The following is a 124510-nucleotide window of genomic DNA, read 5'->3' on the forward strand; positions in this document are numbered from 1 at the left end:
ATTTAATTGAGGGAGCTTACTTACAGTTTCAGAGGTTCAGTCCATTACCATCATGGCAGGGAGCATGGCGCCATGCAGGCAGAGGTGGTGCTGGGACTCCCTGGGTGGTATCCTGAGCATAGGAAACCTCAGAGCCCGCCCCCACAGTGACACACTTCCTCCAACAAGGCCATACTTACTCCAACAAAGTCACACCTCTTAATAGTGCCACTCCTTATGGGGTTAAGGGGTCAATTACATTCAAACTACCACAGTTAGGAAATTTTTCTTCTATGATTTTGTTGAAGATATTTTCTGAACCTTTGAACTGGGATTCTTCTCCTTCCTCTATTCCTATATTCTTAGGTTTGGTTTTTTTTTTTTTTTTCATAATGTCCCAGATTTCCTAAATGATTTATGTCAGGACTTCTTAGTTTTAACATTTTCTTTGACCGATGTACCCATTTCTTTTATCTTTTCTTCAGTGACTGAGATTCTTTCATCTCTTGTATTTTATTGGTGAAACTTGCTGTTTAGCTGGGAACCCACTTTGGCCACACCTCTCTCTCTCTCCAGACCCTGCCAAGTGGGGGTTTCTCCCATGAAGTGTGCTCATAGAACTAGCCTACAGGGTATTTAAGACCTGGTCCCTAGGCCTGCTATGTGATTTCTCTCCTGCTTCCCCCGAGATCACCTGGGGGTGCTTTGCACAGACTAAATCTGGTCTTATTAATTCAGCGTGGTTTGCTTTGTTGCATTGGCTGAGAGATCCACAACCAGGGGATTCAAAATACTTATTACTTGCCTCGGTAGTTTTTATTCAAATCCCTAAATTTTTCTTTTCCAGAATTCCCTCATTTTGTATTTTCTTTATTGCTTCTATTTCCATTTTCAGCTTTGTTTCCTTCATGTTTGCTTTTTCTTGACTTTCTTTAAAGGATTTATTCATTTCCTCCTATTGGTTGATTGTGTTTCCCTGGCTTTCTTTGACAGACTGATTCATTTCCTCCATCTCTTTGTGTTTTCCAGGATTTCTTTAAGGAATTTATTCATTTCATCTTTAAGGACCTCTGTCATCTTCATACAGTTGGTCTTAAGGTCTATTTCTTGTGCTTCAGCGATACCAGAATATTCAGTATCTGCTGTGGTAAGCTAGCTGAGCTCTAGTGAAGACATATTGTTCTGGCTGTTATTAATGTGTTTTTCACACTAGGGTATAGGTATCTGGGTTTGGAATGATTTTAATTCTAGTTACTGATATTTGATCTTGTCTTTATTGGGTGGGTATTTTGTTCTTTGGTTTCTGTTTCTTCTCTGGATATTCAGAGAGTATGTTGGCTGTTTTACTCTTGAAGGGTCCAAGGAAAGAATATAAAAATGTATATTCCAAAAATAGGAATGTAGAAATAAAGAAATATAAAGTTGTAAACCTAGGAGAATGAGAAGAGACTGTCAGCAGCTTTCTCAGCAGCTTGAGGATTAACTATTAACAGTGGGTTACAACTCATAGCTCTATTTACAAGGCCAAAGCATCTCTCTGCAAATTGAGAGCTAGCCTACGGATATGAGCTGAGTCAACTTTTACCATATAACATAATAGATATATGACCTCTGGGCTGTGCATTATCCCTGCTATGTGAAAATGGCAGCATCAAAGCGGAAAGCACAGGGCTTCAGCAAACACCGCCTGGAAGTACCAGGGAAGACAATAAATTAAGTACAAACATTAGTTTAACTGAAAAGCTCTGTTAATGGAGATTGTAAAGTAAGGCAATCTGTATCGGAGTTTTACCTTGAGACTGTAAAAATTCCTTTGTTCAGACCTAATGCTTGGTGCCCCTACTGTAAAAAGATGGGCTCAGAAACCGACCTTGGCCACAGCCTAATAACAAAACCCATCTCTGACTGTGGTCTCAGCTAGCTTGTAAACTTTTTGTGCTCCATGGAGATTTCCCCTCCCCCCCCCCCCGGATTCTGGTTTCTGGAATAAATTTTTCTTCTGGTTTATTAGACTTTGGTGGTCTGTCCCCATCATTGCACCACACCCAGGACCCAACACTGTCCTGTTTGTTTGGTGTGTTGGGCAGGGATATGCTAGCTGGTGTTGAGGCTGGGGGTAGGAGAAGCCAGGGAGAGGTCTGAGGGATCAACAGCTTTGGAGGGGGAGCTGCAGACAATATTCTGTTGCAGTACTGGGGGTGACCTTGAGAATAGGGTCTGGCAGGCATGCCCTCTTGTTTCTGTAATTAAAAAGAAATCTGATAAATGGAAATTGTTGATTGCCCTACAGAATGTTAGTGCCACCATGTGGCCAATGGGAGTTTTACAGCCTGGCTTACCTATGCCCTCAGTTATTCCTAAAGATTGGCTTTGGATAGTTTTGAATTTAAAAGATTGCTTTTTTTTACTATACATATTCATCTTGATCATTGTTTCGTAAAGACCCCCACTAGAAAAATCGTCAGAATCAACAAAGTCCCACATTCTCCAAAAGCAGCCTGTGGTGACGAGAGGCAGACAGGCAGGATTCTTTCCTTGCTTATGTTGGAAGTGATTGGGTACGATTCACTTCTGTTCCCTCACTCAGTCAGTAAGAACCTCAGCTCTGCTGTCAATGGAATATGGTATCTCAAGGCGTGACAAGCTCCCTACTGTGTACCAACACTATGTAGGAAAGGTTCTAGAGCCTGCGGGGCAGGCCTTCCCTCATGCTTGTATTATTTATTATATGGATAATATCCTGTTAGTTGTTTCCGAGGAAGAGCTACCATCTATATATTTCATGACTCAGGATATGCTACATAAAAATGTTCTTATTATTATACCTGATAAGGAACGAAGATTAGACTCGGTGCAGTATTTGAGACAACTAGTTATTAGAACAAATGTTAAACCACACACAAAAAAAATGTCCGTTAGACGATTTAAAAACAACCTTCAGAAATTATTAGGCATTACTAACTGGCTGCATTCTACTTTGGGAATACCTAAGCACTAGCCAATCTATTTAAAACTCTAGGAGAGACAGCATTGGATAATCTTCATATATTGGCTTGAGAGGCAAAGGAAGAACTACAGCTATTTGAATCCAGACTAAAAGAGGCATTTGTGTATTGTATGTGCTTTTCACTGCCTTTAAACTTATTTTCCCCACTAAGTTGTCTCCTACAGCTATCAAAGCAAAGTGGATCAACCTTAGGAGTGGATTTATTTTCATAAGAGCCATAAAATACTTAAATACATAAAATACTGCTTACCTTACTCTTCTTGCTCAATTAGGAAGTCAGGGAAGGACCCAGGGTCAACAATTACGTGGATTTGGTCCTTGCTGTATCATATTATCCTTAACAATCGGTTTTAAAGTGTGCTACAGAACTCTTTGGATTTTAAATTTTCATTTGCAGATTACTATGGAAGAATAGAAAATCACCATCCAGCTGCTAAGCTATGGGATTTACTCAAACAAACTGAATCTGTGATTGTAAAACCTGTTCGACCTTCTCCCATGCTACAGGCAAAGACTTATTTTATCAATAGCTCGTCTGGGGACATAGGAAGGGTTCGTGGTCCAGATATTCATCATCTACTAGTGCTTCTTTTTCCCCAGCCCTACAGATGGAGCTTGCTGTTTTGATTTGTCTCTTACGGTTGAGTCATAGCCCCTAAGTACCATTTCAGAGTCTGCTTATGTTGTAGGAGTATTTCCAGCAATAGAAGCTACTTTAATTTTTGCCTTCATTTCCTGATGTGCTCCCATTACTACAGGAACTACAATATCTGGTTAAAACCTGCACACATTCTTTGTTTATCACTCATACTCATGCATACTCTAACCTCCCTGGTTTTATTGCAGAAAGAAACAAGCTGATGCATCAACCTGCCCTATTTTTACTTCTCCAGAGCAGACACATCGACACCTACACACTAACACCAAGAGACTTCACGTACAGAGAGTGCCCCACCCCACTTAGACAAGCGAGACAGTTGTGCAGCAATGTCGTATTTGTGCTCCCTTATACTGTCGTAGGTCCTTACGTTGTGGTGACCCCAACCATAAAATTATTTTTGTTGCTAGTTCAGAAGTGTAATTTTGCTACTGTTATGAATCATAACGTAAATATCTGTATTATCCGATGGTCTTAAATAACTCCTATGAAAGGGGCGGTCAGTCGGTCAACCCAAAAAGGGGTCATGACCCACAGGTTGAGAACCACTGGTGTAGGCAGCATATCTATGTTTGTGCTTTTAAGACTTCCTAGACTGGTTGTTTTTTATTGGTTTGACACAAACTTGGGCTACCTAGAAGAGGGAAAAACACGTGAAGAGTTACTTCCATAGATTGACCTGTGGGCTGTCTATGGGGCATTTTCTTAATTAAATATTGATGTGAGTGTGCCCAGAGCACTGTGGATGGTGCCAATCCTGGGCAGTATAAGAAAGCAAGCCGAGTCATAGGAGCAAGCCAGTATTCTTGCACAGCCTCTGCTTCCGTTTCTGCTTCGGGTTCCTGCCTTGGGCTTCCATGAGTGGTGGATTGGGACCTTACGGCTGTAAAATGACATAAACGCTTTCCTTGCCAAGTTGCTTTTGGTTGTGGTGTTTATCACAGCCCCTGCTCGAGGATTGCTGCTGTTGGGTACCAAGCAGTCTGCTCAATCCTTGGAATGCGCTGCAGGAAAAACAGATAGATGGCGCTAGAGTTCGATCCACTAGCAGACCTCAGTTGATGAGACCTGTTCTTGGCTACATGGACAGGCTGTCTTTCTCTGCCGGAGATGAAACTTCTACTGAACGGACTCTGGCTTGCCAGAGGCCAGCCCTCCTCCCCACGCCACAACACTCCATCTCTAGACCTCCAATCACTCACAGGCTGTGGCACACCACACCGAGGCTTCCTGACATATAATATTGTTCCTTGTTCTTAGTCCCTTTCCCACGGTAGCTCATCTTTTAGAATTAGTTTATTCTTTTACAATTTCATACATGTATATAATGCATTCTGGTCACACTCTACCCTCTCCCCCGATCAACTTTTCCCCCTCAGACCAAGCTCCAATCCCACTTTCAAGTGTTTTTGGTTTTGCTTCATGACCTACTGGATTCAACCAGGACCACTCCCATGGGCATGGATGTGAAGTTATTCACTGGATGGCTCAGTTTTTAATCATAGATGTTCTCTCAAGATGACACTTGTGACAGGGCCCACAGGTATGGGTCCATTCTATCTTGACTAAAGGTCCGAGAGTTGGAACTTCAGTTCCTTCAAGGTTATTGTCAGCAGGTGTGGCTAATATCCAGACCTGGTATTTCAGGCCTTGAGAAGTAGATTTGTTTCTACCTCAAACAAAAGTCTAAGGGTCCAGCTAAATTCCTACTCTCTTAGGGAGATAACTATGGATTTCACCCAGAGAGTGGTTTGCCTACAGAATGTCTAGGGTGTGAGCAGTCTAGGGTGTGAGCGTTACTTGTCTTGTTCTAGCAACAGAATGTTTAACTAAGAATGTAGCCCGAAATCCTTCACCTGGTCTGTACAGTCCTTGTATCATGTTAATGCAGTTTTTTTTTATCCTATTCTTATTTGGGGTCAGGTTATTTAAGCAAATGGAAATTAAACGCCAGTGACTTTAGTATTCACTTGAACTCCCTCCCGATACTATCTTATGTTCCTGTCTCTTATTTCTCCTATATCTATGTTCCTTTTGCCTAATAATTCTAATCCTCACGCTCCTACCCTGGAATGTGCGAACCCAAGGCTAGGAGCCCAGCAGAAGTCACCCCGACAAGGTGGCTTACGGCACACTTGGCCACTGTCCACCGAGTTGCGTAGGATGAGATGATGGAATTCTTCTCCACTGCAGTCCCCTCATTATCTCACCAAAACCTGCAACCGGATTGAGGTCGGATTGTGCAGTGGCTTCTAGCTATGCAGCTAAAGCTGTGTTTGGCTTGCTGTGATGACTGTCTTTTCTCTCCTTCATTTCTTCTGGGCCTTTTAGGTATAGGATCAGGCCTTCTTTCTCTAAGTAGGAATTCTTTTACTTCTTTCTTCCCACTTGTATCCATTTTTAAATTTCTCATGTCTTTCTTGCTCTGGCTAAGAATTTGTGCACTCTGTGCAATGAAATGGAACGAGTATACTTGCCTCATTCTTTTTATTAGAAGAAATGCACGCTTTCTGGGTTTTCTGATCTAGGATAATGTTAGCTATGCATTTGTCAGGAATAATTTATATTATGTAGAGGCCAGAGCCTTCTGTTTCTAGCTTCTTCTGAAGGATGTTGAACCTTGTCAGGGACTTTCTCTGCATCTCTTGAGACAATCACATCATTTTTGCTCCTATTTCTGTTTTAAGCTGAATTGTGATTGTTGACTTCTCTGTGACCCAACGTCCCTACATCACTAGATTGAAAACAACACGGTCATGGTATACTATATATATATATATAGTTTTGTTTTTCGAGACATGGTTTCTCTGTAGCTTTGGTGCCTGTCCCGGAACTAGCTCTTGTAGACCAGGCTGGCCTCGAACTCCCAGAGATCAGCCTGCCTCTGCCTCCCGAGTGCTGGGATTAAAGGTGTGCACCACCACCGCCCGGCGGTATATTATATTTTGTATCCTGTACGATGTAATTTGTAGATCTGTTGGGCTAGATATCACTTATTTTTCTTATTTACTGGCTCTTTCTTGTGAGTTTAATCACCAGTGGAACTCAGAAAAAGAAAATAAACCACCATTGCAACAGCTTCAAAGCAATCCAGACACACAGAAACGCACTGAAGATAAAGCATCCCCTTCTGATGCTGGGAAAGCTCGATGGACGAGGAATGCTTGCTGTTTTGCTCCTGATCCGTATTCAATCCCCAGCACACGTACAGATAGAAGGAGATAATTGACTGTACAAAATTGTCCCTGTATCCCCACTCACACAGAGTAGCATACACATCCCCCTACCTCACTCACAGCATCCATACAAGTATAAAATAAAGTTAAAAATTTTTTAAGTAGGGAGAGATGTAGGGCCCATGGCTCTACCCCTCCTCTTGGGGTTCATCTGGAGCAGTTTGTTGCATTTTCCAGCTAAACATCCTGTTTGTTCCTGTGCTCCCTCTGCACCCCTGGTGGTTAGCAAAAGGGCATTGTTTACTCCACTTTGGGCGTGGTAATTTCCCACCTCTGTGGGGGGAATTTCATTGTTCAGCGGCTAGGTGTATAAGGTTTTTCCTAAACTTGAATAAACCACAGTTGGCTTATCTCCTTTCGAATGACCCAGGTCTCTTGTGTTCTTTTAATCTCCAGGCCCTTGCCCCCCGCTAGTGAGTGGTTACAGTGGTGCACAAACTGTACCATAGAGAGTAACCCAGGCGCTACAGAGAGATAGTGAACCACAAATAATCATGGAAATAAGATAGCAAAAAATACTGTAGAGATATGAAATTCAAAATAAAAAAGTGGATGGGTGTTTTCAGAGGTCTTTTTTTTTTTCCCTAAGGATTCTGGTGGGATTTGATAGGATTTGCTGTAGCAGTCTGGATCATTTGGGGGTGCAGGGATAGGAGATGTAACTTTGCAGTTTTGAGGTGCTGGAGATAGAATTCAAGTCTGTCCTAAGTGTTGGGCAAGCTTTTCCCCAGCCTTTGGAGGGTTTTGTGGTGGGAGTAACAGAAATGCCCAAGAGGCATCATTCGTGTGATGTGGTGATGCATTAGGGCCTGTTTGCCTGTTGTTGCTCTTGGATGGAATATTTCTTCAGCGAATTTTCCCCATAAATATTTATTATGACAGGGACGTGGTTGAAAATTACTAGATTCCAAGTTGATCTATGCTGCTTTTTCCTAATATATATTTTTCACTAAATAAATAAATAAATAAATTAGAAAAATATCAATAAAGGTACAAATATTACTAATAATGAGTAAAATAAAGGAGAGAGGCTAGGAGAAGGGGAAAAGGTAAGGCAAAGTTGAATTTTTTTAAAAAGAAATAATGAGAAAAAACAAAAGACAAAATTAATTAAAGAAAAAGGTAAATTAGAAGAGAATCTGTTATTGCCACTCTACTAGACCAGCATAATTGACAACTGCATTCTAAATATCTATCCTTATACCCATAGTTAAACCCATGTGCATAGCTCACGCTCCTAATCGGAGAGTTCTCTTTGCAACCAATGAAGACCATTAACAGCACAAAACACAACTGGTCAAAAATGTACAGACAAAGTGATCTTGTGTTGCTCAGTGCCAACTAACACCTGTACAACACAACTCCTGCACTCAAGGCCGAGGGAGCATCGTGGGAGAAGGATGGAAAGCTGTCAGAGACAGAAATCCAGGAAACCTGTGAAAGGACAGGGAAGCTAGCTCACGGCACACCAACAGTAGGACTACCTAAACAAGACCGGAAAAAGCACACCACGAATAGACAAGCTAACATGGAAGGGTGACATAGCATGGAATCCCACTGTAGGAAAAGAGCTGCACTCAGTTAAGGAATGCTGAGAGTAGGACCGTTTCTTCAGGGGCGAGCCCTTAACTCATTATCCAAGGGGCCAGGCCTGCACTCCTGCACACACAGGTGCCACGAAACGAACTAAGCAGGTTGTATTTCCATATTTAGCTTTATATATATATATAATATACACAAACATATAACATACAAACACACATATATACATACATATGTATATACACACACACATATATATGCATATATATGTTATATATATATATATAACAAGGAAAGCCATCTCAACAGGGATCAAGGAAGGGGGTATACAGGTGTGCACAGGAGGGATTAAGAGAAAAGATGGAGTTAAAAATAAAATTTACATTTAAAAGCAGTTACGAATTACTTGGAAAAAAGAAATGAGATGAAACCTGGTCTCATGGGACCTCAGTACCACTGGGCTACAATTCCCCTTCGTCACGCCTGACCTATTTCAAATACAAATGCTCTGGGTTCAGTCTAGCAACTCCGGCCCAAACCACAGGTCTCCTGTCCAGTCTGCAGTACTGGACGCACTGTCTCTTCTCCTTCACACTCCTGCTCAGAAACAAACACTTAAGTATCTCGCCCAGCTCTTCTTCTGAGCAGATGTCTCTTTTTTTGTATCTGAAACTGTGATTACAGAGTTCTCATGTACAGATTTTTGGCTCTCTGTGTATTTTATCTTTCTGCTTTTTGCCTATGCTGCTATATTTTTACTATTCAAGGTTGCTGGAAGATTTGTAACCATTTTCAACACTTGCAGGAATGTCACATTCTGTAATTCCAAAAGTCATGAGAAACCAAGAGAAAAAAAAAGTGTAAGAAACATTTTTGAAGAAATCCAAGCAGCAATAAAATCTGCCTGGGCCTGGCAATAGACACAACCTTGTAATTAATAATGTATGGTCAGGGAACCTTAGCTTGTTATACTAGGTTACAAATGGAATTTGGACTCAGTTTATTTTAAATGATTTCATAGACTTTTTATGGTGCTTCGTCATGATATTGATGAAGGAAATAAAACAAAGGGAACGTAGCAAATAGGAGAAAAATGTGCAGAAAATTTAAGTGTGGGGGGCTGGAGAGATGGCTCAGCGGTTAAGAGCACTGCCTGCTTTTCCAAAGGTCCTGAGTTCAATTCCCAGCAACCACATGGTGGCTCACAACTATCTGTAATGGGGTCTGGTGCCCTCTTCAGGCCTTCAGGCATACACGCAGAAAGAATATTGTATACATAATAAATAAATATTTTAAAAAAGAAAATTTAAGTATGAGGATATACATATGGTAAAAAATGTTATAGTGAGACTTTTTTTTATTAAAGATTTCTGCCTCCTCCCAACCACCGCCTCCCATTTCCCTCCCACTTCCCCAATCAACTCCCCCTCCCTCATCAGCCCCAAGAGCAGTCAGGGTTCCCTGCCCTGTGGGAAGTCCAAGGACCTCCCACCTCCTTCCAGGTCTAGTAAGGTGAGCATCCAAACAGCCTAGGCTCCCACAAAACCAATAAGTGCAGTAGGATCAAAAACCCATTGCCATTGTTCTTGACTTCTCAGCAGTCCTCATTGTCCACTATGTTCAGCGAGTCCGGTTTTATCCCAAGCTTTTTCAGACCCGGTCCAGCTGGCCTTGGTGAGTTCCCCATAGAACATCCCCATTGTCTCAGTGTGTGGGTACCCCCCTCGCGGTCCTGAGTTCCTTGCTCGTGCTCTCTCTCCTTCTGCTCCTGATTTGGTCCTTGAGATTTCAGTCCTGTGCTCCAATGTGGGACGCTGTCTCTGTCTCTCTGTCTCCTTTCATCGCCTGATGAAGGTTAATATCCAGGAGAATGACTATATGTTTTTCTTTGGGTTCACTATAGTGAGACTTTTTAAGATAAGAATTATGTATGGCAAAATAAAGTTTTGTCCTAGGGTAAAATGACTAGAATTTTCCAAAACAGATAAAAAAAAGATGAAGGCAAAGCAGAAAGTCCATGTAAGTCAAAAGGTTTGTAGAGAATGAAGTTAAAAAGTACATACATATACATCTATAATGCATGTATATGTATATACATAAATGTGTGTATTATTAAAATTTCTAAAATCAGCCGGGTGGTGGCGGCGCCTCCTTTAATCCCAGCACTAGGGAGGCAGAGGCAGGCCGGTCTCTGTGAGTTTGAGGCCAACCTGGTCTACAAGAACAAGTGCCAGGACAGGCTCCAATGCTACACACAAAAACCCTGTTTTAAAAAAAAACAAAACAAAAATTTCTAAAGTCAAAATTCAGTACACTGATATAAAACTAGAATACGGTCCTCTGTAACGCCTGTGTTACTCTCTACGGTACAGTTCATGCGCCACTGTACAGTTCACGAGCTGGGTAAGGGCCTGGAGATTAAAAGAACACAAAAGAGGCGTGGGTCATTCGTGAGGAGATAAAGCTGAGTGTCATTTATTCAAGCTTAGGAAAAACCTTATATACCTAGCTGCTGCACAATGGAATTTCCCCCAAGCACAAGGGAAATTACCACGCCCAAGACGGGGTAAACAAAGCCCTATAGCTAAGGGGGGCGGGGGGAGGGAACGGACAACACGACAGGAACAAATAGGATGTTTAGCCAGAAACTGGTCTCAAGATGAGGCCCTACAGTCCTCTGTTAGAAAGAACAAGGTTTTCCATCCACAGCACTGCTTCCTAGACACTTTGCGTTATCCTGTGAGTCCAATCTCCAGAAGGGACCCCCAAAGAGCCCATACGTTTGCCTCGCCATTAGTCTCCCCACCAGCCACTTAACCAAGAGACCAAATGGCATCCTGTGAGCCTGACCTCAGATAGACCTTGATGGAGGAGGTGTGTCAGCGCGGGTGGGCTTTAAGATTTCAAACATCCACCATTCCAGTCTGTGCTCTTGGTTGTTGTCTCAACAAGTAAGCTCTAAGCTGTTGCTTCAGGGCCATGCCTGCCTGCTGCCATGGTTGCTCCCTGTAACGATGGTCAGGGACTCACTCACCCTCTGAAGCTGTAAGCCAGCCCCCGATTAAATGTTTTCTTTCATCAGCTGCCTTGGTCATGGTGTAGTGGTTTAAATGAAACCACAGTGGTTTTTATACCTAACACAGTCAAGTGGGCCAACAGGTGAAGACCTCATCGCCTGATCCTCAATCAAGGCAAGGGCAATGCGTGCTCAGGAAGCAGGGTTGGTCAACAACCCTGACACAGCTCCCAGAAAGCTCAAATCAGAAGGGCAAGAAAAAGTCACTAGTGGGGAAGAGCAGCTGGAGGCCAGGACTCCAAACGGTCCCAACATGAGGGAAGGGAAAAACAGTTGGTAGGAATGTAAACCGGTACAGCCACTATGAAATCAGTCTGGAGGTTCCCCTTAAAATTAGGAATAGGTCTATCACATGATCCAACTATACCACTCTCAAGCAGATGCCCGAGTTGGACTGTAAATCCTACCTCAGGGATATTTGCTCATTCATGCTTTATTCACAATAGCCAGGAAATGAAAACACCTAGATGACTATCAAGCAATGATAATAATAATGGATAATGAAAATGTTATTCATGTACACGATGAATATTACTCAGCTATTAATAAAAAAATTTAAAACAGAAGGTAAATGGGTGGAACTTGAAACACGATGCGTGATATAACTCAAATCTGGAAAGACCAATATCACATGTTTTGTCTTGTGTGGATGCTGGCTTTGAATACAGATATGTGTGTTTTATTTGATAATCCTTAGCAGTCAAGAAACTAATAAGGGATTGGGGAATCTTTCAAGAGAAAGAATATAGTGATATAAAGGAGGAAAAGAACTAATGGCACAGGAAAGTTTATAGTGGGGGATGAGAGGGCAGGACAAAAAAAGGAGGATGGGGAGGTAAAAATAACTCTAAAGGTCTTTTGAAAAAGTCAGAAAGAAACCTATTATAGAAGCTTTCTAAATTACATATATATGTATGTATGTATGTATGTATGTATATATATATATATATATAGAGAGAGAGAGAGAGAGAGAGTTTAAATGGACTCATTCTATAATGAGGGGGGGGTATTGTGCCTACTAGATACAATAGGTTAGCAAATAAAAAGCCCAGTGCCATGTTGTGGGATATTTGTACACTGTGTGAATATGTATTGCTGTGATTGGTGTAAAAAAAAATCTGAACCGCCAATAGCTAGGCAGGAGAGCTAGATGGGACTTCCGCACAGGGAGAGGGGAAGTAAGAGAGGAATCCAGGCAGTGAAACAGTTGCCAGCCAGATGCAGAGGAAACAGGACGTGCAGGAAGAGAGGTGAAAGTCATGAGCCACATGGCAACATATAGATGAACAGAAATGGGTTAATTTAAGTTATAAGAGCTATTTAGAAACAAACCTAAGCTAAGGCAGAGCTTTCATAATTAATAAGAAGTCTCTCCGTGCCATTATTTGGGAGCTGGCTGGTGGGACAGAGAAAGATTCCTTTCAGTACCAGGAAGAGGTCTCTTTTTTAGTTATTGACCAATGAGGTCTCAGATATCCTCAAACATTACAGAATATCACCATTGTGCTTGGTCACCCCACTGAACCCCTGTTGCTGAAGACATCGCATACCTGAGTCATAGAATGTGAAGATATCAAGCTGGGACTGACCTGGAAGCCTCATCTCTACTGACTGGCTTTCTGAGTTCTGGAAGGTGCTATGGCTGCCAACCAGCGGAGAAAAATAACCATCGTTCTTCCCCAGTTGTGAGCCCTGTGAGCTCCAATGACTATCTGCCTGGCAAGATAAGCCCACCATTGCAAAAGTGACATGAATCTTGTCTGAGTAAGAAACACTCTCTGATTGAATTTGAGGAAACCGAGTGACAAGAATGACCCAATAACTATTATTGGGACCAATAACCTGGGCTAGTAGATAGGTCCTAGACTAGCGGAGAACCTACCTCTATTCTGAGGAAGGGGCATAGATTTTAATCAACTCCTAATGACTTATCACTGGATCCATAGATTGGTGCATCTTTCTCCTATTTATTCTCTCTGCCTGGAAGCCCCCCCCCCCAGTCTCTCTGCCTAGCTATTGGTCATTCAGTTCTTTATTAGACCAATCAGGTGTTTTAAACAGGCAAAGCAATACAACTTTACAGAGTTGAACAAATGTAACATAAAAGAATGCAGCATATCTTTGCGTCATTAAACAAATATTCCACTGCAGAAACAAATGCAAGACATCTAATATTCTACAACAGAGACCCATCAGGAATGAAGGTATGAGTCACTCCTCCAGGAAAAGAGCCAAGAGCTGCTGAAGGGTTTGCTGAAGGTGGAGGACATACAGAATGGGTAGTAGAGGAAGGTAGCTATAAATACTAGCTAAGGTCATGTGACCAGTTACAGACCGGAGGATAATTGGCTTGAGTGCTTCTGTCTTGCTTTGTTAAGAATATGTTTGTAAAGATTTGTGTTTTCTTTTCTAGATTTCTTTATCATGTAATATAGCATCAGCTAAGAGAGTGTTGTGGTTATCATATTTAAGTTTTGAGATACCAAAAGAATGTATCTCAAGGAACATTGCCATCTATTCTAAAATTTATAATGCATTTGCAGTAGTATGCGGGAAAGTTTGTTCGGCTGGCTGGACCACAGTGAGGTTCAGCAGTCAACAAAAACATCTGGTATTTCGATCAACAGACTGTCATCCTTAACTTAACCAGCCTTGGTTACTCCACCAACATACAGAGCAAGGACACTAGACCCACAAGAAGGATCTGCATTCTTTTTCAACCTGAAAAAGATACCAAACAAAAAGATTTCTGAGTACTTCTTCCCTTAAAAAGATTATATTCTTTCTATTATGAAAGCTATATTTCTTGTGAAAAGAATGATACTAGCTAGGTAAGGAGTTAGATACAGGGTAACCTGTTTCGGGGAATCTGTAACTGTGTTTCAGGAGCTCTGTCTCCTGCTATTCACAATGAGCCTGTAAAGTTAAACTTTTCTGAAGCCAGAGTTAGGCTGTTCCCACCATATCAGAGGCTAGAAGGCCAACGCACTCTCCCAACTGCCCACACAGATGACTAATGAAGGAAGCCCTGTATCCTCAAAAGACCCTGACTTTATTTCATCACCAAATACACTGGAATTTTTATTCTCAGACTGTTGTGGACTTTTCTAGAGGATTGTGGGAAGAAATAATGTAGCAGCCAGACTCAGTACACCATGACTTGGAAGGGAAAATGCTTTCTTTATCCTATGACTATGACCCATCTCATAAATATTCATGAAAATTTCTTTAAATTCTGCAATGCAGAACCTAATAGGCTGCTATCCTAATCCATCTTTGGGACGCCTAAATATTTTCTTTGGAGTATGTGTTTTGTTTTGGTAAATAAACTTCTGCTTAACTATAGACGGAATTCTCCTTTTTTCCTTCCTTCCTTCCTTCCTTCCTTCCTTCCTTCCTTCCTTCCTTCCTTCCTTCCTTCCTTCTTCCCTCCTTCCCTCCCTCCCCTCTCTCCCTTCCTTTCTAGAAAACCAGTAATTGAACTAATTTTCCACTCTCAAACAAGACTGACTATAGAACCACCTGACCCAACTCCTTTTTAATTTCCTAAAATAGATTCCCAAGTTTTATCCATAATTTTATGTTTTTCTTTTCTCCTTTGCTATACCATGCTAAATTAACTTTCTGTTACGTAGCTTCTAAACATGTTCTTATTAAACGGGGCAGCCAGGAAAAAAAATCACATTAATATTTATGTAGGTTTTCTATTATTCTCTCTCTGGTCCATCCGCGAGATTCAATACTTGCTGGCACTGGCAGATATTAGATGTGAGAAAAGTGACTAGGTTAAGAGTGCATCATATCTTGAACTTGACCTAAAATTATTCATTCCATACCTCCATCCAAAATGTCAAAGAGAAAAAAGGCAACAAAGTGTTTCCGGTCACCAACCGTCAGGCCCGAAACAAAGACCACTGGGCTTTGCTTTCTTAAAGGTCTGAAAAAGGTTAACTGACTTTACTAGGTCTGTTTCCCACTGGTCCCCTTATGCCCACACGTTTGAGTCCCATTTTCCAAGAAATTAACCAACTAGCTCAGCCTAGCCTGGAGAGAGAAACCTGAACATGAATCACCACCGGCAGCCCTATAAGACCTAAATAGGAATGCTTTTAGTTTACAGGAACCCCTGTCTGGAAACCTGTGCACAACAAGGAAGCCACTTTGGGAGACTACTGCAAGAATTAACGACCTCTCAGAAATGTCACATAAGCTCTTGCATCTGCCACCCTTGCCAAGACGCTAAAGAAAAAAAAAAATTCCTCCATTTTTCCATCCACCCCGCTTGTTGCCAAGGGGAGCTCTTTCCCTGCCAGTGTCCCCCAAGTTAAAGGGGGCAGCAGAATGAGATTTCGCGTGGACTCAAAACTCTATCAGGCCCTCGCCACCTCCTCCTCCATCTTCCGGAGCTGCAGGTGAGCGCCACGCTCCAGGTCCTCGCCCGCTTTCCCGGCCACGCGGTCGGCGGCCTCGAAGCCAGTGGGAACTACAACTCCCAGGATCCTTCGCGGGGCGGGAGGAAGGCGGGGAGCGTACAAAGCGGCGTTGGAAGCTAGCGGCAGCGAGGCCGCGCTTGGGGTCTAGCGGCTCGGCGTCCCCGCGGCCTGAGGCGTCATCTGCGTGGGCGCTCACGCAGGGCGGGTCGCGCGGCGCAGGGCGAGAGGGAAGTCGTGGCGGCGGCGTCGGGAACACCAGCAGCGGCGGGAGCGTGGTGCTGACAAGCCGTGGGAGAAATGGGCGACCCAGGGCCGGAGGTGAGTGGCGGCGGCCCGGGCCTTGGCTCGGCCGAGCCCGATCCCGAAGGGTTTGTCTTCTAGGCCAAGGGCCTCAGCTGGGCCGCGGCCTGGGGCGATTGCTGGGCCTCCAGGCCTGGTGCACATCTGCGTGGAGCCCTCAACAATGGCGGTCCGGCCGCCCCCAGCCCCTGGCCGCCCTAGCTGTAGCAGCCGCAGCCCTGAGGATGAGAGACGATTAGAGGCGGGCTGCCCTGGTTTTCCAGCCTGCGTCCCCGAGCCTGGAGGTTTTGAGCCTGCAGCCCCGCTCTTGGAGAAGGCGGGGAGGGGGATTGTGGCAGCTCGCCTGGGAAGCTAGGTCTCTGCAGTTCCCAGACGCCTTAGCAAAACCCGCCTCCATGCAGTACTGTGAGCCGGATTTGTGCGTGCTCGTGCTGTTCCCGCAGGGGCTTTTGTCTTAAACTCGTTCCTTTGGAAAAAAATTTCTGCCTACCGGTGTGTGACTGAATAGATAAGCGTGTTTTGGCTTTTGTTTATAGATAATAGAATCTGCCCCACCAGCTGGGCCTGAGGCATCTGAGTCAACAACGGATGAAAATGAAGATGACATTCAGTTTGTTAGTGTAAGTAGAGCCCGACAGTCGCGGTTTTCTGGAGTGAAAGCGTGTGGTAAGCCATTGTGTGCTTAAACCTCTACATTCATCACTCAGCAGATAGGCATGGATGTCACCTGCTGCCACACAATGGTGCACAGGACATCAACCTGAAGAGCTGCCTGGAGGCTTACCTGAAGGGATACCTGAACAATTTCAGTAGACTTCACAAAGTGGGTGGCCTAAAGAACTGTCATGCACGTAACGGGCCCCTTCCAGATCTTAAGTCTATCCATTCTGTACTGTGGACATTTTCTGTTTTGATGTAGACACACAGGATGGGTTAATGTTGAGGAGGTAGGAAAGGGCTGTAAAGAGGGCAGCCTCTCAGTGCGGTGTATCTTCTAAGATCGCTGGAGGAGGTCCCTAACTTCTTAGGTCATCTTGTTACAGCACTGTACAATTGTTGGTCACAATGAGGAGTCCTGCATCAGTCACCTGGAGCGTGCCTGTGGTTTTCTCACTATACCTTTGGGGACAGTAGTCTGCCAGCCTTGTGAACCGGCAGGTTCCTGGGTCCACTCCAGATCTGGTGAATCAGAAATTCAGGGTGGAGCCTAGGTATTGTCATTTTGGCCATTTGGATCTCTCTACACTTTATCGAGTGATGATTAAGGGAAAGATAAACAGCTTTGGGTGATTGCCACCTAGAGAGGTTAAATTTGTGTATTGACTATTCTTTTTTGGGTTTTTTGTTTTTGTTTTTTGAGACAGGGTTTCTCTGTAGCTGGAGCCTGTTCTGGAACTAGCTCTTGCTGACCAGGTTGGCCTTGAACTCAAGAGATTCACCTGTCTCTGCCTCCCAAATCCTGGAATTAAAGGTGTGCGCCACCACCGCCTGACTGTATTGACTATTCTTAAAGAACTAGTTAGCCAGAGAACATCCCTGCTCTTTACACTCCTGAAATGCTTAGATAGCTACAGCTTGTTATAAAATCTGTATAGTTCTTTATTGTTCTTGTGATACATATATGGAAGTTTTGGCTAACTGTAAAATAGTGACTATTAAAGAATATCCTACCCGACATTGAACCATTGTGGCAATCCATTGTGTATGGTGTTTTCATGGGGTTGTTGTGAGGGGAGTCCTCAAAGTTAATTTCTTTGCAGTTTTTTCATTGCACGCTGCACTCTGTCCTTTTCATTTGAACTTCAAGGATCTGGAGTGAGGTTTGGGGATACATTGACTTGTTTCTTTCTTCCTAACGGACTGAAGTATTTTGGAGAAAGGAGAATGTTGGTAATTAATCCTACCCCTCCAACATGTGTTTGATAAAGGCATTTATGACTCGTTAAGACATATTTTATATTCTCGAAGGGTAACTCTTCATTATAAAATACAGCCTTCTGAGAAATTGATAGACCCGGCAAAGAGTAAGGTTCTAAAAGTACCTTAAATCCCGGCCCTCACGGAGGCAGAGACAGGTGTATCTACAAAATGAGTTCCAGGATAGCCAAAAATAGAGAGACTCTGTCTTGTAAACCTGCCCCCCCCCCAAAAAAAAGGTAAATTGTTCATATCTTGTGAAATAAAATAGTTTATAACTAGTTAATTAGGGTATTTATTGATCTGAATTTTAAAAGTAATATTTAAATTGTATTTTAAATGCACAGTTATTTCTATGTTTACATCAAGGATAAAGAATGTATAACATATAAAACTTTGTGTATGCTTGTAAGTGCTATCACTTAAATGATGATTAGCAATAGCTTAATTTTACTTGAAGATCCATTTAGAACCCCAGAACTGGGGAGTCCACGCAGAAGGATCAGAAGGATCTTGAATTGGAAGGCAGTCTGAGCTGCTTCCTTAGGAAGTTCTAGACCTGCTGTGTGCTGTATAGTGAAACCCTATCCAAAAAAAAAAAAAAAAAACCAGTGCTACTAACAGGACAAAAAATATCCAGAAACAGAATCTTGTCTTTTTTTAAAGATTTATTAATTTATGTATACAGTATCCTGCCAGAAGAGGGCACCAGATCTCATTACAGAGAGGTTGTGAGCCACTATGTGGTAGCTGGGAATTGAACTCAGGACCTCTGGAAGAGCAGTGCTCTTAACTGTTAAATCATCTCTCCAGCCCCCAGAATCTTGTATTCTTTGTAACACAGTTCTGTTTCTCTGGAAGTTCTTATCTAGTAAAGAAACCAAGTTTCTGTCTGAGTTTTTCAGCATAAACAATATAATGTAATGTCTTGATTTACTTGGTTTTGATTATTCGCTTGTAATTTATAGCGAAATTATGATATGTATTTCTGTGCGACTGTTAAAACTGCACAGGAGTAAACTGCCATCGGACAGGAGACTCTGTGATATGAAGGCTAAGACACACCGCATACTTAAAGAATCTAGATATGGAGATGCAAAAAGGAATCCTTTGTTTAACTTTTGTTGAAATATTCAGGGAAGTACGTGGTTCATAGGTGTCCTTGTTTGATATTTGCAATGGTGATAAATTTAAGATTTTAAAAAAGATGTATTTACTTAATGTGTGACTGTTTTGCCTGTATATATGTACAGTACTACTTGCATACCTGGTGCCCACAGATCAGAAGAGGGCCTCTGATCTTCCGAGAACTAGAGTTGTGGATGGTTGTTGTTATTCTTAAAAAACGATTAGAGCGGCTACAAACGGTCCCCGGACGGGCTGGCGGAGCCCGCCATGAGAAAGAGGCCACAGGAGGGCACGCTTCCTTGGCCCACGGTGGCGGCAGGTAACAGACGCGTAAACACAGGTAATAGCCATAAGTATTTATTAAGGAAGGGGGAGAAAGAAAGACAGAGAAAAGAGATAAAAGGAGAGAGGAGAGATAAAAGAAGAGAGAGACAGAGAAAACGCGTGCGCACGCCAAGGAAGCAGAAAGAGAGAGGGTCCCAAGATGGCGATGGGCGGGTCAGAGGTTATGGGAGTGGGCGTGGCTAGGGCAGGGACCCAAGAATAACAGTTGTGAGCCACAATGTGGTTGCTGGAGCCCAGATGTGACCCACATTACATGATTGTTGAGAATACAGTCTGGGTCTTCTGCAAGAGCAGCAAGTGCTCTTAAGTGCTGAACCTTCTCTCCAGTTCTCTCAGTGCAGTATATTTTTATAAGTGGTGCTTGTACTGGTAAGTTTTTATTGTCAGTTTGACATAAATTAGTCAAGTAGGAAGAAGGAGCCTCAGTTGGGGATTGCATAGATTAGCTGGCCTGTGGGCATGTCTGTGGGGCATTTTCTGGATGGTTGATTAATGCAGGAAGACCCATCCTACTGAGTATTATGTCTCTAGGCAGGTGGTTATTTGCTGGGTTAAAAAAGCATGAGCCAGAGAGAGAGCTCTTGAGTAAGGGTCAGTAAGAGCATTCCTTCTCCGTTCCTGCTTTGAGGTCTGGCTCCCTCACAGCTGGGCTGTGACCTGGAAGTATAAGATGAATGAACACCTTTCCTCCACAAGTTGATTTAGGTTCTGATGTTTATCACAGCAACAGGAAAGTCATTTAGGACAGTGCCTCAGTCAAGAAAGGATAGCACAGATGAGAACTTTTTGTTTCTGCCTGTTAGTTACGTCTTCTGTTTAGCAGTATGGCCCTTTGTTCAACTTGTATCTTTATGGTTTCTTTGGAAAAGGATATCTTTCCTTACAATTTTTTTTTTACTTCCAAAAAAAATTAAGCTAAATAACTGCTAACAGAATTGTTCACAGTGCCACTTTATATATAAAGGCATACACACTGCTGGGAACCTATCATAATCTTCATAACAAGACAAGAGATTCAGAATTTCAAAGCATAATTTCATTGAGCACTCAGATTGAATATTAATACTGCAGTAGAAAGGATGCATGCAGAAAATATCAATAATAATATATTACTTAACTCTGTGTGTGTATGTGTGTGTGTGAATGAGAGAGAGAGAGAAAGTAACTGCCATGTGTGCAGGTGGAGACAGAAAAAGTGTGTCTGCACTCCTGGAGTTACGGGTGCTGTTGTGTTGCAGCATGGTTGCTGGGAACTGAACTCGGGTTCCCTGGCAGACCAGTATCAGCCTAACTCCTGAGCCATCTTTCTAGTTGACCAAAAGCATCTTTTGACTAGGTTTCTTATACTACTCATTAAGCAAAATAATATTGAGGCTTAGAAAAAAAGAAAAAGAAAGAAGAAAAACATAAGGAGTCCAGGGAACAGGGAAATAGCTTAGTGAGTAAAAGCACTTGACCTGAATTTTATCCTTGGAGCCTCCATCAAAAAATAATAAACGAACAAATAGATGTGATGGCAAGTGAGCATCTGTAATCCCGTGGTGACAGCCAACTAGAGTTGGAAAAATCTGTACAGCAGCAGAAATAAGAGGAACCCTGCCTCAGCCAAGTGGAAGGTGAGAACTGGAAGGTGTCCTCTGACTTGTGCATGCCTGTAGTAGCACATGTGTATGTATTCACACATGTACACACATACACAGATAACATACACGTACAGAAAAGGCATAAGACTTTATAGTTTATTAGTTTGCTATAAATAGTGGTTGGTTTTGTGTGTGTGTGTGTGTGTGTGTGTGTGTGTGCGCTCGCGCGTGCGTGCTAGGTGGGGATTGACTTTAGGGCCTCCTACTTGCTAGTTGAGTGCTATATCCCTAGATACTTGAATGTTTAAAATGGCATTTTGAATAAAAAGAAGAAAGGCATGAAAATGAAAGAACAGCCATATGTGTAGTTTTGTGTTTTAATGTTTTCTTTAGTTTTTAAGATAGGAGAAAGATGGCCCATATGATACAGATCTTGAATGAGTTACTATATTTGAACCAAAAAGTAGGTAGTTGGAAACCATTTGAAAGTTTTGAACTAAAAAGAAGTAAGGTATAACCCTAACTTTTCTTTCTTTGAAGTAGAACAGTTGTGGATGATATTTTAATGTATTAGCATCTCTTTCCAAATAGAAAAATTGGTGGTTTTCATTTTGAGAATTGGTATTTAATTACAGTAATGCGAATAGTTTATTGCAATATATTTTAAAACTTAGAATAGTCTTGTATTTCTGATATGTTCTGCATGAGCCTCTCCTGCTAAATTGTAATGGCATTTTGAGTTGAATCCTTTATTTTGTTACTGGTACAAGAGGAGATAAGACTGATTTACTAATTAGTAGTATAAGTTCATATAAAATACCATTTAATTTAAGGACATAGGTAGTCGTTATAAATATTACAGGAATAAATATAGGAGGTAATCTTTTTCTTCATATTTGCATTGTGAACATTACTTCTTGAGGAATTAGTAACTTATTTGATTGGGCAACATTATGAAATATAATTCAGGCAGTGGTGATTTTTATTTTGCTTTTTACTGAAAGGGAACATGTTAACTTGGAAACTTAGGTAATAAGCAGCAATTTTTTAAAAATTTGATTTATACTTAAAAGTGTCTCTCAGTTAATAGTGACTGCACAATCACTCAGTTTTATTATCTGTAAAATAGGATGATTTCAGTAATCAGAATCTCTGTAAAGCAGTTATGAAAATTGGATGGTATAATTTGGAAAACCTAGCACAGAGCCTGGTATGGGGCTAGATACATTTTCTCCATTAGGAGTAGAATAAGTGGAGTACTACATGTTTTGGTTTCTCAGATTCAGAATGGCAAACAGTTTTAAGTAAAGATAAAAGGAAAGTTGATTTTGGTGAGTGCCTGAAATCCAAGCGGTGGAGAGATTGAGGGTAGCTATTGATACAAGCAACATACAGGGACTTCATGGTTAGCCTGGGGACTGTAAGGAGTGAGATCCCATCTCAAGAGAAAACAAGCCAGTGTGGTGGTATATACTTGTAATCACAGCACTCAGGAGACTGAGGCAGGAGGATTACCTCTAATTTATTTTATATCTGCCGTGCAAATTAGTTAAACGTGTGCTCTACTTACACAGAAGTATTTTTCTTTGGCGTGCTTATAATTTTCCTTCCAGTCGTTAATGTCTCCTGTATTACTTTTCTCATTGCTGTCATCAGATACTTGACTGCAACCTATGCAATGAAGGGCTTATTTTGGCTCACCCTCCACAGTAGGGAGGAAAACATGGTGGCAGGAATATAGAAACAGCTGCTCATGTGTCCACAGGCAGGAAGCAGAAATTGTGCCCCCTCTTACCGGCCATGGGGTAGTGCTGCTCAAGAGTAGGGAGGGTCTTCTCAGTCGTGTCAAGTACAGTCTTCAAGTTCTTCTCCTTGTCTCATTCTATCCCTTGTAAGTTAGTAATCATTTGTTGCATAAGTGAAAATTCCCCCTTCTGTTTTCTCTTGTCCTGGGTATTTTTTATTATTTTGTCTTAATGACTATAAATTGTATGAAATTATCTTTTATAGTTCAGCAACAGTTGCATATCAGAGAAATGATTTAGTAGTAAAGTTCTGGTAGTCTTGCTTTATCTATCTGATCTTATTTTTGGCCATATGTATCTTTAACTACATTTTAAGAATTGTTAAATTTTGTATATTTGAGCCAGCATTTTGCCTGGGCTGGTCTTGGGAACTTAATAACCTTCTTGCCTTTGCCTATTGAATGCTGGGATTTTAGATATATGCTATCACACCTGACTTAAGTCTTTTTATTTTCCCTGGTACTGGGGATTGAACCTCAGGGCCTTGTGCATGTTAAGATCCCCACCACCAGGTTGCACCACCAATCCCTTGCATATTCTTTAGTCCTGGCCTTGAACTTATAGCATGTCCTGTATTACAGGCCTGTGCTACACATGCCCAGCTTATTTTCGTTTTCTTTCTTTTTTTTTTTTTAAATATTTATTTATTTATTTATTATGTATACAATATTCTGTCTGTGTGTATGTCTGCAGGCCAGAAGAGGGCACCAGACCTCATTCCAGATGGTTGTGAGCCACCATGTGGTTGACTGGGAATTGAACTCAGGACCTTTGTAAGAGCAGGCAATGCTCTTAACCACTGAGCCATCTCTCCAGCCCCCTTATTTTCGTTTTCTTGATAGATTTCTGTAATGTCCAGCTGGCTCTGGCCTGCAATTCCCTAAGTATTACAGCCTGGCTAGCCTAGAACTTACCAGACTCTCGGTGCTGGGACTATAGGTGTGTACTAAGACCAATTTCTCTTTTTTATTTATGGAAATTCTACCCCTACCTCTGTGTTTGTGTTATTACCTGGAGACTTTCTCGATGCATTCTATCTGTGTACAGTAGTAAGTTCCTACAAGTCAGGTCTGATGACACAGCTATGATGCCTGGGATCCCTGTACTCAGGAGGCTGAGGAAGATTGTGGATTTGAGGCCAGAATGGGCTGCATAAAAAAGTTCCAGGCCACCCAGGCTTCATAGACCCTATTTGTCAGAAATAAACCAGAAAGTGGAGTATAGTGTAACAAGTTCTTAAATAACATTGCTTGAATAATCCAGACTATGGTGATAATATCAATGGTCAAAGCAGATCCATTTTCATCTTTTTTACTGCCTTCTTGAATTTGAACATATGGTCAAATGATTGGACAATATCAGTACCAAGAGTAGACTTTAGTCTTAAAGTAGATGATACATCTCTGTTGACCATGTGATTATTTCCCTCCCCCCTCCCCCATGAATGTTCATCTTAACAGCTTGAGCAAAAATTCCAGTTCCTTTATCACATTTCATGGTTTTAAAGTTTTGCTCACCAGTTTTATCTTGATGTCCAGATCACTATCCAGAAGGATGGTAATTTATGGCTTATTAAAACCTGAGAGAAACACGATCTGGAGGGAGAGAATCTTGAGCTAGATGTTCTTACCTTCTGTCTACAGCAAGCATCCTTCTTCCCTCTATGATCTCTTAAGATCGGTTGTGTTTTTTTTTTTTCCTATGTCCCCCTTCCCTTTTATTTCAATGTATTAGATTTTAAAATTATGAGTCAAGTTCTCACTTCATAGCCCAGCCTGGCCCTTGAACTTCTACATTATCCCCCAGTGCTAATAAAATAGGCATATACCAGTCATATGTAGATTTTAGAGGTTTTTGTTTGTTTGTTTGTTTTTATATTGCTCTCTTTGTCTTTTACGGTATGGTTTATGTGCTTACAAAGCTTTATTTAACATTTCTCTTTCAAAAGTCATAGTAGTTTTGGTGCTCAGTGTTTTTGCCCACATTCTACACTGATGACATTATATTGGCTGTAATCATTTCGGTTTAGTTGAGAATTTAGTAGTTTTCTTGGGGCAGGGGGCGGGGAGCATCTTCCAAATCTTGCTCCCAAAATGTTCATATTCCTAAATTACAGACCTGCATGTTCAGTTGTTGGCCAGGCACCTTTGTGTACATTTGCAATGCTGGCGTTGGTATATTTCTAGTCACTTGAACTACTTTGATTTCTTGATTTTGTTTTTTTGTTTGTTTGTTTGTTTGGTTGGTTGGTTGGTTGGTTTTGGTTCTTTGGATAAGATTTCATTTTCTCATCTATTTTTTTTTTTCCATTGTGCCCAGGTTCTCTTAGGTGCACTTCACTCTTTTTATCATTACCTTTAAAAGTTGTACATTATTGTGTGTCTGTACTAATAAGTTATCTTGTTTTCCCAGTTTTTGTATTCTTCTGTGATGTTCCTATAATGTTATTCCCATTGTGATGTTACTTACTAATTCCTTTTTGCCTGTAGAATCGAGAGCTGGACTTTTAGCCTGATATAAGAATAGGAAGAAGATTGGAGAAGAATCTGGGTTTAATGTTTTACTCTCTTAAGTTTAGGGAAATGAAGCTAAGTTATTGGTCAAAGATCTCTGTGATCACAAATTTGGATATCTTACTGTTGGTACTCATCCTAGGTGAAATGCACTGGGTCGTAGTATCCCTGTGGGTTTAGGTTTAACTTTTAGATGCCCCCCCCCCTTTTCTTTTTAAAGATACTGTCTCACTTTGTAGGCCATGGTCTAGAACTTGCTGTGATATAGTCCAGCTGGTCTTGAACATGTAGTCATCCTGCCTCAGTTTTAAACTGCTTAGTACTATAGGCATGTACCATCATGCCTGGCTCATTCACCTTAAAAAAAAAAAAAAAAAAAACTCTGAATAGTTACTTTTGCTTATAATTTGTTTGTTTGGGTTTTTTTTTTTTCTACTACTTGTATGTGTTCCTTCTCAGAACCAATCCCAACAAAAAACATTGTTTAAAATTCTGGTTTGGTTTAAATGATGTTCATGATATGCATTTCTTCAATTCTGTTTATAGGAAGGACCATTAAGACCTGTTCTTGAATATATTGATCTGGTCAGCAGTGATGATGAAGAGCCTACCACCTCTCATAGTGATGTAAGTACATTACATTTGATTTAAACTTTTTCACTTGTGTCAGTTAAGAGTTTTTTTTTTTTTTTCTGAAGAGTGAGGAAAGCAATAATAACTGTGTTTAAGAGCATCAGTGCTCTAGAAAATGTTCATTTCTGTCAGGATGGACCAGCATAGTTAGTTCAAGGAGTCTTTCACTTCTTCAGTTCTTAAATTTGTAGGGAACTTAACACTGGAGAGAAATAACTGATAGAAAGGGAATTGTAATTAAAAACCACAAGCTTTTTGCTCACCTCCACCCCCTTCTTTCTTACAACTCTCTTCTGGTATTTATACAGCTGAATTCTTCACTTTTTTTGAACTATGTGGCCAGAGAAAATTTGTATTGGGAGAAAGGAAGTGTGAAGATCTTTCAGGAAATGGAATGTGGAGACTTAGAGCCGATAAATGATTCCAGTCTTCTCTCCTTTTATCCTTTCCTCTCCCCATCCTTAGAACTGGTACATGTGATCTGCTACTTGTAGGGTTGACCTTTAAACTGATGCCATACTCTAAGAGTTGAATTCCTTGAACCCTTCATGGCAATGTTGGCTTCCATTTGTTACTGCTTAGCCCAAATTTCTGTTAATGAACTTTTCTTGATTAGAGAATTCCTAGTTCTTGCTTGCTTGTGGTGACCAGAGCCTTCTTGTTTTATGACATAGGGACTTGAGACTTGGATCTGTGATCAGAATGGCTCAGTTTGAGATTTCTCTCACTTCATCTTAGCCCTTGCATTGTGTTGCTTTATTTTTTTGTTTTTGTTTTGCAATTCAAATGAGAATTAATTCTGCCTCACAGTATTGTCTTGGGGATGAAATGAAAAAGTAAATATATAAGTTCCTTAAAACTACAAATATTAAGCAGAAATATGCAACCGGAAGGATATTCATGGGGAGTTAAGAAAAAAATCTTAAGGCAATTTAAAATGACCCCACTTGAGGGAATTAAAATTTTTTTTTCCATTTCAGTAGTACTCTATTCAAGTTTTCTCCGCCATCATCTTCCACTTGCTGTCTTTTATATACTGAACAGATGTTTTTTTCTTTTATTAGTTGTTATTACAAGTGTCCTTACCGCAGCATCTTTTCTTAGCCTGGGATTAAGCAAGAGAGTGTAATAAGTACTACTTTGAACTGAATTTTTGTTTGGGGTGTGTGTGTGTGTGTGTACAAGTTTGTATGGATGTGTGCAAATGTATGTGCAGGTGCAAGAACACACATGTGAAGGCCAGAGGCTAACATCAGGGTTCTTCTTCAGTTGCTTTCTACCTTACTTATTTTACTTTATTTTTGAGGAACTCTTAATGAACCTGGAGCTGGCTGGCTAACTACACTGTCTGGCCAGTGCATTTGGGATTTGCTTGTGTACATTTCCCCAGTGCTAGAATTACAGATGTCCAGTTGCATGCCTTGCTTTTATGTGGATACTAGGCATCTAAACTCAGGTCCTCATATTTGTGTGACAAGCACTTTACATTCTAAACCATCTCCCAACTCCAAAATGATTTTATTTTTATCATGTTTTTTTTTACGTTCAACATTAATGCTTATTGTTTTAGTGGGGTCAAGGGTAATGAATCCTGTGCATTTGTCTTCTGTTTTCTTTTGCTGACCTACTGTTTCTGTCATTCTTATTTATAATAATATAAAATTTGAATTCTACTTACTGGACATGCATCTCTGCACTTGAAAGTTAACATATTAAAAGCATTTTTTTTTCTTCCTTGGTTTTCTTGTTCATGTGGATAACCCAGAGAATGCCTGAATCTAAGGTGCCACCCTCTGAGAATCATCGCCCAGAAATGTGCTCTAGCTGCAGTGTTCCTCTTCCCATTGGAGACAGCAGCTCCTCCTCTGGGAGTTGTGCCAACAGTCCACAAAGAATAGTTTCTCAACCTTCTTCTGTTGAGAATCAATTGGAGAACCAGAAAAATGATCAAAATAATTCAGATATTAATATCTCTGAAACAGAGACACTTAAATCACAAAACAGTCAGACTCTACCTTCATCATCACTACTGGTCCCCCAAGAGTCTTTGGCTTTTTCTGAGGTCAAAGAAGATTTACCTATCATGATGTCTTCAGCTTCACAGAATGGACAGGATGCCATCCTGTATCTCCAGACACAAGTGGCTGAGATGTCCAGAGTCATACGTGATCTGCAGTCCAGGAGTTGTTTTAGATTTCATCATTCTAGGTCAAGTGAGAACTCGTCAGTTCCTTGGGATATGTCCACCTCTAAGGAGGACGGCTTATCTACAGTTGAAGAAGAGGCTGATTGCAAATCTCCATCAGCTGATGACAAAGGGCAGCCAACTGACCCCATGCAATCTAGTTTCACGGGTCTTTTGAAGAGAATGGAACAAAGAGGTGTTATAAAGAGGGTGACAATACAGTCTGAAACCGAAACATGTGAGGGGAAGCCGGATTGGATGACCTCTAAAAAACGTTTGGTTCCTCCATTGCATCCACTTTTGAGAATTGCCACCACTGAAGTTTTTAAAGACCCTGCTGATTGCCATCCTTCTTCCTTCATGGGACATAGGGTATATCCTGTGGCCAAGGACACATCTCCTTTCCAACCAAATCCACCAGCTGAGGGACCCATTATAGATGTACTAGAACATAGCAAAAGAGGAAACACGACATCTCCTTTAGACTCTACCTCAAAAGAAATGGAGGTCATGGGTTGTAGGTTCTACCACGCTGCTTCCATTGCAGCCCGAGCTGCCAGCTATATGGCCTATATGACTCAGTATCAGCGTAAACTCTGGGAAGACATGGAAGATCTGGTTCATGATCCAGAGTTTGATCGTGGAAAAGCAAGGTGTATAATATCGGATGGCATGGATGCAGGACTTTGGCAGCTTTGTACCACCAGGGACATAATGGACTCTGTAGTCAGAGTTATGGCCATGGCAGTAGACTATAGAAGACAGGCCTGGCTTCGACTTACATCTCTCACTAAGAAAACCCAGGAGAAGATCTTACACTTGCCCTTTGATGGTACATCTCTTTTTGGACAAGATGTGAATGCTATTGTTGCAGAAGACAATAGTATTAAAGAAAATGAATATAAAGATCACAATAAATACTATACTCAGCATCGATACTTTTATAGTCATGATCAGAAAGCACATTATCACAACAGAGGGTACTCCAAAGGGGATTGGTACAAACCCCGGAATCACCCTTATAGATATAGAAAAAAGGGAGACTCTCCAGAGCGACATGGGTATAAAAATTAATACTCTGGATGTTTAGCAGATTAGCCTTCCAAGATCCTACTTTACCTGTTTTTCCTCAAGTTGGGGTCATCTCAAAAAAATGAGTGCATGTCTGGAATAATCACAGCTGATGTTTGAGTTCTAGACTTTTGGAATGAAGTTTATAATAAAAAGACTTAAGCTTTGTTGGCCAAATGGAGACTTTGCTCTAAGGAGTATTGGACAGGGGTTTACCCATTATTTTTGTTCCAAAATAAGTCAGTCCAGAGAAGGTTACTCAGGAATCTGAATCTTCTGGAATTAAAAGAAAATATGTAGATTCATGCCTCAGGAAAATCTTGTTGGTAAACTGAGGACTAACAGATTTTGGATCTGGAAACAATTTGCTACTAGATCAGTGTTTACTAAGACTGAAGTGCAAAACCTTCATTTTTAGATCACCAGTGCTTCTGGAACTTCAGGCTTCAGCTTGATGGGTCATCAAAAAGTGGTAGATGTGTTACAGCCCCTCTGTTAAGATTATCAGCTCACCATAGTTATCAGTCATGAAGCTATATGTCTGCTGGAATTCCTTAAAATTTTTGCCAAATCCAGTTTACTTCTAACTGGGATGATTAAATGTCACAGGTCTACTTTTGGACTCAAAGTGGAAAAAGTATTTTCCTACCTGTAACATGACTGTAGAAAAGTTAAACTCTTCATCCTGACTGAAGGCTACCACACCATCACTGCTCATAACGCTGCATGTGGGATAGCTTTCATTGCCATCAATCCTTGTAGTCTTTGACTTACCACCTGTGAGACTCAGGCATGAAAGTGGGCCTTCCAGTGAGACGGCCTTCTTAGACCTGTTTTCTAAGCAGTTGGTTCTTTTGAGCTTGATAGTGCATTCCATTCTCAGTACTATAGACAAATGCATCGCCATGGCCCTGGAAATACAGAATATTATTCCCATCATCCAGGCATGCAAATCTGAACTCTTTAAGAGCAAGAATTCCAAACATGCCTGACAATCTGGTCTCTTGAAGTAAAGAGGGATGACATTAGCCTAGACTTCCTTGAGAAATCCCTGATAACGTAAAGTGTGATTGGGTGTTTTCAAGATACACAGCTGTTTCTGAATATAGATGATAATACTTCTTATTGAATTCTTGAAAGGTTGGAATCAACACTTGAGTGATGTGTTCTTGGTTGACTTAATTTGTCGTGTAATCCAACTGGACTAACTCTAAGAGATGATTTACATTTTGCTCCCAATAATAATGCTCCATCTTTCTGGAGCTGGCAGCAGATACCTCAGTTATGTTAGTGTCCCACGGTATCATCTCTCTAATCTCAAGGCAATGGCTGTATAATATACTAGGCCCTATGTCCTTGTCTTCACAGCATGACTTTTAAAGTAGAAAGTGTCAAGTTTGAGGAGGTTTGAACACTTCACCTAATGTAACTTGGCAGCCAAAAAATAATTTTTTCACAAATGTAATTATGTAACGTCTTGGATGTTCAAACACCTGCTTTTTCTTTATTTTTAATCTGCTTGATCAAAATGTTTTAAGTATACTATTAGTGGAATATAGCACTGTCTTATGGGTTTGTGTGATTTCTGTTTCTTACCATGATTCTTACATCATAGTAGTTGACATTTTCTGTGATGCTAACCTCTTTGTAAGTCATTAGACAATGCCTTCTTCCTTTCATACCCATAACCAGCACTCTGCTTAATCTACATTTCTTTGTCTTACTACATAGAACTTGATAGGTATACCAGGCTGGCCTTGGACCCATAGCGATCAGCTTAGCTCTGCCTCCAAATAAAGGCCCGGCTGGCACTTCTCATTTGTGCATCTAGATTGAAGGCATGGATTTCACAGCTTGGATGAAGTTACTTTGTCAGATCATTTTAGGGTACTGTATTGGACCTATTTGTTTTCTTTGTAGATTAAACCTGAGCTAGTTATCAAGCATTTAGCAAATTTAACCAAATTGTATCTAGGGTTAATATTTAACTTACTTTTCTGTATCGTCAACAAAATTTTACTTTGACTTCCTTAGAACATTCCAGGGCTCTAAGTGTCTCTCAGATGAGCTCCAGAAAAAAAAACAGACTTTTGTAGCTCACAGCGAATTCTATACAAAGGCGTAGACTCAAGCCCCTACTGGTAGCAGTGCAGTTTCTTCTGAGAAAGGAGTAGCCACTCAGAAGGCACTGGGGAAAGGGTGCACGCAACTTTGTGCAGTGTTTCTGACTAGTTCGGGTTACTGCAGATGTTCCTCCTTTTCCATCTTGCCCTGAATTAGATGCTACATAGCACATATGATTTGAGAAACTGCTGTTGTTCAAAAACAAAACAAAAATAAATAATGCTTGAAGACGTGTTCTTGGAAACTGTTTTGGCATTCCCACCTAATTTATTTGTACCGATTATTGCTTTAAATAATAGTAGACAACATAAGAAGCACATGAAATTTAGCACTTTAATAATTTTCACAATATTATACACTGTTAAATATGTTCAGGACAGCACTACTATCATCTTAGATGTCTAAGCTATTTCTTAATGAAGTACATTGCTTGACTACTAATTGTTAAGTCCAAGCAACTCCAAAGGACTCAATTTTCCTGAAAGTGAAGAGTGTCAGGAAATCACCAGATTAGTGATTAAACAGAAAAACTAAAGTATTTGGCCCTTGAGTCGTTTGTGAACAGAGTATGGTAAGGTGGGAGCTCTCTTAGCTATAGCCACTTGACTCAGAAATATTCCAACATCTTTTACCTGTTTATCTTTTTTTTTTTAACTCTGGCAAACTTGAATGATTATGATGGTGTTATAAAAGTTGGTACTTGGTGTAGTGAGACAACCCCAGTAGACAGTACAGTAGAATATAGCATTTAGATTTAACCAAGCTAAATATTTAGATTGTGTCTGCAGAGCCTACAGCAGAATTTCCTATTAGGTTGAGTGAGAATATCACTAGCTTTTTTAGATACGTTGGAGTACTTAAAAGTTTAATGATTTGATTTTCTCGAAAGGGATGTGTTTAGTGATCCTTTCCTTCAAAATGTCCTTTCTTGACTAGACGTAAGATGTATTTGAAGACAATATGGTTTTTTGTAGTTACTGTGTATAGAGAAATACTATTTCCATTTATTTTTATATAAAGTGCCTTTTTAAATTTCATTATGTTTAAGACCTAACCTTTGATGTGGTGTTCATGTGACTTCACAGTGATTTACCTAGTTTATTATCTTTATTATCTGTACAATTGCACTATTTCCATGTACTTCTGAATGCTAATTTGTTTTTTATAGCTCTGTTACTAATTTCAGGAGGTTATAGAATAAATCTCCCTCTTTATTAATGTCACAGAAGTTCTTTTTAGGTTTTAATGATTGGTTTCTAGACATAAAAGTAGCTCTTTTTTTCTTTGTATATTCTAGATTTTCTGATGTAGTCATTTATCTCACATCTAACCTTGCTCATCATAGCCATAGTAAAACAACTTATATTTGCTTAATGGATGTGTTTACTGGGATAGAAACAGCAAGGTCATTTTAAACAGTAAAGTTGATGGCACTATATATTTATATATAGTAGTCTGTGGCAGCTTCCTTGTCAGTATAATTGTTTTTTTTTTTCCTTTTTAAACTGGCAGCTTCTTTATTAGTATAACTGCATTTATTAGCCTTCAAAATGCTATTTTTGAGGGCAGCATATATTCTTTCAGGCTACTTTACTGCATTATACCTAAGTGACCTGATTGATAGCGTCCTTAAGGGCCTGACACATCCAGGATATATACCTCTCAGGTGTTGTAAGCAAGGAGGTTGAAAAGACAAAGTCCAGAATTCCCTCTCTGTAGAATTGGATACTGATAAGGGTAACAGAAAGGTTAGCCACACTCATCATTCTTGAAGTTCTAGTTCATTGGGATTCTGCTGAAGGCTTAGGATTATGGGTTAGATCCTTTTAGGAGTAGAAGACTGCAATAACAATTTTTGTTCTTCAATGTGAGGCATATTTTGCCCCAGTTTTGCACTGTCCAGTTTCCCTGTTTTTGAAATTTACCCATATGTACTTAATGTTGATGGCTAGACCAATAACTAATTGTTACTGTGGATACATCTTATGCATGTCATTCAGTTAGTCAGGTTGATTCTGTGTGGTTTTTAGTGGACATACAAACTAGACAGTTTTTTTTCACTTAAAACTTAAAGAAGTTATCAGTAAGTGAGTGTTGATTACTGTATTGAATGCAGATTTTCTTGATAATTAGCAAGTTTCATAAACCATTAAGATCTATGGAGTATCCTTTCCTGGATGATTGAGAATGGTGTTTTATTAAATTCTTTTTCTCTTATTAGTGTAGACCCATTTTTGTACTCCTGTGTCATTATTTATTTGACTTTATTATAATGCACTTTTGTATTACTTAAGATCTTACTACTGGAGTTTGTGTTCACTTCCTGTAGGATGTAGAGGTGGTCCCAGTTCAGATTTGTCTTGAGAGGGGCTTTAGGTAGCGCCTCAGGCTGCCCCATACATAATTTTCCTGCTTTCACCTCCTGGAGGCAGGCACTTCAGGGGAATGGCACCATGCTGGGCTTTTAGTCATGCCAGTCTTGCTAAGGGTTTTGATACTGATCTGTCTTTACCCAGAATCTCTTCCCAAGGAAGTCTGATTTTTTCCCTTAATCTCTTTGATGTTGAGATTTTGTTTACTTAGCATAAATGTGTGTGCATGATATATGTGTGTGTATGGTGAGTGTGTGTGTGTGTGTGTGTGTGTGTGTGTGTGTGTGTGTAGCACATGGAGGCCAGAGGTTGATGTCAGGTGTCTTCTTTATTTACTTTTCGTTTGTTTGTTTGTTTGAGATAGGGTCTTTTATTGAACTATGAGTTCACAGGGTTAGCCAACCCAAGACTAGCTAGGCAGTGAGGTCCAGGAATTCTCCACCCCACCCCCACCTCATACTATATATATTACACATGCATGCTATTGTGCTCAGCATTTTACATGGGTACTTGAGTCCTTGTACTTATGTGGCAAGCACTTTATCTATTGAATCCTTTCCCCACCCACCAAAGGAAAACTTTGCACAAGTTTTCCTTCCGTCTCTCCCCCATCGCTTCCCTTCCCTCTCTCTTCCTCCCCAACCACCTCTCAATCCTATTTCATGTTCCTAAGTGCTGGAATTAGAAAGTGTGAGCCATTTTGTTCTACTAGCCAAGATTTTGATGTTAATTTGTATATTTAAATGTCATTTAATTTGTATGTTTAATGGTCAAGCATTTGTGATAAGAATGTATTTAGTTTTTCTTAAAATCTTTAAAAAAAAATACAGGGGCTGAGAATATAGTTCAGTGAGAAAGTACTTGCCTAATGGGCAACTGCATCAACCAGTAACGGTATGTCTAAACTCAGCACTTAGGGTGTAGGGCAGGAGGATCAGAAGTTCAACATCTTTAGCACTCTTTGAGTTTGTGGCCCTCACGGTCTACATGAGACCCTGTCTCAAAAAGAAAGAAAAAGAATTTCATAGCCAGTCCAGTCTCAGTTCTTCTTGACTCTTGAACTTTCATTGTTTTTTTGTTTGTTTGTTTGTTTGTTTTTTGGGTTTTTTTGTTTTTTTGTAATGTCTCATTTCATGGCATTTTCTTAGTTCAGATGTATATATTTAATTGGTGGTGTTGTTGCTGTTAGTTTTGTCTTAGATACAGTGTCTCTATAGTTCAGGTTGGCTCTGACTTCAAGACAATTTCACCTCACTTTCCCAAGTACTGGGATTCCAGAAATGAGCCATTGTATGTTCTTCACAGATGCATTCTGTATATTTTGTTAATGGTTAAATTTATTATCATAAAATTCATTTATAGTATAGTTCTGATATGTTTAAAGTCATCCAATCTTTGGGTTTTAAGGGCTTTACTAGTTTTTTTTTTTTTTTTTTTTTGAGGGAGTTATTGCAGGTGGTTTATTGGATTTTTCGAGGTTAGAGTTCTCAGGTTTCTTTTAGAACTTGGAAGACCTTAGATTTTGTTTTTGAGTATTATAGTGTGTATAGTATTCTTGCCTCTTCTCTTTGGTATAAGTGAAAGTAAATGTATATTTGGTGATATTTTTTAAAAATTCAACTTTGACTGTAAATGCCTCAAGTTTTGCTTTGTTAGAGGTTCTGTTCGTCCTTGTACAAGGCTAGCTTTCATGTGCTCCTTTTCCCATGAACTTTATGCCATACGTTTTGTTTTCTTTTCTGTAAGAGTGGAATGAAATTACCTCCAATCTTTAAGACACAGGGTGTGTTGTTGTTGCTTGGTGTGTGTGGGAGGGAGGTGCTTTCATAGAGGGTCTTGTTGTATAGCCCAGGCTGGCTCAGGACTTGTTGCAACCCTCCTGCCTCAAGTGCTAGGATTCCAAGTCTTGTTTGAAAAACATTTCATTGCCAGCTAAGTGTGATGTCCCATACCTTTGATTCCCAGCGTTATGGAGGCAGAGGCAGGCAGAAGATCCCTATCACTTCTAGGCCAGCCTGATCTATATGGCCAATGGTAGGCCAGCCAAGGCTACATAGTGAAACCCTGTTTCAAGAAAAAATTAAAAAAACAACAATAACAAGTCCTATTTCTTTGTGGAAATTTTCCTGTTTGGAATGCAGCCCATTCCATAATATCTTAAATAAAATATATTTAATATGTAAATAACCTCATTTAGATTCTTAGCACAGAATTGTGTATGTATTTATATTTCTTTAATGACCTGTAATAGCTCTGTGTATTGTGAATGGTTAGACTACCTTGATCTTGGTTGCAGTGGATTTGTCAGTTTCCTGTCTGGAAGAAAGGCAAGGACAGAATGTGTGTGCTGTATGTACTAAGTATTCCTAGCTACCTTCATCTCTGTGCAGATGTGTACCAGCGGTGTGCCTCCACTTTGATGTAGACTCCCTCGGGTCACATCTTCTAGGGACAAATCTTTTTCTGTTTATGGCTATCCATGCCCTCTTGTTAGTACTTGGTACTGAGTTTTAGTTATCCCACCTTTGAGATGAGGAATAGCCTTCACTCTTCCGTCGAGGTTCTGTACTATGGCTGTTGTCACAGTGCTCACAGCTTCTGCTCCACACTACTCAGACTCAGTTCACTCGTGGCATTGGTTAGTCATAATTTTTATCTCTTACTTTTTTGTTCCATTTTTGTGTAGTGAAACAAAGGTGGAATGGTGTTTGAATTTTAAAACACTAAAGGCTTTGACCTCAGTAGTAGCAAGTCACTTATTGTCTCAGCCTGTTTCCCTACTTTAAGGTACTAACTGGGTGCGGTGGAACACGCCATTACATGCCAGCACTGGGAGGCAGAGACAGGCTAATCTACATAGTGAGTTCCAGGACAGCCAGGCCTACATGGACCCTGCCTCCAGACAAATAAATACTTTGAAAAACACTAAAGCCTAATGCAGATTTAATTTTATAACTAATTTTGTTATTCTGCGTTCTTAGATATCCTGTGAATGGGATGAATTGCATGCTTTTTACTTTTTTGAAAATTTCATACTTGTGTACCATGTATCTTGATAATGTTCATCCCCACTACCTCCTTTCCTGGGCCTCCCTAAACAAATCTCCCCTCCAGCTTAGAAATCTCCCTCCCAACTTACTGTACTGGCTCTTTTAAAGTTTCCCACAGCTTTATTTAGTGCTGCCCATGTGTACTGGGCATGGGCAGTTGTCAGTCACACCTCAGTATCCACTGTGTGTAGGCAAGGACCGAGAAAGGTATGGGTACACTGAGGTCTGGTTATGGAGTATGTTCTCACATGGGACTCCATCCAGAACAGAAGCCGAGGAAGAGCCAGGCATTCTGATGCCTGTACACTGCAGTAACTTCTTTATTCACAGGAATACGTGTGGTAACATTGTCATGAGAAAGGCCAGCTAGAGAGGTCAGAAAAGCCTTCCTACCATCTGACTCAGCTGACTTTGGAGGGTGTTAGTGTAGTTGGTCTGCTGGAGAAGCAGCCTTTCATTTAGGAGGGAGAACTGAGACTGCCCTGAGGTGTGTCTGGCTTCAGAATGGTAAGAACAGCCTTAGAGATGTACAGAAATGAAGGAAATGAAACTGTGGAGAGGGTAAGTTATGCATGAAGATGTGTCGGTTCCCGTGACTCGGTGTATTGCTTGTGTGGCAGTTGCCTAAAGGTTATGGAAGTGTTCAGAAATTGTTTTATGCTGTGTCTGCTATGCACGTCTAAAATAATTGATGCTGAAGAAAGACCTCAGCATTGCATTCCTTTCCTGGGGCAGCTTAAGCAGTGAGCGAGAACTGAGGACTGGTGGAGAGCACTGAAGACACAGAGTGGAATCCTTCCTGGCTAATGCTGCATAGGGTCCTTTAGTCAGTACCTTCTTCAGAGCAGCAGCTGTGGCCGATAGCTCTCAATTTTGACTTAGGAACAGTTTCCGGGCAGACGTGGAGAAAATGAACATGTGTAAGAATGTTGTAGTTGGCACCTGCAGGTGGTTTGTGCTCATGAATTTTGTGCTTGTGGTAATTCCAGTAGCCCCTGAACACTTTATCAACCTCTGCTTTTTTTCTTTGTTCTTTCTCCTTTTTATTTTTCTGATACAGGATCTCATGTAGCTCAGGCTGACTTTGAACTCACTGTATAGCTGAGGATGACTTAGAATTTTTGATCCCCCTGCCTTCACCTCTTGAGTGCTACGGTAACAGACATGAGTGACCATGCTTGGTTTATGTGGTGCTGAGGCTCAAACCCAGGGCCTTGTTGAATGTTAGGCAAGCACCTTATAGTTACATTCCAAGTTCTCTTTCTGTTTTGAGACAGGGTCCACTCTGTAGCCCAGGCTAACCTCAGATAGGCAGTGGTCCTTCTGCTTCAGCCTCCTGAGTGTGGGAATCACTGGCATGAGCCACTGTGTCTTGTCCTGCTCACTTTTCCTTCCCTCCTCTCTTTTTCTCTGCCCCCCCTCCCCCGACCTCCTTTCTCCCCTTCTCTTTCCTCTGTCAGAGGCATCACAGTGGCACTCAGGGTTAAAAGTAACTCTCACAATTTCACATAGTCTAAGATAGTTAGAAATCCTTCTTCAATTCCAAAGTTGTATAAACTCCTGCGCGCATGCACATACGTGTTTCCTGTGCTGAGGGTCTGTCATTAGAAAAATAAATATAGAAAGATACTAACAACTTACTCAAAAGATATGACAGGTAGAATCTTATTTAGCAGATTTGGTGGTACCAGCTTTCTTACTGGTATAAAGTATAGAATGGGGTATATCTGCATGTTTGGATTTTGACCTTGTTTATATAAAGCAGATATTCTGTGAACTCTGTATTTGTGAACAATAAATTGGAGTGGGAAGGAGATGGCTTTGTAAAAAGGGTTTTTTGGTTTTAAAATTATCACTGGGGGTGATGAATATATATTGTACTGCATTGTGTTTATCTCCTGCTTTATCTGTATTTGGATATAAAATTCTTGAGAAAACTTGCTGCCTTTCAAACTGTTTTTTGGGATGAGACTTGAGTCATAAATTGGGCAAAAGGGACTTCTGGTACCTAGAACTTTGGGATTACAGATTACAAACCAACCTTGGAAAAATGATGACAAAAGGCTTTAAATTTGGTAATGCATTTGTTTCAGGAAGTCTTCCCGACCAAGTACACTAGGCAGATGGTTAGTGTATACTGTTTTGCAGTTGGCCTCTGTTTTTAGCTTTTTGAACTTGGGGTCCTTTACATAGCAGTTAAGGGTAATGAAGCTAAGTGAACCTTTGCCTTGAGTCATTTTCTGTGCACCCCTTTTACTATTCAACCTCCTATAGCCAACAGATTTTTATTGCATTTTTAGTATCTTTGCCAAAAGCCAGAAAGTGCCTTTTGGTGAGTCAGGTAGGAAAATGGTTGCTGAGAGTTCTTCATTGAGCCAGCTTTTGCAGAATGTTTTTCTCTTAACTTCTGTTATCCTGTGAAATAGGTTGAGTAATTATCTCATGTTACAGAATTAAATTAATTACAGAATTACTTTAACTGAAACATGGATATAGTTTATGTTTAGTTAAAATAATTTTATAGGAAATACAAAATTTAATATTGCTACTAAAATTACCTTTTTAGAGATGAGCAGTGATTCAAGAATGTCTTGTATTATTTAAGCCACTTATATACTACCTCAAGCTGTTATTCAGTGATTTTATTCATAAAACCCCATGATTTTCAACATTGTGTTTCTAGAACTTGTCAAAGCAGACTCACTTCTTTAACCTTACAGTTTTGAGTAAAATATTTCTGAACAACTGATTTAGCTAGTGACAGCAATAAAGAAAAGGTTGGGAGTCAACTTTTGGTGAAAGTTGTATGAGAAGTGAACTGAAAAAATTTCTGGGCAGAGTGTAGTGGTGTATACCTTAATTCCCCCCCCCCCCCCAGAAAGAGCCAATCATGGTAGTTCACACTTATAATCCTAGTATTTGTAAAACTGAGGCAGGAGGATTGTTTGGTTTAAGCTTGAGGTCAACTTGGACCACACAAAATAAGACTGTCTCCAAAAATAGAGGGGGTGAGATGCCAGAAAAAAAATTCTGGATAACATTTTAGCCCTACACTGGCCTCAGACCTGCTTTTGCCTCCCCACTGCTGAGATTATAGGCACGTTGCTGCCACGCCTGACAAGAGTTTTTTTTTTTTTTTTTTTTTTAAATAAAACACTCAGTTTGTAATCCCAGCCTTCAAGAGGCCAGGCAGGGTGATTGCCATGACTTTGAGGGTTGTCTGGGCTTTGTTGCAAGACAATGTATTGAAAAGGAAAAACCAAAAGGCTTACATTGTTCTCAGCACTCAGTGTTAAGGACAGTTCTTAATTACTAGGGGAGAGTTGGCAACCCTATGGCACTCAGCTGACTAAACTATATAAGAATACCTTTCAGAATTGAGAATACAATGATCTGAGAAGCAGGTATTTGTAAATGGATTTCAAAAGAAAGTTCACCTGTTAGTCATTTATGTAGGCATTCATTGAAGATTAGTTTGGGAGAAATTTAACTGCTAATAATTTCTTTTGTGATGTAATCAGCTCCTTTTAAACACATTTGCGAAATGACCTACCTTTATAATTGAACAAGCTTTTATAATTGGGCAAATTTTCTGTTGCAGATAGAAGAAAGTGGATTCTAATTTAGATAAGGAAATACTTAACATTTTTAGCTTTTACTTTGGTTAAGTATTATTTAAAATGCAGTTAGTGCGTGGGCTTTGGATGTTTTCAGAAAGCACATGTGAGCTGGGTGTGGTGTTTCAGGGTTGCTGTCCCTCCACTTGGGAAGCTTGAAGAGGTGTATCATGGGGGCCCAAGAGTTGGAGATTTAACATGGGAACCAGTCTCTTTAAAAACCAAAATATACTAGAAAGGCACATATATATGTAAACAAAACAATATTAAATGGTTTTAACCAAGTAGTCTTTTGCTTTAAAATGGCAATGGTACTTAATCTTAACAGGAGCCACTAAACCTTCTGTATATAAGTCACTTATCTTAGTTCTTAGTTTATTGAGATGCCTACTGTATTGTCAGGTTGGTATGCATGCATAATCTTAAGCACGCTTCTCCCCACTTCTCAAGTAGCAAGGACTGCAGGCTTATGCACCACTATACCTAGAATTAATCAATATGCTTCTGTTGGGCTTGGGGAAATTGTAATCCACTCATTTTATCTCTTGGGTATTTATTTCCAGGCAACAAAAGATTCAAAGTTTTACCTCATTCTGTCTTCATCTACTCTTGATCATCGATAGGTTTGTTAACAATTTCATTGCCAGTACTGATTGTGGGAAAATTAGAAACTAGGTGTGAAAGGAGGAGACCCTCTAGACCCTCTAGACAGGCATAACTGCATTTTGATTTATACTTTTCTGGATTTGCTGTATGGTATTATTTTCACATTTATGTCTGTAATAGAAAAGAAAGATACTGAAATATAAGTTTAGCATCACTTTATTGATTAGCAGGATTTTGTGTCAGTTCATTGGTTTATTTAATGATTGTACTTTATTGTACAGTTTACGTAGCAGACCACAGTTTCTAGTGATCTAGTGAAAGTGTCAGGTTCTGATACTTTCCAGGGAATCCTTGTGCATTACATTTGATAAATCTTTTGGTGAAAACTTTGTCAAAATGATAGAATTCTCATTGGAGGTAATTATTCATGAATCTCTTGCTATCAGAGTTAGAATTTAAGTTTATAGTCAGAACTGGTTTCTGGTGAAATGGTTACTGATCTGCAGCATACGGGAAAAGGATAGCGTAGTCAGTTTGTCGCAGAGCTGAGACTGTTCATCTGGATGTCATCAAAGAGTCCTCTTTCTTTCCTTCCCAAGTTATACCGTTTGTATAATGCCTCTGCTTGAACCTCATGGACATGAGGTTAACTAATATCCTGAATTTGATTGCCATTTCTGGGATACCCAGGATACTTTACTTATTTAATCTTAGATTAAAAAAAAAAAGCATTAAGAAGTTAGCCAGATGTGGTGGCTCACACCAAAATCACAGCATTTGGCAATTGGAGTCAGAAGAACCAGAAATTTAGACTCATCTTTGACTACATAGCAAGTTTGAGGACAGCCTAGCGTATAACAGACCCTCTTAAGAGCAACAAAATGTAAAAGTCTATGAATTTTATACTGGCTAAGTGATGTGTCTGCTCTTTAACCTCTTAACTTTGTACTATCTTTGTTAATTCTGTGCAGTTCTGGCTCTGAAAGAAACTGAGAGGTCAAAAATAGAGATAAGCTAGGGGTGGTGGTTCATGCTGCAGTCAGTTTCTCAGGAGGCCAGGGCAGGAAGATGGAAAGTCTGACTTAGACAACATAGTGAGACTGTCTCAAAATGGAGAAAGGAAAGAGGGCCTAGATGTTGCATAGGTGGTTACAGCACTTGCAGAACATGCAAGGTCCTAGGTTTAATCCCCAGTACTAGGGGAGGTGTATTGTTGCTTACCACCTACTTATGTGCAAATAGAGACTCCTCACCAGAACATTCCCTACAGGTTTCCTATATTACCCCCACCACAAAGCCTTAATTGCTGTCCATATGGAATCGTTAGTTGTACTTTGTCATATACAGAAGTTAGTCTAAGGTGACCTTGGTGAGTACTTCAAGATGTGTGGTCCTGGAGATGCTATAGCTGCTAATATTCCAATAAAACTTAAAACCAATCCTTCTTATGTGGATTCAGAGTTAGTTTAGTGTGACCTTGGTAAGTTACACATCTGAAACCTGATCTTAGAAAAGATCTAAGACTATAAATGATAATTCAATCTAAAGCCAATGGCAAATCTAGCCTGAGTATATGGGAAGTTCTAGAATTTTATTCCGTGACTTCATATTAAATCACAACAACGTTTTGGCATTAGCGAATGGTAAACTCTAGTCCTAAGAATTGTGAACCCTTAATCTTAGTTTTATAAGAAATATTTAAGAACTTTCATCTGTCTTGAATTTTTTTTTTTTTTTGAAGTTGGCCTCATGTGTTACCTACTTTTCTCATTGCTATAATGAAGTAGTTGACAAAAGCAACTCAAGATAGGAAAGGGTTGTTTGGCTCACAGTTTGAGCACTCAGTCCATTGGGACAGCAAGGTTACGGTGACAGGAAATTGAACAACTGTCTGCATCCTCTGATAGGACTAGGGGAGTGAGTAGACAGTACTGGGGCCGCCCTTGTAGACATTCTCAGGGCATGTTTCCATGGTGGCTCTAGATTCATTCAGGTAGACAGCGACGGTTGCTAACAAGGTGATGGAAATTTCTCTCTCTGGAGTTCTAATTGAAAGTCTCTAGGCTGTTTGAGTCCTTGGATTGCCTGCTGCATTGCTGTCAGAGCAGGGGTTGTTTTCCAGTGCCAGTGAGTTCTCCTGTAGCCATTGAAGACTGTAATCCAGTATGTCTAGTGTCTGTGTCTCACTTTGTACCTTTAGCAGTGGGTTTGTCGTTCACTCACGCTGGCTTGTTCTGTGATTCTGCTGGGCAAGCGCTGTACCACTGTGCCAGGCCTTAAGCCTCAGCTATCTCTTCTGGTCTTCAGACAGAGACTGGATAAGTAATAATAATAGTAATAGACCATGTAACTATTGAACCTGCTTCCTATTATTATTAAGGAGAAAATACTTAACATATGTTTTCATTTTTAAATTGCTAACTTCAGAATTGGCAAAGTTTAAAAAGTTAGTGTGTGTTAGCTTCCTTTACTATACTTCCCACCGAGGTTCCAGCACTGTCTCTCAGTTTACTCTTGAGATTAGTGGTCAGGGTTCTTTTTGTTTATTTTTATGAAGAAAACAAAACCCAGTGAGTCACAAACAAACAAGATAAAAAAGTAAGAGGGAGAGTAATTGGGAAGAAAAAAGGGGTCAAAAGGATTGCAGAGGGGAGGAAGGACAGGATAGGAGTGTAAGAAGGCAGGGCGGAGGTGACTGATCAAGAACGTTCTATACCTGTATGAAACTGTTAAAGAACAAACAAGAAAAGGTGAGATGCAATTGAGACATCTGAAGTCAACCTCTGACCTCTTTGTTAGCAAATCTCTCTTTTTTCTCTCTCTCCCTCCCCTTTTCTTTCTTACCTTCCTCTTTCTCTCCTCTTCTTCTTCTGCCTCTGGGAATTGAACTGAGGGCCTTGTACATGCTAGGTAAGCACTATGCCACTGAGCTAAATCCCTAGCCCTAAGCAAATAATCTGTTTTTTCATTCTTTGTTTTTATTTCTGTGTGGCTCTATATTTAAAGGAAGATTTCTTATAATTTACATATATTTATTTGTGTGCATGTCTGTGTATATGTGTGAGTGTGTTCATGTTCTGGTGCAGGTGGAGGTCAGAGGACATGTGTGAGTCGGTTCTCTGTTTCCACCCTGTGGGTTCTGGGTGAATTTGGATGCTCAAGCTTGGCACCAAGGGCATTTACCCACTGAGCAATCCCACTGGCCCTCGAATTTTTTTTAAGTATTGGACAATGTATCTTTTAATTGGTGTATTTAGACTTGCCATGTAGAGTAGATGGGTTAATACCTTATTTATTTTATTGTTTTACTATTTGTTGCCCTTCTTTTGTCTTCCTTTTTGTTTATTGCCTGTTTGTATATTTTCCCTTTTCCCCACTTGTAGTTTCGAGTTGCTTGTTTATGTGTATGTATGTGTTTTGTTTTTGCTTTGTGTATCTAGATGTTTTGCCTGCATGTATGTTTATATACCTTTGGGCATTCTTGAGGCCCTTGGAGGTCAGAAGAAGGCATCATCAGATCCCCTGGAACTGGAGTTACAGTTGTGAGCCACCATGTGGTGCAGGGAATCAAGTTAGGTCCTCTAGAAAGCAGCCAATGCTCTTAACCACTGGTCAATATCTCCAGCCCCTTAATTCATTCAGTGTTTTATTTGAGTCCATTTTTCTCTGGTGTTAGCATATCAATTACAAAATATCACAATAAAATATGTGCTCAGGAGATAAAGTCAGATCCCCCTCCATTCCCCTCTCTTCCCTCCTACACACATATACACATCTATCTGAAAACACACATCAGGAAGATTTTTAGAACTATAGCAGAAGTAAATGGTTCTTGAATGCAATAACTGTTTGGAAGTGAATGTTTATTGTCTAAGTGTTGATTATGTATTAAGTGGAATAAAAATTGTTTTGTTTTACTATAGGAGAATTTTAAACACAAAGACCATATAGACCATCAGAAGGATAAAGTTGCTTTAACATTGGCTCGCCTCGCCCGTCATGTTGAAGTGGAAAAACAACAAAAAGAAGAGAAGAATAGAGCATTCAGGGTATGTTTCTATTTTAATAATGACTTATTAATTTATAGACTTATGTATAATAAAGATGTAAACATAGTTCCAAAAAGAAAAATAATAAACAGAATTTTTGAATAGTTCTAGTGAGTGATTATTCTACATAAAAACTACAGAAAATGTCTTGTAATTATTTTTGGTGTTTGTGGTGTTTTGTAATGTGTGTGTGTGCGTGTGTGTGTGCCTGTGGAGAACAGAGCTTAACCGTGGGTGTTTCTCCTTAGGAACCATCTGCCTTGTGTTTTGAGACAAGGCTTGTCATTGGCCTGGAACTCAGGGATTAAGATAGACTGACTTGGCAGTGTTCCCCAGGGATTTGCCTGCCTACTTCCAAGTTCTGCAGCTATAAGCACATGCCATTATACCTGGCTTTTATGTGGGCAGAGGCAGGCGGATCATTCAGAGTTGGAGGTCAGCATGGTCTATAAGAGCAAGTTCCAGGACTGGCTCCAAATCTGAACAGTGAAACCCTGTCTCGAAAAACCAAAAAAAAAAAAAAAAGAAAAGAAAAAAAGAAAGGAAGGATCACATTGCTACATTAGAACTTTAGTTCTCTGTGAAAGATACTTTCAATTTTTTTTTTTTTTTACCTGAAAGAAGTCAGGATAAGAACTCAAACAGGGAAAGAATCTGGAAACAGGAGCTGATGCAGGGGCCATGGATAGTAATAGCTAAATACATACACTTATTTTCAGGAGTTGTAATGTGCTTGTTTGCTTGGGGGTTTTTGTAAATAAAACTTTATTGCATACTGCCATACTCGTTAACATACTGTCTATGGCTGCTCTGATTCTATGGCAACAGGAGTTAGAGGTGGTGGTGGAGACTCTGGGCTAAGCCTAAACCGTTTGCTCTTCAGCCCTTTTTGAAAATGTGTGCCCTGGCACTCTTTGTAAATGGTAGCAGATACTTTGTGCTGCCATGGAGTAAATGTTGCTGAGTGTCTGATATTGATATTATTCATTGAAAAAGTATTTGCTAAGCTTTTTTATATAGAAAAATATAAAAATTTGAAAATGTCTAAAAATTTAAAGCTGAAAACAACCCTTTATATTTCCATTACAATATTGCCTTAAAATATAGCTGGTTTTTAGCCTTTTTGAAAATCTCTTACAGATATAGTTTATATAATTTGAAATGAATGACTCATTCATTTTGTCCTTGTTTATTCAACACCATTTGCTGACTCACAAAAATATGATCTCACAAAATGAAAAATGTTTGGTCATTATTTATTGACTTCCGTCAAATGTTTGCTGTAATTTGCCTACTTCCATATTTTTGGAGATGTAAAAATGTAGCAAATTTTATACAAATAGCTGTGGACTCAGCAGCTTAGTGTAGTACATAAGACTATTTTGACATATGTATAGTCTTTGTTATAAATTTCTAGGTGAGGAGTTTTGGGATAAAGTATACTCTTTATATCACTGATGTATCAAAGTCTTTTCACCCAAGAAACAGTAGTTCTCATAAGTCAACTGAGTTTTTCTTATTATCTTTAGGAAAAACTTGATTTTCAGCACGCTCATGGTTTACAAGAATTGGAATTTATTCAAGGACATTCAGAAACAGAAGCAGCAAGACAGTGTGTGGACCAGTGGCTAAAAATGTCAGGTATTCATTAGCAATCACATTTCATTCAGTTCCTGAACTTCCTGGGAGCCTAAAGGTAGAAGGTGTGTGGGTTTGCCTCCATTGCTAGTAGATATAGGTGGTACTGAAATCAAGTTTTAGGGAGAAAATGATGAAAGGTCATGTGGGAACACGAGGACCTCAGTGTGAGCCCTGGAACCCCCATCAGAAATGCCAGGCCTGGCGGTGTGTGTTTGTGATCCCAGTGCTGCGGAGATGGGGCAGGAGATTCCTGGGGCTCGCGGGCCAGCCAGCCTAGCCTACTTAGTAAGTTCGGGCAACCGAGAGACCTTGCTTCCACAAAAGTGTATAGCACACTTAAGGGACACCCAAGCTTTTCTTCTGGCCTCCATGTGTGGTGTGCACACATGTGAACGAGTGTATACACACACACAAAACACATTTAGTTTTTGTGATACTAATGTCACTTTACAACTATGGCCTGTTTTATAATGGCCTACTTTGACGTTGTAGGACTCAAAACAATTAATTCTGTGAAAAAAAATTCATTCCAAAGTGGAGGCAGAATGGGGAGATGTGAGAAGTCAATTTTGTGTCCCATAATGCACTGTAACAAGGAATTTGACAACGGGCACCTTTTGCTTGGACATTTGAAAAGGTAAGGAGGATACTCTGAATTCAGATGGTGAAGGTTACTTATCTGGGGGACAAGTTGTTTTTGTTTTCTGTAGTGTTAGAGATCCTATCTAGGGTCTCATTCATGTGTAAACAGTTCTCAAAATGATTTTGTTAAATGAAGTTTGATATACCAGTATAGTTTTAGCTTAATATTTGAAACTCAAGTTCTTTTATGCTATGTTGATATGTTATTTGTAATTTATATTTAGGTTTTTTAGGAAGCTGGGTAAGATTTTAGATTGTTCTCCAGCATTATAGCGCAGTTGAAATAGTTGTAGAGAAATCCAACCTGTAACAATAAATCAGGAGACAGCATTTACAGGTATTTGTCTCTCTTACATAATCTGACAGAGCATTCCAAAGTAATTACCCAAGGCAGAATTTATAATGTGCCACCACCACACTGCCCGGCTGATAAGTAAATGCTCTGTTGTTGCCCATTTGCAGATTAGCTGAGCTTCTTTCCAGTAGATCATGAGAAAGCAGAGATTTTTTTTTTTTTTTTTGTAGTTTCTTTTTTAGGTAGTTAAAAGACGGGGAGTTGAGAGTTTGGGGGTTTCCAGCCATTTTTTTCCTTCATAGACGTCTCAAGAAGTACAGACAACTTTGTGTGTCTTTTGTGTTCATGCACATCAGCTTCACATGCAAAGCAAACTGGTTTATCTGCTGGAAAATGGATCTTTCTAATGTTGCTTCTCTTGGTTGTGTAGGTTTGACCACTCCCCATGTGATCCAACAATTACATTACGTGGACCTCTCGCCAGTTCCTTTGCTTGTGTTGTATGTTATGAGCATTTTGTTTCTCAACAGCAGTATAGGGATCATCTTCTCTCTAAGGTAAGAACATGCTCTGTGACCAGACACTCTTTTTCTAGATAGCCATGGAATTGGTATAGGTTTTGTTTCATGTTGCTCTTAATCTTGCAGTCACTAATGATGCTGATAAAAATTTTAAATATTGTAAATAAAATGACTTAGGGCACTAAGTTTATTCGCTAAACTCCAGCAGTCCTAGAGATTATCATTAAACTGTTACAGGGAGTGGGGGCCCCTTATTTGTCCCAGGTGCCCCAGCTAGCTTACACCTGAAATAATCACACAGAAACCGTATTCATTTAAACACTGCCTAACTTCTTATTGGCTAAATCTTATGTCTTGATTTAACCCATTTCTATTAAATCTTTATGTCACCACGACGTGTTAATTTTTTTAAAAAAAAAATGTATTGAGTATTGATTTTAGCTGTAGCATTGGTATGATAAAATTGGAAATTTAAAGTTCCTTTTTTTATTGTGTTAGTTTACACACTGGGCTTAGTGGTGACATGGCTTTCCCTTTTATTTTAGGTAGCTGCAGCCGATGGGCATAGCAATGGCCTTCCTCCTCAGATCATCCAGTGTTTTGCATGCCCATCTTGCTTTCTTCTGTTTAGCACCAAGGATGCATGTTTGAAGCATATGTCTGCAAAGAATCATTTCCATCAGCGTTTTAAACTGGGCGGTATGTTAGTGTTTCTCTGCTAAATTTCTTTAAATGAATTATATCTTTGCAAATTTAGCATACTTTTCAGAGTAGCCCTTGATTATTATTATTATCAGTTTAAAACCATAAAAAAGAAATGTTTAAGTTATTTTTTTAAAAAAATGTTTATTTGTCTCTATCTGTGATAGCCCCCCTTTTTATTTTTATTTTATTTTATTTTTTTAAGACAAGGTCTTCCTTTGTATCCCTGGCTGACATGGAACTTATTATGTAAGTGAGACTGTCTCAAACTCACAATTAGTTGCCTGACTCTACCTCCTGAGTGCTGGGATTAAAGGAATGTGCCACTGCTACCCAGTTATATTTTACCTATTTTGAGGGATGAGAAGAAATTGTTAAGAAAGCACATATTCAGGATAGTGTTCTTGCTATCTAGGAGGTCTGGGAATGGGATCTTCTGCATTTAAGATTTCCTTTTAGCCAATACTAAACAGGCAGAGGTAGGTGGATCTCTGTGAGTTCAAGGACAGCCTGGTCTACAAGAGCTAGTTCTAGAATAGGCACCAAAGCTACACAGAGAAACCCTGTCTTGAAATACAAAACAAACAAACAAAAAAGATTCCTTTTAATCTGAGGAGTAGGCATCCTTTGTATTTCAGTTTAAATAAATGGTCTACATTATTACTAACTACAAAACTGTTTCTTACTTAACTGATGTTCAGAATGGGAAAAAAGAGAAGATTGGGTGATTCTCTTTAAATTACCTTGCAATTTATAGTTTATTTTGTTTTTCAGATGATAAGGTAACAGCACACCCAGTATCATTTCCATCTTTTGCAAAGAAACTTCTGGTCTCTCTGTGCAAAGATGTTCCATTTCAAGTTAAGTGTGTGGCCTGCCACCAGACTCTGCGTTCCCACATGGAACTCACTGCCCATTTCAGGTTTGTACAGGTCTAATCTTAGGCTCTAAGGAAATGCTAGTGAGTTTTTCAGGAGTGGAACGGTTCAGCAACTATTTTCTATTCCATGTGTCTCTCCTTTAAAAAAAAAGGATGTCTTGTTTTCCTTGAAAGTAACCAAATCTAGCAGAATGAGAGTTGGAGGTGTGGAGAAGTGTGGTTGGGAACCATGGAGATACAGGATGGTAGCCAAAAGGCAGAGAGTTCTTCATGGGAAGTTAAGCATTCTCAGGCTGTCCACTACCACCACATGGTTCTCAATGAGTCTTGTTCTTTAGCAGAAAAGCAAACATGGATAGAGCATATTTGTGACATAAGTTAATCAATTCTTAACAAACAGAGCTGGGAGTTGTGGTGCCTATCTATAATCCTAGCTCTTGAGAGGCTGAGGAAGAAGGATTACAAATTCAAGGGCAGTCTTGGTTACAGGTGAAACTATCTAAAAGGGGAACAAGTTGGGCGGTGGTGGCACACACTTTTAATCTCACTACTTGGGAGCCAAATGCAGGTGGATTTCTGTGAGTTCGAGGCCAGCCTGGTCTAAAATGAGTACCAGGAGAGCCAAAGCTGTTGCACAGAGAAACCTTGCCTCCAAGAACAAAAACAAAAAACTTCCAAAAAACAAAAACAGAAAAAGGGCAATTGGGCAGTGGCGGCTACGATGAAGCTGAAGAGATGGGATAGGGCGGGACGACAAAACAAAATAGAGGTTGGAGAGATGTCTCAGTGAATAAGAACATATTTTGACTACTCTTCTAGAAGGTACAGGTTCAATTCCCAGCACCCACATGACAGCTCATAACTGTCTATTATTCCAGTTCCAGGGGGTCAGATGCCTCCATAAACATCAGGCACACAAAAAGTAAACAGACATGTAGACAAAACACCCATACATGTTAAGTAAATAAATACAGTTAAATATATTAATTAAAACCCATAATAAAGCCAGAAAACAGCAGTGAAAAAGAGTGGAATATTGTCTAGAGTTTTCAGTGTTCTTTCATATATTTTAATGACCTTGGAGAATCTAATTTGCTTCAGGGTCCTTTAGGAATACATTCGATAGTGATTGACGTTTTCTAAAGTTTGCTTTAATTTTTTTTTGTTTTGTTTTGTTTTTTTGTTTTTTGAGACAGGGTTTCTCTGTAGCTCGGGAGCCTGTCCTGGAACTAGCTCTTGTAGACCAGGCTGGTCTTGAAACTCACTGAGATCCACCTGCCTCTGCCTCCCTCCCAAGTGCTGGGATTAAAGGCATGTGCCACCACCACCCGGCAATATTTTTAACCCTTGTATATGGATTAGAAAGATAAAAATAGCGGTAATTTAAAAGTATTTTAAGGTGATAGATTCTCACTTAACTGCTTTATTAAAAAATATCTTTTAGCACTTATTTATATTATTATGTTAAATTTCTTATATAAAGCAAAGAAAACTTATACTTTTTTTTTTTAATCCAAATTAGGGTTCGTTGTCGAAATGCTGGACCTGTAGCCATAGCTGAGAAAAGCATTGCTCAGGTTGCAGAAGAATTCATAGTAAGAGGTTATTGTTCAAATTGCAACCAGGTCTTTGTGGATGAAACCAATATCCAAAGTCACAAGAATTCAGAACACAAAGTCACAGTTGTTAACTCGGTACAAGAGTCAGTCTTACTTTATTGCCACATCAGGGCAGGGAGTAAATCGCCATGTGATTTGCATTTATTCAGTCAACCAAAATTTTCATCACTTAAACGAGTTATGTCTATTAAAGAGTCCAGCGCAGTGGACTGTGTCATTCCAAAAAAGAAGCCGAATTTAGGTGGCGAAAGCCATGGAGGAATAGTTCGTGTGCAGAGCCAGAGTTCAGTTACAGCTTGGTGCTGTGAGTGCAGTCAGCGGTTTCCAAGTGAAGAGGCAGTAGAACGGCATGTCTTCTCAGCAAATACGATGTGTTACAAATGTGTGGTCTGTGGAAAGGTGTGTGAAGATTCAGGGGTCATGCGTTTACACATGAGCCGGTTTCATGGAGGGGCACATTTAAATAACTTCCTATTTTGGTGTCGGACATGCAAAAAGGAGCTAATAAAGAAAGATGCTATCATGGGACACATCACTGAGTTTCATAATGGGCATAGATATTTTTATGAGATGGATGAGGTAGAAGAGGAAGCCTTGCCATCCTCTTCTGCGGTGAGTCATTTGGATGCTGATAAGCCACCTTCACCCATTACTGTTGTTGATCGTTGCCTGACAACAAGTCCTCCAAGGGGCAGGTGGCAATGCCGAATTTGTGAAGAGATGTTTGATTCCCAGGAGTGTGTGAAACAGCACTGTATGTCCTTGTCAAGTCACCAGTTTCATAGGTACAGCTGTGCCCACTGCAGAAAGACTTTTCATAAAATAGAAACTTTGTACCGACATTGCCAAGATGAGCATGACAATGAGATCAAAATGAAGTACTTCTGTGGGCTTTGTGATCTTAATTTTAACAAGGAAGAAGCGTTTTTGAGTCACTATAAGGATCACCACAGCATAGATTATGTGTTTGTGTCAGAAAAAACTGAACCCTCAATTAAAACTGAGGATGATTTTAAAATAATAGAGACCAGTAATTTGTTAAGCTGTGGTTGTCATGAGAGTTACATCTGTAAAGTCAACAGAAAGGAAGATTACGATAGATGTCTTCAAATCATGCTAGATAAAGGTAAACTGTGGTTTCGCTGCAGTTCGTGTTCAGCGACAGCCCAGAATTTGGCTGACATTAATACTCACGTCCATCAAGCGCACAGAAGAGACACGGGTGATGAGGAGCAGCAGTATGTGATCAAGTGTGGCACCTGCACCAAAGCCTTCCAGAACACCGAGAGTGCTCAGCAGCATTTCCACAGAAAGCACGCCACCTTCCAGAAACCTTGTGTGGCTCCTGTAGGGTCAGACAGAGGAAGCACCGGCACATTTGCTGCCAGTGCATCACATGCTGAGAAAAAACTGAAGCCTACGAACTATACAGACGTGGAGAAAGGGGCCGAGCATGACACGAGCTGCCAGAGTATAGGTATGGCTTTCCAGCGTGGGGCAGGTGTCGCGCACTCACTCCAGATCATGCGCATGTGTGCTCATCAGCAAAAGCTGAGGGAATGCTGAAAGCACCAGTGTCCGCTGATAAGCAGCCAGTGTGACTTTCAGGGCTTTGTGTGTGTGCGGTCTTTAATAACAGAGATCGCTTTCTAAGAGTTACTCAGTTACTTAGTTTCTTGAAGATTTGGGCGTAATTCTGAATCTGAAAATCGTATTTTTCTTAAAATATGAAGGTTCATTAAAAAGTAAATATTTTTTTCTGTGTGTGTGTTCGGGGTGGGTATCTTTCTGTATGTGTTGTGTTTAGCTTTGTATAAGCTAAATGAGTCTTGTATCACTGAGCTGCATCACCAGCCCTAGATGTGGCCTTGTTCTTTTTCTTCTTTTTTTGTTTTGTTTTTGGTTTCTTTTCTGTAGCTTTGGAGCCTGTCCTGGAACTTGCTCTGTAGACCAGGCTGGCCTCAAACCATAGAGATTCACCTGCCTCTGCTTCCTGAGTGCTGGGATTAAAGGTGTGCACTGCTACCACCCTGCTGGCCTTATTTGTTTGTTTTTTAAATTTATTTAGGGTTTGTTTGTTTGTTCTAAGACAAGGTCTCACACTAGCCCAGGTTGGCCTGAAGCTTACTTTGTAGCCTAAGATGGTCTACATGTTGTATCCATTCTTCAGCCTCTTAAGTGCTAGAATTACAGTCACTGCTATCATGCCCGGCTTGGTCTTATTCTTTATATATGAGAAATTATAACTTTGCAACAAAGCTTTGTAATAAATAATTAAAATAGTGATTAGAAGTAGAATGAGAAATGCTGGTGGGGAGTTGAGAGGTTAATTTCTTCCTTTATACTTCCTTTGACCTTTCCCTCCATATGATCAGATTAAATGAATAGAATAGTTCATTATGTTATTTAGAAGTTTAATTATTTTTGGCTAGATACAATAAACCTGTAGACTTTGACTATTAACCTGGTGAATTGTAAAAGGTAGAGTACAAACAGTAAATAAATTTTAGCTGTTTCTTTGGTTCATGTTTTATTTTTAAAATTGTTTATTTATAAACATTTATATATAGCATTTTAATACTATTTCAAGTAATAAATAGTTTTTAACATCTGTCACATTCTGCCCACGTGGTGTAAGACCTCTGTAGTAAGGAAAGGAGGGACCTTGCAAATCCCTCTGCCATGGGCCTGTATACCTAGAATCTCCTGGTTTTAGCTGAGGAACAAAGCAACCCCTTGGTTCTTGTCCCTGCTAAAGGACCTGCTGGATGTCAATATATTTATCTAGGGTAGAGCATTTTGCTTCATCTTCCCCGGGGATACATAGCCACTCCTGGGCCAAGAGAGTCTTGGCTCTGAATTGGATGGGGGCATGTGTGAGGCCTAGCAGCTGAGGGTGGCAAGCTGGAATTCTGGTTGGGCTTCATTTTCCACCATTGATCTATTTTTTGACATGGTCTCACACTGTTGCTTGGACTGTTGGGCTCGAGTGACTCTCCTTATCTTGGCCTCCACACAAGCTCGGACCATAGGTGTGAGCCACCACACCTGGCTATAAACAAACCATGGACCTTTTATATTATAGGTTTGCTTGGTAGTGCATATAGCTCTCGATGCTACCTTTAGTTGTGGGTTTTCACTGAGAAAACAGCTGGGCAGTGGTGGTGCACGCCTTTAATCCTAGCATTTAGGAGGCAGAGGCAGGTGGATCTCTGTGAATTTGAGGCCAGCCTGGTCCACAGAGTGAGTTCCAGCACAGGCTCCAAAAGCTACACAGAGAAACCATTTCTTAAAAAGCCAAAAGGAAAAAAAGAAAGAGTAATTGCACTAGAGAAAGCATTAAATCTTTAATCGTCTAATCAGTTTTAGTTCTAAGAAAGTGAGAGAGCAGCCACAGCATTTTATGTCTGCTTGTGCTTTCTTTTGGTTTTCTCACTGCACTGGGGAATGTGTACTAGTCTGTGTTGGACTGTAGTATCTAAACCTGAGGTAGGTTTCTGAGGGCCAGAAGATAGAGCATAGCTCAGAAGTGATACATTGAAGAGGCCTCTGTGAGGCCTACTAGAAACAAACTCACTTCAAAATATTCCAGGGTTTGCGTGAATAGTGAATACTATGGGACACTTCAAGGCCTTGTCAAGGTAGAAAAGCTTGGAAGGGGAGGTAGGCTAAGAAGTGGAGAACGGGAGATGGAAGAAGAGCCCGAGAGAACCAAGAAGTAGGTAGTAACTTCCTACTAGCACCTTCTCATGCCTGTGGGGTCAGGTTTTGAAGCTGTGCTCCTGTGAGTGGTTAATCCTCAAACCAGGGGGCTACTAATAAATTAAGAAAAGCAAATTCTTGTGCCAAGAGTGTTCTTGGTAAATAACCTTAAAAACCATGTTTGTAGGGTTTAATGTGTAACCCAGGCTGCCTTCAAACTTAAGTTTCTTTGAGCCTTTCTAAATAGAACATTGGGACATAATTTAATTTAATGTTACTATATATTGTATTATTGTACTAGACTATTTTTGTGTGTTTCTGTTTTGACATAAGTTTATGAGTCTTTTCATGCACACTGAATATTTATGGATAGGGAAATTTTATTTATTTAGTCTTAAAATTTGGACTTCTATTTGACCTAGTACAGTGATTTGTTAAAAATAACTATTTTCAACAAAAAAGAACTTAATTTTTTTTACAAATGACTTTTAAAAAGAGCTCTAGCCAGGTGTGGTAGTGCATGCCTATAGGCCTAGCACTTGGGAAGTGAAGGCCGAAGAATCAGCACTGTGCCTGGCTTTCCTTACACTCTTTTTGTTTGTTTGTTTGTTTTCTTGTTTTGTTTTGCTTTGCTTTTGGAGACAGGGTTTTTCTGACTGTCCTGGAACTCACTTGCAGAGATCCACCTGCCTCTGCCTCCTAAGTGCTGAGATTAAAAGCACGGCACCACCGCTGTCACCTAGCTGAAGAATTAGAAGTTCAAGGCCAGCCTTGATAAAGTAGTGTGTTTGAGTCCATTCTGGCCTAAATGAGATCGGGTCTCAAAGCAGAACAAAAACACAAAGGCCTTACAGGCAGAGGGAGATAGTTTAAGAAGGATATATAGTCAGGCATAAAATACCATAAGTCACCTAGTTTAAGTATAGACAGATTTGGATTTCTTGGAAAGATTACAGTAGAGATGAATAATAGAAACAACATTTATGCATATTGGACCTCATGTCTTTAGACTTGAGGAATTAGGATAGTTATGGACCATTCTTACTGAAGTATTCATGTTATGTTTTTGTTTTTGTATGTGTGTGTGTTCTTAGAGGAGGATGTTGAGCTTCCAGATGTGGACTACCTGCGAACCATGACGCACATAGTCTTTGTAGATTTTGATAACTGGTCGAACTTTTTTGGTCATCTACCTGGACATCTTAATCAAGGAACATTTATTTGGGGCTTTCAAGGTATGGTTGAAAAGGGATGCGTTGTGAGGCTCCTCTTCTGCGAGCATGATTCATTTGAGAAGGTCCTTTAAGCCTTTCTGAGTAGAACATGAAAACGGTGTGTTATTACTGTGCGTTACTCTCCTGGATTGCTCGTTCACATTTATTTTACTTTATGTATATATGTGTCTGGAGGTCAGAGGATAGTTTGTGGGAATCTTCTCTTCCTACATTATGTGGGGCCCAGGGATCCATCTTAGGTCATCAGTCTTGGTGGCAAGCATCTTTACCCACTGTGCTATCAGGACATTGGCCCTAGATGTTTTATTGTTGTTAGCATATTTCTATGTTAAGTATTAGCTCTGTTAACCCAGAATTCATGTACTTTGATACACATTGAAGGATTCATTCATCACCTATGTGTCAGGCTTTTAAAATATAAGAAAGCAGGCTGAGTGAATCGTATATGATAGTTACACAAGTTGTTTAAAATCATAATACTAACTTCAAAACAAAATTTAAAAGCTGCAGAGATGGCTCAGTGGTTAAGAGCACTGCTGCTCTTCCAATGTACCTGGGTTTGATTCCCAGCAACCACACAGCAGCTCACAACTGTCTGTAACCCTGATTTCAGAGGATCTGACACTCTCATACAGATATACATGCAGGTAAAACTTCAGTGTACATAAAAATGAATAAATCCTTTAAAAACAAGCTAAAAACCCCTAAATTCAAGGAAACAGACTGAGACACTGGTGTTTTATTACAGTGTTACCTTGAACTGTGGTCGCCCAGCTGTGGGACTGATGTTATTTTCAGTGTGCTGCTGTTGCCTCTTCAGTTCATTGTTGCTCTTTATGAAGGACCTCTTCACTAGATACTTCTATAAACCTCTGACCAGGCCTGTGGGAAGGAATTCTCTGACTTACTGATGTTTAGTGTAGTGAGTATCTGGTAGAGTTCATTTTTCAGAGGGAACAGCATACAAAGATAAGGACTGGCATTAAAGATAGAAACACTGATCTGGATAAATTAGTAAGTCTAGCTCTGCTGATTGCTTCACTTTTTTTACTTTTTAAAATACTTGGTAATTTTGTGCACACACTCTCTTACACACACACACACACACACACACACACACACCATTTCACCCCTATCACCGTCTCACATCTTACTTTTACTACTGCCACAGAACCCCTTCATGGTAAAGCATGCTCTTCCTGTGTTTGTATCTGTGTATCTTGCTCTCATGAGTATGGGTTGGAGATTTTTTTTTCCCATTCAAAATTTTCCCCTTCCTCCCATCCCCCTCCTCCCCCTCTCTCCCTCCTCCCTGCCCCTCCAGTCTTAAGAGAGGGCAGGGTACCCTGCCCTGTGGGAAGTCCAAGGCCCTCCCCCTCTCCATCCAGGCCTAGGAAGCTATGCATCCAAATAGACTAGGGTCCCAAAAAGCCAGTACATGCAGTAGAAACAAGTCCCAGTGCCATTATCAATGGCTTCTCAGTCCGCCCCCATTGTCAGCCACATTCAGAGAGTCCGGTTTGATCACATGCTCGTTCAGTCCCAGTCCAGCTGGCCTTGGTGAGCTCCCATTAGATCAGGCACACTGTCTCAGTGGCTGGGCGCACCCCTCGCAGTCCTGACTTCCTTGCTCATATTCTCCCTCCTTCTGCTCTTGATCTGGACCTTGGGAGCTCAGTCCAGTGCTCTGATGTGGGTCTCTGTCTCTGGGTTGGAGATTCTTTAGCAGAGCTTGAGCACTTTAATAGTGACTGCCAGTCTGATGGAATGTTGGTGGCCCACCCAGTGTAGGTCCTCGCAGTTCAGTTGTGTGCCGTGATGTGTCCAGAAGACAGTGTCTCAGAGCACTCCTCCATCCCTGGGCGTCGGAGGAAGTTTCAAAGCTGCACTCTTGAGGGCTGATGGCTGAGCTGTCAGTTATTGCAGGACTTTAACTAGTCAGGAGTCTCTGAAGTTGAGCCCACACAAAAGAAGCCACTCCGAGGAAGACCAAAGAGCAAGGGTAGCACTAACCTGTGAGCATAAACAGACATCTTGAGATCGCTGTGCATTGTTTCTTATCCACTGATTTTGGCATACTTGTAAAACCCACCAAATTTTGACTTCATGTAGAATGATACCATTCAAAAATGTTAACTTTTTTTAATTTTCTCACTATCCATATAAACTTAAGAAAAGTTATATTTTATGCTTATGGGTGTTTTGCTTGTCTGCTAGTGCTCATGGTGATGAAAAGAGGGTGTCAGGCTTCCTGAAACTGGAATTCTAGACAGTTGTGGTGTGATGGAATCAGACTGTAGTGATGAGGAGAGCAGGCCTGCTTTTCATCCTGCCCGGCTCCCGCACAGCTAGCTTTACACCCGAAATAACAACACACAAATTGTATTCATTTAAACACTGCCTGGCCCATTATCTCCAGTCCCTTATTGGCTAACTATCACATATTGATCTAACCCATATCTATTATCTGTATTGCCACTTGACTGTGGCTTACCTGCATGAGTCTAACCTCCATCTGTCTTGTGTAGGAGATGCATGGCATCTGCCTGACTCTGCTTTCTTTCTCCCAGCATTCTGTTCTGTCTTCCCCGCCTACCTATGTTCTGACCTATCAGGCTAAGCAGTTTTCTTTATTGATTAACCAATGAAAGCAACAGATAGATAGAAGACACTCCTACATCAAGACTGGCTGAAAGAAGAACCAGTGCTTTTTTGTTGGTTGGTTGGTTAATTGGTTGGTTGGTTGGTTGGTTGGTTGGTTGGTTGGTTGGTTGAGTCAGGGTTTCTCAGCTATCGAGTCAGTCCTGGAACTCTCTCTGTAGACCACTCTGGCCTTGAACTCACAGAGATCCTCCTGCCTCTGCCTCCTGAGTACTGAGATTAAAGGCATGTGCCACCACCGCTTAGCTGAGCCAGTGCTCTTAACCACTGAGCCATCTTTAACACATAAATTTGTATGTGCATAGGCAGATTAAAGGAGCCAGTCCCCATCCCCAAAACTGTAAAGCAACAAGATGGTGATGCCTCTGGTGGGATTGAGACAGCATCTCATAGCTTCAGGCTGGCCTCCAGTGTGCTTTTTAGCTGAGGCTTTCCTTGAACTCTGGGTCATACCTCTGAGAATGCACCACCAGGCCTGCTTTCTGTGGTGCTGGAGGTCAAACCCACGGCTGTGTGCATTATAGGCACACACTTTAGTAACTGAGTTACATCTTGGGCTAGTTCTTTCACATTGCAGTTAGTACTTTAAAGAAACAGGGTATGTACAGCTTATATTTTACCTTGAAAAGGGTCTTGGTCTTTTCTCTGCTTGACTATCACATTTTTTTCTAAACTCAATAGGTGGAAACACCAATTGGAAGCCTCCACTCAGCTGTAAGGTCTACAATTACTTGAACAGAATCGGATGCTTCTTTCTTCATCCTCGCTGTAGTAAAAGAAAAGATGCTGCTGATTTTGCCATATGTATGCATGTAAGTAGATGTTCTGTTCAAAACCTGATGTCAGTCCAAGGTCCATTTGGATTTCTTCCCACTTGAACTGTAGTGGCAGCATAGTTCATTGTTCAGTGCTGGTTTTATAAAACTGTCTGCATCAGGGTCTACTTACTGCCATATAGCCTGTCAAGGACCCACTTCACGCTTAATTCCTGCTTATGTCAGTCCTCCAGATCTCTATCTATATATAGCAGATTCAGTTTTTTATGGAATAAATAGTAAAGATGATACTCTACTTGCTGTTACTAATGTGCTTTCACAGTTTAATATCTGAAATTGATATGCACTGTATCAATCAGTGTAGTCCTAGGTAGAATTTGCATTTGCATCTGCCTCTGCCAGTCACCCAGTGAAAGTACTGAGCCAGGACCTATTTTATATTAAGTCCTCTACTTGAATGTTTTGTGTCACTCATATAATATAAATGAATGCTTTAACAAGCATGTTACTTGCTCTTTCAGCCTCAAGAGATTTTTTTTTCTTTCTTTGATTGAATCACACAGTTAACCTTTTGTACGTCTTCCCTGTGAGGGTTTATTTGCCTTTTCATGAATAGGTGGCCTTTTAGGTCCCTCCTTCATATAGGTGTGTAGGTACATGTAGTTTGGCTGGGTTTTTTTTTTTTCCTTATGGTACACACGTAGCTTATCTTGTGTTATTGAATCTTATATTTGATGAAGTTTATATTATTTCATTTATGAAGGTTGGCTAGGGAATATTCTATATGTGCTCATGGTGAAATAGATTTGAAACTTTTGCAGATTTCTAAAAACCAGTGCTGTTTGTTACAACGTAGGCTGGCCGACTAGATGAGCAACTGCCCAAGCAGATCCCCTTCACCATCCTCTCAGGAGACCAAGGTTTTCTGGAGCTAGAGAATCAATTTAAGAAGACTCAGAGGCCGGCTCATATACTCAACCCTCACCACTTAGAAGGAGACATGATGTGTGCCTTGTTAAATAGCATATCTGATACTACCAAAGGTATGCAGCTGCCATCACAGTGCAGACCACCCAAGAGGAAGAGATTTCACTGCTGAGAGAAACCAATAAACTGCTGTCTGCTAGTGAACTGTTGTCTGCTTCCTAAACCTTTGTGCTTTCATACGGCTGTCTTATTTATCCTTTCTTATGTACTTTCATGCTTGTTCATTTGTTTTTATCAGGGTCACTTATAGTTCAGACCAGCCTTGAACTTCTCTTTGGTACAGGTTAATGTAGCAGAGGCTAGCCTTGAAGTGCTAATCCTCCTGTCTTTTCCTCCCAAGTTCCAGGATTATAGGCCGTCATGCCTGGCATTGTGCCTCCCTTCTTTTGTATTTTAGACTGAAGATTAATTCACATTAATTTTCCACAGCCTTCTTTATTCTACTAGATAAAATCAGTATCCTTTTGTATAATGTCTTCAAGCATATTAAAGCTTAGAATTCATATCTTTACTCTGTTTCTGAAATCACAAATTTATCTTCAGATTTTTTTAGAAAGTATAGTCTGCCACCTGAATGCATCCAATTTATCAGAAAGTGAGGTGTTAATAGATAAAGAAAGCAAAAAATAAAGCGATACCTTGAAGGAAAGTTGAGAGGCTCTTTGAGAGGTTGACCATGATGTGGGGAAGTGCTGATTAACCTGTAAGTCCTTGGGTAGAGTAGGCTCCTCCTCCTATTGCTGTGATTGGTACTTTTTGTGAGTTTGTCCATGGTTAGGAATACTAATGTTCAGTTTCACCACCCCATATTTTTAAAAGAAAGTAGTTACAGGAATTTTTTGTTTTTCCTAATTTCTGACAAAAATATGAATGAAGAGAGAATAAGAATGATACTTTAATGTCCCAGTAGACAGCTATGGTGATTCACACTTGGTACTTCTAGCAGTTGAGAGCCTGAAGCAGGAGGATGTCTGTGAGTTCCAGGATAGCATGGACTACAAAGTGAGACCCTGTTTCTGAAAATAACAATAAAAAAATCCCTGTCTCAAGTAAAACAAAAATGATGAAAAAGATCTGAAGATTTTGGTGAATGGCCTCAGTGGAAACTTGATACTTCTCGAGAGTGTTATTGTATAGTTTAACATTTTCCAGCTCTGTCTCTAGATATTTCCTTTTAACATATTTGAAGCTATATTTTAATTGAAAACTCATAATGAAGAATGTTACTCTAGTCAGCAATCACAGTGGATTCTATAAATTATGATTCTATTTATCCTTTTTTGGGGGGAGAGAGGACAGTGGTCTTCATGACCCAGTTTGATTTGAAACCTAGATCCTCTTGCTTTTACCCACTTCTGATGTGCAGGTACTAAAGGTGTGTGCCACCATGGTTAGTACTCAACTATACTTTTGAAACAGTAATGAAGGTGGGTGTGGTGGCACATGACTATAATCCAGCCCTTAGGGGCTGAGCCAAAGGGAAGTGGGAGTTGACAGCCAGCTTTGGCTAATGTGTGCACAAAAGTCACAGTATTGATACAAGATTAAAAAGGAAAATGTGCTTTTCCATATTATACCCTACCTTAGTTCTTATCTTCCTACTCTCTAATTTTTATTTTCATCCACTTAATTTTTCTATCTGGACATTTATTTATTTATTTATTTATTTATTTATTTATTTATTTATTGGTTTTTCGAACTAGAGTCTCTCTGTAGCTTTGGAGCCTGTCCTGGAACTAGCTCTTGTAGACCAAGCTGGCCTTAAACACACAGAGATCCACCCGCCTCTGCCTCCCAAGTGCTGGGATTAAAGGCGTGCGCCACCACCAGCCGGCTAGACCTTCTTTTAAAATCAAAAATTAAAAAAAAAAAAAAAACATAGCAAACAAACCCTGTTCTCTCTGTCATCACTCCTGTCCTCAGCAACCTCTATTTTTCCTTGGCCACAAGAGCAATCTCATTTTCTTCTCTCATGCTATAGTTCTGGGACTGTTTCTTAGAGAGTTAGAATGTGAGATCTGTCTGTGTTGCTGCTGTTTGGAGTGAGCACTGTGTGTGAGTAGGTCTGTGTGGGTGCCCTGGGCTGGAGGTCAAGCGACCACAGAGTGGCCTCATGAATGTTCTCCTTCTTCATAGTCCTTTTCCGCATTGCTTGTGCTCAGAATGTATTTGAACTCACTGCTTTGGGGGGAACTTAGAATGCAAAGACTGCAACTCAAGTAAGGAAAGGCATGGAGTTTGATTGAAGGCAAGCTTTGTAACTCTCTAGCTGAGTGTTCTGAGACAGGTTACTCTACCTTTTTTTTTTTTTTTTTTGAACCTTATTTTTATGTCTGTTAGGTTATAAGAATTGGTGATTTGTATAAATATGTGTAGCACTGTATATAAAGCACTTTAGATGGTCAGAGAATCATACTGTCTTTTTTAGACCTGTCATAGAAAGGGAATATTCCTAGCCACTGTGTTTTTAAAGTATTAAAAATAACAAGAATCATTGCAGAAGAGGGGCCAGGAGGAGGGTCAGAGCCATAGGTGATGTAGGACTGTAGGGAAGCTGTCTTCCAGCACAACAGGGTAGCTGCACTTATGAACCCACAGCTGCTGTGGCAGATGCACAGGGCTTGGAAATGGGAGGTAAGGATGAAGTCCTACCTCTGGCTGCAGAGCTACTGGCATTGATAGCTGCTGTGGGAGGGGTGTTCCTATCTGTAGACTTTATGGCAACTGTTTGAAGACTGTAGTTTTGGGAGAGGGGATTCAGTGGAGCTTTTTGAGCATCTGTTGAAAGCTTTCTCAAACATGAGTGGATAGTTTTACATAAAAGCTTCAGATTTGTCTCCATACCAAGCTCTAACCATGGTAGCAGAACTACAGTGCAAATGCTTTTGCTTTCTGTTACTGTGTTGCTGGGACTTGAAGCTAACCTTGCACATGCTGTCAGACACTCTTAGTTGGCTCTGCCTCTAGCCCTGAACAGCTTATTCTGTAGGTAAAACAGCAAGAAGTTCTCTAACAATAGAAGATTGAGTGTCATATCAGAAACATAACATTGCCAAGGTCAAACATGGTATATATTGAGCAGAGAGTCCTGTAGAACCAGAAACAACTGTTTGAATATTGGCAAGAGGATCCCTGACACATGGATGGTATCTGTTTTGTTTTGTTTTTTGTTTTCTTTGCCGAGACAGGGTTTCTCTGTGGCTTTGGAGCCTGTCCTGGAGCTAGCTCTTGTAGACCAGGCTGACCTCAAACTCACAGAGATCCTCACTACCCAGCTTCAATTCTGTTTTCAATTGCACTCTGCTTAAAAGGTGCTACAAAGCCTGGAGTAGTGGTACTACACACCTGTGACTTCCATAACTCAAGAGACCGAGAAAGAGCTGACTGGCTTAATGAGACCCTTGCTCAAACAGTAAGAAACAAAAACTTAGCAGAATATTTCAGTCATTTTTCCTGGTAATCCTAATTAGAGGTGTCACATAGGCTGATCTTAGTCCTTCTACATTTTATTCAGAAATCTCTTAGCATAGCTTTCCTGTTTCAGGGATGAAGGTGCACTTGTCACCTACCTTCTCAGTGAACTAGCTTTACTGAGGATAGACTGTGTTATAACCAATATGCTAGCTACTTTTTTAGTCAACCTGCTTAAACATTTAACGAGTTTAGATACATTTAATAACATCTAATGGTTTTCAGTCCTCTTTTTTTTTAAAAAAAAGATTTATTTATTAATTATGTATACATACACCAGAAGAGGGCACCAGATCCCATTACAGATGGTTGTGAGCTACCACATGGCTGCTGGGAATTGATCTCAAGGACCTCTGGAAGAACAGTCAGTGAACAGTCAGTGTTCTTAACCTCTGAGCAGCCCCCTTTTATTTATTTATATGTGTGTGTGTGTGTGTGTGTGTGTGTGTGTGTGTGTGTGCGCGCACGCGCACGCTGTGACACAAATCTCCACTTTAGAGGCAAGGAAGCAGGGTTTAGAAAGCTGAAATTACCTGCCTGTGGCCACTGGTTTTCTTTTCATCGGTGCCATCTGCTAGTGGGTGAGACTTGTTTAGTACAAGCCAGTTCTCCTGATGGAGAGATTCCCCATCCTCTCTCCCACACACACTGTAAGTTGCTGGCTCTAGCCATGTGCTTTAAGAGTGAAGAGGGACATATTTGCTATAGAGTAATGATGGTACAGTTTACATAATGCAGTATATCCAATTTTGTCTTTTTGAAGCTGTATTCAAGAATTCTCTTTATTTCTCTCAGAGGATAGAAGTAGGTTGTGAGAGCTCTGCTGAGCAGTCAACAACAGCTATCAAGTGCCCTAGCATCTGTGTCGAGCAGTTAAACTCACCTTCCTGTCTTTCCAGGCCCCTGAGACTGTATAGAACTTCAGACACTGCAATGGGCTGTGTACGTAGCCTGAAACTCTTAAGATGTGCAATAGCAGCCCTGGCTGCTTGTCCACCCCCTTTCCTCTACTCCGTGTTAAGTATAATTGGTGTCTATAGAGTCAAAGTTGTACTTTCAAGATGGACTTTGAAATCCATCTTGAAAGTAGATATAAAAGCTCACCTGTGCTATGACTGTGTAAACTGTTGTGGCAATAACATGACCTATATTATGTTAAATAATACGAATTGAGTCAAAAGGCCAATCTGCCTGTTGCTTCCCCACAGTTAATCTGTATAGAGGCCTGGAAGTAGAGTGTCTGTGATGTTCTCAGCTGTGTGGATAGCTTGGTTGAGGCAAAAGAGCCTGGTCTAAGTCTGGTAGCCTTGTGCGTGTTGTGCATGTGGTTCAAACTGAAAGTCTCCCTGCAGTGTTGGGACATGTGATTTGGGAGGCCTAGACTTTACATTGTGGTACCAGAAACCTGTTGATATTTCCTTTTTGCTCTTTTGTTGTGTTTTGTTCATTGGTTTTGTTTTGGGTTTTTTTCTCTCTCCTTTTGCTCTCTTTTAAAATAGACTTCATTATAGTTATTTATTATTTGTGGTTTTGCACACACACATACACACTCTCACTTGTGGAGGTCAGAGAACAATGTGCAGGAGATAGTTTTCTTCTATGTGGCCCCAGGAATCAAATTCAGGTTGTCAGTCTTGGTGGCAAGAACCTTTATCAGTTGAGCATCTCATCAGCTCTTTCTCTCTTTGTTTTTAATGTCTAGACTCTAGACTTTAGAGGCTGAATTTGTTTTTTAAAACTAAATGAGCTGGGCGGTGGTGACGCACGCCTTTAATCCCAGCACTCAAGAGGCAGAGGCACATAGATCTCTGTGAGTCCAGGCCAGCCTGGTCTACAATAGCTAGTTCCAGGACAGGCTTGGACAAGCTCTAAAGCTACAGAGAAACCCAGTCTCAAAAAAACAAACAAACAAATAAATAAAAATAAATGAAATTATTTAATCCCAACACTCGGGAGGCAGAGGTAAGTGGCTCTCTGATTTCAGTGTCAGCCTGGTCTACACAGCAAGTTCCAAGACGGCCAAGACTACACAAAGAACCCTGTCTTGGGGAGAAAAAAAAACTAAATAAAATGAAAATACTGCTTGAAATATTTGAAGCATTTAATGAAATAAAAAAATTCAATTTTTACCTATTGATGATTGTGAACTTTTAGTCTTTTTCTAGATTTTTGCAGAAGCAAGTACTACTTATTAGTTATTTTGACTTTGATTCAATTCAAATGATATATCATGTTATTCATGTGTGTGTCTTCCTACAGATGCTTGTATGTTGATGCATTGATACAGGTCCATTTAAATTTGATTAGAAGTAATTAGCCAAATAAATAACAAGGTCACTTGATCACACCAGAAGTGATTTTTCCAATAGCTGGTTAATCATGGCAGTTATAGAAACTCAAGGCTCATAAAAGTCTGTATGACGTTAGACGAGTTTCTGCCTGTGGTATCATTGTCAATTAAGGCTTTTTATTATCTTTATAAAGATGATTACCTGTGATTTGAAAATACTGGAGACCTTGTCAACTTTTAATATTACTAGGTAAGCATCACCAACAAGCCCTGTGGGGCTAGCAGTGGGGTCCTAAATGCATAACCTTGGTATGAGAAAAGTCTATGAAAATAGGATACGTGGCAAGCATCACCTGGGGCAGGAAAATTTCTGTAAGTTTGAAGCCAGCCTTGGCTACAGAGTGAAATTCTGTTTAAAAATAAAAAAAATCCAGTAACAACATAGAGGAGAAGAGAGAACACTGTTTGAGATAGGAGATGTAGGACTGAGTTTTTAGAAACGTGTTCTAAACGCCTTTGTGTCTTCCAGAGTGTGACAGCGACGACAACACTGGTGTAAAGGACACAGCAGTAGAGGAGCTCAGATCCACCGAGGGTAAGGGCTCATCCCTGCCACACTTGAGTGTGTTATACTCTGTAATTCCTTATGCCTCACTTTCTCCATGGTCCTTCTAAACGGTTTTCTCCACCCAGAAGTTGATTGAAAAGTAACCCTATTTGTAGAAGGCTGGAGCACACTGACACACTGTAGCCATTTGACCACATCTGGTCCAGTGCCTAGCTTGCAAATAAAGTGTTGCAGACAGTGGTGGCACACGCCTTTAATCCAGCTCTCAGGAGGCAGAGGCAGGCGGATCTCAGTGAGTTCTAGGCCAGCCTGGTCTACAAGAGCTAGTTCCAGGACGGGCTCCAAAGCTACACAGGGAAACCCTGCCTTGAAAAACCAAAAAGGGAAAAGGAAAAAAAAGGCAGATAAAATGTTCAGGTAGTTGAAAGTTGTACATCCAGATTGGCATGGCAGGAAGAGACTAAAGCACTGAACCTGTGTTGAGCATCTGAGACCTCAGAGAGCACTTCCAGTGACACACTTCCACCAACAAAGCCACACCTCCTCCTAGTGCTACTCCCTGTGGATCTGCAGGGCCATGTTTATTCAGACCACCATAAGAGCCCACTTTCCTCCTTCACTGAAAAGCTTTTTCCTTCCATAGGCCAGGGGGCTGTTTGGTGACTTAACATGTTATTTCCTTGTCTAATAATTCTATTTTAATTTTAACTTTTCTATAATAGACTATATTTTTTAATAATCAGGGAAGAATAGTAAGTAACTTAGAAAATAGTTGAGGTAGCACTGATGAAGTTCAGGGTATATTATCTGCTGACGAAAGGGAAGCAGTGTTCACTTACATCACATTGTACAGCAGTGGGCTCTGAGGCCGGACGTGGGAAAGGAAATGTGGCTTAACACACAGATGAAACAGCCCAGTTGATTTAATCAGTCTCCCAGAGCATGTGGTGGTGGAATTGGTTTTTTAAATAAATCCATACTGTCGTCTTTTTCTCTTATAGCCAAGTCACAGGCTAATGAAGTTGGCAGAAAATCCATAACCTACTTAGAAGCAAATGGCTTGCCCAACAAGTTTTCCCAACATGATCTTTAAGGTCTAAGTCTGTAGTTAGCATTCACATAATGATGAGTTAGGCAGAGAAAGAACATTAGTAGAGTTAAAACAGGAAGTACTGCCAAGTGGTTTGCCAAGACCACTGAAAGATTAACATAGCTGAGCAGGAATTCAGATTTTTGCAAACATTATTCAAAAACCTGTGACTAATTCCAGGAAAAATGCCAGTCAAAATTGTAAATTTTAACTACCCACATACTGAGATTTGGTGGACTTTCGGCTAACTTGGTAAATCTGAATCATGTGCATCTGAGTGTGTTTCAGAACCTCCCCATTTTGTTATTTTTGCAATGTATGTTTTAGTTAGGCGATTGGATATTTTTATGGTTCTTAGTTTGGGGAAAGAATTTCTGCTAAAAGGTCCAGATAACATGCTGGGACACAGGTCAGTTGGTAAAGTGCTAGCCCAGTGTACCAGCTTACAGTTTGTTGTAAGGTAAACAGAGTCAGACACTTAAGAACATCCTTGTCTATGTAGTGATTTGGAAGCTCGAGCGGGTTACATGAGACCTCTCAGAAACCTAAGAAATGAGAGAATCCAAAAGAAGATACCTTAAACTGTTTACTAGTTCCTTGAAGTGGCAGCATGAAGTCCATTCCTAGAAGAACATCCAAGGGCTGTGAAAGTGGTTGATTCAGTTCCTGGTGATGCCTTCTCTGATGACAGCATCCAGTCCACAGTGTATCCCTGCACAGGAGGGATATGATCTTTCCTCCATTTTCCTCTCATCACCTTTCCCTACTTTCCTCTACACAATAAGTAGCTCAAATACCATTTCTTGTTGATTTTCTGGTTTTGTTTTTTTGAAATGGGGTCTTCCATACTGGTTAGGCAACCTTGAACTCATAATCCTCCTGCCTCGGCCCCCCTATAGCTGAGAATACAGGTTTACACTATGCATGGCTGAATTTCTCTGAAGCTATGGCTATAGCTGCTGTCTGTAGAAAGCTGCGACTGTACTGTTCCAGGTGCCCCCGAAATAGTTCTGTCTGCATTCTCATCTCTACTGAGAGCCCCGATGAGTTAAGATGAAGTTCTTTTCTTCCCTTCATCAGAACTTAATATGGTGTTCAACATTAAATGATTGCTTGTCGAATGATATTTAATTTCTTTATATATTTTGATGGATGTGATTGAGCTATGTTCTTTCTCATGCCATACATAATTCTTGGCATATACCTCTTCTTATTTCTGGGAATATATTCCTAGGACAGGATGGCTGAGGTTGAACTTACCATATTTCCAATGTGTGTGTGTCAGTTGTTACTAATTGTAATAAGACAACCTCACTGATCATGGAAGTGATTTTTTGTTTGTTTGTTTTGTTTTGAGACAGTCTCACACTGTAGTCTAGGCAAGCTTGGAATTCATTTTGTAATCCAGGTCAATTTTGAACCATGGCAGTCCTGCCTCAGTCTCCTGAGTGGGCTAACAGATGTGAACTCCTCACCTGAGTCATTCAGTCCCTTTAATCTTAGTCAAATAGTTGTGCCTTTTTTTTTCTTGTTGTTTTTTTTTTTTTTTTTTTTTTTGAGACAGGGTTTCTCTGTATCTTTGGAGCGGACCTGGAACTTGCTCTTTTAGACCAGGCTGGCCTCGAACTCAGAGATCTGCCTGTCTCTTCCTCCCAAATGCTGGGATTAAACCACCACCCGGCCAATATGTTTTTTTTAATGAGGATTTTTTTCACCTTTGTGGGTTAATTTACTTTTTTTTGATCAGTTACAGTGTATGTGTGGTTATATTTTTGTTGTTGTGTAGTGTGCTTCAGGACATCAGGCGATGGCTTCCTGAGCATGCAATCCCTACCCCTCATGAGTAATGTTTACTAACTAGATAAATATTACCTTTCTCATGCCTTTTCAGATATTTTTTCCTGTTGGATCAATTATCAAATTGATAAATTCATCATACTGATATTTCATTAAATATAATTTATGGGTTGAAGATCTTTTTTTCTCGCTGTGGGCACTAGTTTGTGTCTGGCAGATATGTTCTCCCACTCTGTGACTTTGGTTGGCTTCTTTTTGTCATTGAATAGTGCCATGTGAGCCGGGCGGTGGTGGCGCACACCTTTAATCCCAGCACTCGGGAGGCAGAGGCAGGCGGATAGGCGGATCTCTGTGAGTTCAAGACCAGCCTGGTCTACAGAGCTAGTTCCAGGACAGGCTCCAAAGCCACAGAGAAACCCTGTCTCGAAAAACAAAAAAAAAAAAAAAAAAGAATAGTGCCATGTGGTCTTTTTGGTTTTGTTTAAAGATCTGTTTTATTTCATGTATGAATGTATTATGTATATGCACCATGTACATGCCTCACGCCCATGTAAGTCAGAAGAAAGTGTCTCAGATCCCCAATGGACTGTGGATGGTTGTGAGCCATCATGTGGGTGCTGGTAACTAAGTCCAGGTCCTCTGAGAGCAACAAGCACTGCTAACTACTCAGTCAGTTTCTCTAGCCGATTTGTTTTATGTTAGGGCTGGACTGGACTGTTAAGGCTGATCTCAAACTCCCATGCTCTGGTCTTCCTACTGTCTTATCCTTTGGAATACCATTGTGCTTTCTGATTGATAACAGTAGTTTTTTTGTTTTTCGTTTTGATTTTGAGACAGAGTTTCCTTATTAATCCTGGCTGTCCTGGAACTGGCTCTGAAGACCAGGATGACCTTGAACTCACAGACTTCCACCTGTTTCTGCCACCTGAGTGATGGGAATAAAGGATTTACCTCCATTTACTGAAAAGAGCATATTTTCCTAGGTTGCCTTTGTTGTAGCCAGGTGCCCATACATGCAAGGTTCTGCTTCTGAGGCGGCTCTGCTGCTGTTTTGCTCTATATCAGCAGTATCATTCTGCTTTAGATGCTGTAAATCTAAGCTAATTTTCCCTGAGCCTTATTGAGGTATAGTTGACCAAAAAAAGTAAATGTAATAGCACTTCATAATATTACCTTGCTGTTTCTGTCCCCTCCCGCCTTCCCTCTTCCTGCCTCTTTTCTTTTTCTTTTCTCTTTTTTTTAAATTTTAATTCATTTTTGAGACAAGTTCTCACTGTAGCCTTGACTTGCCAGGGACTTGCTTTGTAGACCAGGCTGGCCCTAAAACTCAGACATCTGCCTGTTTTTACCAACCCTTTCTCCACCCTACCCCCACCAGATGAGCTGGTATTTCATTGTAGCCCATGTTATGGGTCTCACAGAGCTGGTGTTGGAGGCGTGTCCTGCCACATCTGGATTCCTGTTCTTTCAAGTTGTGTCAGGCTTGGTGGCAGGTGCCCCCTAAGCCATCCCGTCCCACTCACTGTGTCCATTTCTTATATGTCTCATCCTGACTCTTAGGATGCTGTTCAGTGTTGAAGTAAGTAGCATGCCAGTGCTGCTGCGGTCTGCTGAGTTTCTGCATCCCTGCCCTGCAGAGAAATGCCTTCCTGTCCCTTGGCACACTAAGTGCTTGTGTAAAGTTGACTTGGGGTCATATCCAGATTCTCACATTTCAGAAGACTCAGAACTCTATTGCATTGTACCTTCCTCCATTCTGACTCTGCTTCTCGGAAAGAAATGTGTTGATAAAATCACAAACAACACATGCTTAGTTGCCTGCCCTTTTTAAAGTTCTGTTTTTAAATGCAGATGTGGAATTAGAAGAAGCTATTAGAAGAAGTCTTGAGGAAATGTAATTAAAGCTATTACAACACAACATCAAGTGGCCTTGAAGAGACTCAGGAAAATGAATCCTTTGTTTTCTAAAGGAGACCAGAGATCTAGGATAAATGTGTCTGATGTGCTGTATTCTTTCTTGTGTTCAGAATCTTGTATTTGCTTTGTATTTCATGCTGTTGTGTAAAATTGAATGAAAGGAACAGAAAACTTACCAGTGCAAACATAAATCATTCTATTTATGCAATTATGGAATGGATTAATGGAAATCATGTTTTTCCAGCTAACTTAGAATTCATGCCTTTAGGTTAAAATCAGTTTTTAAAAGGAAAAACGTGTAAAGCTCTTGACTGTTGTATGTTTTCCCTCTTTATTTGTACTGTACAAATGGATCTAGTATATTTTTTTAGGAATGAAAATGAATATGAATAAAAGGTGCCATAACTCAGCTTTTTCCAGAAATTCTGTGTGTTATGTGACCCTAATGTATAATATATCTTTGAGATCATTGATTATGGGTATCAGAGGGTTAATGGAAATTGATTATAGAAACATATTCAAGCCAGTAAGGTTCTGTGTTGTCATTGCAGCTCTACGCTTGCTCTAACTAGAGATGCACATTGCTACAATAAAAACCTCTTTCAAACAATTAAAGTGAAACTTTCCATCCCTTTCATCCTTTTGTACGACTTGAAATAGGAAAATATATGCATAGAATTAACTTATTTTAATACTTGAATATTGTATATTCATGCAAACCTATTTTTAAAGGTTTTCTGGGCTTTTTTGTATGTATACTTTTCAAGAGACATTGTTGAAGGTCTAGTCTACTCAGGAATAATCCTTCACTCTTAAAAAAAAATCAGTTTCACGTTGCCTGTCTTCATTTTAGTTTTTCATTGGGTTATATCTGGTGTGATATATTTAGTTCTTAAGTGTTGGAGTTCCATTGCGAGTAAGTAAAAATCTTTTTTTTTAATTTATTTATTTATTTATTATGTATACAATATTCTGTCTGTGTGTATGTCTGCAGGCCAGAAGAGGGCACTAGACCTCATTACAGATGGTTGTGAGCCACCATGTGGTTGCCGGGAACTGAACTCAGGACCTTTGGAAGAGCAGGCAATGCTCTTAACCACTGAGCCATCTCTCCAGCCCCAGTAAAAATCTTTTATCAGTGGAAGAATAAGATCTTGATATGTATTTTTCATGTTATTTGTGCAGAAATGTCATATATAATTTTTGAGTCATAATTTGTCAATATTAAACGTATTTCTCTCGGTGGGCATAGTGGTGCATGCATTTAATCCCAGGACTTTCGAGGGAAACCTGGTCTGCACAGTGAGTTCCAGGACCGCCAGAGCTACATAGTGAAACCCTGTCTTAAAAAAACAAAACAAAACAGAAGAATTTTTCTAGCTGGGCATGCCAGTGGTTCCAGCACTCAGAGTCTGAGGCAGGAAGATTACCCTGTGGTAAAACCCTGTCAAAAGACTAAACCTCAAATTTCAAAATCTGCAGTTTTTTCCTTTTTGGTGAAGACACAAGGATGTAGCTTGGATTCTGCCCATTCTCTGTGAGAGTGGATCATTTAGTATGAAATAGAATTTCCGTGTTTCTCAATCCATACTAGAAATCAGTTTTTTACTGTAGCTTTTTGAACTGTGTATATATGTCCTTGGCCCTTCCCTAGAGCACATGAGGGCCGAGCTTCCATCCCAGGTGCTGGTCCTGGAGGAGCTCTTGCGCACCCAGAATGACCTCCAGGTGTCCCTCTATTCTACTTTGTGAGCTGGGCTTCCAGGGGATGCCACCATGCCTAGCCTCACTGAGACTTTTTTTTTTAAGTAGATATGGTGTTATTTATATTGCAAAATCAACCAAGACTGTGCTTTAATTTTCTTCTGTGTATGTTTGTTTTTAAGCTGGAGTCTATGGAGCCCAGGCTGCTTTAACATTTTATGTTAAAGTGTCAAGGCTATAGTCCTCACGATTGACCTTAAACACACTTGCAGGAGCTTGCTAAACAGCAAGAAAGGCAGCCTTGAAAGTAGCTAAGCAGCTGTGGAGCAAGAAGAAACGTTTGCATTTCTTTGCCAGGGACTCCACATCCAAGCGTGGTGCACACTGATAGTCTATCAGCTGATAGTCTATCAGGGAGCTGTTGTGCTAAGTGTGTGGCTCAGGTTTGTCTAGTGTGCCTGAGGTCAGGGACTAACTCCCAGCAGCTCACACAGCATGCACAGCAGATCTCATGGGCTGCAGTAGGCAGCCGCTGAACCTTGGTTGGACAAGAAAGGGAAATTTCACTGAGGCTCTCTTGAAGAGGTAACAGTGTTCTTTAACGTGCTGACATCATCACTAAATGATATTTAAAACACTATAAAACTGCTTCATAATTTGAATTTAGACAGGAGTCAATAATAAAGTAGATTATTATCAAAGTATATTTCTAATATTTACAATTTTTTTGCATCTCATTCATTTATTCACAGCTGCCTGAAGTACATGAGATGTGACAGTAATCCTAAGTGCTCCTGTCCCTCTACTGCTCAGACATGGAGAATGGGCTGTATGGATAGTATTGGGGAACAAATAAGCAGATGAAACTACCCATTAGGACAGTGTGGTAAATGAAGGGAGGAGGAGGACGGTGCAGGACTCAGACCCAGGGCAGCACACATGCTAGGCAGGCACTCTACCACTTAGGTCTTTCCAGCCCTAGAATTACTTCTTGTTTCGAGCCAGCATCTTGCTGTGTAGCCTAGGTTAGCCTCCAATTCAGGGTCCTCCTGCCTCAGCCTTCTGCTGCTGGGATTACAGGTAGGCACCAAGTACACTCATTTTTAAAACTGTTCAGGAAACATCTCACTGGTAAGTGAACTTAAGCAGATTCAAAGGAGAAGGAATGAGCCATGGAAAAAACACACAAGGTGGCCCCTGACTTGTGGTTTGATTTAGGGTTTTGAAAAAATTACACACACTTGGTACTTTCCTTGTTTCCTCTGTGGTGAGCCACTGGAGGTTTCCGAGACGTTGTGCGATCTACTGTGGTACTTTAAATCCTGTATTGAGGATTCACAGGAGAGGCAGGATAGATGCTGAGGGTGCAGATGGCGCTCTGCAGTCACCCAGGGAAGACTGGCAGGTGACGGTGGGACTGGAAGAGTCCAGGTAGTCTGAAGGTAGAATGGGTTGGGTCTAGAAGGTGAAAGAGTATACAGAGTGGTTCTAGGCTAGGAACCTGAAAATTACCAAGCCTGCAACAAAACCCCCTGCTGGTTTTGAAACCAAAATAAGCACAACCAGGAGGTAAACAGCAAAGATTTAAGATCTGTTCCGGGCAGGAAGAGCATAAGATCCATTCCCAAAGAAGTCTCCACAAACTCGGGAAGAGCTGGGCCATGCGTAGTCCTATTTATTATACAGCATATATGTATCTATAGTAGCCCACCCATTCGAGGCATGCTAGTTTAAGGTCACAGTTTACAAAGAGACTTCACATACCTTTAGACAGGAGCATACATGTGGCAGATTATAGTCTGAAGATGCCTCTGTGTGCTCAACTTGTGAAACCATGTAAATAAAATACTTTGAGATGTCTGCTACATTAGTGCCTTTTGCTGTGACAAAACACCATGACCAAAGGCAACTAAGAAATCATTTAATTGGGCTTAGTTACCGAGGGTCAGAGTCCTTGATGGCAGCAAAGACAGGTGCTGAGCACTCATCTCAAACCCAAGCAGGAGGCAAAGAGATGTGGAGTAGCTAATCTTCTGCAACCTGCAGTCACTCTTCCTCCACCAAGGCCAGGCATGACCCTACCCAAACAGCCACAGACTGAGGATCAAGGAAGAGAGCATGAGAGACATCTCATTCAAACCGTTGCCTCTGCCTTGCTTAGTTACTAACCTAGAACAGAGGCAGATGCTGTACCATTGACCTATGTCTGCACCCCCCTTTTCTTTATAAGACTTTGGGCTCTGGTCAAAACTACCCAGCCTAGCCCTGAACTCACTCTGGCCGGAGACATGATCCTTTGTCAGCGTCCAGAGGAGCTCACTTACAAGGCATTCATGTCTGTGTCGTGAAATGACAGTGTTTAATGAAGCCAGATAATCCAGTTCCTTAATATTTAAAATGGGGGGGGGGGCGGCTGGAAGTCAGCCGTTCTTAAAGGGCCCTGACTGTTCAGTAATCGAATGGCCTTGAGTCTGACTAAAGGTTGTAAATCAGTTTCAAGTTTCTCATTTTCTGTGCCTTGTGCATTGAGAAGACAAAATAACAACTTTAACTAGACACGGCTTTGTATTTCAACCCTGCTCCATCTCTGACTGACATTCACAGCTTCTCACACGGGAGCCTGGTGTATTCATAGAGGATTTCAGTAAGTTGGGTGTAAAATAATCTCTCATTAGGAAGGTGAGACAGTAGGAATGCACCGGGCTTCTCCTTATTTGGAGCACCGTGTTGTCCAGGCTGTCCTGTCCTCTTAGGAGCCTGCCTGGTAACCGGACAGGTCGGGCAAGTAGAGACTGAATTAATTGTCTAAGGTTCCACAAGGGGACTTTTTTTCCCACGTCACAGGCTGTCCTTGCTGGGAATTGTGGGTGCAGGGAGAAACAGCAGAAGCCACCGGCGAGCAAGCAGCCCGGTGGGAGACTGGAACGGGCTCCGGGACAGGGTCCCCCCCACCCGCGTGCCGGCGGCTGCGCCCGCGCCTGCCCTTGTTTGGCCGCGCGGCCTCGGGGGCGGTGCCGTCCGCGTCAGCGGCGCCCGCGGTGACGGCGACGTGCGGCCCGCGCCACTGCTGCCCGCGGACGCCGCGGACCCCCGGAGCTCATGGCCCAGGCGAAGATCAGCGCCAAGGCCCACGAGGGTCGCTTCTGTCGCTCCTCGTCCATGGCCGATCGCTCCAGCCGCCTGCTGGAGAGCCTGGACCAGCTGGAGCTCAGGTGAGGACGAGCGAGCGCGCGGGGGGCGCTCCGGGTGGGCTCCCCATCCCCGGCGAGCGCGGCCTTCCCAACTTCCGGAACCTTCTGTGTGTGTGTGTGTGTGTGTGTGTGTGTGTGTGTGTGTGTGTGTGTGTGTGTGTGGTCCCGCTACCTTTAACTTTCAAGTTGTCAGTAATGCTCCTGGAGAGAGGCAGAGTTTAGTGTTGGTCCTGCACCCCCCCCCCATTGTAGTAAGTTTCTTTACCCCAAACCATATCATAGTAACACAAGAGTAAGGAAAATTCCAGACTGCCCCTCCCACGGCCAGTGAGAATTAGATCCACCAGGGGCCGCAGGGGTTGCCGGAGTTGGCTACCGTCTTTCTTTCGTTCTAACCACGTGCAGTGCCCTCCGCAGTCTGTCCGTATGTGTTGTGCATTTAGAAGATACTGGTAGTGACACCTTAGAAGTGGCAGCCAGAGGCCTGAGAACACAAAAGGCAGGAGTCATACTCGGTCTGCCTAAGGTTCTATCACGGGATCAGCCTCATAGTAAAATATTGAATACGAGCAAATGCTGCAAACACTTTGTTGCCTGTAACAATCTGAAACCCTACACATCTGGTGGAAACGGTAACGCCTCCAAAGTTGTGCAAGTTTTGGTTGTGTGCGGGTATTGTTCAATGAAACTCTTATCAGGGCACCTCGACTCTCCTGGGACTGCGAACATGTTCCCAGTTTTCTCCAGGTTCTGCATAAGCAAAAGAGTATGAGCCAAAGTCTTGAGTCTTGCGTGCCTTTCTTTATCTCCCTCCATTTGTCCACCAAACACACGGAAGTGTTTGCGCAGAAAACTACAAGCGAGACATTCATTAACTACTTTTGGAAGCAAAACCAGAAGGTGAGACATTTTCCACAATTTCCTGCGTAGCCACAAGAGAAGGCTGAACCATATGTCCCCAACCCGGAGTGAGGCCAAGCGTTAAAGCCCTTCTCTTCTGAAGAGAGGGGAATGCTTCCCTCTGGGAAGTAGGCGCTGAACTTTGACAGTATATTCTCAGCCGCTCAGATTTCTTTTTTCCTTCCTTGAAAGGGTTCTGGAACTTGTTGCTCTTCTTGAAGCTGAGTCATTGTCCTGAACCAGAATTCATGCCTCCCAAGTGCCGGAGGCGGGGGAGACTCCTGGAAGCCTTGGTTTTGAGAGGTGTTGCATTCAAATGTAACATTCGATTAATGTAGAAGGAATTCTGAGTATTGCACATAAGCGATTCGGTTCTGTTACTTAACGGTTGCGCTGAGCGGGGAGTTGGATTAGTGTGTGTTTAATGGCTCAAGGGGTAGGGTCCTTTTTTAGAAGGCACCTGGACTATCCACAGAGCACGACACAATTAAAAGTTAGTTTTAAGTGTGGGGGATGGAGAAAAGATGAAGCTTGTGTGAGTTCCCCCTGCGAGCTTCCTTAGAGTCCGCGCGTGCGTAAGGCAGGGGTTTGGTGCTGTTCAGCGCTCTTGTAGCTTCCTTTGCCTTTTCCCTTCCGTTGTGTGGACTCTGTTGACCTTGAAAGGCACTTTTCCCTAGTGAACCGAAACCACCCCAAAGGCTTTGTGTCCCGGAGGATGGACTGACCTCAGGGATGCCGGAAATGCTTTGAAGTGTTTAGCCCTGCTTTACAGAGCAGATTGCCGTTTGTATCTAATGGTTTGTAACACTAACTACGCTTTGGGACAGTAAAAAAAAAGTCTGTCTTCTACAGCCCCTCTAAAGAAGTAGCCCTGTCCTTTCTTGATCTTGGCAACCAGCTCTATGGGATTCTGCACTTGTCGTGGCTAAGTACCCGACTAGGTACTTTGCAGTGCTTACCCTAGCTTATAAACAATACATCTATCTGCTTGCAAGGCCTCACATCTCTGAGGGAGTTACCATTTATCTGTATTCTACAGATGAGAAATTGAGGCTCAGATACAAACACCGAGTTGCAGTCAAGAGCTGTGGGCTTCACGTTTGAACACTGGAAGATGGGCTGCTCAGATCAAACACCAGGTGCCCTATTGTTGAATATATCATCTTTCAAACTGTCCAGTAGGCATAAGAATGAGCTTTTACTAAAGAGAAGAAAATCACTTTAGCATTTAATTCAGTAAATATTGAACACCCAGCACATGCTGAGTATTGAGTAGCTTCTAGAAGCTGTGGATGATAAAGAAGCTGTCCAAGGGCTGGGTTTTGGAGATTGGCAGAGGGAGAATGGATAGGAGGTAGGACTGGGAAATTGGCTGTTCATACATTTCCCAAAACCGATCCCCTAGTGAGTAGTTCCTTCCCTGGCCACCCAGGCAGGAAATGGCGGATGCCTCAGGGGCCAGGGAAATGCTCCATTCCCTTGCTTTGGTTTCTTACTGTTTAAGGTTCCTGTTAGGCTGTCCCAGTGTTCCCAGACTTACATAGCTAGTCAACACCATATTTAATGTGGAGTAATAGTGTGTAATTTGAAAGAACACTTTTCATATGCCTTGTAATTTGAAATTTCTAAAACCCTCGAGGAGGAGAAGGAGGAGGAGGAGGAGGTTATTATCTCTAGGCTGTGAGAACTCCAGGCTGGAAGGGAGCTTAGTCACTAGGATGCTTGTCTAGCATGTTCAGAACCCTGCGTTTGATACCTGGCTTCAGAAAGCCAGCACGGTAGTGCACACCCATAGTCCCAATCCTAGAGACAAGAGGACCAGAAGTTCAAGGTCATCCTGGGCTGTGTAGTGAGTTCTGGGCCAGCCTGGGATACGTGAAACCTGTGTGGGCTGAAAAGAAGAAGAAACTGAGGGACTAGGTGCCTTGCTGTAAGGCTAACGTACATGTGAGTGGTGCCGCCAGTGATCAAAATGTGACATTTTGGTGACAGAACCTTACTGGCAGTATCAGGAATTACGGCAGAAGCCAGGGCCTCACATGGAGCTTCGTCTGGGAGTTTAAGAACTTGTTGTGGAAAAAGCCCCATAAACCCACGGATGTGAACGCTTGCCGTTTCCCTGTTTATGGAAACACACGTTTTAAGCGAATGAGCTTGTGTCCGTGACAGTAAGTCTAGAATAGGCACCGCGAATCTCGTGCGCTGACGTCATACATAGCGTTTGGCTCCTGCTGAAGTTTTCAGCCAGCTCTGCCAGTTGGCGCGTCAAACTCTGCTCCTGCTTTGCTTCGGTCGGCCACACCCAAGGGCTCCTTATCCCTGGTGCCCTGGGTGAGGAAATTTCGGCCAGGTCAGCAGCGGTTCCTCACACAGTTTGGGTGGTAGCTCCCAGCGGTCAGTTTTGTGAGCCAGTGACGCCTGCCTGCACACGCCCTCCTCCAGTTTGCGCTGACACCTCCACTGCAGGCTCATGAGATGCCCGGGGCAGGGGACCAGGTGAGGATGCTCCAGTTTTATGCTCACGAAAATCCTTACCACGATGTCTTTGCCGAAGCCTGCTTTGAGTGCAGCTTTCCAGAGGTGCCGCCCAGTCCGCTGTGATGGGACGCTGCTTCCTTCCCCAATTTGGACATGTAGCTGGATCCCAGTCCACACAGAAATGCCCCTTGCCGACAAGAGGAGAATCCCCACATGAGTTTATTAAGACTGAATGTTTATCTCTGTCTATCTTAGCTACTTAAGACACGAAAGGAAGGGAGGCAGGCAGTATTTAAGGTTTAGTCACTAATCTCAGACTAACGGAAAAGCTACATAGACAAAATTCTATGAGTCGAGTTGAAGTGCAGCAATAGCTGATAAGCAGTGCAAACCTAATAAACAAGCCGAGCAGTGAGGACTGCTGGCCTAGTGCCCACGAAGGCCCTGGTTCCATCCCCAGTACCGATAAACCAGGCATCAGCGTGTGTGATGCCAGCACTCGGGATGTAGAAGGCAGCTTGGGATACAGGGGGTTCTGTCTCAAAAGGAAGAGGCTGAGGGGGAAGTAGATGGGCAGTGCTGCCCTGGCTAGTTGTAAAGTCAGCCTGATGGACACAAGCTAGAGTCATTTGGGAAGAGGGGCCCTCAGTAGAGACAATCCCTCCATAAGATCAAAGCCTTGCGGGACAGTAATTCTCAGCTTACTAACGATGTAGCCTTGTGTTGTGGTGACCCCCCCCCACCATAAAATTATTTTCATTGCTGCTTTGTAACTGTAACTTTGCTACTGTTATGAGCAGTACTGTAAATATCTCTGTTTTCTGTTGGTCTTAGGGAACCCCTAAGAAAGGGTCATTTGACCTCCCACACACAAAGGGGTCGCCACCCACAGGTTGAGAACCACTGCTGTGGGTTTTGTTTTTTTAAATTAGTGATAGGCGTAGAAGAAGCCAGCCTATTGTGAGTGGTGCCCATGCCTGGACTGGGGCTTCTGGGTTTTATAAGAAAGACTGAGAAATCCCTGCGGGAGCAAACCAGTAAACAGCATTTTTTTGTGGGCTCTGCATCACCCCCTGCCTCCAGGATCCTGCCAGGTTTGAGCACCCAGACATCCTCCAGTGATGAAGAGTCAGCAGACTAAACCCTTTCCTCCCCATGTTGCTCTTGTTGATGCTGACCTGTCACGTCAGTAGAAACCCCTACTAAGAGTGGTGCCAAGGGAAGTGTTGATTTCCTTCAGGGGCAGCTGTGAACAGTTCCGGCACAAGGGAAACAGAATTTTTAAAAAGACCCTGAGTATCAGGAAGAATGTCGTAGGAAGGAGGCATGGCAGAAGTACGGCCATGATAAATGGATATGTAGGTATGTATGCCATCCTGGCAGTTTCTACTGTGTATAAAGAACGTTCAGGGGGGAAAGCCCCCTTCAATCACTGTGTCAATCAATCAGTCTCTTTCTCTCTGCGGTAGAGCAAACTCAAGGTTTCACAGCTCTAAGTGCATTCTGGACTAAGGTCCTCATCCCTAGCTCTCAGTAGCGTCTCATCCACAGGTGAAGGGTGTGTCCCCCAGGATGTTTCCTTTTTAATCTGTTTCATTATCTCCATGTGCTAAGGGCTGTACCTGATTACTGTAAACGAACCCCTTTTTAGCACAGCGTCCATCTCTCAGTCACATTTAACACAGGCACAAGTGTTCAAATGGAATCCGGGCTTTCAGAGTCTGCATCATTTCTCCAAACGCTGGAGTCATAATTAGAGTTTCTAATTATAAACAGTTCCCATTTGTGCCAGCTGGGCCTCTCTCGTACCTACCGGGCTCTCATTTATCTGCTGGAGGACGTGCCGTGCCGTCGTGCAGCGGGGCTGGAGGAAGCCTGTTGCCTACCAGCGCCTTACGTTGTTCGGTTTCAGCCGGACTTGTCCGTACAGTGCTTGCCTGCTTTGACCGGCTCTTTAGAGCCATGCTGGACGTGGGACGCCTCATAGAGCTATTCTGGGGTTTGACAGGTGGGTGACATGTGGACGGGATGAGAATGGGAGGTCATGGGTTGGTGTGTGCTAATAAAAGGCTGGTGACATTGTTCCCTCGTTGGCCGCTTCCACGAGTGATCTGGCTTGGAACGCCTGTCCGTGGCCTCGCATTCTGGGGTCAGCTGTTACTGTTTCTCTACAAAAGCTGGAAATGTCGTCACGGTAATCCATAAGAAAGTGAGCTGGAAATAGGAAACTCAAATGTGTGCGATGTTTCTCTCCTGGTTTTCATGAGTCGGCGCCCTAGTTCTGAATCATGGAGTTTGCTCACCTGTACGTGAAGTGTGTATGTGTGTGTGTGTGTGTGTGTGTGTGTGTGTGTGTGTGTGTAGCTGGCGGAGGTAGCGGTTGAAGTGTTCTGTAATATGGTTGTGTGATCATGGTTTTACATCGAAACCTTAAAGAGGCTTTCCCTTTAAATTTGGGGAAAAGCACAAACCTCATCACTGCACTGTCTACTATATTACCAAAAGACCTTAGTGCGTAGTCTAAAGAAAGAAACAACTGGATGAGAGACATAAATTCTTTTATCCCTCCCCCCCCCACACACAGCATGATCATTAACTCAGAAGAAATGATGGAAGTGACAGGGCAGGGAGCAAAATTTAATACAATCAGTGTTGCCGGTTGTAAGCTGACCCTAAAACAGCATGTCTCAAGCCAGTAATAATCGGCTAAAACTACAATTAAAACAATCTGCAGCAATGTCCGCAAGGTTTCTGGAACACTCCGAAATCTCTAAGCCAGCTGAGAAGAATATTTCAAAGCTAGTCACATACAAAACTGATGTAGACAAAGGGATGCAAATTAAACTACACTGTCAAAGGAATGTCCAACTGCCCTGTATTTTCAAGAAATCAGACATACAGTTTATGTGGAGGAGGAAAGGTATCTAAATAGCGACATCATCGTTAGAGAAGATTTGGGAGGAGGCCGTTCTACCAGTTACTGCACCGTACTAAGACCAGGATGTTGAAAAGCAGCGGGCCGGGGGCAGTGAGCATATTGAGGGAGCATTTCCTATAGGTCACACGGGATGTGGAGTAAAGAACTCTCAGGAAAATGCCGGTTTGGTTATTGCCTAACGCCCGAGTGTATTCTAGTGGCCTAAAGAAATAAATACCAGGGAGGTAAAACTATAAATAGAACATGGGATGTGAGAAAAGCACTTAGAACTTGAAGAGGATAAACCACAAGGCAAGGCCACAAAAGATGACTCCGTCCCATCAAAAGGATCTCCCCCTGGCGCTCAGGAGTCAGAAGCAGGAAAGCAGTCTGAGTTACATAGTGAAACCATGTCTCAAAAAACTAAAAAGAGGGGCTGGAGAGATGACTCAGTGGTTAAGAGCACTGGGTGCTAGGGTAGAGGGTAGGAGTTGGTTCCCAGCACCCATCATAACCACCCATCACTCCAGTTCCAGGGGACTCGAAGCCCTCCAGTACTGCAGACACTGCACATACACAGTGCACTTCCATGCCTGCAGCTAAGACACTCAGGCACACGGACCGACAACAAACCTTTCAGGACGCACAGAGGCGCTCTTAACTAGTAGGCTAAACTGCAGTGGTCCCGGGTGCTTGAGGCTGAAACAGCACAGGGCACCCTGGGTAATAGAGTTTTATCTCTGGGGATGGGGGGAGTTTCGGTTCAATGAGGGCCATCCCGAACCAAGCTCGCAGGGCAAACGACTTCCATGTCTATGGCCAATAAGGAGTTCATGTCTTGAGCATGCAGACTCCATGTGCACACGAGTGGCCATCTCCGAGTGGCCAGAGCGGAGAGAATCAGGCAGATCCACACGTGACATAGAGTGCAGTGCCGAGACCCAGGAGCCAAGTGGTTCTGAAGAGTCAGGTGAAAAAAGAAGTGGGTACAGATTTAAAATGCAAATAGACAGCTTTTAAAAGAACAAGTCCACATAAGTGACCTTGGTCTCTAAGGTCACCCTGGGGAAGGAAATAGGAGCCCAGCCCGCAGAGGAGCCCGAGGGAGTCGAGAGAGTGACTCACGCTTGCTGCACCACTACTGAGTCAAGAGTATTGCTGCAAGCTCTAGGCCCGCCTTTGGAACCCTGTTACAATTTATTTTTTAAGTAGTGCTCGCCACTCCCACCCCCAACACCCCCCCTCCCCGCGCCTCCAGCTCCCTCCCTCCCCCAGTTTCTCGGCATAGTCTGACTGTCCTGGAACTAGCTCTTATAGACCAGGCTGGCCTCAAACTCATGCCAACCACCTGTTTCTGCCTCCTGAGTGCTGGGATTGACGGCGTGCACCACCATGCCCAGTGATGCATTTTTGCAGTCCGGCCTTTTTGCAAAGCTTTCTTACTTGAGCTGATTTAGGTGGCAGCTGAGGGAAAATGATAGGAAGGACACTGTCGCCCTGACACCTGTTTTGCTTTGCCAATCCACACAGGGTTGAAGCTTTGAGAGACGCGGCTACTGCTGTTGAGCAAGAGAAAGAAATTCTTCTGGAAATGATCCACAGCATCCAGAACAGCCAGGACATGAGGCAGATTAGTGATGGTGAGAGCGTTTCCACGGAGGGGCGCCGCCTACCTCTAGGGCGTCTGATGAACGCGAGCCGGCTGACTTGGGGTGCGCCTGCTCCCCAGTTCAGTGTTAACCGCAGCTAGAAAGCAGCTGCAGCCCTCATTGTCTCCGTGTGCTCCCCACCCCCACCCCAGCCTGCCAGCTCCAGAAGGGCAGGCGAGTCAAGCAGCCTTCCTCAGACCCACAGTGCTTTTCACTGCGGGGACAGCAAAGGTGGAGGAGCGAGGTGGAGGTGGAGACTTGGCGAGGTGGTCTGACGTGTGACGGGCAAAGGAATTAAAGTAAAATGCCCTGCCGTGGTCCTCTGAGCAGTATAGCAGCCAGGGAGGAGTGGGTCACTGAATACAGTGGGCTAGAGAGCTGGGGACGTGAGCAGTTGAACTCCGGACCCATAGTGCTGTCTGTCCGCAGTGGGTCCTTCCTAGTCCTTCGCCGTCATGGCGAAGGATCCATGCATTAGGGAGTTCTGGACCTGGGAAAGAAGGGAGTTGTTGCCGGTTTTGTGTAAATCTTGAAATGTTACCAGAGTCCATGGTCACCACAGCTTCCTGTCGCTGGCAAAGACTCGCACCCAGGGCCAGCTCGAGTCTGTCTGCAGCGAGAAGGACAGGGCTTGCTCGGGAGCGCAAGGGCAATAGTGTGCGCTGTGTTTCAACAGACGTGAGCTTCGGATGTGCACACCGGGCCTCGGCTGTGCCCCATCTCGAGCCCTAGCCGTTCTCCCAGCTAAACTCTGCTTGCTCTGAAGTCACTCGATTTCCATCCCAGCTATAAATGCCTCTGCCAAATGTGTGGACAGACTTGGGATGATAGCTGCTCCTGCTGTGGAAAGACTTCCAGGGAAAGACATTCTGTGACTTAGCACTGTCATTGGGCACTACCTCAGTTAATCTTGCATGCTGTATTATTGTTGATGGTGGTGGTTTTTTTCTTTTTTTGGTTTTGTTTTGTTTTTTGTTTGATTCATTCATTTATTTATTTATGGTTTTTCAAGACAGGGTTTCTCTGTGTAGCTTTGGAGCCTGTCCTGGAACTCACTCTATAGACCAGGCTGGTCTCAAACTCACAGAGATCTGCCTGCCTCTGCCTCCCGAGTGCTGGGATTAAAGGCGTGCGCCACCACCACAGCCAGGTGTATTTTTGGTTTTTAAGCTTTAAAATTTTCACAGACGTGTCTAATACAAAATCGAGGTAGCCACGTGCCTACTTTGGCTTTGCAGATGTGTGAAGTTTCTGTCTCCTACTGACCGATGTTTCGTGTTTAGGAGAAAGAGAGGAGCTGAACCTGACTGCAAACCGCCTGATGGGACGGACCCTCACTGTCGAGGTCTCAGTGGAGACAATTCGGAACCCCCAGCAGGAGGAATCCTTGAAGCATGCCACGAAGATTATAGATGAGGTGGTCAGTAAGTTCCTGGATGACCTGGGAAACGCCAAGAGTCACTTAATGTCACTCTATAGTGCCTGCTCATCTGAGGTGCCACCTGGTCCCGTTGACCAAAAATTTCAATCGATTGTAATCGGTTGCGCCCTTGAAGATCAGAAGAAAATTAAGCGGCGTCTGGAGACTCTGCTGAGGAACATTGACAACTCAGACAAGGCCATTAAACTGTTAGAGCACTCGAAAGGAGCCGGTCCCAAGACTCTGCAAAACGCCGATGGCAAAGTTAATTAGTCTACAAGCCCACAGGCCCTTTACCAAGGCTGTAAAAAAGGAAAAAAAACCACTATTTTAAATAACTAGTTCTTTACGTTAGGCATAACCACTTATACCTCATACTGATGATTGTTTCAGATGAGGGAGTAGCCCAGTGTCAATAGACACACAAATAACCCTTAAAACTAGACATATTTCAGTCTCTGACTCAGAAGTTTTGGACAGAATTCCTGTCTTGAACTGGACTTTAGGGCTGTATATTTTATTTCTGAAGATGCACACATAGTACTTGGGAAAATAAATAAAAGGGAAACGCATCACTGCTCTTTCCTTGACTTCAGTACAGATGCACCCAGCCCCTGGAGCAGTGTAGTCACACCAGTGTGAACAGAGCACCCAGCCCCTGGAGCAGTGTGGTCACACCAGTGTGAACAGAGCACCCAGCCCCTGGAGCAGTGTGGTCACATCACACAGTGTGCCTAGAAAGATAAAGGGAAACACATCAGAACCTCACCCTGCATGTTCTCAATATTTGAGCCATCTGTTTTCTGCATCTCATCACATATCTTATGTGTGTGGAGGCATGACATAAAATGTAAGGAAACCACTTTACCACGATGATGGTCCATATCCACCAGGCAGTGGCCTGTCTCCACTGTGGGTGAGAATGGGCCACCCTGAAGTCACTGCATGTGCAGTGGGAGCAAGCGTGCTACTGACCCAGCCCCTTTTCTGTGGTCATGTGGGTGGTTTCAGCTTGTTGCTATGACGACAGCACATTTATGTCCTTAGAGCTTTATTCTGTTCTTGGTCTTCTTTGTATAAAATTCCACTAATGGGTCCATTGAGCCAAAAGATAGATACATTTTCATGGCCTAAAAACGTATTTCTAAATTTTTATAAGTTTTATCAGTTTGTACTGCCTTCAGTAATTAAAAGAATCCATGTCACAGAAGTCTGTAGCACTGGGCATTGCTTTTCTCCCATCGGGCACCAAGCCCCTTGTTAACCACACCTTGTTTGCTGACCAGCAGGTCACCTTCCTATGACTGAAGAGCAGCGCTGGCCATGGGCCACTCCAACGCTGCACCAGCTCCTCAGCACCAACTCTGAAGTACGTAGCCTCCAACACAAGCTTTATTAGGATGTAGAGATTTTCCTACCAAAAGACAAAGATGGACTATATGGACCATTACCATTCAGCACAGCTATTCCTGAGCTGAATTTCTGTGCTGAAATGCTAAGCCAGTCTCAGGAAAGGGTCCCCAGCTGAGGTAAAGCATCTGCCCGCAGACTGGATGCCTGCCACCAAGCTCGCTGGCTCCATATTTTCTATCACCTGGTTCTTTGCCAACTTTTTTCTGTTTGTTTGTTGGAGACAGGGTTTCTCTGTGTTGCTCTGGCTGTTCTGGGACTCACTCTGCAGACCAGGCTGGCCTCAGACTCAGAGATCCTCCTGCCTCTGCCTCCAAAGTGCTAGGATAAAAGGCGTGCATCACCACTGCCTGGTCTTTGCCAACTTCTTCTTTTCAGTTGTTTTTATTGAGCTATATATTTTTCTCTATTCACCTCCCTTTCTCTCCCCTCCCCTCCTACCCTCTCCCATGGTCCCCATGCTCCCAATTTACTCAGGAGAACTTGTCTTTTTCTACTCCCTATGTAGGTTTTGCCAGCTTCTTAAGTACACAAATTTTCCCTAGGCTCTCAAATGCCAGCCTCTTCGATTCCTTCCTAACCTGGGAAGATAAACCCGCCTCCCCAGTGATGTGGGAGTGTCATATCAATCTGTTGCTTTCATTGGTTAATTAATAAACTGCTTGGCCTGATAGGTTAGAACATAGGTGGGTGGAGTAAACAGAACAGAATGCTGGGAGGAAGAGGAAGTGAGCTAAGACTCCATAGCTCTCCTCTCTGAGGCAGACACGATGAAGCTCCGACCCAGGATGGACATAGGCTCGAATCTTCCTGGTAAGCGCACCTTGTGGTGCTACACACATGAATAGAAATGGGCCAAGCAGTGTTTATATGAATACAGATTGTGTGTTGTTATTTTGGGGCATAAGCTAACCAGGCGGCCAGGAGCTGGGTGGCAGGAACGCAGCCCCGCAGCTCCTACTACACCCCAGTCCACTCGTTCTCCGTCCATCCAGAAAGTCCTTCAGGAATGCTGGCTATCCCCTTGACCTTTGTATTCTTTGCCTCATTTCCTTCTCATTCTTTATAGATTTTATTTGTGTGTGTCTGGCGTGACCTCACCGAGACAGAGGAGGGAAGTGAGACATGTATCCTGGAGCTGGAGTTACAGGAAGTTGAGTTGTCTGAAAATGACTGCTGAGATTTGAACTCTGGTCCTCTCCAAGGGTCACCAGTGCTCTTAACCCCTGAGCCATCTCTTTTGCTCTCGTTCTTTTTCACAATGGATTTTTTTTTGGTATGGTCCCTAATTGCTTCTCACAGACTTGACTGCTCCGCCACCACCATGACTCGCCGCGCTGTACAATATCGCTCCTCCACCACCGCCGTGACTCTGGCTGCGCTGTACTGTCTCCAGCCCTCTGACCCGCCAGGTGTGGGCCTTCTAACTACAGTCTTTCCTCTGTCTCAACTGAACGTGACATTTTAGGACAGCCCCTCTGCCACCCCTATCCCTGTTTGTTCTGCTCCCCACGACTCATCTCCGTATCAGCTAAGCTGTTTTCTGCCTTTCCCTTTAAAGACGGACTCTAGCGTGGCAGCTAGCAGGAGCAGCCTGCTCCCATTCACCAACCAAGGGCGGAGTTTTCACTCTTAACTTTCACAGTTAAAAATGAAGAGGTATAGCGCTGACATTTGAGTGGTTTATGGACCCTTCCTTGAAAGGTGGTCCTGAGGCTCTGAGAGTCTGGAGAGTCGATACTTGAGCTAATGAACGCGCAGCTCGGCTCCCCTGCTGCCGGCTCCAGGGGATACTAGTTTTCAAAGATGTTAAATGAGAGGGTTTGGGTCGGAGGATCTGGGTCTTCCTAGGGAGTGGCTAATCTTGAGGAGAGGCTGTGGTGCCTTAAATGGCTGCCAATAGAAGCGCTGCCCTTCCTGAAGGGCCGAAAGAGGGCGCTCGGGTGCCTTAGAGCCTGAAACCCAGCGACCCACCCCCAGGAGGCTTTCACCTCAGCTGCTGGGGGAAGTGGAGAAACACCTCGGGCTGTGGAAGGGACGTGAGCAAACCCGAGTCAGGAAGGCTGAAGCCTGAGGCACAGCTAACAGGAGATGGTGTCGTGAAGAGGGAACTGGCCTTGCTGGGTGGATCCAACGTGGTCTTTAAGCTTCTGTGTCCCATGCTTGTCAAACCGGCGCTGGGGGAGGCTCAGGCCACAGTGGGAGAAAAGGCTAGACTGTATCACAGCAGAAAGGAAGCGCTACGAATCCCAGCTTCAGGACCTTGAGCAGCAGAGCAGCAGCAGTTCAGCAGGCTCAGACAGCAAAGGCAGCGGCCCCGGGAAGACCTGTCCCATCGTAGGTGGAGGCGGGAGGATGAGGCAGATCCAGGGTCTACCATAGAGTAGCTCATAAAATACAGACATCCTCCCCCGCCAAAGTGAGTACTGTGCGCAGAGACACAAGTATAGGATGGAGTCAGTTCAGTTCCTCACCAGAGTGCTTGGACTTCACCCTGAAAAGAGATCAGCTCCCGGATGTGATGGTACAAGCCTCTCATCTCAGCCCTTGGGAGGCAGAGACAGGCAGACCTCTTCTAATTCAAGGTCAGCCTGGTCTACACGGGGAGTTCAGGCCAGCCAAGGCTACGTAATAAGTCTCGTCTTTAGCTTTAGCAGAGACCAAAGTGATCCCACCCTTATAGAGTTAATTTTACCTTTATAAAAATTATTATCACTATTTTATGTATCTGGGTGTTTTGCCTGAATGTAGGCCTGTGTCTTTGGAACGTACTGGATCCCCCAGAACTGGCTATACAGGTGGCTGTGGGCTGCTATCAAACCTGGATCCTCTGCAAGAGCAACCAGTGTGCTTGACCAATGAACCATCTCTCTAGCCTGATTCCCATTTAAAATCGGAAAGTAAGAAAGAATTTACCAGTCTCTGGAAGCAACCGAGTACCTGAACTAAAAGGCTCAGAAAAATTTGAATACCAAATATTTGCCTTTTTCAAGTGGCCGATCCTGAGAAATGATATTATATATATCTAAAGGCCATCTATATGATGATGCTATTTTGAAAGCTGGGCAGCACAAGAATTAAAGAGACAGAATAAGGTCAAAACAGCTGCAAATTTGGAGGCGGCAGCAGCAAGAGGGACACGGATGAGCTTAAACTTAGCTGTCCTCTGCTTGCACATGCTCACTCGATCGATCGTATAAGGAACCGAGGTGAGGAGGACAGAGCAGGCAGTTCAGCAGAGAATGGTGAACAGCCCACTCCACGTCTTGACCAGCAAGGGGCGCGACAGGGTGGCGGCAGCACTTATGGTTTAGATCCGGCATACGTGAGTGGCTGAGTGGGTTGTCTGACACAGTGACCTAGACTTCACAGTTATTTTACACCCGAAGATGGGGTAAAGGTGTTAGGGGCCAAATGCCTCAAAACATGAAAATACCTTTAAAAGACCGGTAGTAGCCAGAAGGTAGTGTCCACGTCTTTAATCTCAGAACTCCCGGAGGATGAACATATTAGTGCACAAAGTAGCTAAGTGAGAAATACATGTGAGTTATTTGCCTATTTACTCCTTTTATTTATTATGAATGGTGTCATAAAGCTCTTGCCAGGGTGAACTCCCCCACATGGCCAAGGGTGGCCCTGCACTGCCACCGCACCCAGGTCCTTTGTGATCCACCACACACTGGTGGTCCACATCACACATACCACACCAATTTCTAGCTTCGAAATGTTTTATTGTTTTGGTTATTGGAATTCATCTTCGTTGAAACTGTAATCAAGTAGTACATTTTAAAATTGATCCCAAAGGCGTAAGTACCACTCAATATGAATGCATACAAGTAGTTTTCCCAGTCAGATTTACAAAAGCATTATTTATTAGTAACAAAAATATAGAAGGGATTACGTTTTTCCTCTGATCCAAAGATTTTATTTTGAAAATACCACGTATGAACCTCCTACTTTAGTATTCCAAGAGACAGCAGGAAAGGAACAGTGGCGGCCGTCGTCTGGAGCCTGGTGCCGGGGCAGTGCAGACCCCACTGTGGTTTATTTACCTGTATGCAGATAACTCCATTTGTACGATAGCTTTCTCAAGTTTCATATGTGAAACCCTTAAGAGTAACAAGATGTTCATGTAACTGTTAGGGTGAACAAAGCCACTGCATGGCTGCGGCGGAGGGAGCGCTCACCCTGTTGGCTTCTGCAGCCACTCGGCGAGAGATGCTCTATCGAGGTGTTCCCAGCCTCACTCCAAAGGTTAACAACACCTCAGATTACAAGAGCACACTTCAGGTCTAAGACATAAGTCAACCCTCATCCTAAATCTTCTGACACAGTGGGGCCCACACTCCTGAGTTATCAGCACCGCCTCACAGGTGGGAAGCAACACCTAACTTCACTCTGCAGAGAAGGGCCAAGTCTGGTAGTGTTAGCTCGCATTTGAGAACGTGCTGCCACTTTGAGCGGATAAAAAGGAAGAGTTCAACCTGTGTTTTTTGTACTGCCATATAGGGGCTGCCTTATGTACTATTTAATTCATAGGCAAGGACTGGAAGAAAGAACCTGAGGAACTCTTAGATATGGCGATGATTCCACAGCTCTGTGCCCGACACTCAACACTGGTGACGATGCAGAGAACGTAAACCGGGGCACAAATGGACAGGGTTCTTCTTGTCACCCAAGGGCTTCAGCAGAATTTCGTATAAAGCTCTTAGAAGTTACAGTCACACAAGGGGACAATGTGACCGCTGAAGGCTTCAGAATTGAATACATGGATAAATTAATATTACTTGTGGCTGATTTTAGACCGTCTATAAAAATACAGCAATGCAAAGTAAAAATTCAAATGTGTTACAAAGACTTCCATTAAAAAAAGATAAAGCACATAAAATTCTGTTACAAATATGAGGAAACAGCAGCCACCACCAGTCTGGGTCTATGTCATAGAGAAGTACCACACACCTCTCAGCACACATTCGTGCCTAGGAGCAGAGCTTACAGTGCTCTCTCATGAATCCTCTCAATTCAACCCTGCCAATTAAAAATAACAAGGCTATTTGTCACCAAATACACTCCGTGCAAAAACCGAAGACTGTATTTGAAGAGAGAAAACACAACTCACAGCGGGGACCTAGGTACCCTGTTAGGAACCAGGGTCCCACCATTCTTCTCCCACCGCCAGCAACGGGAGCGCTAACAACTGAAACACAAAATAAACATCTTTACTACTCGTGGACGGATGGTGCCAGATGGGGTAATGGGAAAGGCCAGCTTCAGTCTCGACCACAGAACAAGGACGCTCTACTATGCTCTCAACATTGATCTGGGCAGGAGGAGGGTGGTATAATGGGGATAAACTTAAAAGGGAGGGAGGAGAAAAAAACAAGGGAAATGCATCAAATATTTATATATTCTGGACATATTTTTGTAAAAATCATAGCACATTTTTCAAGAAAAATCGCTTTTATATACTTTAAGTCCTGTGAGAACCAGGGTGTGGAAAGGAGCTACTAATGCTTTATAAAGAAAACCACTGATAAAGAATAATCAGTTTTTAAAAGAACTCATGAGATTATCTCTTTGGCAGGCGTGTCATCATCGACACACTGGGTCGTTTCTTTGCAGACACTCCTGTGCCAACATCTCTCAATAAGGTGCCGTGGAAACCCAAAGGCCACAGAAACTTTTAAGCGATAATCTTAAAATGCTATACAAGGTTTGTAAACAGAAGGATGATTTAGAGTTGCAAGGCTTCGAAAAATCCATAACCTGGCTCAGGACCAAAGACTACCTTTGTACATTCTGAAAAAAATGGTTCCCTTTATCTTCAAAGTTCAGAGTTGGGGGATCTCAGTCAGCAGCCAAAAAGCTAATGTGCACACTTCCCGGGATCTTCTGGGGGGCTGCTGTGGACCTGGGGATGTGGCTGACCACAGCACGAGCTCACCATCTTACAGTGGCCACGGAGAGGACTCTGTGGAACTCTCACTCAGGAGAGGCCCTGCCATTCAGATGTTTACATTTTCTTCACCGCCTTTAAAAGATGCCACAAATACAAATTCTATAAAGCACTGTAAAAATTAGGGGGCTGTTTTGGCACACGGCACATTTAAGTCCAAGTGTGTTTTGTAAAATATGTCTTGAAGTTCTCGTGTGAGGCCAGAAAGAGACACAATGTATAAATGGTTGTGTGCGTGAACTGCTTAGGATCTACAGCCTTTCCCAGGGCACAGACCTCGTTTGCTGGAGCCAGGTGTCTGCATGCACACTCCCACAACCCGTAACAGAGATTCCACTGACAATACAAACGAGTGCAGGCTGACAGGCGTCTGAGGTTTCCCTTCAGCACTTTCTTTACGCATTCAGAATGGACAGTTCAGAAAAACTAGATGACCAGTTCCAAGGAAGCAATGCTTGCTGCCTCCCCTTGGGCAGCGAGGGAAACTGTTACCAATAGATTTAGTCGTTTTCAACTTTGTTTTCAGCATTTTAAAATTCAGCAAAACCCGTTTTGACATGTCCTACGTGTCCCTTCAAAAACAGGAGAAGCTTCGTCTAATGTCAAAAACTAGAATGAGTCCACAAGGCGGTAACTTTCCAGTAGAGGTCTCGATCTACGTTCTGAGAAGCGCTGCAGGGCAACATTACAATGTCAGCTTTCAGAGCGAGGTGCAAGGTCCGTCCGCTAAGACTCTAACGCCGTGACGCCACCGGATGCGTTCCTCAGTGAACTGCGAATGCAATTCTGCTCTTCTCCCTGAAGCAGTTTAGGGTATACTACAGCTGCTAAAAGGATTTCTGGTTTTCTTGGTCCTTTGTTTGTTAGGTCTAAGATTGATGATGTCTCCACCGTTAAGGGTACTTGAATTCTGACCCAAGTGGCTTCCAACGGACGTGTTGAAGACACCTGTATAAATTAGGGAAAAACAGAATAACTGATACACCTCAAAGTCACTGTCATAGACATATTACTTATTAGTAAAATCAGACACATAATCAAGTACCTGCAGTTGTTTGCATTTTTGTTACACTAGAACAGAAACATGTTAAGCAAGCAGCCCAGCTCCATTCCCACTGCATCCTGAGGCTAAAATACCACAAGCAAATTGGCCTACAGGCAAAGCGACAAGTGAACGACAAAGAAAGCTATCATATTTCCGATTTGAAATATGCTCTGCACCAAAGGGAACCTCGAACTTATGAACTGCTGAGTATCAATTCACACGAAACTCTGGGCATGGATACAGCAAGGAGACAGAACCCAAGACCAGGTAGTTCCTGCCCACGAGAAGCTGCAGTCTAATAGGCGATATACAACACACAGTAAAACTACAGGACAACATATCGTTTTGGTTTTGGTTTCTGGAGATGAGGACCCTTTATGTAGCTTAGGCTGGTTCTCCTTTCACCAGGCCCAAGCAAGACAAACTGTTCAACGCCAGTGAGTCCACACAGACCCACAAATGGTTCAAAGGAAGGGCCAACTGCACCACTTCCTAAGGCAGGAAGAACTGTGTAAAAAGGTGAAAGTGTGTTCAGCAAGCCACTAAGGCTAAGACAGCAGTGCATATAGCCCAACACAAAGCCTTGGCTTATCCTTAAACTTATTTAAGATATGGGAATAATTTCTGTATGTCAACTGCACGGTTCTCAAGCATGGACTCTATGGATGCTGAGTACAAATGCCAAAGGGTGGGACAAGCCTACAAGTCCAGCCTTAGATTTCCTTCTGCGGGAGGAAAGGCCTGGGTCAGTGAGAGCTTCCTACACAGCCCCTGAAGAATGAATGCATCCTGACATTAGATGGGAGGGATCATTTCCCATAGAAGAGGAAAAAGAGAGCACTGGGCATGCTCAGGAAAGAACTCTTTGGGAGTCAAGAAATTGGATGCTTACAGAATGGTGGGGCAAGAGAACAAGCCCTGCACCCCAACACAAACACAGGAAGAACCAATTCTAAGTAAGAGAAAAGAAGCCAGAAGCCAGTAAAGGTCTCCGTGAGGATTGATGTGCATGGAAGGAAGGAGGATACAAGGTGCTCAACAGAGGACACAGAAGCCCGGAGTACCAAGCACGGCTCTCATCTCTGTGCAAGCCGAAATCCAAGGTCAGTTACTGTGAAAAGACATGAACAACAGTCTTCAAACATCCAACAGAAAAGATCAGTAACAAGCAGCAGGGGGGGGGGGCAGGAGAGCGCGACAGACTCAGAAGAGAAGCTGTGGAGCCTGTCTGAGTAAGCACGGTCTTCTCAGAAGTACTCGCGTGTCTGTTGTCTGAACTCTTTTAACAAGGCAGTGAATAGACGAAATAGAACAATTTCATCTGAATAGTTTCAACTCAGACTTTTTCAAAGAAACGAGCACATTACACATAGAAATGGTAAACACAACACAACAAATGGAGTAAGTGCTGAAATTCCCAAGCACTTACCGATTTTGTTACTACTTGACTGTGTCTGCTCTGGCTCTTCAATTATTTGCTGTTTGAGTTTTTGTAGATGTTTCTCAGCCAAATATTTAAAAACTAGAATAAACACAGATATACAGTATGACTATGCAAGTAAATCAATCTTCATATTGCAATATTTATGCTTACTATATAAATTTAAAATTACATTAGAAGCATTCAATTTAGTTCAAAATTCAACTTTTAAAAATTATTTGAGCAGTATCTGAAAAGTACAGTGATAACACCAGTAATGCAAAGTGTGTCCAGTGAAGAGCTGGAAGCGTGTACAAGTGTGTACAAGTGTACACACTGGCTCTGCCATTTGAAAACCTTGGATCAAGATGAATGGTCCAACTAATAACTGGACTCATTCCTTTCTGCTTTTGTTTTGAAACAAGGCTCAGGCTGGCCCGGAATTCCTGCTTTGACTTTCTCAGTGCTAGGACAACAGGCACCCACCATGCCCCACTTAAATGAGTTCAGTCCTCAAAGAAATATCCACTTTTTTTCAGCTGAAGAAAACTATGCAGAATAAAGACACAAACCACAATCCAGCTGCAATCTAAAATGAAAAATCCAGAATGAGAAAAATCTCAAAATTTTCATTAATCTTACTTTCTTTTGTTTGGTTTTATGAGACAGGATTTCTCTGTATGCTTGGCTGTCCTAGAACTCACTTTGTAGACCAAGCTAGCCTTGAAATCAGAGATCTGCCTGCCTCTGTGTCTTCCGAGTGCTGAGATTAAAGGTGTGCACCACCACTGCCCAGCTGACCTTATTTTATTAAACTAGAAAATATTGAAGAAATTTTGCTGTCTGATGGGAGTCTCTACTATGGTGGAATAATAAAACAATTCAGTAACTTCTAAGAGACATGCGGGAGAACTACATAAATGTATATATTCACACTTTCTCCTAGCTTTTCTTTACAATGCTTGTCAGCTATTTACTCTATGTGCATGGCACAAGCGTGCGAGGCTGGAAGACAACTTGTGGGAGCTGGATCTCCCTCTCCTCCCGCTCTGTGGGTTCCAGGGGCTGAACACACTCTTAGAGCTGACAGTGAGCACCTTCATCTGCTGGGCATCTTGCTGGCCTGAAGGCATAGATTTTAAGAGAAAGAAAACAAAAACAGGCAAGAAGTAGCCTACTAAAAACCTCAAGCATTTCTAGAAGGGTAAGTAACAAGTAATCACAAATATTAGGGAATAATCACAGACCCTGGAACAGAATACCTTCAAAATTAACAATGCAACAAGAAGAAAAATTTCTTCTTAAATTGCTTTGAAATCCAACTTCTAAGCATGACAGAAACAGCATTTAAAAACCCCACAAACTTCTTGCTGCAATATGCTGCTAAGGATGCACTTCACCTTCGTTCACATTGAGGTCTTCCTTCACAGACGTCCTGTAGAACCTCAGCTTCAGCCTTTTGGCCAGGGCCTCGGCTTCCTCACTGCACATCAATGGAAACAAACAAACCAACCAACCAGTGAAGGTGTCCGCTGAGAGGGTCTTCTGAAGTTTTCAGTGTATCTGATGAGTAACACTGGGGCGTGGAGGCGGGGAGGGGTGGAGGGGTGCAGGCTCCCTTCTGAAGAAGCCTGGCACGGCTCCCCACTAACTACAATGCACGGAGCGCTGAGCCTCAATGCTTGAGCAGGACTTCCGTCTTTACTGCCATGTGGGACAAACACCAACCATTTCCCCTAACTGAACAGAATGCATTTCTACAAAGTCACAAAGCAATTATTCATTACTTTTCTTCAGAGAACATCTCAATCTGGGGTCCGGAGGCATAGCTCAATTAGTAGAGTGCTGGCATAATGTCACAGGCTGTGTGAATTACACATTTCATAGACAGACCAGTCAAGAGTTCAAAGCCATCCTCAGTTACAAGAACTAGAGGCCATTTTTATTTAAATGAGACCATTTAAAAAGATTATTTATCTTTAACACTACTTGAATTTATTACACTCTAAGTTGCCTGTTTTACTCTCATTGCCAAAAGCTAAAGCAAGCACATTAATGGTCACATCAGTAAGAGTGAATTTTAGTCTCATGAGGGCTCTTTTGTTTGTAGATTTGTCGGGATTGTAGCCAGCCTGCTCCACAACGACTCCCTGTGGCCCCAGACTCCTGCCATGCCTTCCATGTGTGGCTATCCCCACCCTGTAACCACGGTTGGCCTCCGTCCTGTAAACACTTCTGAGAGAGAGGTCACCAAAGTCACTACAGTGCCCTCCAGGAAATGGCTGCTCCCAAGTGAGAGAGCCGCCTCAGAGTGGCCCTCCACCAGGTGTGCAGGACCTGAGACAGCCCAGCATGTACAGGCTGGGCCACCTGCATAGGGAGCTACTTTACACCAGCCTAGGCCACAGAGTGACACACACTCTCCAAAAGCAAAGCAAGAAGAGAAGGAGAGAGAAAAAGTAAAAATAAAGCAAAAGTGTTTAAAAGCTATCAAATATTATTAATAATGAAGAATGGGTATGTGTAGGTAAAAATTACCTGGATAACTAACTAAAATATTTGAGGGAATGAAGAGATGGCTCCACAGCTAAAAGAGATGACTTGGTACACAACCATAAGGACCAGAAACAGCTGGGTACGGGCTCATATTCACCTGAAATCCTACAACTGTTGGGAACAAAGACCGGAGAATCACTGGTGCTTGCTAACTACTAGTCTTTGTTTTATTTTTTATTTTTTATTTTTTTTCAAAAAGGCCAGAAGTGGCTTCCATGTTTATGGAGAGACCCTGGTTCAAATAACATTGTCTACATCTGAGGGAACTTATCTTCTCCAGAGCCATCGGCACAGAACATCTATCTACCATAAACACTAGACACCTGGAGATCTAGAGATGCTCTTCTCTCTTCCTTGCCCACTTTTTAGTTTTAGTTTTATGTTGACGGGGCCTTCCTGTGCAGGCTGCACCTGCCTCAGCCTCCACAGTGCTAGAATCTAGGTGTGTACCACGTACGAAGCTGCCGCACGAGCCCACCTATTGGCACCTGTGGCCACCTCTGGAGTTATTTTCAGGTGAGGCCGCAGGGTTTTACGTCCACCACAGAAAGAATTTCAGGACAAGTCAGTATGAGAAACGTTTTTAACAGATTTAAGCAAGAGGACTGGGGACACAGAGAACAGAAAGAGCAGTGGGAGGGGACAAGAATTATAAGTTGTCTTACTTTTTGATACAAGAGTCGTCCAGCAGATCAATCTTGTTTTGGACAAGCACAGTTGGTAAATCTCCAACTTCTGCTACTACTTTTTCTCTCCAGCTGGAAATTGCCTCAAAAGATTCCCTGTCTGTGGTGGAAAACACAAGCACACAAGCCTGGGCTCCTGTAAGATCCCAAAAGGAAACTGTTAGCAGGCCATCTGAGCAGCTGTGTAGGTTACAGCAGATTCCACCCACTCAGATGGATTTCCTGCAGACCAAGACTGGACTCCCACTTCAACAGTCTGCTCAGACCCCAGCGGAGCTTCTAATTAAAAAGCACAGGCTGTTATGAAGAATGGACAGCCAAGTGTCAAACTCCAACTGAACACGGTATAGCTAAAACATTACAAAGCATGGCTTAATTCCCACTGAGAGGCAGCAAGGGCAGCAGGCTAAGCAGGAATGACATGCTCTGCTGAAAGCTGCGTGGTGAGATTTGTCACCTGCTTATAGCACAGACCTCAGAAAACTCCAAGAAAGCAAACGACTTATTCAATTTGTTTACTTTCTTCAAAATTCTATTATTTTAGTCAGAATATCAGTGATTGTCTTAGTTAGGCTTACTACTGCTGTGATGAAACACCTGACCAAAATAAACTTGGGAAGGAAAGAAGTTCATTTCACTCACAGTTCATTATCAAGAGTAGTGAGGGCAGGAACCTGGGGGCAGGGGCTGAGGCAGAGACCATGGAGGGGTGCTGCTTACTGGCTTTCTCAGCCTACTTTCTTAAAGAATCCAGGATCACCAGCCCAGGGATGGCGCCACTCACAGTGGGTGGTTCCTCCCCATCAATCACTAACTAAGAAAATGCCCTACAAGCTTGCCTATAGCCGGATCTAATGGAGGCATTTTCTCAATTCTCCCTCCTCTTCAATGGCTCTAGCTGTGTCAAGTTGACATAAGACTAGCCAGCACGGTGTTCCAAAATAAATATGCTAAGCCGTGTCCTGGGCCCGCACACTCATACCATGTAGCCTCACGGTCCTTCTGACAGAATTGTGGCTATCAACTGTCACATTAAGCTAATGCCATCTAAGACTGCAAACAGAGTGGGTGTGATGGCACACACCTTCAGGCCCAGCACTAGAAAGCATAAGCAAGTTCCAGGCCAGCCTGGTCTACAGAATGAGACCCTCTCTCAAAACAGTAAATAAATAAGTAAACGAACAAACAGCAGCCTCCTGGAAAAAGCAGTGACTCCACCTTGACTCCTACACCCTGGTGACAAAGCAGGTGATAAAGATGTCAGGTCCCAAGTGCTCCTCTTCCTCCTCCCCACCAGCAGTGCTGGTGACAAAGTCCTAAAAAAGGACTGTGACAGGGTAAGTGAAAGGATTGCCACTGGCCAGCATTGCTCAGGATCCACCCCAGCAGTCACCCGCCTCGAGCAGGGCATTTAGCTCCCAGTTAATCCTAACAGCCTGGAACTGCTCAAAGCCCCACCTTGCTGACTATATAAAATCAGCTGCTGTGCAGTGGCTCCACTCTGCCGTTGCTTACAAAGTCATACAACAGGCTCAAGAGAACTTTCTGGAACCGCATGTTTTATTTCACTCCTTCCAGGCCCTCTCGTGAGTTTCCTTCTAAGCTTCCAGGACAAGGTAAGACCCAGCAGTAACTGTCTCCGCTGGAGTGCACAGTGAGGAACAGGATGAAGAAAAGGCATCAGTGTGTTCCTATTACAGACGGTGAGAACCCAATAACCACCCGCCATCAGCGAGCCCTGAGGCCTGGACCTACAGAGAAGTAAAGTGACAGTCACATTACTATAGTCACTGAGCAATGGAATTTGCTTGAATTGTAACACGCACTAAAACTACAAATAAAGCACTAATCGGTTAAGAATATACCATGAGACTGTTACCTTTAAACCTAAAATTTTGTATCTAACCAAAGGAAATTTAAATCTAAAGAAATGGGGTACTTTTGGGTATATAAGATTACAGACTCTTAAAACTAAAAACCTCGGAAGAACTATAAGATAAAAATAAAAACGGCAGCAGATGCTTCTGAGGCAGAGCAGAAAAACAGGAAAGGAGCCCCTCTCAGGAGTGCAGCAAAGCCTCTCCAGCAGGGAGCTAACCCCCAGCACACGCGCCCCAAGGGCGACACACAGAAACTGTTTCTTTATGCAGTGTCCCCAACTAAGAATGCTAAAACAGCAACAAAGTAAGGCCCGAGCCTATGCCCTCTTTTGGTAAGACTTCACATCTGTAGGGGGTATTTTCTGGAACCTCAGAAAAGACTAACCCCATTTCCTGCATCTCTGTGACTCACAGAAGCCGCCCTGTGATCTTGTGGGTTCCTCCATGAAGACAGCAGCTAAGCCTCCCAAGAAGAACAGATGCCGCTTTTATAAAGGCAGTGGAGCAAGACTCTTCAGGAAGCCCGCATCCGTGCTCTTGTCTTTCTTTCCCAACTCTGTTCATACCCGCTCATCCTGAAATCCTTTCTACCATGTGGTCAGAGATCTAGTTCTGTCTGAGGACCCCGAAAGCTGAAGACAATGCTGCCGGGACAGGGTGGAGCAGTATCTCCACTCCTACTTCTGCTAACTGTGTCCTATAAGCCCGGAAGAGAGAGAGAGTTCAATATTATTTGAGAAATAAAGAGCCAAGAAAATACAGCCTTCCTCCAGCTGCGATAGGTGGGCAGAGGCCAGAAGGTGTCAGAGGATAGGAAGGTGTCACGTTGATGCAGTCAGAGGATAGGAAGGTGTCATGTTGATGCAGCAGCTGACATGGCCTGGGAGCAATTGGTGGACACTGGCCCAGGCAGAGCCCCTACCTGTGTCCCCCTCCCTGTGGGACAGCTGCAGGTCTGTTCTGTGCACATCACCGGTTTCCCAAAACCTCAAGCAGGTGCCTCAAGGGATGTATGTTTATATTGGTGCTTTCTTGTTTCTGTGAGGCCTTGGTTTCTTAGGGCATTCCCAAGAGGACCTGGCAAATCCTTCGGCTTCCTGAGGCAGCCCTACACGGTTCTTTAAAGGGACTGGCCCCACCTTTCCTACAGTGGAAATTAGTTTCTGTGTTCAGTACAGTAGCCTCAAGCCACTGAAGCTCCCCCACCTGTGACCCCCACCCCTAGTCTTCTACTTCTTTCTAGGATCACCCTAGCTCCACCCTAATCACTATTAGCTCCAACCTAAGGATACAGGCACAAATAATCAGAAGCCATTTGATAGCAGACCATTTAACAAATTAACAGTAGGTTTCCAAGGACCTAAGGTCTCCTCAGTCACGGGCTTCTGACTAGGTTTATTGTACCAGGCATGCGATCGCTCCTGTGAAGCAGTTCAGCATTCAATCAGAAAGAAGTTGGTCACTCCCATAACCATCAGGCCTCTACTGTTCCAGTGGGCACATGCTGCAGGGGTGGCTGTTGTACTGTAGCATATGAGGTCTACTGCTGAATGCGACGGCCGATGTCTTTTCTCCCCTAAGAGCCTGCACAGGGCCTTCGAGCCCCACAAGAGTTAGCTATCTGGGAGTTTCCTGGTCAGCAGAGGCTGATTCCTTCACGGCTTTTATCCAAAGGGAGTGCAGCTCTCAGCAATAAGGTCTTACCATTTGGAGATGGTGGGAAACCCTGGGAAACGGCAACAGCCTGAGTTGTTTTCAGTACCTCTGGGGCACCTCTGACCTCAGGGAGATATCTTGTGTCTGGCACTGGGATGTGCAGTGATAAAATTCCCCTGAGGGCTTACAGAACAAAGGGATGCATTGTTAAACTCTGCACAGCGGAAAGGCTGGAGGATCTGGCCCTGGTCAAGCCCGTCTTTCCCACAGATGCCCTTGTCACCTCAGCACATCCATTCATGGCCCAAATTATCAGCTTCAGGACAAAGACACCTACTAACCCTTCCCATCTTGAGACAAGGCTAATGTGTAATTACTGTCAAAGGCCTGGACATCTCAAACCTGTAAGAAACTGAACAAAAGGGACAGCAGGCCTAAGAGACCCTGAAAGAAAACACCAGGCTGGAATACTGCAGCTCTGGGGGAATCTGGAGTTTTTCCTTTTCTGTTGGGAATTACCTTGGGAGAAAAGAGATAATTATTAACCATGAGGAAGCAAAGGCTGTGCTGGGTACCAGAGCTACCATCTGCTTTCAATCCCACATGTTTAAAACTTTCCCCTCAGAGTAACTAAGGTCAAATGGCAGAAGTTTCTAAACTCTCCATAGTTGCCTTAAGACAAACCCTGCAAATTCTCAATTGGAGAAACAGCAGGGGATCAACTTTTCTGTTGGCTATTGTGTCCCTGTCCACTGTTAGGGCATGACTCGTTCCTTCTCCCAAAATGGAGAGATGATTTTAAACCAGGAGGATACAGAAAACCTCTAATGTCTCCACACCACTTATGAAAGAGTCAGAAGATCCCTACGAAAGGAAACTGACAGCCTTCATTCAGAAGAACCATAGGAATTGTGGGCAAAATCCTCAAAAGACACAGGATGAATAAGATCAGCTGCCCTGGCTACGATAAGTAAAAGCAGATCTAATATAAATGATGCCCTTTGAGGAAAGAAGCCCTAATGGGAACCAAATCCTCCATAGAGGAACTGGTACCAATAAGGAAGCCCGGCTTGTGCATGAGCTCCAAGCCATAAATGAGTCAAGCCATGGCTCACCAGCCAGTGGAGCCTGGTCCACACGCTTTGTGATCTAACCCGCCCCCAAGAGCAGCCTGTTTTCAATGCCAGATCTTTGCAGTGTCTTTGTAATTTCCCCGGAGAGTCAAACCGTCAATATTTGTTTGCCTTCATGTGGGAGAATCAGCATTCATGTGATGTCACTGTGATGTGACATTTGACGTCCCACACACTTTTCTCAAATTCTTAAATCTGATTTACAATGATTTCATGAGTTTACTCTGACACAGTCAACGACCTGGCCGTGTTCTCCCCCACAAAGTAACTCCCAGAGATGTGCTTTTGTTACAGTGACTAGCTAAGAAGGGTCCTAAAGGGTCAAATATAAGACGTAGTTTTGCTAACAGGAAGATGAACACCTGGTTACACAGTGATTTCTTATACCTCTTGAGCTGTACTTCTGCTATCGTAAGAATTTTCTTACCCCTAAGACAAAATCAAAACAAAACAAAGCCCAAACATTTAAGAAGATTCCTAGGACTAATTACTTATTAATTGTTCAACTCTGTGTAAACTTAAAAAGGAACAACCAGACACCATACAGCTAGACCTGAAGAAAAAGGTAGAAACTGACACCTACCAAGCCCTGAATTAGGGCACAACTATAAACCTCTTTCCCCTTTCATTCAGTCCCTTGGTAAGCTAGGCAGCAACAAGACCAGGTAGCTGGACACACTGCCCTGTCTGAGGCCATCCTCTGCCACTGCTGCTCCATGACAGCAGCTGAGGTCCCCTTTCCCTCTCCTGCACCATGCAGAAGCCCATCACACAAAACTTCTGCTAAAGTCACATTACTCAGGGAGTTGCCTAAAAATGTTTAAGATTTATTTTTATGTGTATTTCCACATGCTCACGTGTATTTATGTGTATGCATGTACGTATGTGCACGATATGGATGCTGGTGCCCTTGGAGGCAGAATTGTGTGTCAGATCCCTGTGACTGGAGTTACTGATGTGGATGCTGTAACTGCTGAGCCTCCTTTCCAGCCCTTAAATGTTCAGGTTCTTATGACACTCTTCAGCTCGCATCCCCAGATGTCTCCTGGTGCACTGCATCTCTCTCAATCCTCTCCTTGCTCCTCTTATCAGATGAACTAGACGGAGAAACAGGGCTACTCAAATAACTGATACACACACTGAAAACATCTGCTGGAAATGCAGAATTATTTTATTTATGAGATGAACAAGGACATTTACTGCCAGGATATTTAATTACTTCCATTCTTGACATACTGAGAGTACTCAATGCCTCAGCTGCTCATTGCTCAAACTGCTAAACTCATTGTCTTAATCAGAGCATGCCATTTACCAGAAAACAAAACAGCTAATGTTTATACAGATTGTAGCAACGCACTTGGAGTGGTACATGACATGTTACAGAACTATTTCCAACTTCCTCTGGCCAGCCTATTGAAAACAGTCAACAAATCTCAATTAGTAGATTGCCCAGTTACCAGCCATTTGCCCAGTTACCCACTATTAAAATCTCAGGACTTTCTAAAACAAACAACAAAGAAAACGCAGGCTGGAAGAGCTGCAAAAACAACTTCACTATATGCAACCACACAGAGGGAAGACTCCAGCCAGGTCATGATGACCACTCTACTTCTGACCTTCTTAATGCTGAGGTTAAAACAACAGATGGAGTTTGTGATTTAGTACAATGCACTGTAAAAGCCCATGTTCCCTGATTGAATGAAACCTCACATACAGTTAGCTAGGATTAGAAAAGTATTAACTACAGCCCACATTCTGCCAACAGGAAACAGAGAGACACTACTACAAAATGACCCCTCCTGGAGCCCACCTCCCTCTGTGTAAAATGAGAACTAAGACGCTATTATGCTCACAAAGCGTCTCTCTCACAGGTGTGCCTTCTTGTTCCTGCCCACATCAGAAATACTGGTATGTGAGGAAAGGACAATTCTGCTAAGAAGAAATTAAAAAGGCTGTATTGTTATCTGACGTCTTCTGTAATGTGACTTCCTCAGATTGGAATCTGGTTCAATATTAAGATAACAGGACAAACCAGGCTATTATCCACAAATAAGAGTTACAATAGCTTAGATACTAAACACCAGTCTCTTCTAAAATTAGAGCTAGCCACTCCACATGGGGTAAGCTACAGAGTCAAACTGGATGGAAGGTTGGAATTAAAAGATAATGAACTATTTCAAGTGTTCCATGAAGTATCCATGACTGCAGACAAAGGGGAAACATATAATTAGTCTAACTGAGGTCTGTGATGACACATACAAAGGATTTTTTTGGTTTGTTAGGGTCTTTCCTCACCTTGCTACCTTCACTTCATGAAGCCCAAGTGATAATTACAGTATTCCTATTACATATCACATGTAATGTAGTACACATTATTCCTATTATATAACATACGTAATATTATGTCAGATACAGAGGACCAAAAAAAATGCAGCTCAGATAATAAGGTTAATAGATTTGCTATGATCCAGGAGTTTCTTCCTTAACTACTTTACCTGGCATACCTTTCTCTTTCTCTTTTTTCTTTTTTTGAGACACGGTCTCTCTACCTAGCCCTGGCTGTCCTGGAACTCACTATGTAGACCACACTGGCCCTGAACTCGCAGGGATCTCCTGCTTCTGCCTCCAGGGTGCTATGACTAAAGGCTGTGCCACCATGCCTGGGCATTCCTTTCTCTTAAAGATGAGATGCTAGGAATGAGCATCCTAGTGATGGGAGACCTTCAATATTTAATAAAATATTTGACCCTTGCCATGTGCACAAAGAGGGGACTGTGGCCATGATTCCAGAAAAAAAAAAAAAAAGCCGTGACTACCAAAGCAGACTTGCTGATCTTCAACGACATGGAGAGGGTAGAAGGCTGCAAGTTGGAGCCAAGTCATCTTGGCTCTCTTCAGCCCTTCCATGCCACTTACTGGCCATCTCTGTATATACTCGAACTTTGTGGCTATGAGGTAAATCCCTGGGAATGTTTGGACAGATTCCTAGCTCCTACTAGCCCCAAATTCAAGAATGCTTGCTGTCAGCATCTCAGCCTGTATCTCGCCCACTTTGTAAACCTGCCTGCCTGATGTTCTCTCCCACAAGCCTGGAAAGTATGATTTACACTTTTCCTTATTCTTGTTACTTCATGAAACCAATGCACATTAGAACCAAATGGGACCAACCCGAATCTGTGTTCCTGGCCATGCTCACTCGTATGTGGCTCCAGGATAAACCAGCTCTGCTTACTTTGAGGTGAGGACTGTTTCTGTACTGTCACCGTCTAGTACAGACATCCACAAGCTACAATGAGGAACTGTTTTCTTAGCTAGAAGGGGACAACCCTCAAACTCATAGATATTGGCCTGCTTCTGTCTCCTGGGTGCTAGAATTAAAGGCATATACCACACCAACTACGATCTTAAATCTTAACGGCTAAAGACTATGTTACTTCCAGACTGCCGTATTAATCAAATTAATACACCTTGTTTGGAAGTGTTTTTCTGTTTTCAGCGATCTTAGGGAATCCCAAGAAACCACAGAGGGATGCTGAATAAGGCACTGCTCAGATGTAAGCTCAGCTGCTGCTGCTGTGTCTTCCTTGACTGGGTCTGTCCTGTGACAAATGCTCGCCTGTGGAATCTACAACAGAAGCTGAAACAACTGCAGGACCACCCATTTCCTACCCTCCTCGCCATTTTAACAGAACCTAATGAAGAGTTAGTTACATTATTAAGATGGGCCTTTAACAGGATTCTATTTATAAACTTAAGGACATTTTAAGTTAAAATGATATATTTACAGAAACCAAAGCTATTTAAAGCCTTTTTAGCCAAGGGAAACAGTAGAAAGTAATTTAAACATCATGTTTAGAATGTAAGCAACATTGTGTGCTTTTTTTTAGTTCTGGCAAAGAACAAACTTTTTAAACATAATAAAGAGAAACAGTATGATTTGTGGTTACCTAAAACTACTGAAGTAGAGAGGCCCAGTGGTTAGTGCTGTAATCTCAGTACCCAGGAAGCTGAGGCAGGAGAATCTAATAGTATATACCGAAGCTCCAATCCCCAGCAGCACCAAAAAATAAAATAAAACAGCACAAAATAAAAAAGTAAAACCCGAGTCTTATACAATTATGGAAAGGAAATAAGCCAGATGCCAACATTATCTGGAAGAAGCCATGAAAGGAGCTGATGGGCCAGTCCCTGCTGACCCTGTCTCCATGGCCTAAAGGCGTATTATGACTGTAAGGTGGGACAATCTGTCTATAGCACAAAGCTTTGCTTCTTTACAAGACTTTAAAAGGATACTGAACTAGAATTTTTGAAAATTCTCTATTACCATTTTTTTTTTTGAGACAGGTCTCTCTATATATCCCTAGATGGCCTGAAATATAGACCAGGCTGGACTCAAACTTCCCATAGCCCTCCTGCTCTGTCCCTGGTTCTGCCTCCCTCGTGCTGAGGTGACAGGTGTAGTCACCACAGCTGGTCAGCACTCTCCCGTTATGCTGCTGTTACTCCTGGTTATGGGTACCGAGCGCAGCTCAGTGCATAGCACGTGAGCACTGCAACAAAGGGCTACACTCCACCTACTTTATTCTTTAAGAGAATCAAATAAAAAACAAAGTGTGCAGGTGGGTACTGTCAATCTGACATAAACCTAGACACGTCTGGCAAGAGGGAATCTTAGCTGAGGAAATGCCTCCCTCAGAATGATGTGGAACAGCCCAGCCCACCGTGGGCACGTGGTCCTGACGGCAAAAGGAAGTGGGCCAGTAAGCAGCATTTCCTCCACGGACTCTGCCTCAGTTCCTACCCTGCCTTCCCTCTGTGACAGAGTATGACAGAGCACTGTAAGAGGAAACAACCCGTTTCCTCCCCAAATTACTTTTAGTCACGGTGTTTATCACTGCAACAGAAACCCGAACTAAGACATCAAAAAAGCATGGTCCTTCATCTAGTCAAGAGGAAGTTTTGTATTTTACCTCGATAGTACGCCTTCGTTATTGCATCAAATTCCTCCTGACCTGCGGTGTCCCACAGCATTAGCCTGACGTCTTCATCGTTAACTCTGAAACAAGAGATGAATTCAGTCCATACAAGATGAAAAAGATTAATATACATTTTTATTTTTCAAACCAGAAGTCTGAAATCTCTGTGGTTTGTTTCACTCTGAAAGTCATAGCAAAATAACTCTGGATAGGCTCCCCAGTATTGAAGGTAGAGTGAAGACACTATACTGTCTGCCATGGTGGCTGTAAGACCAGCAGAACTGGGAAAGGGGAATCCTTGGGTCAGATCATTTTCTCCTCTTTCTACACCAGTCTAAATGGGGTTTGGTGCCCTATCAATGGGATGAGAACAGGGAAGGAAGAAGTCTGCTTGGCAGACCTCACTTTGTCATGTAGCTGATGCTCACCTCAGGAGCCATGGTTATATCTCTATGTGGTGCTGGAGATCACACCCAGCACCCCTTGCATGCTACTCAACGCTAGTCATATGCTTTACCACTGGGCTATGCCCTCTGCTTTCAAATGTTATTGGGAATATCAAAATATCAAATACAAAGCCCTCCTATTTCTGGGGACAATATAAGGTCAGGTTCCTGAGCGCCATCTCGGATGTATTCCTGTAATCCCAGCACTGGATTCTGAGGCAAGATAACCTCGAAATTGTGCTATGTTAGTAGACATTATCTCAAGACAGAAATGGAACTACTCGTTCTTTTTCATTATTTGATCAACATCTAACCTTGTTTTATGTGTTTCTACTTAAAGATACCTTATTATATGGTAATTCATAGAGCTCATGCCCAGCCGCAGTAGAGCGAGCACTGTAACTCCTGTATGAACACTAACCTAACATGGTACTCTTCTCATAGGGCACAACAGCCTTCTTGCACTCAGAAGCACCACACAGAGCTGCAGCAGTCCAGCTGGGGGCCATGTGTGTCAGCCAAATCACCAGCATGAAAGGAGAGCGTGAAAGCGTGCACTCCACCAAACAACACAGGACGTGTTGATTGTACTCGGGCTAGAACAAGCAGCAGCACCTTGGCTGGCACAGCTGGGAAAGTACAGGCTGGACAACTCCCATGTTTCTGTAGCTCCCGTCCATCCAGTGAGTGACCACAAAAGCAGTGACTCTGCGGCTTCAAGTAATTTTTAGCAAGGAGGTGAATTTGCAAACAAAGAGCCTATGAGTAAGGGCAGGAAACAGCTCAGTGGATAAAAGCAGGCACACACTACTCTTACAAAGCACCTAAGTGCCGTCCCAGACCCATGTCGAGCGGCTCACAACTGCCTGTAACTCCTGCTCCAGGGGACTGGTGTCTCTGGCCTCTGAAGGCCTCTGCATTCATGGGCATATGCCCGCTCACCAGCACACAATTAAAAATTAAATAATTTTTCGAAAGCCTATGAATAATAAAAAATCAACTAATATCCAAAATATTAATTTTTATTTCAGGTACAAGTACAAAATACAAATATCATCAAGACAAAACGAGTTCTCTTAAAGTACGTTTTAAGGCAGCAAAGACGGACAGAAGCATTCCAGGCAGACCAGAATCAAGGATGACCACTATCTCTGCTGCAGTTGGTAAGTGGGCAGCGAGTCAGTACAGCCCAGAGGAGCCTGGAGGGTCTCTGTTGGTGAGTTAAGAGTCCCGTTGGGTTTCCTGAAACAGGGCTTCCTTCTGTGAGCAAACTGAATACTCCTAAACCCAGCTGCTTTTATTTCTTTAGGATAAAGGTGCATCTCTAACTTCTGCCTAGTGTGGTTCAGTTTTTTGAAGGAAACACCAGGTGTAGTGGTGAGCAAATGTAATTTTGGACACTTAAAAGGTGGAGGCCAGTCTCTGCTGTGAACTGAGAAAGTTCAAGGCCATATTCACTTACTCGAGACCCTGACTCAAAAAAAAAAAAAATTTAAAGAAAGAGACAATCTAAATAAAAGGAGCCTCTCAAGTGAAAAATTATAAGATAGCTGAAATGTTCCTTCTAAACAACACAGCACAGAGAAATCAGTCAAGGGTCGGTTTGTTTACCGTATCCCAAGGTGTCACTAATAAGACATACAGAAGGGATAGAGGAAGGAGTAAAGAGGAAAATGAAAAACATTAGAGGAAAGGGGAAAACGGCAAGAAAGTGAGAGCCAAAGATTAAAGTCTATGATAAAACAAAAACTAAACAAACAAAACAAAATAAACAAAACAAACCCCTGAGAACTACCTCAGGCCCTGCGTGAGGCAGATACCTAAAATCTTAGCACTCAGGAGGCCGAAGAAGGGGATGAGCAGCTGGAGGGCAGCGCGAGCTGCAACAGTAAGAACCTGCCTCAGAAACAAAAATACGGGCCAGGTACAGTAGCTGAAGCCTGGGTAATCCAAGTGCGTGGGAGGAAGAAGGATGAGGATCAGGAGCTCAAGGCCAGTGTGGGCATTAGAAGGCCTTGTTTAAAAAACCTAACAGAACAAACCACCACCACCAAACCCAACAGCACTAACTGCTTCCTGAGCCACTGCCACTTGTGCCTGGCGTGGACAGAAAAGCAGGTTCTCATGCCAGTGGAGTATTAGACACTCTATAAATCAGAACCAAAGGATAAAATGCCAAGTACATACTGAATCTGTCGCTCCAGAAAGTCAACACCAATGGTTTTCTTGTAGTCTTTTGTAAAAATGCCTTTGCAATATCGCTGAATCATACTGGACTTTCCAACTGCCCCATTCCCTACGACCACCATCTTGATGGCTACTTCCATATCTTCCTCCAACATTTTTGAAACAGAAGTGGTTTCTGGATCGGCTCTAATTCCAGGTGATCAGATGGTCTCTGCAAGCCTATAACTTAAAGTAAAAGTATTTTTATCAGGAAACAATCACATTACATTGTAATAATCTGTCAAAGGCTGAGGCTCCCAATCAGCCCTTTTCCTGTTAACCTCAGAAAGGTAAAGACTGATACCTTATCCGCACAATCCTTTTAGAGACAAAGACTTGGCATTGAAGTTGAAGAATTGAATTTATTACTTAGTCTCTTCAACACTCAGTTTCCTGGCAACAATATCCATCTCAGAGTTGTTGACCAAGGATACATGTAAAAACTTTAGCAACGTGTGAGTTACACATACAAATACTCATTTCACGTGATACAATAATGATGTGGGAGTGATTTCTTACTAATAAAGAAACTGCCTCGGCCCTCATAGGACAGAAAATTAGGTAGGCAGAGTAGACAGGAGAGAATGCTGGGAAAAAGAAGCTGAGTCAGAGAGAGTCGCCATGATGCTCCCGCTCCAGACAGATGCAGGTTAAGATCCTCCCTGGTAAGCCAGCTCGTGGGCTACACAGAATATTAGAAATGGGTTAGAACAATATGTAAGAGCTAGCCAATAAGAAGCTGGAACTAGCCGGGCCAGGCAGTGTTTGAAAGAATACAGTTTCCGTGTAATTATTTCGGGGCATAAGCTAGCCATGCGGGCGGCCTGGTGCCGGGGACGCAGCCCTGCCGCTCCTATTTCAACACAATCCCACAGGGTGTAATAACAAATGGATTATTAGAAACAAAACCAGAGAACGCTTCTCAATCTTAGAGGCACCTTTTAAAGAAACCACCCCAAAGAAATGTTTTGTGCAATGATGTATAGTCAGGTGTCACACCGAGCTCTTGGTTAACTGTTTCAGCGCTCACATTACAATGAATGTCACACAAATTATCTAATGCTAGATTCTTTGGTTTGAGAACAGTTATAGTTTACGAGGTAACCAATGTAATAGACTATGCATAATTTACATTAAAAATACAAAGTCAATTCCTATAGTTCTTAAAACGCCATGTCTACTTGGCTATATTATATCAACTCCTGTAACTGAAAACCCATTACTACATAGACTGAACCTGAAATGCAAAAATATATCTAAGGCTTCAGACTCACCCTAGGTAGTTAAAAAACTAGCATGCTCCTAAGAATTTTCTAGAAGTACTTCTGAGAAGATCTAGCCATACATAGTCAGAAACCTCACAGCAGTAGCCTTTGAATCTAGTTTGGAAGAGAAGCACAAGCTGGGCATGGTGGTGCAAACCTGCAATCCAGCACTCAGGAGGCAGCAGAAGTAAGACCATCACAGGTTAAAGGCGGCCTGCTCTACAGTGAAAAGGTTTCAAAAACAGAAGAGTACAAACAAGAAAAACAAAGAGGCACACAGGGCACATCTTAGGCTTCCCTTCCAGAAAGATGTTTGTGCTGCCCCCTTTGGTTCCACCACTGCCCGTGCCTTTCAAGGCCACACTTCCCTGAAACAGGACAACCAGAGTGAGGCCAGCTGTGCTCAGTATGGGTTCCTCTTTGCACTGGGCTCTCCAGTAGAGCAGCGGCAGGCTGGAGCTCCATCCTCCAAATCCTCCTTTTGCAGGTGTCAACCAGATCTGAGCTTCTCTTCAGCCTTCCCAGGAATTTCCCCCATACGCCTCTTGCACTGCTAATTCCATCTTGGCATTGCTTCTCGAAGAGCCCAGATGGATACGCTCCCCCACTGGAGTTTATAATCAAGTAAATGTTAGAACCAGGAGCCTATGCTAGTGACTCTGGACTGTGGCTGATGCAGGAACCGAGAAAGACTTTAAAGGGTGGTGATGTTTGGATCCTGTGCTCTGAAAATGTGATTTCAGGGCTCTAGGATGAAACCAAGACTTCATCTAGCAGCCTCTGACTACCCTGAAGCTTCGGTATCCAGAATGCTCAAGAGCACAGCCAAGTCTAACAGGAGCGGCAGCAAAGCCATTGTCTCAGCCCTCATGAGGCTGACTGAGGCGGGCCAGGCCAGTGTGGGCTACACAGTGGGATGGCATCTCAGAAAACAAAAGTAATACTACAAACTACAATTCTTACCAAGATCTGGCCTTGTTCATCTAGCTGTACTGCACACTGGCTCATCAGCTTTCTCTGCTCCACCTCACAATTCTTCACCCTAGAAGCTGTGAAGTTTCAAAAAGAAGAAAAAAATTGATAAAGTCTACAACAAAATTCCAGCAACAAAAACCTTGAATTTTAAAATAAAAAATTAAATTTTGTCCTTTAAATATATATGTATATATAAATGTGTGTGTGTGTGTATATATATATATATATATATTCAGCCAGGCAGTGGCAGTGAAAGCCTTTAGTCCCAGCATTCAGGAGGCAGAGGTAGATGGATCTCTGTGAGTTCAAGGCCAGCCTGGTCTACAGAGTGAGTTTCAGGACAGCCAGGGCTACACAGAAAAACCCTGTCTTGAAAACACACACACACACACACACACACACACACAGAGTCTCTCAGACTCTGTTACACAAATGGCTCAACAGTTAAGATGCACGCTTTACAACCATGGGACCAACCCTGAGATCCCAACCCTGGATAACAAAGTTGGGTGTCTCTCACATAGCTATAATCCCAGATACAGGGAAATTGAAGACAAAAGAATTTCTGGGGCTTGCTGACTTACAGCCTAGCCAAGAAAACAAAAGTCCCGGGTTCAGAGCGAGATCTCTCAACGTTACAGGTGGAGAAAGATGCAGAAGCGCACCTGATGCCCTCATCACATGTATACACATGTATACAAACAAATAAGGAATATAAATACAGATACTGTAGCGACACTTTTGTTCCATTGTAACTAACTAAACCCTCTGCACATCACATAAAGTGCACATAGGCCTCTGACAAACAGAAAGGACAACTGGCTATAGGCTGCAGATACACGGAACAAAACAACAGTGAATGTACTTTGAGTTCTTTTTATCTTTTACTTCTCAAACTAGATTATGAAGAAGTCAAATAACCAACCAACAAACAAAAAAATCTCAATGACAGGCAACTCTCTTTAGCCAAAGGGCCAGGAAAGGGGCAGCTGAGCAAAAAGCCAAGACAGAAAACACCCTCATGATGACACTGTGTACCAAAGGACAGCTTACCTCTCCGAGGGGAAGAAAGCAGGTCGCCCCTTTCCACCCACATAACCACCACTGTATCACTAGAGACCACACGGGGAGGTGGGATGCCCATTCCGCCCACCTTGCTTCTCACCACCATCACATCTCCTTTTCTGGAGGAATGTCAGAGGCCTATCAGAAAGCGTCAACTTTCACCATCCTCCAGAGGCCATCTTCCCATCCAGTGCAGTGTTAGTGGGACCACACGAGGAACAGTACTACAAAGTGCCTCTCCTCTTCCCAAGCAGTAAACCTGGCGGGCGCCATCATGGGTGCCTCCTAATGGAGGATCCCTTTCCACCCTCAGTTTCAGTGGAAGACAAGTCTTAGCCAAGAACGATGCATCGAAAAATCAGAGTTTGCACGTGAACATTCTAACTAACTACAACACTAGACAGAGTTACTAGACAGAGCAAATGGCAGAATGGGAGAACAAAAGAAAGGGGTAAATTTGATCGTGCAATAGAAAATATCCAATATGAACAACACAGCACACTGAAGTGAATAAAGACAGAGCCTCAAAGACCCTGAGAAACAGAATTCAATGCTGGTGTCACCAGAGTTATGACAAGAAAGGAGCAAAAGGGTGAGGACCATTTCTCAAAAGCAAATAAATAGATACAAACACTTGTTTCAAACGATAACGAATAAGGAAGGCAATGAATAGCCAAGACAGTGACGAGGAGAAAAGAAAACACTTTCAAAATCCGTTACCTGACATAACCGGTATCTAGAGCGTTAGAAAGAACCCTCAGGCTCAACACAAGAGAATGCAGTCAAGTTAAAACAAGCAAAAGCTGCAGACAGTACACACAAGACTGTGCGTGGCACATGAGTACACAGACATCCAATGACTGTGGCTATTAGTTAAAGGCACATGCAACCCAATGGCACACCAGTGTGTGTACGGACAAACAGAAAAGAGGAGGAGCAACTGAACTGGGAGGAATGGAAAATGACAGAGCCACTCTGGAAAATGGTTTTCAGAGCTGAAGATACAACTGAAGACCTGAATTCCTATATAATCCCCCAATCCCACACAATACCCTACGGAAATAGAACTCAAGATCACACAAAAATCCATAGAACACACACACACACAATCAATCTACAGCCATACGACCCTAGGCATATCTCATCTCAGAAGCTAGGCAAATTGGATCTGGTTAGTACTTGCATGGGAGATTTATTTACTTTCATTTTAATATTTATTAATGTATTCATGTTTTGCCTGAATGTCTGTGTGAAGGCATCATCAGATTCCCTAAAACTGAATTTATAAGTGGATGTGAGCTGCCATGTGGATGTGGGAATCTAACCCAGGTCCTCTGCAAGAACCTTAACCAGTGCTCTGAACCAATGAGCCATTTCTCCAGCCCCATCACAACTCTAGACACGATCTCCTAAAACTGAAAACTACCCAAATATCCTTCCGTGGGTGGATAATATAATTGGATATATTTGGCAGATTCACCTAACTAAATACTACTTAGCAATTTAAAAACTACAGGAAACAATATGGGAACAGACAATTGGCTCAATGGGCACATTGTTCCCTAACTCCACGAAGCTCTGGATTCCATACCTAACACCACACACACCTGGCACATATCTGTCATCCCAGCACTTGGGTGGTGGGGGCCAAAGAATGATAATCTTATGGTTGTGAGCCATCTAAGATCTTGTCTCAAAATAACTACATAGATAGAAAGCCCCCAAAATAACCAATATGGATGCATCTTGAATCACAAGGGCACTATATCCAGTCAGTGAAAAAGAGTTAGCGACAACCCAAACTGTTACATTTAAATGACATTCTGATAATGTAAGTAATTGTGAGGAATCAGGAGTAATATATATCATATAAAGAAACAGCATGAGGTTTTAATAGACAGTGTGGCTGGTTTTATAGCCTGGCTGCATTGGTGATTACATGAAACTAAAACTCCAAAAGGTTATTTTTACCACATAAAAGTTAAAAATAATTAAAAATTAAAGACGGGGAAGCAGATTATAACTCCGGGAACTATTGCTGGGATTCTCAGAAACCAGAGTTAAAACATTGCATCCCAGCATGCAGAAGAAAGAGGCCAGTGGATCTCTGGGTTAGTGGCTAGCCTGTCTACATAACAAGTTCCAGGCCAGCCAAGGCAACACAGTCCCAAATCACACACATCAAAAAACAAAACAAAACAAAAACAAAAAAAAACTGCATCAAAATAATTATGTCCTCAGAAAGGCACAATTCTGAGTATAATTAAAAACAGTAATTATAAATATCCTTCCCTCTCAATTTTAAATCCCTTGGCAACCAATTCAGCCTTTCGCTGTAGCAAAGGATGGTTCAACTTACTAATGAGAGGGCTGCTTGGGTTTGGTTTTTACCGTGCAACAGCCTGGACGTTTGAAAAAGAGCAGGGACGGACTGTTCTTGTCGCGCAGCCCCGTGCGGACCTCGCCTCGCCCGCCGGAGTGAAGTTCTCACACCCTCGGCTTCCCGCTCCATGGAAACCGCGGCTACCGATCTGCGGGCGGCGGCCGGGATGGAGGGAACAGAGCGGTCCAGCCTGTCCACGCCCGGGCATTCCCCACGAGGACCCAAGAGGAGAGCGCCGCGCGCCGCAGCCGCGGTCCCCGCCCACAGCGACTTCCCGGCACCGTCACCCGGGAGCCCGCAGCCGCGAGCCGAGGCCGCGCAGGCCGCACTCACCTCCTGCCCGCAGCCCGGAACCTTCGGCACCGAACCCGCAGCCCGGACCCTGGAACCCGCGGCACCGAGCCCGGACCCCACAGCCCAGAGCACCAAGCCGGGCTCCTCCCCGCGGACGCCTCGCACCCGCTCCGCTCCTGAAGAACGATTATGATTTTCTAGCGAACTTTCCTAGTATCCCGGTTCCCGAAGACACTCGTCCCTGACTCCAGCTAGGATGAAGGGCGCGCCAAGGCTCCCGCCCGCCGCGCTGAGGAGCATGCGCCACCTCGACTGCGCATGCGCCACCTCGACTGCGCATGCTCCTCCGCACCGGCCCCGCCCTGCGCTGGCCGTGGAGGAGCGGACTGGGTTTGTAGAGCCTCAGGCCTCTGGTACCCATGGAGACCAAGGTGAGCAGGATGTGCAAGCCTACTGAAGGAGTTCTCTGTTTCCTTTCCAGGAGCCTCAGAAGTCTGCCATTAATTGGGACGCACCTGGTGGCGTCGAAGTGGTGGAGTGAGCAAAACAGTGTTGAGTGAAGACGAACTCATGCGGCTTGCAGGGTGTGAATGGAGAAAACAGAAGCCAGAGAGCCTTAGCAGCCTAGAACCAACTAGCAAGTGAAAAGGTCCTGCAAAACGCAATCCAGACTTGCTTCAGACGTGATTTGACACCACGTGTCTGTGATCCTAGGACCCTAGCAAGATGGTGGCAAGAAAATGGGGAATTCAAGGCCAGCCTGAACTACAAGAGACTCGGTCTCAACTTGTTTCTGTTGCTTCTGTATACCTCAAAACGAACCAAAGCAAAACATAACATGGCGATATAAAATACCACATGTCGACAAGAATGTGAAATAACTGAATTTGATCCTGGTGCTGGAGCAGCACCTTTGAAAAACAAGGACAGTTTGTTACAGTTGTGACCTGCCAGATCCTTGTTCCCACGGCTGATAGGAACTGTACGTAGGATGTACAGGTGTCAGAACGCCCATGGCTGCTTCTGTCCTCAAATGGGAATAACCCAAAAGACCATTCAGAAAAGACTAAGAAAACTTTTCACTGTGCAATGGAAACACTCCACGGTAATACAAAGGACTCTATAAAACTGTAGGTAACAACGCAGAAAACAACAGAAACTTAAAGTTGAACATAAAAATGTTAGACACAAAGGTACATGTTACATGTTAAATCCATTTCCCCCCCCTTTTTGTTTTTGCTTGTTTGTGGCGCTTTGGGGTGTTTTTATTTTTTTATTATTTTTATTTTTTTTGAGGTGGTTTGGCTATATATCTGAGGCTGGCCAGGTATATGCCACATAGCTAAGGCTGAATTTCAACTCCCCACCCTTCTGTGCCAACCTCTTTAGTGCTGGGATTACAAAACTGTGTCATCATTCCCAGTGTTCATTTCTGTTGGCAACTCAAAAGTCATGACACTAAAAGGTCTCTGAACTAAATGGGTTTGTGCAGTTTTGGCATTACAGATGGGAAATAAACCAACCTGGTCCTGGCACGAGCCCCCACAACTAGCAGCAGAGCTAGACAAAAGAGGGGACCTGCAAGTCAAGAGCATTTGAAATGAAATTTTGACAAAGTAAACCGACATTGGTCATCGCTAAGACAGTCTGTACGATCCCTTTTTGCTTCAAGCCCATCCTACACAGAATGCTGTGAGCACTAGAGTCCTAGGGTTTTGAGTCGTGGTTTCACCCTTCATTCAGGAATGTGGAAGAGGCCTGGTCTGAGCCTATAGCAGTTAGCTGTTAGCTTCTCCCACTGCCACTTGCCCAGACCTGAGCCCCCTTCATCCTTTGGTTCTTGTAATTAAATATAGGACATCTTGCAATTTTTCACTACAAAGAACAAAAATGGAAAGACTGAAAGGCAAGAAGTTAAAAGTTAATAGTCACGATGTGTACAAGGAATTGTGACTGAAAGGAGGGGCTTCTGGGGTGCTGGGAAGGTAATCTCCATTAGTCTTGCTGCTAGTAATGTGTGTGTATTTGTGAACTTTCAAACTTTACTTTCTATAAACCCAGGGCCTCATTCCTGCCAGTCAAGCATTCTACCTTTATGCAATAATAGCAACTCAGTCTCTACTCCCGTTCTTATATGTTCTGTATGAGAATCATACTTCACATATAGTATTTTTAAATGAAAATTTTCAGATTTAAATATTAGAGATTACTTCTCCATGAAAAAATAATTTTTGAGACATAAATGTCAAGTCAGTAGTAAGTTTAGCTCTTTGATTTTGGTTGGAATTTTTAAAACTTTTTAAAAAAAATATATTTAATTTTATTTTATGTGCATTGGTGCGAAGGTATCAGTTTCCCTGGAACTGGAGTTATAGTTATAGGCAGTTGTGAGCTGCCTTGTGGGTGCTAGGAGTTGAATTCTGGTCCTCTGGAAGAGCAGCCAGTGGCACTCTTAACTGCTGAGCCATCTTACCAGCCCCCAGTTTTTACTTTTTTTTTATGAAGTTTATAAAATTGGAGTTTACTAAGAAATAGTTTTAATATAGATGAGCATTTAGGGAGACAGAGGCTCCAGGAAAGGATAGTATGACCGTGTTAAATGTCAACTTGACAGAACCTAAAACTGCCTGGGAGATGGGCCTCTGGGCACATCTGTTGGGTATTATCTTGATGGTGTTAATGAGTTGGGAAACCCCTTCAGCTGTGGGTGGTACTTGTCCCTGGCTGGAATTCTGGGCTGAATAGAGACAGGGAATGGAGCAGTAACGTAGCATTTCCTGCTGTATTCCCAGGTGGTTGACTCAGCTGCTCAAGCTCCTGCCTTTGATTTTGCCACCACGATGGATGATATAGCCCTTAACCGTGAGCTAAGAATAAACCTATCTCCTTTAAGTTGCTTTTATTCATGTATTTCTATCACAACAGCAGGAAAAGAGACGAAGACAATATTAAAGGTCATGGCGACACACCACTGTAATCCTAACTCCTAGAGGCAGAGGCAAGAGGATTGCTTCAAAATTGATACCAACCTGATCTACATAACAAGTTCCAGGCCAAACAGGATTATGTCTCAAAAAGTAAAATAGTAAATAGGTAAATAACGAAAGAAAATGATAGCATTACATGCCCTAGAGTGATGAAAGACTTTTCAAAAAAGTCTTGAAGGTTTTTGTTTAAGTGTCATAATAATACATATATGATTTTGATGGCATTAAAGCTGTGTTGTTTAAATAATTTAAATGATTAGGTTAAATGCTTAGGATTCTTTGGTTTGGATTTTATTGGTTTTTGCAAATGAAATCTCAGGGTGGGCTCAGGAGTACTTTTGGATAAGATTACAGTCTGATGAGACAATAGCAGGTCAAAGGGGTCCAAGAAATCCTTACTATTCCAGAATTACAAGTGTGGGAAACAATGATCCTCACTTCATAATAAGAGACATCAAATAGAGAAAGTGAGAGAGTTTATATTACAAAGTTGCAAGGCTGGGCCTCATCCTAGAATGGCAGGAACACTGATTGAGTGCCGAAAAGTGTTTCAGTGCAAGCAGATAACCCTCCATGTCCTCTTACTGACGATCAAAAAGGTACAGTTTTACAGGTCCCGGAGAACTCAACATTCCCTCCTACATTTCCCCTTTCCTTGGTAAAATCCGTGCGTTGATTTCCTCTCTCTGTTTTACAATCTGTTTATTTTAAAGCTTTCAGGCACAGGCCATTGCAGGCAAGTTTGGCTACTGGTAATTTTCTCGTCTAAACTCCTAATTTAGCCGAGGGGGTAGCTTAGCAGGTTTGGGGTGGAACATATGTCTTAAACATTAAAACAAGGTTTGTAATCTTTTTTTGTGAAATTTCATTCATCCTCAGCCAGTCAGGGTGAGGGAGCCCTGTATCACAAATAATAAAAACCCAGAGACAGATAATCGGGGTTCAATCTGAAGATCAGAAAAGCAAAGCAGCTAAGCTGGTAGAGAGCTCTTACCTCTAAGAAATCCTCAGACTGAAAGAGAGCGAGTTTCTGTCTCATCCCGCCTTACATTCCTCTCTAGTGTGGGATTACAGGTACGCACCACTACCACCCAGCCTCTATGGCTAACTAGTGTGGCTGCTGGGATTAAAGGTGTGTGTATGGCTGACTAGTGTGGTTGTATTGTGTCCTGGTCTTCAGGCAAGCTTTATTTATTAAAATACAAATGAAATATCACTATGTTTACATCTGAAGAGGCTAATTTGGGTGCCAAGATTCTGATGAAATTATTGTTACATCTGCATCTGTGTCTATCAGACATTCAATGCCAACATCATTTATTTGTATTTCTAATTTTGATCTTTGTTCATTTAGAGAAGTTTGCCAAAATATTAGCTTTGTGGTTTCTCCTGAATTTTTTGTTCTCTTTTCTATAGCTGTCCTATTATCCAGAGCAGTATGGTTTCTTGCAATAGTCCTTAGATTCTTTAATTGCCCTGGGAAAGAGTTTCCTCTATTATGACAGGAAATGACTGAACCAGATTTGGCACAGGGGCCTGCGAGAGGCCCCTCACAGAGTTTCCCAAGGGCAAAGGTTACCATGAATATTCCTCATTGACCCACATTCATTAGGCCAATGCCTACCTTTGCCACACTTTCTGCATAATCCAGAAGAGAGGGGCGTTCTGAATGAATTATTCTTGGAAAAAAAATTGTTTCTAGGAACACTCTATCTAAAAATCCCCTTTAAAGTGACCTTCTTTGCCACAATTATAACATTTAACATTTCAGTTTTTCCTTAAACCTCTGGAAATCACCTCTCCTATCTATGCATCATCATGTTTATGAGATTTAATATTAATTGTTAATATTAGATATTAATTTTGATATTAATTAATCTCAGATCCATACCTCCAAAGATGCTGACTTTACTTTTAGTGTCCTAAATATCCCTTTGCATAGAGAATTGTCATTCTCAGAAGCCAAAGATTCAATTATTATTTGTCTAGCTTCTGAATTTGGTATCTATTTCCTGCTGAAGTCAATCTTTGTAAGAAATCTGTAAGGCTTTCTTTGGGCCTCGTGTAACTTTAGTAAATTATTCAATTTTCTTTCCTGTTTCTCCAGTTCTGTCCCAAGTATTCCAAGCTGGTGTGCTGCATAAATCATATACACCTTGCCTTTCTATAGAACCATATTGTCCTCCAAAAACATGATCTTGGGAGATTTCTCTAGCTTTACTCTGTTGTTCAATAATCTTAGCTTCTTCTCTGAACCAGGTACGCCATTGTAATTGTGGACCAGGCTCTAAAACACCTAACACCTATCCAGTCATTGGGAATAATTCTATTACAAACTGACCACGAGTTTGACATTTGCTTGCCATATGAAACTATTGCTTTCTTGAATCTCCTTAAATCTAACAATGGCACAGTAGTCCAGTTAGCTATAACAGATCCTCTGCTGTTTGGCAATTTCTGTAAGGTTACTGGATATATTAAAGTTGGTTGTCTCAAAGATTTAAAACCAAGACAAGATAAACAAATTAAATAGATCTATAACCCCTAAGGAAATAGAAACAGTCATCAAAAATCTCCCAACCCCCCCCAAAAGGCCCAGAAACAGATGGTTTCAGTGCAGAATTCTATCATAATTTCAAAGAAGAGTTAATACCAATACTCTTCAAATTGTTCCAAACAATAGAAACTGAAAGAATGTTACCAACTTTTACAAGGCTACAGTTACCCTGATACCCAAAACCACACAAAGGCACAAGGAAGAAAGAGAATTAAGGAGCAACCTCCCTCATGAATACTGATGCAAAACTACTCAACAAAATACTGGCAAACCAAATCCAAGTTCATATCAGAAACATCATCCACCATGATGAAGTAGGCTTCTCCCAGAGCTTCAGGGATGGCTCAACATATGAAAATCTGTCAATATAATCCATCATACAAACAGGCTGGAAAAAAAATAAACACATGATCATCTCATTAGATGCTGAAAAAGTCTTCAACAAAATCCAAACCCCTTCCTGATAAAGGTCATATGAATACAAGAGATCAGGAATACAAGGAACATTCCTAAACATAATAAAGGCAACATATAGTAAGACAATAGCTACCATCAAATGAAATGGAGAGAAACTCAAAGCAATCCCATTAAAATCAGGAGCAAGACAAGGATGTACACTCTCTTAATATCATTCAATATAGTACTTGAAGTCTTACGTAGAACAATAAGACAACAAAAGGAGATGAAGGGGATCAAATTGGAAGGGAAGAAGTCAAACTTTTTGCTATTTGTGGATGATATGATAGTATTCAAAAGTAAGCCTAAAAATTCTACCAGGGAACTCCTACAGCCGATAAACACCTTCAGTAATGTGGTGGGATACAAGATTAACTCAAAGAAATCAGTAGCCCTCCTATATACAGATGATACAGATGATAAGTTGGCCGAGAAAGAAATCAGAGTAACATTAACCTTCACAATAGCCACAAACAACATAAAATATCTTTTTTGGGGGGTAACTCTAACCAAACAAGTCAAATACCTGTATGATAAGAACTTTAAGTGTTGAAATAGGAGCGGCGGCAGGGCTGCGTCCCCGGCACCCGGCCGCCCGCATGGCTAGCTTATGCCCAGAAATAATTACACGGAAACTGTATTCTTTCAAACACTGCCTGGCCCGGCTAGGTCCAGTTTCTTATTGGCTAGCTCTTACATATTGTTCTAACCCATTTCTAATATTCTGTGTAGCCCGCGAGCTGGCTTACCAGGGAGGATCTTAACCTGCGTCTGTCTGGAGCAGGAGAATCATGGCGACTCCTCCTCTAACCTTCTTTCTCCCAGAATTCTCTTCTGTATACTCCGCCTACCTAAT

General features: G+C 42.4%; 3 protein-coding genes across 10 annotated transcripts; 2 read left to right on the plus strand and 1 right to left on the minus strand.

The window, feature by feature from the left end:
- Window positions 1-16029: 16029 nt before the first annotated feature.
- Window positions 16030-73269, plus strand: Znf451 (zinc finger protein 451). Of its 6 annotated transcripts, XR_007590485.1 has the most exons (16): window positions 16030-16249; window positions 16768-16851; window positions 26069-26149; window positions 45104-45229; window positions 46759-46870; window positions 47363-47507; window positions 48238-48364; window positions 48874-49027; window positions 49805-49952; window positions 51433-53006; window positions 56326-56466; window positions 59809-59939; window positions 60760-60946; window positions 66846-66901; window positions 67181-67246; window positions 71958-73269. XR_007590485.1 is itself a non-coding variant. In XM_050134610.1 (15 exons), exons 1-15 carry the CDS (start codon window positions 16229-16231, stop codon window positions 71687-71689), a joined length of 3120 nt encoding a protein of 1039 aa, XP_049990567.1. In that variant the 5' UTR covers window positions 16030-16228; the 3' UTR covers window positions 71690-73269. The 6 variants fall into 6 exon arrangements, 5 of the variants coding, with proteins under 5 accessions (XP_049990567.1, XP_049990570.1, XP_049990566.1 ...); XM_050134610.1 differs by lacking the exon at window positions 66846-66901 and having other exon boundaries at window positions 71667-73269; XM_050134609.1 differs by lacking the exon at window positions 66846-66901 and having other exon boundaries at window positions 16031-16249.
- Window positions 73270-76587: 3318 nt separating this feature from the next.
- Window positions 76588-86857, plus strand: Bag2 (BAG cochaperone 2). Its single transcript, XM_050134784.1, has 3 exons — window positions 76588-76939; window positions 84744-84853; window positions 86146-86857. The coding sequence occupies exons 1-3, from the start codon at window positions 76827-76829 to the stop codon at window positions 86553-86555; spliced, it is 633 nt and encodes a 210-aa protein (XP_049990741.1). The 5' UTR covers window positions 76588-76826; the 3' UTR covers window positions 86556-86857.
- Window positions 86858-91306: 4449 nt separating this feature from the next.
- On the minus strand, window positions 91307-117957 carry Rab23 (RAB23, member RAS oncogene family). 3 transcript variants are annotated; one of them, XM_050134696.1, is made up of 8 exons: window positions 117694-117957; window positions 113901-113986; window positions 111634-111858; window positions 108995-109080; window positions 99335-99491; window positions 97514-97596; window positions 96123-96215; window positions 91307-94596 (listed from the first exon to the last, which is right to left on the minus strand). In XM_050134696.1, the coding sequence occupies exons 3-8, from the start codon at window positions 111786-111788 to the stop codon at window positions 94457-94459; spliced, it is 714 nt and encodes a 237-aa protein (XP_049990653.1). In that variant the 5' UTR covers window positions 111789-111858; window positions 113901-113986; window positions 117694-117957; the 3' UTR covers window positions 91307-94456. The 3 variants fall into 3 exon arrangements, with proteins under 3 accessions (XP_049990653.1, XP_049990654.1, XP_049990655.1); XM_050134697.1 differs by lacking the exon at window positions 117694-117957 and adding an exon at window positions 117369-117673; XM_050134698.1 differs by lacking the exon at window positions 117694-117957 and adding an exon at window positions 117337-117673.
- Between the last annotated feature and the right edge of the window lie 6553 nt (window positions 117958-124510).

Source organism: Alexandromys fortis, unplaced genomic scaffold, assembly GCF_014885135.2.
Source record: "Alexandromys fortis isolate MF-2015 unplaced genomic scaffold, M_Fortis_MF-2015_v1.1 scaffold_20, whole genome shotgun sequence".
Classification (NCBI taxonomy): Eukaryota; Metazoa; Chordata; class Mammalia; order Rodentia; family Cricetidae; genus Alexandromys; species Alexandromys fortis.

Bases quoted from the DNA above. Each gene is read 5' to 3' on its own strand.
- Rab23 (XM_050134696.1), bottom strand. From the start codon at position 111,788: ATGTTGGAGGAAGATATGGAAGTAGCCATCAAGATGGTGGTCGTAGGG. The intron at 109,081-111,633 runs GTATGTACTTGG...CTCTTGTTTCAG, and splicing joins TTTCTGGAGCGACAGATTCA to AGTTAACGATGAAGACGTCA. The intron at 96,216-97,513 runs GTGAAGTGCATC...TGTTTATTCTAG, and splicing joins AGACCTCAATGTGAACGAAG to TTTTTAAATATTTGGCTGAG.
- Znf451 (XM_050134609.1), top strand. From the start codon at position 16,229: ATGGGCGACCCAGGGCCGGAG. The intron at 16,250-16,767 runs GTGAGTGGCGGC...TTTTGTTTATAG, and splicing joins TGGGCGACCCAGGGCCGGAG to ATAATAGAATCTGCCCCACC. The intron at 60,947-67,180 runs GTATGCAGCTGC...TGTGTCTTCCAG, and splicing joins CATATCTGATACTACCAAAG to AGTGTGACAGCGACGACAAC.
- Bag2 (XM_050134784.1), top strand. From the start codon at position 76,827: ATGGCCCAGGCGAAGATCAGCGCCAAGGCCCACGAGGGTCGCTTCTGT. The intron at 76,940-84,743 runs GTGAGGACGAGC...CAATCCACACAG, and splicing joins CTGGACCAGCTGGAGCTCAG to GGTTGAAGCTTTGAGAGACG. The intron at 84,854-86,145 runs GTGAGAGCGTTT...TTTCGTGTTTAG, and splicing joins CATGAGGCAGATTAGTGATG to GAGAAAGAGAGGAGCTGAAC.